The sequence below is a fragment of the Sylvia atricapilla genome, chromosome 3, assembly GCF_009819655.1.
Source record: "Sylvia atricapilla isolate bSylAtr1 chromosome 3, bSylAtr1.pri, whole genome shotgun sequence".
Classification (NCBI taxonomy): Eukaryota; Metazoa; Chordata; class Aves; order Passeriformes; family Sylviidae; genus Sylvia; species Sylvia atricapilla.
Genome location: NC_089142.1, coordinates 80044981 through 80163638, shown reverse-complemented (window position 1 = coordinate 80163638; position 118658 = coordinate 80044981). Strand labels below are relative to the sequence as shown.

General features: G+C 40.3%; 5 protein-coding genes and 1 long non-coding RNA gene across 7 annotated transcripts; 3 read left to right on the top strand and 3 right to left on the bottom strand.

Annotated features, from left to right (window-relative positions):
- Positions 1–3263: 3263 nt before the first annotated feature.
- Positions 3264–17123, bottom strand: QPCT (glutaminyl-peptide cyclotransferase). The gene is made up of 7 exons (XM_066315937.1): positions 17020–17123; positions 13016–13162; positions 10394–10675; positions 7676–7852; positions 6742–6841; positions 6148–6264; positions 3264–5247 (listed from the first exon to the last, which is right to left on the bottom strand). The coding sequence occupies exons 1-7, from the start codon at positions 17119–17121 to the stop codon at positions 5102–5104; spliced, it is 1071 nt and encodes a 356-aa protein (XP_066172034.1). The 5' UTR covers positions 17122–17123; the 3' UTR covers positions 3264–5101.
- Positions 17124–23454: 6331 nt separating this feature from the next.
- Positions 23455–66867, top strand: PRKD3 (protein kinase D3). 2 transcript variants are annotated; one of them, XM_066315934.1, is made up of 19 exons: positions 23455–23576; positions 26215–27234; positions 36765–36903; positions 38581–38712; positions 39396–39553; positions 41742–41931; positions 44557–44634; positions 46609–46792; positions 48296–48419; positions 51182–51259; positions 52907–53183; positions 56344–56396; positions 56773–56845; positions 59789–59895; positions 60461–60622; positions 61111–61209; positions 62022–62289; positions 63172–63257; positions 63948–66867. In XM_066315934.1, the coding sequence occupies exons 2-19, from the start codon at positions 26944–26946 to the stop codon at positions 64119–64121; spliced, it is 2673 nt and encodes an 890-aa protein (XP_066172031.1). In that variant the 5' UTR covers positions 23455–23576; positions 26215–26943; the 3' UTR covers positions 64122–66867. The 2 variants fall into 2 exon arrangements, with proteins under 2 accessions (XP_066172031.1, XP_066172032.1); XM_066315935.1 differs by lacking the exon at positions 23455–23576 and adding an exon at positions 23947–24050.
- On the bottom strand, positions 65544–73886 carry NDUFAF7 (NADH:ubiquinone oxidoreductase complex assembly factor 7). Its single transcript, XM_066315936.1, has 9 exons — positions 73524–73886; positions 73352–73432; positions 71908–72018; positions 70709–70919; positions 70164–70222; positions 69343–69456; positions 68415–68558; positions 67931–68104; positions 65544–67554 (listed from the first exon to the last, which is right to left on the bottom strand). Exons 1-9 carry the CDS (start codon positions 73845–73847, stop codon positions 67342–67344), a joined length of 1431 nt encoding a protein of 476 aa, XP_066172033.1. The 5' UTR covers positions 73848–73886; the 3' UTR covers positions 65544–67341.
- A 106-nt stretch (positions 73887–73992) lies between these two features.
- On the top strand, positions 73993–88304 carry CEBPZ (CCAAT enhancer binding protein zeta). Its single transcript, XM_066315933.1, has 16 exons — positions 73993–74162; positions 74503–76019; positions 77153–77384; positions 77684–77855; positions 78487–78575; positions 79035–79088; positions 79769–79871; positions 80736–80804; positions 81066–81132; positions 82440–82540; positions 83901–83958; positions 84983–85191; positions 86068–86151; positions 86614–86675; positions 86763–86844; positions 87631–88304. Exons 1-16 carry the CDS (start codon positions 74004–74006, stop codon positions 87768–87770), a joined length of 3198 nt encoding a protein of 1065 aa, XP_066172030.1. The 5' UTR covers positions 73993–74003; the 3' UTR covers positions 87771–88304.
- LOC136359357 (uncharacterized) lies at positions 87484–89935 on the bottom strand. Its single transcript, XR_010743256.1, has 4 exons — positions 89817–89935; positions 88185–88229; positions 87848–87931; positions 87484–87731 (listed from the first exon to the last, which is right to left on the bottom strand). It is a non-coding gene; the product is annotated as an uncharacterized lncRNA (long non-coding RNA).
- A 264-nt stretch (positions 89936–90199) lies between these two features.
- SULT6B1 (sulfotransferase family 6B member 1) lies at positions 90200–97772 on the top strand. The gene is given in 10 exon segments (XM_066316745.1): positions 90200–90238; positions 90960–91007; positions 93358–93447; positions 94041–94098; positions 94101–94135; positions 94379–94472; positions 95486–95603; positions 96261–96360; positions 96647–96803; positions 97642–97772. Coding segments are annotated over 10 exon segments (870 nt in total).
- The last annotated feature ends 20886 nt before the right edge of the window (positions 97773–118658 follow it).

Below are 118658 nucleotides of genomic sequence, written 5' to 3'. Positions count from 1 at the left end.
GGTCAGTGATTGCTGAGAGTTTGTAGTCACGGCTGGAGTGCTTAACCTTTGGGGCACACATGGAACAAGACCACTTAACTTGTCTCTGCTTTTGCATTGCTGTCCTACTGTACATTGAGGTGTCTGCATTTCTCCAGGGCCTTTCTCAGAGAGCTCTTCCCTCTCATTGCTGTCTTCCTTCTCTGCTCTGACAACAGGGAAAGGCCTTTCAGAAATACTTCAACTTTTTGTCTGTTCCCCTGTGCAGTATCCATGTTACAATGGCTCCTCTGCACTTTCTTCTGCATCTCTTGGCCATCTAGGTTGCCCATTGCTATTGTTCCATTTGCAACTCAGGGTGCTTTATATTGGCTTCCACCTTGTTCATCTGTGTTCTAAGTCAGTCTATCCACTTCTGTGAGGTGTTTATATGGAGCTGTAGTATCTCAGGGATTCCAAAGATACTATGTTACCTGAAGATAATGGCTTTGATTAAGAAATCTTTCTCATGTAGTTATAAGTGGAGAAAACAGCCTTCTTTTGAATTTTAAAGATCTGTGGCCTCTTCACTGGCTGAGGATTTGTTTTTCTGTGTAAGAACACTGCATTCCTCTTTTTTTCTTTCCGCCCTCCATGACCAGTGTTTCTTGAGCCAGTGCTTGGAGGATGGAGTCATTCTTGCAAAAGCAAGGTGACATTCTGCATGATGGAGATGTATCTTTTGGGGATGTTTTAGGCTGAGGGTAGTGTCCAGGCTGCCACTGGGACACTATCGATGTAATCTACAAGTAGGAAATCTAGTTCTGTACTTCATTTGCAGCGAGAGTGAAAATTCCACTGCTCTGTTAGAAAATGTAATGACCTGGCAAACCTTCGTTTAAAGATCACAATGAAGTTACAACAATTGGCTCTGTTTCTATGAGGTCAGTATTAACTCAGTAGTCGCCTCTGGTCCATTATCTTGTCTTTCTGTGAGTCTATTACATGTGCCATTGCTGCATGGAAATTCAATGAAGTACAGAACACTTGAACAGATTCTCTGTTACCTCTTGGGTGCTGAACTAGACTGCACTTTCTACAGCATCTGCAACATCTTAGAGCCAACAGATTGTTTACAATACACTACTCTTGTGTGGCCTGGTTAAGAATTGTTCCTTACTCCAGTTTCATAATCAAACACATGCCCTTTTTCTGATGTTTTCAATACATTGTATTATATTGAATGCATGCTTACTTGTTTTCAGTAGAAAATTAAATCTCCATTTTATTAAAATATGAAGCTGATCTCTGATTTAAAACGAGAAGGGAGGGTGAGAATCCCAGAATTCTGAGTGCAATATAATCACTTTAACAAAAATACTTTTTTGACTGATTGTTTACAATATATATCCTATGTGCAGATGATAAATATTCTTTTAGATACTAGAACAGCTTTTTAGCTGCTTTATTGTTATGAATATATTAAGAATATTTGTTAAATCAGCACAGAGTAAAATGTCTCCTTTTATATGAGGAAAATAAAATCAGTGTAATTGGTAAATGAGAAGGAAAAAGTGGTAATTTGTGTACAAGATTTTATAGTTATCGTTCTATATATATATATATTGTTGAAGTGATGCTCTCGGGTGATACTTCAATCTCAATGAGAAGGTATGTCAAATTTCACAACTGTTTTGCTTGGTCTACTACCAATGTAGATTGGGTCCTTGGAATAATTCTATAGAAAGTGGGCTTTTATACACTTTGCCTTTTCTAACTGTGTTTTGCTGTTATGTGGTCACAATCTAAATGTTTATTTGATCCATAGTGAATGAGAATTGATAATTTATATCATCTTTATTCCTAATGCTAAGAATGCTGTCCCAGCTAGAGAGGGCTAGTACTTGCTGTCATTTCTGTCTGCCAGAGGATTTGGCTTTGCTACTCCCTTAAGTTGTTCCAGCTGTGGTCACACTGGATCACATCACTTTTGAGTAAATGCATCCAGCTTTAGAGAGTTTGAGGGGCGTGTACCATTATTTGGCTTCAGATTCTTGTGAGAAACTGTCTTGTCCTGATACAGAAGGAGCCAGAGCCCCCAAGACAAATAACTGCCATGATATGGGGGGTTTTTTCAGCTTTACATGTTGAGTGATGGCTCATGAGTTCATTCTGTTCTGATTCCCTTAACCCAGGTGGTAACCACAGACACCTTTGGCACACAAAGCCAGTGACAGCCTTTTGTGGCTGCTAAGCTGATTTTTATTCCCTTCGTCTTGGCTGAGATGTGACAAATACTTTTCAAGGAGAGAACCTGTGCAGCAATTCTGCTGATCAGAATAACTGAAGTCCTCTATTGATTTCTAGCCCTTGCTACCACCTTCCAGTAGGGAAGGAGAAACTATCCGGCCATAGGGTCTCCAACACCATGCCTCTCTCTGAATCCTGAAGTGATTACCTGTCCTGTGCTTGTCCAGACCCAATGGATCTGGACATTTAGTCATATCCAGTGTTGAAACTGAGAGCAGAAGAGATACCAGTCCTGGTCTCTTCACTTGTATCTTTTGTTTTCTGGGCATTTTATGAAATAGTTTTGATTTGTCCTACGTGCTTGTTCTCCCCTGCCTTGAGAACCCACCTTGTACCATCTGCTTTACTGACTACTTCATGTGCTTTTGAGAACTTAGATTCATGGATTCACATAGGTTGATTTAAGTTTTCCTTCCAGCAATTTTTTTTTAAATGAATGATGGATCATATAAATTGTTAAGATGATGACCCTTCCCACTTTAAGTAAACTTTTCCAGGGCTGGCATCCGATTAGGAGATGGTCCTTTTTTCCTGTACCAAAAAACCCCCAAACACAAAACCCAAGGGGAAGGGAGAGGGAAAAAAAAAAAAAAAAAAAAAAGGCAAGCCTTTTCATGTTTTCTTCACATTCTTCTCATTTTGAGAAATACCGAATGATATTACAGCAACTTGTATCTCATTTCCTTGGACAGAGTAAATATAACTTGCGAGCTGCATGCTCAGGCAGTAAAAAGTAAGCGACAAAATTGACATGATTTGGTGTACTACATGGTTAAGTTGTGGTTTCAAGTAAGTCTTAAAAGAGATTTCAAAAACGCCAGGCTTTTCCCAGTTATAACAACCCTCTGATCCAACATTTCACAATTAAGTGCATTTTAAGTTAACTTTAAGAGGCAGAGTAGCAGTCCACACTGCAAATGTGTACTGCATTTTTCAGAGGTCCAGCAAAATATGAAGTACCACAAGAGTTCACCAAAACAAATCAGCCACACAAATTCATGTTTAATATTTCTATATTTAACCATTCTGTTACCTTTCTTCACCACTTAGGAGGGTGTGAAAGGTGCCTTACACTGGTCAAAGTATTCAAACTTCAGAAGATTTAATGTAGTTTTTAGACTATTTTCTCATGGGGGCTGAAGTAGAAGAGAATATGATTGCAAAGAGTTCAAGAAATTTTGATTATATTTACATAGATATACATAGATATAAACAAAGACATCTGTCTTAATATTTTAGAATTTTCATAGTATTCTGTTTCAGAAGTTGCAGGTAAGACAAACGTTTCTCACCAATGTTAAAGTGAGAAAACACAAAATGCTTTTATTTCATCTTGAACTACCAAAATCTAATTAAATTTAATTTTCAGGCTGTCCTGTAATAGTGAAGTTTTACAAATTTTCATTGCTGTAAATGCCTATTTCTGTAACAACTTTATAATATGGATGTAAGCATTGTCTTAGGCTCCAAAATGTTTGCTTTAGGAAAATGGTGAAATACAGGCCAAGTCTGACAAGCCTACAACTCCATTGCTTACCTCCTTTTTAAATCTCTTTGCTCAGGGTAGAACTTTGTAGGGAAGAAATCTGGAGCAGTAAAATACTGACTTTTTTTTCTCTTCAGTTCATCTTCTATCAGCTTGATATTTTTATTTTTTAAATAAATTTTTTTAAATGTTCTCATCCTTCTCTCACCAGTGGAAACCATAATTCTGCCTCTAGCTTTTGAATATTATTCTTCTGATTTTCATTGATCTCATTCCAGGCTTTCTTTTTGCCAGTGTTACACTAAACCTACTGAATAATTCCAGTAAGGAATGTAAAAGCACAGGGTTAAATTGGTATCTTTCTGGTGCCTAAACTGTTGTCTTGCTTTCTTTTAATGACATTTTATTTTTGATAGCACTTTGCCTTGAAAGTTGTATCTAGATAAACAATAGTTTCTAAAGTGATCACTTTCCTTGTATGATTATTTTTGTTGTAGTCTGTATTAAAAACAACAGGTAGGCGGTGTTTTGGAGGGTTTTTTTGGGTCAAATCACAAACAATTCTCACGTGACTGAATGGTGTGTACTGGGTCATTGCTCCCACACACCACCTCATCTTTTGTTTGTATCTCCTGTGTTGCAGTCAGTGCACAGGAACACCCTCACATCCCTTCCTGTTAGCATCACCCTCCCCGCCACCCTTCTCCATCAAAAAGTATCCAACAAATCATAGGGCCAAAACTGAATTTGGGTTATTGCTCTGTTTTTCTTGTGGCCAGCTATCTGCAGAGAAAAACCCCTGCAGCCACCTTTGTAGGGGAAGGAAGAGTGGGACCAGAGAGGATTAAAAATCACATCTGTGTGTCAGGAATTCTAGTAACTTGTATCAGTTGAGGTGTTTTAGTTCAGCCTAAAGTATAAGGCTGCTGTGGTGTGATTTTTGCCTCTTTTGATAAGATGGCATAAATTTCCATAGCTGAACAGTGCAAAAGTTGGTCACACCTTGTAAAAACTGTATCATACAATTAAGTCATGAGCCATTCCCTCCTGGGATCATAATGCGTGACAAAATCCAGTGAAAACAATCTGGAAAAATTCTGGAGTTTTTTTTATTCAGAGATAAAGCATGAAAAGATCAAATTCTTTCCAGGCTGAACTAGCTCTTATTTAATGGTATCTTATTTGGCTAATGGACCAATGGGCCAGGAACAGCTCAATCGATAACCAGTCTAGCAAAAACTATCATATTCTTCTTCACCTTGATTCTCTCCAATGCAATTGAATAGCAAGTGTCAAGGTGGGCAAAGTGTAGTGTGAATGGAGTACAATTTGTTGATGTTTTGTCTGTCACAGGTTGAGATATTCCAGCACAAACACTTGCAGGATTTTGTTGAGATTGTCAATAGTGGCTTTGTCAAGGTTTTCTTCTGTGTCGTTCATGGTGTGCCATACTGCAGGAAAAGGGGATGGAATCAGGTGCACAACTGGAACCCCTATAAAGAGGAAAGTGAAATTTGGAGAATTCTGTTAAACCGAGTGATACTTCACTACTTAGCAACAGGCAGGTAACTATTCAATAAGCTTGCTTTATAGGGTGTGTCACTGCAGCTTCCTTTTATCTTGTCTTGTTTTGATGCTTGTGACTGCATCCCATCATTAAAGAGTGTGTTGTGTAAAGCTGCCACCTTCCTTTCCTTTGAATACTTTTTCATATTTTTTCTTTTTAGGTAATCTGTAGCACCTTGTCGTTGGGGTTTTTTTGGGGGGAAGGGGGGGTTGTTTTTTGGTGTTTTTTTTTTTTTTTTTTTTTTTGGTTGGTTGGTTGGTTTTTGTGGGGTTGTTTTTTTTTTTTTTTTGCGATCCTTTGCATTGTTCAGGAGCTACAGAAGGACACAGAAATCACTGCAGCTCCTCAAACTGAAAACTGGTTACCATGTTTTTTAGTTCTCTACATAAATGGTAAAATGGGGTGTCTTATTTTTACTCTAAAATAGAGACAGTGTTGCCCTCAGATAAAGGAACTTCCACTTGAAAGGACTGTATCACTGCATATCTATGTGTGTATATATATATACATCAAGCCACCTGTATGTACTGCAACTTTTAGGTAAAAGAGGAACTAAATCAGTCTTCTGCTTCCTGATTGCTTTTGGGGAGGAGCATTTTTTTTTTCTCAGCCTCTTTCCTGTTTTACTGCTTTTTCTCTGATTTTTCAGCTGCATAGCACTAAGAAATCCATTTTTTTCATTAGGTGTTACATCAAATCTCTAAAGTTAGATTCAGAAGCCTCAGGTTGGGGCAAATAAGCTTGAAAAACAGGAGCTCATATACACTTGCTCATTTACTAAATTTCTTACTGAACATATACTTCAAAATATAAGAATTTCTGGTACCTCTTAGTAAAAATGGAACGTGATCATCCTCAACCAAGCCTCGATGTAAAGTACTCTTGAAATACTGACTTTCAACAGGGTGATTCTTCAGCAGATTCATGTTGTGTAGCTTTTGCTCTGTAATGCACAATGAAAGTGATTATTACAATTTTTGGACAGTGAGGTGTGTTAGCACATTTGAACTATTTTTCCTCTCACATGGAAACTTTTTCTATCAGAGAAGAAAAAGGCAGTGGTGACTGTCTTTTGCATTTGTTTAATACTTGGAAGACCTCAGGATTGGTGCTATTACCATCATTTTACAGAAGTGAGAACTAAAACATGGAAGTGAAGCAGTTGCCAAGTGTCACAGAGTGACAATCAGGAATAGAATCTGCTTTGTTGCTTCCAAATGTCTGAGAGTCTTCCTTCAGTTGTTTTATTAACTAAGTATCAAAATCTTCATATAGGTTTACAATTTCACATTTACATTATCAAAGATTATTACTGTAAACCAGAAAATTAATCTAAAAATCTGATTTACAGGGCTTAATTTATTCAGAAACTACTCACTAGGTTTTGAAATTCATTCAAAGCCCATATCCTTCTGCTTACCAATTGCTTGAAGCCTCTGAAACCATCGAAGAGTGTTTGGAAAATAATTGGGAAAGACTGGGTTTGGTGCACCAATTAAATCCAGCAGTACAAACAGGTCCTAGAGAAGGAAGATTCTTTAGTACAGAATGCTTTCCTACCGCAGCAGCAGCAGCAATGAAACTCTTGGTTTCCTGTATAGGTAATGAGCAGGTCTTTGCTAGCCTTGGCCAAAGATCTGACTTTTCTACTGTGGTGCCTGAGAAGAGTTCACTGGCTGAACCTGATTCCAATCTGATACATTTTGCTCTTTCCAAGGAGGGAAAAGATTCCTCTGTTCCTCAAGCTGAAGCAGGCTGCATAGCTCAGTGTGCAATTTGTGCGTTATATCCCTTTAAAAGAAAAACGACGGTAGGTGGGGAGAAAGAAGAGGAAATTGCTTCTTCCCTTGAGAACAACAAAGTCTGTCAAGGGAAAGACATTTTATGAGTCACAAGAAGCAGTGACAGAACAGAAGTGCCTCAGCAGTAAACAGGGAAAGTAGAAGGGAACAGACAACCAGAACATCAGTAGGAATCAAAGGAAAATTCAGGTTGCTGTAGCTTAGTACTGAGCTAGGGGAGAATTGTTCATAGGCCAATACTATTTGTGCTCTTTCCTTGTCACTTTGAATTATCTTTTCCTGAAGAAGGTGGGTATCCTAGTTTATATTTTAATAAATTGCATTTTTTGATATTTCTATGGGTCCTCCTTGTACTGGCATGCTGCAGGAATAATCACCTGAAAAGTTTTTGTCAGTTCTCTTATCATATTTCATAATGTTTCCAGAAGCCTGCTTCTTCCTTTAACTTTAGTGGGGTCGTGGTTTCATGGTAATTAGGCCAGTTACCTACTAATCCAATATTTGTAAAAATGCCATTTACTATTGTTCATTAAGGATATGAAAGCCACTTACTATGCCCTGCAGCTGGTTTGTGGTCGTTGAACCAGGTGGGTGCGGAGTCGATACCATTTTCTGAGCCAAGTGTTTTGATCCATAGAGGGAATCGGAACGGGACCACCGAACAAAGGCTTCCTCACCATCAAAAAAAATGAGCTGAAGTGAAAGGTCTGGTCTTGGCGTTGAGCTTGCCTGTTGGAGGAAGTTAAGAGTAAAATAACTGATTCTGGCCAGAACATTAAATAAAGGGCAAATACTGTAGTCATATAAGTAACACAAATGAGGGTGTATTTTCAAGGTTCCCTATGCAAACCTTCCTTTGGCTGTTCTTATGGTGTAATGGTGGTAGTGATGAGTCAGGATAATTGTTATTTATCTAACACAGTGACACATTCTCCGGTCTCATATAAGTTTGGTTCTGGATAAAAGTTTCATTTCTGACTTTAGACTTCAGACAAGGGCTGAGTGTTGAGACCTGCAAAACCAGGTTGCAGCAACATTATCTAAATAATGGAGACGTGTCAGTAACAACACCTGATGGGAGTGCTAATATTATTATTTGATTGCATCACAAGGATTAATATAATTGCTACAGCTGTGCATCAGTGGAGGTGAATTATGTGTTTGACAAGTTGATGGCTCTTTGAGCTCCTTCTTTTCATTCAGGGGAATTTGCAATCACTGAGGCAACTTTATGCAAAACCAAAGCAAAGAGAGTAGGTATGTCAGATATGTCTTTCCCTTTCAACAACCAAAAATATAACAGCACTAAAACCTAAGAATATATATGATAAATGCATTTAATGTCACAAAAAAGATATTTATATGACATTTCTTCCCAAGGCAGAGAGAGTCTACTATCTGAAGCCTTGTCTGAACTGCCAGAATTTCCTGATAATCCACAGCACAGCAAATCCCAGTCTGGTTCCACTAAATGAACAGTTTTGGGAACTGTGGTCTTGACAGTTGCTATAAATATTTTAACCCCTCAATGAATTAACACTACTTCAAGTAAAATTGCATGATGTGGTTAAAAAGGTGGGGTCACTGGCAGCAGTCATGTCCTGTATGGGCTACAATTCCCAAATGGCTGGAGCTGATGCAATATAAACAGTAGTGAAAAGCTTCTAGAGAATGTTGCTCACACAGGCAAGGTGGTATTGATTGTGCTCCCAGCGGAATATTGGTTTCTCTAATGCCAATAGTTTGCTGCCCTTTGTCCTTTGCACATGACAGAACTCTGGGCAGCAGTCATTTTGCATTACATTCTGGAGGAAACATCAGTGCTATCTGAGTTTTATAAAGTAGCACTTGTGTTATTATTATTATTACTGCTTAGCACATTTTAATAATTTAGAGAGATGTATTTTTGCCCATTAATGTTAAACTTACTCTATAAAACTAGAGAAACATCAAGATAAAAATCTCAGCTTCAAGTCAAAGTATAAATAGATGTGCTGAATACATAGCAAGGTCTTGTGCTACCATAAGCAGAGCAAAAACATCATAGCTAATGTATTAAGGAGATGGATCCCAAAGTATATTTTGTTAACAGACTGTTAACACAGGCACAAGTGGTGGCCTGTGCCAAGTAAGTAGCTGCCCTTTTGTCAAATGCTGTCATCGTAAAGGATAAAAAACAATTTTCATTGTAAAATAGTGTATTCATAGTTAAAAATGGCAATCTTTAACATCACTGTGCAGCTTGTTTCATAAGTAATCACCAGGCAGATTTATTATAAATGAAGCTTCTGAATGAAAGCCTATGTATTACAGGAGTGTTCTGCTTTGTGATTAAAAATATTGGCATATTCTTAATCTTCTCCTTCTTAAATATTCACATATCAGAAGGCACCAAATCTGTTCCTGGAAACTACTGTCTACAGGTAATCCTAATACCTGAGCTGAGTGTACTCCTGATACTTGGTAGAGTGTCTCTCACATCTGAGAGACCTTTTCCTGTGAAAGCTCTGTAAACATATGAGAATTATTTTTCTGTAAATAGTCAATACTGAACCAGTAGATGGCACTCGTGAATCCATAATCCTACAAATTTGTGATGCTACCAGCTTTACAAGTTTGTAGGCTCAACAGATTTTTGTGCCTAGCAATTGCAGACCTTTGAAGCAGATTTTCACAGCATAGGTAACACAGACTGATAACATTTTACTCCCTTCATAAATAAACTATTTACATTTGTAAAAAAAACAAATAAGAAGAAAAAAAAAAAAAAACTTGAAATCCTTGTGGGATAGGGGGAACCTGAGTGTGACTCTTCTGCACAACAACTAGGTCATCAGTGTCCCAAAGCAGAATACAACTGAGAGATTTCTGCAAGATTCAGAATGCAACAAAACTCTTCAATGACACTAGATGTTACTGGATGATGGGAACTTCTGAGTCAGGTTCTGTGCTTTTTAGATAGAAAGCAGCATTATATCTTTCCAAATCAATGAAACATCTATTATTCATGTATAATTTGTTACTTTTATATAGTGTATGTTTATATAGATAACTTCTAGATAGCCACCCTTTTTATAAGAAATTTTAATGTAATAAAGTACTTTAAAGTAGTAGATACTGATCTCTGTTTGTTCTTGGAGTCAATGGGAGATTTATTATAAGCATAGCAATCAGAGAACCCAGCATGCAGGCTATGGAAAAGAATGTGGAAATGCCCTGAGGCCTGTTGCTGTTGGAAAGGCAAATGAAAATGAAACAAAAAACCCCTACCTTGATTAACTGAAGCTTGTTATCCAGGGCACGTGCCAGCTCCAGCATCATAGCACAAGGCACAGCTGAATCAGTTGCTCCCACAAACACTCTGTCCTGCCAGTGCCGTCCAAAGAACTTGGAGTCGTAGTGGCAAGCAAGTACGAGATGGCGTTTTGCAGAGGGGTCAAGAGTGCCAATAATATTTGTGAATGTTTTATAGCCATATGGTGTGTAGCTCTGAAATGTATCTTCTTCGATTTCCCAACCAGCCTTTAAGATTTGAAGACGGTGCTTGATGTGCTGCAATTATAAAAATCAATCAGATTTCTTGCTTCAGAAAGATGTTGCAGACCAATTGTCATTAGCTAATTAATAGTGGCTCCTAAACTTAAGTTCAAGGTGTTTTAAACTTTATTGCAAAAAATGCCATACCACTGTAACTTTGCTACCTGAGCCTTTTGCTGCCTCATGTGCTTTTCATTTCTTCCTTTTCGCCCTTCTCTTTAGAGTGTGAAGGTGTTTTGAATTATTGCCAATTATTATAGCATATTAAGATCTTGATGAGGCTTTCAGGCCACTGTGTTTTTCTGGTGCAGATTAATGTTAACATCTTCAGAGCAGAATAATGTTAACATCTTCAAAGCTTAACTCAGATGTGCCCTTAAATTAAAAGTCAGAATTGGCTGCAGAGACTTTGTTGTGGCTGTTTAGACAATTACCACACAGAGATGCCCAAACAGTATAAGGGGAAAAAAAAAAAGCTCTTTGGGTTGGTTGTTTGGTGTGAGTTGGTTGGGCTTTTAAGCTTCTGTGAGAAATCTACCTTTCAAGGGACATAAATTGTTTACAAGGCCATAACAGATAGATTCCTTTAAATTAAAGAAAGAATGAAACATTTCAGAACAGTGTTTTAAAAGTGAAATTCTGTAAGTGTAGCTCATGTAAAGGTAAGAATTAGACAATCTATAGACATTAATTTTACCTATCTTCCTGCCTGAAGACAATACCTCTAACAACCCTGGCTATACTTCAACCAGGGTTCTGGCTAACTCATATTAGAGAGACATCTCTGTTTCTCTGTTGAGCAATTTATTTTTATGGGTCCCTAGAGAGCTTCTTCAAGGCAGATTCCTCTCTCTTTAAGTAAACATTAGGAAAAGCCTCTGAGGGGAAAATAGATTTTGAAGACTTATTCTGTTCTTAGGGAAGTCAGTATTCAGTAGGAATATTGCCACAGATTTTAGTGCTAGAACAAACTTCCATTTTGTTTGTGGTCACCCTCTGAAAGCTTTTACAACACTGTGTGGTCTATCAGCTATCAGTAAGCAGAGTAAAGGATGTCTGTTAAGGATCAAGGAGAGTATAAGCTTGGATGGAGCTCCTAGTAGCCTTTCCCCTTAAAGGAGTCTGATGCTTTTTGTGTCTCAACAAAGAAGTGTCAACCATTTCCAACTCCATTATTGTGTCTTGATAATAGAGGACTCTTCTTTTTAATACATGCTGTTACCTTGTAACAGGATGATCCTATTTTGAACGTGATCGGTGGTTTTCTAGCTTAGGCTCAGCTGGTTTTTTTTGTTTTTTCTTCCTTTTCCCCCTTTCATTTGGCTGCCTTCCAGAGTATCGCTAAAGAAACCACAAAACTAAATCTACAGAGACATGCACACACACACAATGCATAAAAAGGCTGCATTTTCCCAATCTACCAGTTGCAGTGTGGCAAATAAATTTGTTGTAGTTGGGACTGTCTTAGAGCTGTTGAGCCAGTGCCTGAAGGGTAGCTGAAGGCTAGTGAGATGACATGAATGTCTTTAGTAAACTCAGCTGTACCATTGTCCATCTCCTGCTTGGCTAATGTGATCCAGAGCCAGCATGGACACTGTCCTGAAGATGGCCACACTGTGAGTGCAGAGCAGAGGCCTGACAGGGCAGCAACCTGGTTGTGTGGTAATTTCTTGTGGCTCAAAGACAATGTGCTGCAGTCTTTACTGCCTTGGGGCCAGCTGCAGCCTGGTTTGTTAGCCCAGGACTAGGACACTGCTGTGTTTGGGCCAGCAGAGCTGGTGTGGTTCGTGGACCAGGGCTGCACTTTGTTGTGCTGACCATTTCATCTGCCTGCCCCTTTGGGCCCTTCTGTGATCCCTTTTGTGTGGATACACCCATCTGAAGCAACACTCCATAGTGGATTCTCCAGAAAAAGTGGCAGGGGTGTCATTTATTTCATGCCATGCATGATCTCGGGTTTGAACCAGTGACCAAAAACCTGCTCATCTGAGGGAAAGGACAACCATTGTGTTGTACTTTGGGTACCAAACCTTGAGCAAACTTTTAATTTAAAGTACGATTCTTTAAAAAAAGGCTTCTTTTTCGTCATGCTATGCAGCCCTGGGAAACAGTGTCAGCTAATGTGCAAGCTGTGTCATGTAGGCACTATGCGGTCTAGACTTGAACAATGATAGAGTTCATCCTAGTGAATGAAAGGAATGTGACTGTCACTTTACTGGGACTGTCTCTTTGGTGGGGGTCACCAAAGGTGTTACCAGAATATTATTAATAATAATAATAATAATAATAATAATAATAATAATAATAATAAATAATGAAGATGTTCTTAGAGGTTGTCAGGAAGTGTTGTCTTACCTGTCGCACAATGTAACTTCCTTCTGATCCCGGGTACCTTTCTATCAGGATAGGGCGCAAATCATTCTCCCACATTTCAGAAATGTCTGTGTTGGCCACAACTTTTTGAATAGCATCAGAACCTAAAATTCTTGGTTGATGAGAGTACTGTAGAAGGCAGAGAGAAGAAGAACCACTATAACTATTACTAGACATTTTTAACCATAGTTTTCTTCAGAATTACAATAAAAGGGGTATATTTTGCTACTTCGATTTACTCGCAGCAAAAAGTAATTAAAAAGAAACCCTTTTCATTGAGGAATGACTGGCTTTTCTATCTTCCATTTACATGCAAAATATGCTAGTATTAAAAATATGGCAGAAAGTTTTACCTACCTGCTAGCTGTAAAACCTCAGCCTATGAATAGGTCCTCTGTTTCCTAGTACCTTAATTCTACATGTCATGTCTGCAACCATGCCACCTTCAACTGAGGTTTCTATTGAGACAAACATCAGAAGCTTTGTTTCTAGTAGCAATAATATTTAGCTTTATGCTAAATGTGTCTCTGTTATAAGATGCAGTACCACAAAGAAATGCCTAAGGTAACTCACTCCCAGAGGGAGTGAGCTGTGTCATTGTGTGGCCTCTGGCCACAGTGGCAGAATGAGTGTGCACAGAATGCTGTGGCTCGTTTGGGGCATTTGTCATCTTGGTGACCCATGGGTTAACCTCAGAACCGACAGCCAGTCTCCTGTGACAGCCACCAGTATGTGACCTACCTCCCGAGTGACTTCCTTTCTGCTGCCCAAGCACAGGCCTCTGGGGCTGTATCAGGTGACCCAGAGTGCTTGAGACATCCTTATGTAGCTGGCAAATGCACATCTTTGATGTGCACTCCTCTGGAGTGGAAGCTGAATGCCAGGTGGGATTCCCAAGGACATCTCAAATACCCCTTTATACAGCAGGTTTGAACCTATCCAATCTCTAGCAATTGTCTTAGAAACTTCCTGTGCCACTACTGTTTTTATAGATTCCTGTTTCAGGCACTATCATATCCATTCCTCATTTATATCACAGGGCCTTCCCCCTACTCCTGTTTTTCTTCTAATGAAAAATACTGCCTTTACATGACTGATCAGACTTGCTGTCCTTCAGTGTACCCTGTCTATGGCATCCTTTCTGAGATGAGCAAAAAGAGAGAAACTGGAACATGAGCACATCATAGTTTATACTGTAGGACAATGGTATTTTTTACTTTATTCTTTTTCTTTCTTCAAACTGTTTAACAGCTGACTTGCTTTTAGGCTGCTCCTGCATAATAAATAAATATAATAAATCATAAATTAGTAGTCTAACCCTATCACTGTATGTGTTAACAAAAAATAATTCACTCTTTTCTACTTGTGTGTCATTTCACATGGGTCTGAAATAACACCTAAAACCATTACCTGGCGAGAATGCAAACTGACCTCAAAAGTCAGATATCTTATTGCCTGTTATCTTATTACCCTAGGTGATTAATATTGTTAAAAAATGGGGGTTGCCTCACTATTTGACATCTTTTCTACTTCATTTGTGTTTGTACAAGAAAGTATGAGCATGAGTATTTTCTAGACTTCACTGCAAACATTTACTTCTACCCTTCTCTTGTTTCCGAGCTGTTTGTCTCTGTGTGAACCTTTCCTCTAATTCTACTTAGGTTTACCAGTGAAATTAAGTAGAGGGGTGACACAAAGACAGACACTGAATCTCATTGTGCCTATTTTAATACAGTGTTTAAAGCTGAATTTTAAGACTTTAAGGACACAAAAATTTAGGATGGGCAGTTAATATTTTTAATGCTAGCAAGTTTAGACATAGATTTAAGAAAAATTGCATTTCATCTGATATAAAAATGGACTTTTGAAAGTTTGGAGATTGTACCATGGAAGTTGTAAAACAGTTTGAAATACTACAAGTTTAATATGGTAGAACCTAGACCAGTGTAGAAGAGGCACAGACAAGAGAAAATGTCAAGGAGTGGTTCGGTTTAGGAGGAGCAGGCTGTAAGGGGAGAGTGAAAAGCTAAAGCTATGTACTTCAGAAGAGTGTAGGAGGACAATTTAATTAAGGAAGTTCAGCAGATCTGTCTGCAGTTGAACAAGTGAAGAGCATGCCTGGTAATTGGGGTCATCCAAAGCACTTTGCAAAGGAACATTATTAAAGTAGAAATGCATGAACATTCTTCAGAAAAGAGGACTCAATTTCCACTTCTAATAATGGAGATATCTTCAAACTTGGGAAGTAAGAGGAGTTCCAAAAGTGCTTATGAAATAAAAGAGAAGCAAAATAAGATTTGTAAGTGACTCATTCTTTACAGTGTTGGTCAATCCCTATTTTGCCACAGCAGGGAGGCAGAATAATATATTCATGACAGGGTTGTCACTAAGCCTGTAGTACTAAGCCATATAAAACTGCAAAACTTCAAGTTCTACAAGTAGCCCAGGCTTATCTGTAGGACTTTGAATTTCTGGCTGACACATCCCTCCAGGGAGAAAGAACAAAAGTTGTTGAAGGACAAGAATTTGGTGAGAAAGAGGAAGTTGTTCTTGCTTAGTGTGTGCACAGGCAGAGGAGCTCAGATGCGATGGTTGTGTGGCTGGATAACACTACTGACAGCACTGGAAAGGAGATTGACTGGTCAGAATGGAACCAACTAAAGAGTGAAGTGCTGGGGCTCAAGGGGGCTGAAAAAAGGAGCATTGGGGCTACATGACTGTTCATTGACCAGTGTGACTAAAGATTTAGCCCTATATGTTCCTATGTATATACTGTATATGTACACATACATGTATTATGCATAGTTACAGATGTATTATGTTACAGATACATAGTCTATACATGAGCTACATATATTATATAGTGACCTATACACACATATATATGTTCTGTAAGATACAATTAATAGAACAGAATGACACAGTATCTCATTAACAAACAGACAAAAAAGCCAACATTTCCTTGAATGGGGAGTGAATAAAATCAAGCAGAAAGGGAATGACTAAGGGGAATGTGGAGGGAAAGGTGTGAGGGAAGCTTCGTTTTACCAGCTTGTCCTGGACTCTGATCTATTGATGAAGAGAATGGCTCACTGGATTAGCGGAATTCAGTTGCTTTTTGCTGAACTTTGACTTCAGCTCTTCTACAAACACTTAGGGAAGGGCACTAGAAGTATATTTTCTGTTTGGAAATCCCTGAAATGTTTAGTCCAATGTGATTTGCAGTTTTATGCTCTCCTGTGTTTCATGTGGTTTAATTCTTTATGATGAAAATTACGTTGCTGTTTCATAATGGAATACTAAGAGCTCCTACATTGAGAAATCTGTGGTTTAAAGCTTACCACTGTTTAATTAAACCTTATCTCAAGATTCCTTTTTTCACTAGTTCACACACCACTCTAAGTTAGACACAATATAGTATGTGTCTACAACATATTAGAGCATTATATCTTCTCAAAACAACTTTGTACCAGCTATCAGCACCATGCCTGCTTATTTTTCCTAGATACACGTGCATTGCTGCTGAAAGAGATATTTGTCTTCTCAAACTAAATCACTGTCCTCTGACTCACCATAATCACAATGAAAGTTGGAGTACAGTCGAATGTTATAAGGAATATAATTTCAGATTTCTATCTGTCTTGTCCTGTTTAAGGGGCTTCCCCTTAAATCCAGTACCTGCCCTTGACAAAGCTTATCGCTCTTGCTGCCTGGACCCAGGCGGGGCGAGATGACAAAGCCAAACGCGTGGAGAAGATCTGTTCTCTGCAGCCACCTGAGCTCGGGCTAAGAGGGAAGCCATGGCGCCCACCCTCACCCGCGGCACCGCGCCAGGGGTGACTCCAGCCCGAATTCGCGTTGGAGGGCAGGGCAGGAGGGGTGAGGCTGTCCCCCCGCCAGCCGCTGACCCCTGCCCGCCGGCAAGGCACTGCCCCCCGCACCAGGGGAGAGGCAAGAAGAGCCTGGGAAAGGCAAACGCGACCCACCTTCTCCAGGGTCCACTGCGCTCCGGCGTCCCTCCCGAGCGCCGGGCGCAGGCAGGCGGCGAGGCACAGTGCCCCGAGCAGCCGGGCAGCGACCCCCGCCATCCCCTGCCGAGTGCCGGGGAGGAAAGGAGAGAGCCGGGGCTGTGCCGGCGGAGGAAGCACGGAGGGAGGCACGGAGGAAGCACGGAGGGAGGCACGGAGGAGGCACAGGGGGAGGCACTGAGGGAGGCACGGAGGAGGCACGAAGGGAAGCACGGAGGAGACACGGAGGAGGCACGGAGGGAGGCGGCTGCGCCAGGAGAGGCGCTGGCTGCTGGAGCCGCAGCCCTGCCAGCCTCTCGCTCCGGGCCCAGCCCGTCCCCGCAGCACGTCAGCAGTGCCAGGGGCTGCCCGCCGCCCCCGGCCCCCTCCCCGCTCCCTCCTCCCCCGGCCGCCGGCCGTGAGGGCGGGCAGGCACTCGTGATTCCCACGGTGGGAAAAGCCGGAGCCTGCGGCTTTCCCCTGAAAGCTGGTTTTGTGTTCCGAGGGGCAGCTCCGGGATGGGCTGCGGCTCGGGCCCCGCGTGATGTCTCGGCCTTGGGGCAGCGGTGGGAGCTGCGGGCGCTGGGATGAGGGAGGGCGCCGCGGCCCGGCCTCTCCTGCCAGGAAGCGGCCGGGGGCAGCGCTCGGGGCTGAGGGGAGCTCGGAGCGGCTGTTCCTGAAGGGCGTGACAGCAAAGACCTACAGAACTGCGAAAGGGTTTAATTTATTAATTTATCAGTTCTTCTTAGGATCTTTTTTAAAGCCTAGAACATCAACATTTGCTAAAATGAAAATCCACTCTTTAGGCGTTTTAATTTCTGTAATTATATTATCAACTAACAATGAAGCAAAATCTATGGTGAGGCGGTATTTTGTAGTACGCCAATTTAAATTATTAAACCTAAGAGGCAAGTTTCTGAGCTCATGATCTCTTCTTTAGGTCATTTGACATCACCATTCTTGCTCTAGGATGTTGAAGAAAACATCTGATTATATTCTCCATCACAGATACTCCATTTAAAGTCTCCGAGTTTTACATATTCCTTAAAGTTCAGGCTTAATCTCAAAACAAAAGAAAAAAAAAGAAGACATGAAGGAAGGAAGCAGCTGGAGCAATCATTTTGCTGCTTGTCAGCATTGTACTGGAAAGCCACATCCTAGTAATTATAGCTTTGCAAGTAAGGGTGATGTTGGAGAAATGGAGCTATTTGTGATTTGCAGATTGTTGACGCAGTTTCAGAGGTTTCCTAGAAAAGCTGGTGGATCTGCCATCAGCATACAGATGACATCTCTGGTGGTGATAGCTCTACTACAGATGCAAGATCTTTCTCGCTGATACTCAGAATATCTTCTAGCTGATACTCAGAATGTGGCTATGTCCAATTTTTTCATATATAGGAAAACAAAGAGTTAATTTAAATTGCTCTCTCTCTCTCTCTTTTTTTTTTTTTTTCTTCCCAGTCGTGAATGTCCACACAGTGCTTTGTCAGGAAATTGTTCCAAATTCACAGCCAAGTCACTGGTTAACAGGAAGAAATGGGCAATCTTTTGATCACCAAGAAAAATCAGCATGGTTGACAGATTTTTAGACAAAAGCCCCAGCATGCCAGAGATCAAGTCACGGGAAATTAGTCTAAATCCCACTACCAAGATGATGGTGATCCCAGCAGAACTACACAACAGAACAAAAATCTGTTGCCCCTCCATGAGATTTCCTGTGGTTGACTATACAATCCAGATGCTGGACAGAATTTCTGAGTGATGTGCCAGGGTTCTCATACAATTTAACAGAAAAGAAAATAAATACAATAGCTAAAGGAGAAATCTGACAAAAATGTGAGTCAGGACTAGCTAACACTGCTTTTCCCTAAGGGATTGTGGTTGCTCTGAGGGTTACAATTTTTTGATAGATTGCAAATTTGGCAACTGTTAAGTCAGATTAAGGCAGTGTTAATATCAACTACATGGGAAAAAGCACATAAAAGTGTAAGTGCTGGACCAGATGTTTAGAGAGTTTAAACAGGATTTTTTAAGGGCATTACTTTCAAAATTTGGAGATCTCCCCTCTCATAACCACCCCATAAAGTTCTATGTCCATAAAGAAGACTGAAGGGGAAAAAAAAAAAAAAAAAAAAATTCCATGTAACAGAAATCAGAACGCTTCACAGCTGAAAATAGAATCACAACTATTTTCAATATGCAAACTTTAAAAAAAAAGGATATTTTGGTTCTTTTGGGATTTATAAAGGAAAAATGTGTTGTTTAGTCCTGCTCCATACCACCTAGCAGAACGTGTGTCAACAAATTGCTCAGTGGTCAGCTGTTCTATTGTATACATTTTAAATAGTTGGATTACTACTCTGAAAAATCAAATGGATGTAATCAGATGCCATCTAGAGAGGGGGGAAAAAAGGGTAGTTTATTTGAAGAAAAGCACAGGCAATCTGTGACAGTATGCTCAGTACATGGTCCTCTCCTGTGCCCAGGAAGTGACAGTTGGTGTGACAGTGCCATCTACTGAAGTCCCGATGGACAGTCGATGGAGGCTTCTCCTTCCTCCAGAAGGAGAACTCCTGCACCTTCCACTGTTACAAACGCAGTTTTAATGCTCGGCTCTTCCCACTGGCAGGTCCGTGGCGGGGAGAGCAGAGGAAGTGTGGTTTGCTGTGGTTTGAATCCACATAATAAAAGGTCATTTCCAATCCAAAGGGTTGGATGGGGCTCCGAGCAACCCAGTCTAGTGGAAGATATCCCTGCCCACAGCAGAGGGGCTGGAATTAGATGATCTTTAAGGTCCCTTGCAACCCAAGCCACTCTACAATTCTATCATTTTGAGCCTGAGTCACGGCTGATTTGCCAACAGCAGTAAGGCAGCAGATACAGTCTATTTCAGTGCTCAGCAGCCTGGGCTGCTGCAGACTCAGCTCTTCCAGCCGAGAGGGAAAGGCTGGTGGGGATGATGGTCACAGAGGAGCACAGAGGCCTGCAGGTGCCTGGGGGAGGCTCGCATGCATCTTGTGCTTGGGCTTGAGCTGCTGCTGTTCATCCCGGTTAACTCATCCACTACTCTTCTCCGGGGGGTTTGGAGCAGCCCTCATCAGGCTGTGGAAACACTCTGTACTTGGTGATTCAGGTTAAAGAGACACTGTTTCCATGGGCTGCTGCTTTCTCAGACAAAGCTTTAATAAGTGGAAAGTGTGAAATGTGTTAGGTTTACCCTAAACACTTGTTTAGGATATAACTTTATTTTGGAGCCAATGCAGTAGAATAATGTATTTGATATGAATGAGGCTACCCATCTAGCAGCTGCAAGGATCTGTGAGGTCATTCCTTAAACTAGGGGTGGGGGGAAGTGAATTCCAAAGCTCAATTACCTATAATTTTAAATACAAATACGTATTTTGTTCAATTAAAAAAAAGTCAAAAATATATGTTTATATCAAGGTAAATTTTGATTGTATGTTTTTAAAGTCTATACAAAACTTTCCACTGGTTTGTTGGAGATAGATTTTGGGACAAAGTTCAGCTAAGGGCTCAAACCAAGACGATGAGGTAATTCAGAGACATACCCACATTTCAGGATTTTATCCAAACCAAACCTGAACTCTTTTTTTTCAGTTCCCTTATGAGAGAGGTTGAATTGACAGAGTGAGAGAGAAAAGAGACAATGAACAGAATAAAGAACAAAAAAGGAAAAGCATTTCTATATTTTGTTTATAGAGATATTACTGCCTCTTTTTGCAGACATTTGTTGCAGATTTTGCAGATCCTAAATGAGGGCCTTTGCTATGCTACATTAGTGTCAAAAGCAGTGAAAAATAATCATGGCAGCATGTGCTTATGGAATTTCTCAGGCAAATGCACCAGTAAACTTTCCCAAGACATTGCCTTGAATATGAAAATATTCAAAACATTAGATTGGTGAATAGAAATTAATTCATTATGTATTCATTTTCAGATATGAAATATCAAAATGCGAGAGGTATTATTTTCAAACTGGAAAAACGTAATGCATTTTTAGAGTTATAAAACAGTTGCAAATGCAGGTTTTTAATACAGACCTCCTGGTCGTACAGAAAACCTTTTTTTTGTTTTGTTTTGTTTATAAACGCAAATAAATACAATGGAAGTTACCCATTTTCTGGTATCTTGTAGATGTAAGAGAGAGTGATTTGTAAAGCACAGCTGGCTTCAGTGGGAAAGGCTGAGCTGTGAAATCAAGCTAACCATCTGAGGGAATGATGTGAGCTCAGAAAAAAAATTAGGAACATTGATGAAATCCACAGGAAATCACTAATTATGCTAGTCATAAAAATAATAAACCAGAATGCTTGCCCTGCCAATCACTGCAGCCAGAGCTAATGCTGTCATGATGCTGCAATCACACAGAGTCAGCTGTGCATGTGCACGGATGGATGTGCTGCTCCATACACAGATACTGGATGCAGAGCTGCTTTCAGATGTGTTTTGCACATCTTTACAACAGAGATCTTTACAAACAGAACAGGGTTTGGATGCTTCAGCGATATTTGTTTATTAGAAAGTAACACCAAAGAAGTACTTACAGCAGTTTGGTTTATTTTGGCTGATGCCGAGTCCTGTGTTCTGTAATAAATTGATTTTAACTAATCCATCTTCTGATTTATGAAAAAGCAGCTATTACAGCTTAGGGCAGCAAATTAAATGGCACCAACCCTATTGGTCGGTATAAAGCTGAGCTTCTTTACTAAGAAATATAATCATTGCCCAGTGACTGCGGTAATACCTAATATCCATCTGGTGTTGTCCATAAACAGCTATTTTTAGGGCTCTCACTCAAAACGTGAGAAGCTTGCTGCACTTTATATACAGTAGAGTGTGACTCCTTGTTGTGCTAAGCATCAGAAATCATGTTTATGGAGGCGAGCTCTGTGTTTACAGTGGTGGCGTGTGGGAGTCCCACTTCAGAGGAAAAAGGAAACTAAGATTGCTCAGCTATCTGGTGCAGAGCTTTGGCAAGAACATCCTCTATTCATGGAATAGCCTTCATTAAAAAGTCCCAGGGTGGTTTTTGGCATTCGAAACCAGTTAAAAGCAGAATCAACCATTAACTGCTACATTTTTAGTTTAAAGTACTTCCAGATTTTGACAAGAAGCTGCAGGCTAATTATTTATCAAATAAAATGGCGCCAGTCAGCGCAGAGAGCTGGTTACACTCTCTGTCAGCTGCACTGTAAAGGTCTGATGCAAAATAGGGTGAAGAAAGCAGAAAGACTCCCCTCAGCTTCAGTGGGTTTTGGGCCCGGCCTCAGGAGTGCAAGATGAAGGAAATGAGAAACGTACGTTACAAACAGAGCTATAAATGACAAGGCACTAATCTGCTTCTCCATCTGCGCCTCGCTGAGTGGAGGATTAGAAGCCTTTCAATTTGACAGTTTGCCTTTTCAAGGTGCTTTCGGTCTGGTATATAACTCCAGCAACTTCCTTCCTTCCTTAAAGTGTATATTATTTAAGACTTGTACAGAGAAATTGAATCCAAATTCAAGAAGGAAGATTACGAGTTGTCTCAACAGGGAGCTTTCGGGCTGGAAGGAGGTTACAGAGGCAGTTTTGCCTTGCACCAGTTTTATTTGGTACTCCAACTCACTGTTTCTGCTGAGTAACTTGCCTGGAGAAATTTGCTGCTGATGCCAAGACGGGCAGCATTAACGGGGGGCAGAAAATGGGTTTGTGTGAATTAGAATATTAGAAAGGAGGGACTGAAAGGCAGCAGGAGATGGACAGTGAAAAGGGCCTGGAGAACTTCTGATTTCTTGCACGCACATCCGTGGGGGCTACCGGGAGACGCTGAAAGCGTGCAGGTCAGCGTGGCCACGGAAAAGACCAGCGCGATGCTGTGACACACTAGGTCAAGTATTTCCTGCGCAGCGACGGAGGGCCTGCCCGGCCCAGGGACAACCCCGCGGGGCTGCGCCACCCCCGTCCCGGCAAGGTGAACCGGGAGCGGCGCGGATGGAGACACGGGCTGTGGCTGCCCGGGCCCGGCAGAGCGGGGGAAGGAGGCGCGGTCCTGCGAGGTACGGCGGGCAGGGCGGGGGGCTGCCCAAACCCGCGGCCGGCGCTGGCACCGCAGCCGGCGGGTGCGAGCTGGCGCGGACGCAGGCTTTGGCACGGCTGGAGAGGCGAGGCCAGGGCGGCGGCGGGGCGGCAGCTGCAGCTCGGAGCGCAGGGCCCCGCAGCCGGGGCCGTGCCGCGCCGCTGTAGCGGCTCGGGGCAGCGCCCGCCACGGCCAAGGAAAACTAACGGAAACTCTTTCAGGGAGCCCTGCGCGTGCGCCGCCGCGCGCGCTGAGCCCCCCGCCCGCGCGGGGCACGTCGGGGCTCGTGGTTCGCACAGGCCGGGCGGCCCGCGGCGGAACGCGGTCGCGGGACTACAGCTCCCGGCGGGCCCCGCGGCGCAGCCCCGTCCCGTCCCGGGCGACTCTGGTGTGTGTGCGGAGAGCCGCGGGGCTGGAGATGCGCGAGCGGCCGCTCCGGCCCGGGGCAGCGGGGCCGCAGGTGAGCGCGGCGGGACCGGGGGCGCCGCCGCTGTGGGCGGGAGCCGCCGCGGGGTCGCGGGGCGTGGGTGTGTGTACGGGGGTCGGGGCCGCCGCCGCCACCGCGCCGGGGAAGGGCGGGGGCGGACTCCAAAAGTTCCTGCCGCGGCGGCGGGAGCGGCCGCCGAGCCCGGCACGGGCCGTGCCCCGGGGGAGCGCCCGCCGGCCCCCGCGGGGGGAGAGCTCCGCAGCGGCAGCTCCGCCCTGGGTGCCCCGGGGTGGGGGTGACGGGCCGAGGCCACATCATCTCCGGAGATGGTGCCGGCGGGGGCGGGTCGCGCAGCGGGGATTTAAACCCGGGAGGGACGGGCGGCCGCCAGCGCCAGCCCGGACGGGGCTGCGTGACCCGCGGCAGGCAGGACGCGTCCCGCCGGTCCCGCCCGGCGTCCGTGACGGGGAGCTGCCGTCCCTCCCGGTGGGAACGGCCCCTGCGGGGGTAAGAACTGCCAGTGGGGCCGCCTGGAGCGGGGCTGGACGCCCGCGTCTCGCCTCGCAGGGGACGGAAGGGCGGGTTGAGGGCCAGGTGTTGGAGAAGCTCCCCGAGGGACGCTCGGTTTGGGGGCAGCGGGATCGGCAGGGACGGCGCTTCTGGGCGAGCGCTGGCTGCGAGCTGGGCAGCAGGGGAAGGAGGTGGGGGGACTCCGTCATAGCCCCTGTTCCTCTCTGCTTTTTGAGGTGTGGGGTTTTCTTTGCTTAAGTAAAAAAGCAGAATTGTAGACTGCATATCAATTTCAGCGTACGCTTATTTGATTCGATGTTCGGAAGAACTCTCTCCTCAATTCAAAGGGTGCAGTTTCTATGGCTTTCCTTTCTTAGAAAGATCCATTCTTTCCTACGGAGTAACAAAAATAAACTTCTTCAAAGGCTTGTATGCAAATACATATAGTATCAAAAGGCTTTGTCAATGCAAATGTATCGTGCTTTTGATAGATATAATTAACGTTCTAATTAGGCAGTTGTAGGTAGAGCTTTGATACTGTGTTTTCACTGTCTAAATTAAACTTGCCTAGCAGACTCATTAATTCTTTCACATCATAAGGCTTTTCTGTTCTCTATTATGTTAGTTAGACATTGTTCTTTGTAATTCAAATCCACCCCTAAGGCTTCATATTTGCTGCCTTTGGTATCTCTGAGAGGTGCAGGAGAGGAAAGCAGCATGTAGAAAACAAGAACAAGTCATCTTCAGGCAAACTTGAAGGCACTGTGAAGCTGCTTTCTTGAGAAAGATCCTTAAATGTTGCTGTTGTTGTCCTTACTCTTTCTATTTATTACTTTCCTCTGTATCTTGTTTAGCATGTTCTTTAAGGCAGAAGTTTATTTTCAGGTGTCCTTGCTAAACGTACAGCAAGTTTTCTCTATTTGAAGGCAAGTGTTTCTGGATACCTGTGCTGAAAATCCAGAAGTTCAATTTGTTCTCTCCTCCAGAGCCCCTGTTAGGAATTTTTATCACATTACCAAGAACTTATTTTCCTTCCAGTACTGCAAATTGTGTATCTGTCTTTCCTTATCTACCTTTCAGAATGCAATGACAGTGGAGTTTTGAGCTATTACCCTGGGTAAATACCAGGAGTATTAAATAGTGCATTAAATGGACTGTTTTAGCAATTCTCAGTCTTATTTCTGGGAAGGACAGTTTCTACTGTGTACAAGATGTGGCATTTCTCTTCTGAAGTTTCGTTGCAAAAGCAATACACTTTCTGAGATCTTTTTTTCTATGTAAGGGGAGGAAAAAATACGTGAGGTTATTGATTTTGTTGTCCTGTATGGATCAATTCTCCTTAAAAACTGTCAGCAGTATGTAGTATCTAATATCCAATACATATCAATATGTATTTGGACCCCTTTTGCATCCATGGAAAACTTTCACTGTGAAAGAAGTCACATGGGGAATCTTGAAATTACTTTTTTCAAACATTTCAGCTGCTCATGAAATACTTGAAATATTGAGTCAGGTAGCATAGCATCTTGTAACAAGTATCTCAAGCCCATGCTCATGAAATTATTTATTTTCAAAGGTTGTAGCAGACTTGCTTCTTTAATCAGATGTGTGAATATTATTAAATGATTTTTTTTTCCAAGGGAACCAACCAATGCCCAATTGTGTGCTGTGCATGTCTTCTTATAGTTAGAGTCTGTGCAAGTCATTCTTTAGTTTTCTTGAATAGCAGTATTAAAGTGATACCCTGAGTACATGCTTCTGCATAGAGTTTGAGTTTTTATCTTGTATTTTTTGACATTTCTATGCAATTTAATGAATTTCCTTCCCTACCCACCAGCTTCTCGATATAGATGTACAGAGCAGAGCTGTGTTCTGCTGCTCCCTCCCTCTACCTTTATTGTTGTTTTCCTCTTGAGTGCTAAGTGCTTTGCGCTGCTAAACTGTCGTTAATTGGAAGTTGTGGTAACATATTGGTCAGTGCTAGATCTGATTTTTCTTGTGTGTCATACATTGGAAAAGCAGTTAAGTCTAATTTACAAGTTCGAAATGCTTCTAATGTAACAGACTTGAGTAAAAGGAGCTGGTATCCTGCTGTGTAGAAGTGGAGTATGCAACTTCATGCATTTCATGTGAAATAACAACTTTATCTTTTCCCCTGCAGGCAGAGTACAACGTTTCAAAATGCTGGAGATTATCTGGGTGATGCTAGAGATTACATTTAATGTGATTGTGTCTTCAGACATTCTGCTCCTCCATTTCATGAGCTAAAATATTTTATAAAAATGAAATCAGATATCTTCATTGATCTTCAATTTCACCGTGTCCTGTGAATTCAGAGAAGACTTTCTGAAGGAAGAATAGATTCATCACATGCGTGGACTTCAGTTGTTGCTCAACGTTTTTTCATTGTAAAAGGCTATCTGCATGAAGATGAGTCTTCATTTAAGATATGATCTGTGTAATTAGGTGAACAAGGATACTTTTAATGAATTATCAACATCTATTTCCATCTGTTTCTCCAGCTTTTGTTTTTTAATAAAAATGAAGGACAAGTATAAAATAGCAGAGCTGATGTGTTTCTGTGAGGCCTTTATGTAAGCCTCTGTATCTGGATGTGGTGCTAAAGGACAGGCAATCTGCTTTTGATCAGCTGATTGTATCTGCAGAAAAGAGAACCTTTAATTTAAAGTAACTTGCAGCTGTAATTATTTTACTCTTTGGCTTGCACCAAATGAAAGGGAGATTTAAGTTTTACTGGTCAGGAGCATTTTACTGAACTAAGAAAGGGAAACTTATATTATCCTTGTTTTCATTTCAAACCAAGAACTGATCACGTATTTTACTTAGAGTTCGACTACTAGGGAGACCTCGGCAGAGTAAAGCAAGTCAGATGTCAGCAAACGACTCTTCTCCCCCATCCTTACAGAAGTTTTCCCCACCTACGTGTCATGCTGCTGCACCACAGACCCCAACTTTGTCTTCAAGTCCCCCGTCGGGGCTCTCCAGCCGGCTCTCCAATGGCAGTTTCAGTACCCAGAGCCTCACCAACTCCCGAGGCTCCATGCATGGCATCTCCTTCCTTCTGCAGATTGGTCTCACTCGAGAGACTGTCACCATTGAAGCTCAGGACCTGTCCCTCTCTGCTGTTAAAGACCTCGTGTGCTCAATAGTTTACCAGAAGGTATGGGATAATGCTACCGTGTTCTGCTGATGGCAACAGTTGTTTGCTGATGGGCTGTTTAGTTATAGCAACTGAGATATGCCAAGAGTTTGGTATGGTGACAAAAATACCGATGTTAGGTATTTGTAATTATGCAGAAAGAAATTGGGGTAAGCCTCAAGGGAGAAGCTTTTAATTCAAAAGGAGTAAACTCTCCTCTTACTTTCTTGCCTGTGAAATCTAGTAAAAGAAGATGTAGTTCTAAATTTTCTGCAAGAATGACTTTTCACAATATGGACAGTTTTTTCCTTTCAGCAATTGTCACTGATACTTAAGTTTTTGCTAGCTTGTGCTTACTACTGTTGAGGAGTATTCTTGGATCTATATAGCCAGTCACAGCGACAGTAACAATTGTGGCTACAGACATATTGCAGGGCCACAGACTTGATACTAGCTGTTCTTTTTGTTTTGAGTTAATAATTAAAGATCTCACCAGACAGCTAATAATGTCCTAGAATTGTTTTTCTGTATACTGAATACACGTGTTACTCTTATATATCATTATAATTTCTGTTAGGAGAGGGTTGACTGAGAAATAAAAGAACCTTAGCACATTTTTCAGTTGTGTCTTGGCTACCCTGTTGCAAATTCTGTCTCTCTAGGAAGGAAGGAACACTGATCATGCTGGCTTTGCACTCAAGTTTTGTCTTTAGGTTAGGAAAGTTAGATCCCAGGAAGCAGCCTGAAATAAAGTTAACAGTATTTCATTAAATAAGAAATAATTGCTATTTTCTCTCAAGGTCAGGGAATTACCTCCATGTCTTTCATTGTTGTGATAATTGTGGTATTTATCATTGATTAGTTTTATTATTTAATTTCTTTTCACCTAATAGCCTGAAAAAACATAGGCACATTATATGTTATTTGCATATGCTTGTGTATCTTTTTTTCCCCATCTCATAACTTACTGTGTCTTTCATATTTTTACAAACTAGTTGTCAAACAAGTCAATTTCATAATAACTTCCAGAATATAATTCAGCATGTTAGTCCCTCTCTGAAGAGATGAGTTATTTGAGTAAACTTTTTTTTTTCATGTACCATCTGTGTTAGGTGTACATTTATGCAGCCATTTTAGGGACTGCTTTTTCTTTCTATATCAGCTCCTTCTCTTTACATCTTTGCATATTTCCTGTCTTCTGTCTTAAAGAAAGATGAAAACAAATACATTCACACTTATTTTTCTTTTTTCCTTTCTGTTTTCTCAGCAGGCTCAGCTAAAAGTTAAACTTGAGGTCTTGTTGTAGTTCAAGCTTCTTACAAGCTAAGTCTGATCTTCTGCAAAACTGATGAGCATTTCATGATCAGTTTTCCTTTTTGTCTGGCTTTGCTGCAGTTTCTGCTCTCCTGCAGCTGACAGAGTGACTGCTCAGTGAAAACATGTTGTAGGCAGCAACCTGATCAGGAAACAGCCTCATGTGTGGTGGATTCATCTTTCATAAGTAGTTTTGCATCTAGTGCACGAGTGGCAATATTCTCCCTGTACTCTTTATCTGACAGCAATATGTCCTGCCTTGACTTTTTTTCTCTTAGATCTGATGACTGTTGCAAGACTATCAAATGTTCTAGGATTAGTATATACCTAACGTGAAAATTGCAACCTGCGTTCTTGTCGGTAGTCATACATTCAAATGGTTGCTGTTTTTTTTCCAGTTAAAAGCTTTGAAGCTGCTGGGTATGCTGTTGATATTCAAGTGTTAAAGCATCTCTTTCCTCTGGTATTCCATAGCCTGCTTAAACTCTCTTCTCTTGACTGCAGGGTACTGTGTGGTTTGTTGTTGTGATAGTTCCGTACTTAACAGTATCTACTTACTGTTGCATTTCTTTAATGAAAAAGGAAAAATACCTTTTCTTTTTTTTTTAACTTGTAATAATGATTGCTTTTCTTCTTATTTCAGTGTTATCTTTACTAGAGGTAACAGACATTTCCTTATTCACAGTCACATTTCAGGCTTGTATTCCTCTACGTAATCTGGAACAAAATAAAACTCTGAGGAGTCCTTCTTCACTTACTTGGGAGCTTGAACCACCTACCTGACTGTGTTTGAGGCTACAATTACAGTATCAAAAATGTTGGTTAAGACTGCTTTTCTGTGCTTACTGCTCCAGACAGTGGTGTTCAGTGTAGCTTGTTCAGGTTTTGCAGAAGGGTAATTAGAAGCAGCATCAGCAGAACTGAAACTAAAGAGGCATGTGTCTGCAAGGAGAGCGAGATGAGTAATGCAAATATTTGGTGTGTCTCTTAGCTCTATTACAGATGTTCTAAACATCAGTTTTTTTTAAGTGTTTTTCTTCAGTTTTTTTCAAGTTGAAAGTTTGGGAGTCACTGTGTTAGGGTTGGTGTGTACTGGAATGGTTAATGGAAGTCCTCATAAAATCCAAACTTTAGACTTTATAGCAATATTTCAAAAAAATTCTTGCTTACGGTCTCTAGTACATTCATGGTCTTGTCTGTTCATTCCTTATCTAGGCTGCTGTCTGTTAAAGTATCAGACATACAGTTCTCAGGGGCAATCTGAAGAGGAACCTAAGGCGGACGCACATGGCTGCTGGAACAGAGGGACAGTGTTTAGAAGCAGAAAAACCTGTAGCAGGTAGACAGTGTGTGTCCTTGCACAATGATCAGATATTACAGAGGCAAATTCTTAATCCTGTTCTGTGTTGGAATACTGTTTCTTCATTCCTCACGTGAAGTAGAACAAAGGGAATACCGACTTTAAACTCGCATGTGGTGATGTTCCACTGCCTGCAAACTGGGAATTATGTTGGACAGTGTGCTCTAAATGCTGTATTCTAGCTTACCTAATTTTATTCTGGTTGGAGCTATAAATGAAAAACATTTGATTACTTGTACTATTACTTTTGTAGTATGAGTACCTGCAAGATTTGTTATAATTTTTTCAGTAAACTTAGGAATCTTTACCTTCATCTTTCTGCAGCTTCTCTTATCCTTTTTGGTCCACAGACCTGTCCTTCATAGTTTTCACTTTAAGTCATATTCAGCATTCTCATTCTCTGTATATATTTCCTCTGATGTCTTCCTTACGTTTTGCTCTGAAGCAGACCAGTTGCTATCTTAGAATGTCTCTCTGAAATTCTCATTATCCTTTAGCTGTTGCATTCTTTTTGATTGAGTACTGATACTTTACCTGTGCAGTCTGTCTTGTACTCTTCCTGCCTAGTCGTTCATTTTTTTTTTTGACTGAAACCACCCAAGGGCACCATTTAGCAAAATCAAAGGGATATTTCTTATGTCTTGCTGGTTAGATTTGGCTTCTATATTTTCATTGCATTACAAGGATCATACTGCAGTCCATCCATATTACAGATGGATCTCTATAACACTTTCAGTAACACCTTGGGTAATAAATAAATAACAGTTCTGCAACCAGTGTTCTGGGTTTTTCTCCAGGTTAGGCTTGTAATAGTTCATGGTGGTTTTTTTTGAAAGGCTCTAAAATTAATGCAAATCACCTCTTCTGTTCAGATATGCTCGGATCTATTTTCCTCCTACTGCTCTGCCTTCTTGGCTTGTCAACTGTTTTCTCCATGTGAGCTAAGTAATATAGAGACTTAGCAAGAGTCGAGGCATGTGAGAAGGTGGGTGCTGGGGAGTTACTGGGGGTACAGAGGTGTTACATGAGGGGCAGATTAGCATTTCCAGCACAGTAATACGTTTGTGTGCTGGAAAAGCTGGCCAAGCAGTAGTCCAAGCATGTCTGTACTGAGGCATCTGGTGAGGGAGAGATCTCCTGCAGTATGTTTCAAGCTAATTGTCTGTGTGATAATGTGATTTGGCACATGATTCTAAGGAGTGGGAGTGAATAGCTGGGTAGGGATGCAGGATAATAGAATAGATGGCTTCAGTGAACGAAGAGACTTTCCAGTGGTGTTTTGGACCATTTTAGACTTTGGAATTAACTTTCAGTGGTTTGAAGCATTTGTTTTGAGTTATGACGGGTCATGAGATATTGGACCTTGAAACAATATCCGCCTACACTTTTCCCTAGTGTGAATTTTTGGCGACTAGTCCAGAATTTTGTAAAGTAACTCCTGGAACTTGAAGTAAAGGGATTTTTCAGTTACTGCCAAGACAGAAAGAAGCCTCAGTTGTGTTTCACTCAGCAATACTGACTGCTGTATGTTGGTTGAGTTCTTCTGGGTAAAAAAAGACGATGTAATGCACTCTCAATTAAAGGTAGATATGCTGTAATATTTACAGTATGAGCATGCTAAATAGCACCAATGATTTTTCCTCAGTGTAACTGCAATAACGCACTAGTTGTGTTATTTGTGCTAGTACCACCCAAGCATTAAGACTTATATATATTCTTCATATAGATTGATGGTATTGGTCTACCAGAGATTAATTTTGGCACAGTTTAGTGCATACGTAGACTTCCCACAAGTGATTTCCTGTCACTAGATGCTCTTTTGGAACTGTTAAGACTGGGAACAGTCATGTTTTTGCTTTTAGGAAACTTGGTAATACTGGGATTAGCAGTTTATATGTTCTGAGTAACTGTGCAGATACATTAGGCTTTTATGCAGGAAAGTAATAGCTATATAATCCCGTAAGATAAAACAGGCTTTAAAAAAATTCTACTTTGAGTTTTGTTTTCAAGTTTACATTATGAGCTCTTAACACTTCAAAGGAACTGGATAATGTTCTTCCTTAACAGTTTCATGTAACATAAGGAAAGCTGTAAAAGCTGTACTTTGCTGCAGTATAAGAGAGAAGAATTTGGTAGTGTACAACTTGACTATGGTTCAACTATCGAACATAGTTTAAGCTTTGCGTAAAAATTCTGTTAAAAGATACCAGTTGAAATGAAACCCCTGTTAATCGATGAGGTTATTCTTGGCCGGCAGTGTGCACGCAGCCTTCTGGCCAAGGTGCTAGCGAGGAATGCTGTATTCCCGAATGGACTGGGGAGCGGAAGGGAGAGCAGGGCGCCGCATGCCTGTAAGGAGCCAAGCTGCTTGGTTGGAGCTGATTGCTCCCTGCATCCAGGCCCGGCCAAGTGCCTTAGACAGGGCTGTGCTGGGCCACCTGCAGCTCATCAGAGCTGGCCCTGGGGAGGGCCTCCAGGCAGCGCTTCTGTGGCTTGGGTGCACAGGACAGGAGTCTGAGCCAGAGTGTGTGGAAAGGAGTTGGGAGGCAGGCATCTTCCCGGTAGGGTCTGTTCTGTTGTAACTGGGAAATTTTTTTTTGGTGAGGGTGGGGGAGAAGTATGCAAGGAAGGATGAGGATTAGTTCATTTAACTTGAAAAATTTCATTAGGTATGATGGGATTTGGCGGCTGCTGTGGCTCGGTCTCTGTGCAGACACAGATAGCAAGACTGACCACATATACCTTATAGGCACTAGCATGCGGATATAGATGGGCAACACGTACATGTATACACACACAGGTCCAAACAGATCAACAGTGTGTCTCTTTGTGAGCACTCACATGAACACAAACAGCACCAGTGGTACTGTCCTAATCAGTCTCTCGTGGTTCAGGATGGAGGTCTGGTAGTGGGGAAGAAAAGCCATACAGACCTGCTCACCCACCAGTAAAAAAACAGCAAAAAAGAAAAAGTGGGTGTCTCCAGCAGATGGCTTCAAGCACTTTCTGCTCAGCAGTGGCTGCTGGATCTTGGTCTTTCCAGTGGCTGACACCTGGATATTCAAGCTCTTGATTTCACTTACTCTGACCTCTCCAGTCACAGACATTACAGAGTCCTTTTGCTCTGATTGCTGGCAGTCAGACCCCACCCCCACAAACACACACATGCGTTTAGAATGAGAGAAAATCATTCAGGAAAATAGCTAGAAGTTGAATTTAATGAAAATAGAGGACAGGTGGTGCTGATGATGCACAGGGCATGATCAGACAATTCCGATCATGTAAACAGGGTTCTGACCAACCCCTGTTTATGGGTGACCATGCTCTTTTATCTTCTTATCCCTCAATTTTTTCCCACGTTTATTCCTCCCTGAATCACCTCTTTCCTTGCCTTTGTTTCCTTCTGTAAACATTCCATAGGTATTGTACAATCCTAATTTCCCAGCTTTTTTTAATCTGTACCATACCATTGGACCGCAACCGCTCTCATGTCAAAAGGTGTTCTAGTGTTGACTTACCTGATCAGTGCATGTGTGGAAACTGGGTCTAAGGATGGCCTGTGAAAGCCACGGCATCTTTTCCCTGGAGTTCTTAATTTGGATTCCAACCTGCCCTTCTTTCTCTGTGCTCCCCTGGCTTTGGAGATGGCCTTTGGTGGCCTGATGGCTCCTGTGAAGGGCCTGTGGGGTCCTGGGCAGGGTGCTGGTGGGCTGCCCCCACCTGCATTTTTAATCTGTGCTGCTTTGGGAACATGCAGACAAGCACCTCACAGGCAGGACAGGTAAAGGAGCTACTGTGAGGTTCCTCAGCTATTGCCTGTCCCTCATATGGATTCAGGAAAGCCTCCTAGCAACTGAAGCTCTCCATACCAGTGAACAGACTATCTGTTTTCTCATCCTTTTAGCTTTTGGAATTATTATTTCAGAAATAGGGATCAGGCATGCACAATGCCTGGAAAAATGTGTCCTGGTGCAGTCTTATCAGGTACTATAGAAACTGTATACACAGTCTGTGTTCAGTGAGAGAATTCTTGTACTCCACACTTATACAATCTATACTAGTATAGATTATTCCCTTGTTAGTCATGAGCTTGTGATTCTGCATCTTTGTCTAGAGTCACTGATAAAGCTCAAGTTTGTAAATAGAAGAAATACCTTTTAAGGAGGTTAAATGTTAGAGTTACAAAACCAGACAATCTTTCACAGTCACTTCTTTTATGTGTATGTATATTTGTTTTGGAAGAACAGGGCAGTAAATCATGACATGACAGTATGAGAGGCATTCATGCTACACAGCTTAAAAGATCAATATAATTAATAAAGAACCAAATGTAGATGTTGATATCAACAGTTCTAACAATCTGTAATAGATTATTTTGCTTTTTTCATAGTATTTCTACTCCATGGAAATTAATTTTGCCTTTGTCTGGAATTTATTTGAAAACCAAAATCTTAATTATAGGTATTATACTGTTATTTATGAACTTTGGGTTAATATTGATGCTGCTTTCCAAGGGATGTAATATCTCATTTTTAATGATTACATGTCCTGTCAAGAAGAGGACTTGAGTGTTCATCTGTCTGTAACTTTGTTTTGTCAGCTAATGCTTTTTAGTAATGAAAATTAATGTAGTATGTTTAAAACATTTTAATAATTCAAGATTTGTACATGAAAATGGGTAAATTATGCATAGGCAGAATATATTTTTTCATAGCAATTAAGATAAGTGCTGCTTGGCAGGTGATGATGTGACCTCTGATTACTGTGGTGGGGGATTATGTGTAGGGATGTTCTGGCAGCTGTGTGACAGGGTTATCATCTTAAAGAGTGGGGGGGAAAAAAAAAAAAAGAGAAAGACATATCTTTACCAAAAGACGAAGACTCAAACCTGTGAAATGTCTTGGAGGCTTCCTTAAAATCTGTGGTTCATAGGTGGTTCTGTGAATTTTATATGAATAATTCACGTGATTCCCTGAGTCATGAGTTGTCCCTCCTGGCAGCTGAAGTTAATATTGGTGTTATTAAAAAGTGTCATGTGTGTCTGCAGCCGGATATATACTGTTGTAATGTTGATTTTATATCCCTTTTGTTAGAATTAAGTTCTTCAGCAATATAATGCAATTAACAGAAGTTGACAGTGTATCAAGGAATAAAACCTCTCAGCACTTATTTTAATAATGTAAATATATCTTGTTTTCTTGTCAGTCAAGGTACAGTGGGATTTTGGGTTAGAGCTTAAAATAAGTTTATGACATGGTTTCAAGTATGAAGAAACATCAGTTCCTTTGGAAGAATTACTAGTTGCTGTATCTTTGCATGTTCTGAATATTAAGTCAAGTGCTGTGCATACTTGCAGAGATACTGACACACATATTTGGGCAGCACAGCTAATTCCTTAGCTTTATATTTTCATTCCTATTACAAATGATCTTTGGGCAATTGGAAAAATGTGATTTTCAGAATATTCTTGGGTATTTGTGATTTTATGTAGGAAATCTTGAGAATGAGTTGAGAGACACAGGAAGCAGCCAGCTGCTTTGGCATTGGCCCAGTAAATCAGTTGCTTATTGCTGTGGACTAAATACCTATGTGTCAGTATAAATTTGTCAGCTCTGTCTTTTGCTTTCACAAGGGTTAAATTGTACAAATTCTGTCTCCCTTAGTGACTGTCCAAGGTAGATAGCATGCTTTTTGGAGCATGGACACAGTATTATGCCTCATGTAATTACAGAGAAGACCAACTTGATATTTCAGATAAAACTGCTGCTGTAAAGACCACATTATTCTTTCTCTGAATAGGAAGAAAGCGTGAAAAAAATGAGCGTGATGGATATGATACCTTCATTATGTTTTTGATTTGGTAGGCTAAATCTTTGATGATTTTAGTTAAGAACAAATAATGTACCACAAGCTTCATGCAGTTTAGATACCTATTGAGTGTGTAACATATAAATTACTAATTTGTTGCCTCATTAATTAAAAGTTTTTTCTGAGCTTTTCCATATTTTTTTCCCACATTTTTCCTGTTTTGTTCTGCATGTGTGTTCCCACCTCAAGTTTGAGTTCTGGTTTTAACCAAATGTCAAAGGAGCTGCTTGAGTGCTGCTCATTCCTCTCCAGGGTCTGTTCCTGCTCTTTTTCCCCATGAACTGTTACTTTTAAGAAGTTTTCATTTGAAGAAGTTTTACTCATACTTGAAAGTATTTTGAAGAGTAGGGAAAATGCAGAATGAGAAAGCTTTTTTCAGTGACGTGTCATGGAAAAGTGGCATGTTATTTAGTGTATCTGTTTCCTTTATGAATTTTTTTTTCTGTCCTTGTGGGGATTTGAGTTTTTCTTTTCACAAAATCACAGAAAATGGGTAATGTTGGAAGGGAGGTCACAGAATCCAGCTTGCTGGCTGAAGCAGCATCCTCTGGAGCATGTTACTCAGGATTTCTCATATCTGTAGATCTAAACTGTTGTAGAACAATGGCATGGAGCCTTTTAACTGGCTTGCTTCTCAAGAAAAGTGTGGTAGCTGCTGCTGGAGTGTCTCGAGCTAAGTACCTGCCTGACTAGAATACCTGTGAAATAAAGGTTGTAGATGGTGGTATCCAAGTTAAAGGCCTGCATTGGCTTTTACTTGCCAGACTAATCATGCAGGTCTGAGAGATTAAAAACTCAAAGAAACAAAAACCTTTACACTTCTTTTTTTCAGGTTAAAAAAAAAAACCAGAAGTTTTCAGAAAGCGCTATGTTTCCTCAAAAATAAGCAAATTAATTTTGTTGCCATGAAACATTTACAACTCTTGAGTTCTGTAGCTGTTATTGAAAACATTTGTGTATATGAATATTAAAGGGCATCTATTAATTTAGAGTTTGATTTCTGTTGCAGTTCCCAGAGTGTGGTTTCTTTGGCATGTATGACAAAATTCTCCTGTTCCGCCATGACCTGAACTCAGATAATATTTTGCAACGAATTACATCAGCAGAAGAGATACATGAGGGAGATCTTGTGGAGGTTGTACTCTCGGGTAAGTATTATTGTAACAGTGGAACAACTCTTTATTCAGTAGATTAAAAGAAAATAGGACTTCATGGAGCATTATTTTCATGCCTTGAGCTTTTTCACTGAAGTCTCATATACTTTGGAGTAAAGCTTTCCAAGAAAGTCCAGATGTCACTGATGCTTCAGTACTCAGTTTTGTTATTTTTCCATTGTTCTATTTTAATCTTCTTCAAGTTTATTATAATAAATAAATCAGAATTATATAACAGGAATTTATAAGTATAATAATATCAGGTTTTAATTTTTATATTTGTTTAAGGTGAAATGCAGGTAGGAGTCAGAATTTGTTCTTCCAACTGTTGTCGGTTTTCTTTTGCTTATATCTGTCTTTTTGTTCTGTAGCTTTTGGTATTGATGGATTATGCTGTCATAAGACTTCATATAAATGTTGTTGCTGAATCCTACCTATAAAAGCAGACTCTTACGGGTTATTGTAGTTCTTAAAAACGGTTTCTTTAAACAATATAGTCCTTAGAGTGGTGGTTATTAATCAGTAACGAGGACAAAATAACTGCAGCCCAGATTGTCATTGTGTGTGTTTGATCAATATTTTGTCAAATTCGATCAAAAGTCAGCTGTAGTTAAACTACAAATAAAAGTTGGATTAGTATTGAACAGTTTTAAGTCTTTAAGGTAAAAGTGACAAACTGAGGCTATGTATTAGGAGAGAGATCTCTTGACTGTCATCAGCTTAGATTTGTGAACTTGGTCAATGAAGTAAGAATTTGATAGCTGTAATGCTGAGTCCTTGGCCGTGTTTCAGGGCATGTATAAGATGTTCAGTAATTGATCATCTTATTTTGAGCTTTTCATTGCTTCTGGTGAATAGCATATTTGGAAAATTTGTTGTGTGTCTCTTGGCAATCTCTGACAGTTTCCTAACAGACAGACAGACCACCCGAAACGGAGGCATTTTGAAGACATCTCTTTCAGTAGGATTTTTGGGAGTATTCAAGAGATTTTCAGGAGTAAATCTCTTTCAGTAGGATTTTTTAAATAAAAATCTGAATAGGGAGCATTAATATGTATCTGATAAAAAATATAGTAGCCATCAGGGCAAGGTAATGTTTAAGACTTTTTTTTCCTCCTCAAAGAAACAGGAAAAAAATAATTTAAATGTATCTGTGCTTATTTAAGGAAAAGAATATTTCAATGTTCTGTGGAAACTTTATCCACAGTTCTGTTTTGATCCACTATATTTAATTTAATAATCTTTTGCTGAAAAAGTCTTTTAGATGATAAAAATCTATCTTGTAGAGCTGTTTTTTAAAAAAAAATTTTGGAGGTTTCAAAAGAGCTTCAAAATTAAGTTGTTCTTTCAAACGTTTACTGTTGCTTTTAGCAACAGTACCTTGTTGTCCCTGCCTTCAACTTAGTGAGGTTTTCAACAGAGTGATTCATACTGTTAATTAGTTGGGGCCATTACCCTCCAGAGTTCAATGGATATTTTTTCTCAATAAAAATGTTTACTGAAAACTATGTAGTCTCCTAAGTGTATATTTAAATGGCATACAGTAAAATATGCTGATTTCTAAACAGCTTGTTAGCATTCTTAAAATTAGCCATTTTTAAAACATGTTCTTTCCATAAATCCTTGTTGATCCTGTGGCAAGAGCCATAACTTACTACAATTTTTTAAAAGCTTTGGCTACAGTTGAAGATTTCCAGATTCGTCCTCATGCACTTTATGTGCATTCCTACAAGGCTCCTACTTTTTGTGACTACTGCGGAGAGATGCTTTGGGGTTTGGTACGACAAGGATTAAAATGTGAAGGTAAGTCTATGGTGTTTAGTGTATTTGTGTGTGTGTATACCTATATAAGATGAGGAAGAAGAAGTTGTATTGTGTTTGGTATGTTAGCAAGTGATAAATATGGTATTTCATAGCTGGAAGAGTTTGTGCATTGGAAAACCCAAGTTCTGATCTTGGCATTAATGCAAACTGTGTGTGACCTTGGGCTAATGACTTAAGAAGTGTTGTTGTTTACCACTTTGAAAAAAATAGCTAGCTTACAACCTTGTGTTCTTTGCACAAGGAACACATAGTTTGGAGAGATTCCCAAAGGGGAATCCCTTTCCTTATGGCTTTCATCCAGCTGGCTGTAGAGCGCTCTGCAGCCTGCTGTCAGGTACTGACGCTGCCTTCTCACTGAATTCTTCTTGGTTCTTGTGCTCTGAAGTGAGGTAGTGATGAAAGCCTCCTGGTGGTGGGAGATCAGCTGCTTCCAAGTCTTAGACCTTGTTACTAAAACTGGGCTTACTGGAGAAAAAGATGTTTCTGTGAATCACATCAAGAACACTAAAACAAAAAAATTTGACATGGCAAATGACAGTCTATTTCTGCCTTTACCATTTTCTTGAGTTATCTTTTAAAAACTATTGTATCAAAATATTAGTACTGTTTTTGTTACTTGGAGTGTTGAGAGGTTTTTTTGAATAAACAAACTCCTCTTCCAGGTTGTGGGTTAAACTACCATAAGCGATGTGCCTTCAAGATTCCAAACAACTGCAGTGGAGTGAGAAAGAGGCGCCTGTCTAACGTGTCTTTACCAGGAGCAGGGCTTTCAGTTCCAAGACCAGCACAAGCTGAACACACGTCCTCTGCCTCTGAAGAAGTATGTAATGTGAAAGGAGAAAAAAAATCTGTTTTAAATTCTTTAACCTGTGAAGAACTAGATAGGGTTAAAGTGGCTCATGATGAGTATGTGGGAGTGAAGCTTAACCCTTACGATCAGTTTTAGTGAATTTTAAAATATGGTGATCTTTAGACTGTGACACTTACTGCTTATTATTACTGTGAGAGATGAAACAGGATATAAATTACAAGTTTTATATATAATTTTGTTATTAGCCTTTCACTCATGGATATATGAAATATTGAACTTTGGTTTCAGAATTGTAAAACATCTTGCCTTCTTAATAATACAGATTCATTCTATAATTATGTATCAGCATAGATTAGTTACTTGGCCAAAGCAGTACAAATTGTAAGCTTTGATACTGTGTAAGAGTGTTCCTGATCTGCTGTTAAGCTTTTCACAGAGTTAATCCAAAAACCCCCAAATAAAATCCATCACTTAGGGAGAGTATAGGGGATGAAGGGCTTACAGAAAAAGCAGACATCCATAGTAGTTCTTGTTATTATGATTGCTGAGAGGCTATCAATTACATAACAAATATCAATTATTAAGTATATCCCAACTATATTGGGATCCTAAGCCAGGATAGGCAGTGATTAGATCCATTTGTTTATGCCTTAGTCTTTTCTAATCGTCTTTTAGCTTACACTATAACTATTCTTACTACAGTTTAAAATACAAATCATATAGTCTAGTTCAAGAACAGATTTTTTTTAGCTAGAAGCTATAAAAAGCCTTGTCTTGAGTAATGAAAAATATTTATTTTGATATGTATGACTGCTGGTAAGATTTATTCAGTGAACATAGAATTGTAACCATTTATCACAAAATTTAACTGTATGATTTCTATGTGCATGTTTAGTACCTTTCTGATACCTTTTAGTTTTACCCAATGCCTTTTCTGGTTTAATTGCTAAAGTTTTTCTTTTAACTTCATTTCAAATATTTTTTTATTTGAGGGGATTTAATTTTCAAAATAATTTTTGAATTTTCCAAATAATTTTGCCTAATTTAAGTAAGCTAATCCAGCATGCTGTACCTTGCTTTTAAAAACAGATAGTTGGAGGTGGCAATTGGAATTTGGTTTGCCTGCCTCCAGTGTTTTCTGTTTTGCCTTCTATATGGAGGTTTGTATGTGCTGTCTGAACCTTGTCAGATTGCTTAAAAAATAAATGTAATGAGTGAATTTCTAGCATTTTATCTTCTGTGGAAATAGAGGTAGGTTCATACATAACTTCCTGCTTCCTGTAAGGCTTTTCCATCTGGTGTCTCCATGGTTTTGTTTTACAGTACTAGAATGTCCTCTTAAAGCTTCTTGGCCAGATTGCTTTCTTGTCTGTTCACTTCCAGAGCCAACACTTCCCTTACGGCCCCACTGACATTTTTTTTCATCCACCATGAGCCGCAAGTGCTTCCCAGTAGGGCTGACACGGATCCCCAGGCTGTGTTCATACAGGGAGGTGCCCCAAACTAGGTGCAGTGCCAGCACTTGGCCTTGTTGAGCCATATAAATTTCACATGGACCCACTTCTCAAACTTATCTGCTGTATTCCATCACGTCCCTCCAGGTGTGCCAGCTGCAGCACTTAGCTGGATGACATCCACTGACTTGCAGAGGGTGCACTTGTTCCCACTGTCTGTCATTGATAAAGACATTTAATAGCTCTGGTCCCAGTATCAACCCTGAGGGACATCACTTGTCACTGAAGTCTGTCAGGACCCTTAGCCATTGACCACTACCCTTTGGATATGACCATCCAGCCAATTTCCTTATTCTTGTAAGTCTGCCCACTGAATCCATATCTCCACTTGAGAGTGAAGATGTTGCGGTGACCATGTCAAAGGCTTTACAGAATTCCAGGTAAATGACATCTGTAGCCCTTTTCCACTGGTGGAGTCATTCCATCATGGAAGGCCACTGGCTGTCCCGAATCACGTGTCCTTCATGTGCTTTAGCATAGCTTCTAGTAGGATCTCTTTGATCTTCCCTGGCAGAGAGGGGAGGCTGAAAGGTCGGTGGTTCCCAGGGTTGTCCGTTCTGTCCTTTTGAAATATGGGTGCAGTTTTTGCCTTTTTCCAGTTCACCTGAATACTGTGACTTTTCAAAGCAGTCATGGCAGTAGAACTGTTCTCATGCAAATGATGTATTTCTTCTTTATTCCAGCGTTGCTGCCCAGAACCTAGTAAGAGGATTCCCTCTTGGAGTGGCCGCCCCATCTGGATGGATAAGATGGTGCTTTGCAGAGTGAAGGTCCCACACACCTTTGCTGTTCACTCTTACACTCGTCCCACCATTTGCCAGTACTGCAAACGGCTGCTTAAGGGCCTTTTTCGCCAAGGAATGCAGTGTAAAGGTAAACATTTCATTTTCTGCCCTAGCAGTAAATTGCCATAAAGGTCTTGTATTTAAAATTAGGTGGCTATTTACTGCAGAATAGGGAAGTGTAATTTTTGAAAAATTGCAATTTTCAGATGTTCACAGCAGCCCTCACTTTCATTGTGGTAAAGCTGAGCATTATACATTCTTCTGAAAAATAATGTTTAATTGTGTAGATCGAAAATACTCTAATTCTAGAAGGATAATTATGAATTAATAAAAATGGGAAATGCTTCCTTTTGTTCAATATCTCTGTCATAGACTGACCACTAAAGAGTCTGTGAATTTTCATTGTATTATTCTAGTACAGGATATTGATTATTACCTTTTAGAGGTAGGTGCCTGTGCTGAACTTGCATGGTTTTTATGTAGCATATGTAAACATGTATGGCTTCAGTTCACAGGCTCTTCCATGTGGTTCCTGGGACATAACTAGTATGATCTCCTGGCTTTTTATTACTAGTTAGTGCAGATCTGTCAGTGTTGTTCTCTATGTGAGTTTGTCAAATGGGAGTATCAAAGGTCAGCTTTTTGAGAGGTCACTTAATACATTTTCAATTGGCTTTATTAGTGGAGAGAAAAAAATGTGATCTTAGAGCTGTGTTAACTTTTTTTTGACTAGTAATACTGCTGTCTCATGTAAGTAAGGAAGTAGTTTTATCTTTCATTTCTGTTGTTATTTGCAGTCTTTGCTGTCTGTTTGAAGTCTGCATCCTGTACTGGTTTTGATATTTTTTCCAGTGAGTGTGTCTCTTGGATACACTTGATACAAAAATAATGAAGCCTGAAAAAGATGCCTTGTGATTTTAACATATAGATGCTGCTGGCCATATACAATTGCTATGACTGTATCCAGCTGAACAAATGAGGCTACCACATTAGTTTCAGGGAATTGAATGATGCTGGATAAAAATATTGTTTGTATGCATATTGTAAGCATTTATGCATGGAAAACAAGCCTAGAGAAATGCTATGTATATGTGCAGGATAGAAATAAGTGTCTGTTAGGCCTCTATTTATGCAGTAAGATCCTTTACTTATTTTTAATATATCAGGAGTTGATATCAAGCAGTTAAAATATTTTCATACAGATTCTTTAGGTTTCCCACCAACTTCCTTGTGCACATTCACAAGGCTTGGGGTCTTTTAATAGTTTTGTGTTTCTGAATACCCATAAGAGACCTGGATTTCTTGACTTAATTCAGGTTGTTATTTGGGCTCTGAGGATGATGTTTGAGATTCTAAGGCTGTATTTGTGGTAATAAATGTGCCCAGAAACATTCCTGGACACTGAGATCAGCTGGGACAGAGTGACCCATGTTCATGAACAAGTTTTCTTAGCATCCCAGCCTGGGTGGCTCTATGCAGACTGCCTGTTGGAGCAATCTCATAGGATGCTCTGGTTTATGAGCTAGACCTTGGAACTGTTTGGGATTATGCTAATGCTGTGGGCTGAAAGGCCGCTAGGGGATGTTTGTAGCTATTTACTAGACTAAGAAATTGCATTGCAGTATCCAGGAATGTTTCTGAATGTAGTTTAATTTATTAGGATAGCCTCAGTTTTCTAATTTCCTGACAGGATTTGGAATGTCTCTGTTTCTTCCAGCTTCCTTTAAAGTAGTGAAGTAATTGTATTCCATAATATGGACTGAAGCCATGGCTGTAAAAAAAACTGTTCATGGGTCTCCTAGGATGCATCCTTTTAGGCACTCAAGCTGAGCAGTATTGTTTTCTGCTCCAGAATTTCGCTCATCTGCTACTAAAAATGGAGAGATAATGTCTGGGCCTAAAAGCGAAAATGCATTGAGCTTGCTTTGGATAGCAAAAAGAGGCTAAATTATCAGTATGAAAACAGGTGTGGAGGCAGTAGGGAGTTTTGAAATTCGTGGTGTTGATGGAGTTGAAAATCACAGGGATGCTACTAATAAAGGAAATTCCTGTTAATACCAGTAATGTCGCTTGCTGGACTTCGTTCAGTAGGCTGTGTCTGATACCTTGGGTGCAGAAATGGCACACATCCAGGTGAGATTGCATCTCCACATCAGGCCAAATCTGGACATAACATTATTCTGTCTGCCATGTGTCAGCAAGAAATGGAACTTGAGTAGTCAGGCAAATCTGTAACTTGAATGAGAGGGGACTTTGGGATTTACTGCAGAACATATTTGCTCTGATGTAGTTGTGTGATCGTAGAGACCTCTGAGTTCTGCAAGTCTTAGTTGGCAGGTAGGGAAAAATGTTAGAGATGAGACAGTTAAATCATATAGCAATGGAAAAAAAGGATGTGGAACAAATGAAAGAATGGGAGAAATTACATCATGAGGGAAAAAATAGCTGCAGAAAAAGTTACAGAAGTAGCAAACCATTTTGTACTGAAAGGGGAAGCACTGGCATAATAAATAGTGATGGGACAAATCAACATGTGACATAAGGACAAGATTGTTAATTTCCTCTGGAGGTGACCTCATTGGTGGTGTCTTCAGTTACATGCAAATGAATGAATCTGAATTGAAGTTTGTGTTGGAAGAAGTGAATGACAAATGATGGTGTCTGGGTGGGAGTGAGGTTCTGGTATCATGGACTTACTTATCTGCTGTTTTAGATTGCCGGTTCAACTGCCACAAACGCTGTGCACCTAAAGTACCTCGAGACTGTCTTGGAGAGGTTATTTTCAATGGAGGTAAGATAAGAAACATGCTTTCAAATAGTGAGACATCTTTTGAGGCTGTATAAGATGCACTAATATTTAGTTCCCCTCATCTTTTATTACAATTTTTATTTATCTTGCCACTTTTTTCATGGAGGTCAGTGAAAATGAAAAAGATTCACTGTAAAACTTACACTCTAGTGACTTAAATGTCACTTAATCAGTCTTGACAAGTTCACTATGCTTTGCTTGGTATTGCTCATGGAAATGAGAAATCTAGAAGTCACCCCAATGTACAAAATTTGAAGATCTATTGTAATCAGTCTGCTCATTGTTCACCATTAATTATATACTTTAAAACATTAATATCTGAAGACGTGTACTTTTTTTTACAACTTTTTCATATCCATGATTTTTACTGGCCAGAGTTAGCTAAGGTGTTTGAGATGAAAGAGGAAGGAGAAAAAGCCCAAGCCAAACCAAACAAAAGAACTCCACTCTAGTGTCTGGAAACCTCAATGAAGTAGGACTGCTTTCTGAATTAACCTTGTAGAATTAGAGGAGTGCGCAGAACACTTTGTGGAAGAATGCTTAGGGTATTTTTATGAGTTTTAGACAAGTGTTAAGCTGATGAAATACGGGATAGATGAGCAGATAGGGATTAAAAACTGATTGAATGGGTGGGCCTAGAGAGTGGTTATCAGTGGCAAGTAACTTGTGGTGTACCCCAGGGGCCAACAAAGGGTCCAGTCCTGTTCAACATCTTTATTAATGATCTTGATGGGGCAGAGTGTACTCTCAGCAGATTTGCAGGTGGCTGGGAGGACTGGCTCATACGACAGAGGGTTTGTGCTGCTATCCAGAGGGACTTCCACAGACTGGAGAAATGAACTCAGGGGGTTGTTGGACCAGGTGAAGTTTGAAAATCTCCAACTTCAGCCATTCTATGGTTATGTTGCCTTTGTCACACATTTTCTAGTGAAACAAAATTGGTGACGTGGAGCGGATCACATCAAACTGTACAACTTGATGCAGAGGCTTGGGCAGCAGCTGTGTTAGCTGGGTGCATCTATTGCCATTGCACAGTACATCCCATCCATTCATGCCAGCTTTCTCCAGCTCCCAGCCTCTTTCCTGGATCTTGAGGTTGGTGAGCAGCAATGTGCAACATGATGTTGCTGCAGCCTGGTTTTACTGCCCTTGTGATGCTAAGGTGCTAAGGGCTACATAGTTTGGGAACTATGGTTTCATGTAATTCGTCTGAAGTCATAAGGAGCAATTTATTTTTTTGTTTTTCTCCCAATCTTAATTGAACTCACCCCGGGTAAAACCACACAAACAACCCCCCACAAACCAACAAATGAAAAAAACCATAACAAGGTTACAGACGAAGATATTTTTATGTCTTAATTCTTAGTTTTCCACAGTACCAGTTGTACAGCTTTTGAAAACACTGAATTTATGCCTGCAGAAAATCAGAGGTAAATAAGATCTGTTCTGCTTTTCTCGTGTCCTGCAATTCCACTGCCCCCCCCATTTCTTACTTTTCTTATTACGGACTACTAGAGCAGGGAAAGCAGAGTTGGGTTTTTGTTAATGTAGAATTTCATTTGCACAGGAATAGTTCTCTAGGTCATCTCTAGCCATCGAAAGGTTACTTTGTTCTGATTACTTGTGGAATGGAATTACTTAATGAGATTTAGGTTTAGACTTTCAGCTTTTCTTTCTGTTTCCTTCAGTATGGTTCCTGTTCTTAGTTGAGTCTCTCTTGCCTTGGCATTTAGCAAAATGAAATTGGTAATGTTCATTAGTGCTAATGAATTAATGCTAATGAACTCTGCATCTTACAGCAAAAATGTGAAGATTTTGTATATTGTGATTATAGTTTTATGTTTATTTCCATAAATGTGAACTGAAAAAAAAAAAAAGGTGAGTTTTGGAGGATTTTATTTTATTTTTTTTTTTAGTTGTGTGTTTGAAATAATGTCTGACTTGTGTTGCTTCCAGAACCTGCTAGCCCAGGCCAGGACTTGGATATGCCAATGGAAGTTGATAGCAGTGAAATGAACAGTGATGGTAGTCGAGTTCTAGATGATGCTGAAGAGCCCTCTCCTCCTGAGGACAAAATCTTTTTTATGGATCCATCTGACCTTGATGCAGACAAAGATGAGGAAGCTGTCAAAACAATCAGGTAAGTTATAGGATAGAATTCTTTCCTCAGGATGTACATTGCTCAGTATTGTGAGCAAAATGTTTCCAATTACTCCAGTTTTATTGCTGAAAGTGTATTTTTCCTTTGTCTGGGTTTTTTTTTTTTTTTTTTTTTTTTAGCTTGAAAATACTTTGTAATACTCTCCTGTCTCAAGAAAATCTAAAACATAAGTAGACTAAAAGAATATAGTCTCTTCTAATTGGAAAAAGTGTCATGCTATGACAGTTCTTGAAGAAATACAACCAGATTATCATGGCTTAACAAGGCTAATGTATGCTTAAGGTCTCTGTGACTTGAGCCTAATTTAGTTACTGTTAGATATATGTGGATTTAAAAGGTATTAGTTGGGATATTTTAGTATTGGCATCATAGTCTATACACATTCTGCAATAGTTTGCTTTGTTTATCTTGAAAGTGATTTTTTCTGAAGTCTTTTATCCCATAACTATTAACATGGTTCTTTAAATCAATTTTGATCTTTTTTATTTCTCTGTCATTCTGAGTAGTGTCATCCTGAGTTTCTTAGTCGTTCTTAATAAGATAGGCACAGTTGTATTCAGTCAAACTAAACATCAATGTATCTCAGGGCTTAATAGCAAATTTGTGAGAGAGAGCACATAATGATACCTCCCAACTTTGAGTGATTTATGGCTCAAAGATCTCCTTGAGTGGGAAGCAACATCTACCTCTAAGTAGGATTTTTCCATTTATTTCTGATCGGATTTGAAGCAGTTCAGGTTTTTGGCATGACAGCATCCTGTAGCCAATTCTGTAGTGTAACAGCATGCCATGTTAAAGCATCCTTACATTTTTTGTTATGGAACCACCTCACAATCTGTTTTTGCGTATCTATATGTTAGTGCCACATGTAGAGCCCTGGTGTTAGGCAGGCACCTTGGTGGTTGGCTTCATTTTCAGTGCTATTAAAACTGTATGTTTAATTAATGGCTCTCTCAGAGTATTAGAGATTATCAAACCCTTGTCTGCAGGACAGTTAATGTACTTTAGCATTGATAGAATCTTCTAGTGCAGTTGTGATTTGAGTTAACACACCCCAGTTTATGTTTTCATAAGCTAAAAGTTTGCTTTGATAGGGATCTTCATTAGCAACAATATTATGAAGCAGCATAATCAACTTACATGACAAGAAATGATAGTTATGCTAATGTTAGTTATATTTCTGTGGTGTAAAATAGCATAAAAGACCAGCAGTCTCAGCAGATTGTTTTGAGAGAAGATGATTTCTGTAGGTGTCCCCACTCCAATGTGTTTCTTCTCTGTTCCTTAAATACTGCAGTATTTGCCCTAGGAGACTAGTAGGAGCTCAGATGCCTTATCAAATTCATCCATCACCTAAATGGGTATGGGAAGAAAAGGTTGTCTGTTACTGAAAATTATGGACTAAATGTGTAAAACAAGTATATTTGCAGTACTGTTGTATTTTAACTTGTTATATATTAAACTGTTGTGTCTTCTTTTTAGTCCTTCAACAAGCAATAATATTCCTCTCATGCGAGTTGTACAGTCAATCAAACACACAAAGAGGAAGAGCAGTACAATGGTGAAAGAAGGATGGATGGTCCACTATACTAGTAGAGACAACCTGGTCAGTTACTTCAGTTTCTTAAACTAAATTAAGTTATTTCTCTAAACTAGTGTATTTTATTTCTGATTTAGAGTATCATTTGAAAGAACTTAGCTGTGATGTTTGTTGTAAAGAAATCTGGTTCAAGGGAGAAACTGTAGTTTATTTGAGATTCTTCATATGGTGATTGAACTGTACTTTTCCTTCTCCCTGTTGAGAAAGAAAAGCATCTCTACATTGTCTCAAATGAATTGCATGTGTAGTATTTCAGCTTTCCTGAGAAGGTAACTTGGAATAATTTCCTTGTGTCTTCTTTCTCTTTAGTAGTACTTGTGTCGCTTTTTCTATTCTACTACATGAAAAGGTGGAAACCATAAAGATACTATGTGTACTAAAATTGTTGAGAGTACTGTTTTAATGATCTAGGTGTTTGTAAATAGTTATGTGTAGATATGGCAGCCCTTAATTCCTCTAGTGACTCACTTTAAGAGTTGTGGCTTAACTGTATGTCCTTGGGTATGCCATCATGTTCCAAAAAGACTGTGTTGTTTGTTGCTGGTGTTGCCAGTAATGAACTCCTAACTGAGTAGACAAGCTACTTGGTTTTGTGTATTGAGGAGGAAGGCAAGGCAAAATAACGGGGTTCCTTAGTATCGTCTGATGGCAGGAAGTGAATCCTCTTTTTGGCAGGAAGTGAATCCTCTTTTTTTTTGGTAGATTAATAAAAAGGATGAATTTAAGAAGTTCCCAGATCTCATGGAGAGCATTATGGCATATTGAGACTGTCCATGAAAAGCAGCAGAAATACTTTTGAATTCTTTATCTCTTTGGCATCTGATTGAAAGAGACTTAGAGATTTTAGAGAAGCAAAGTTATTTAAGTTCTGATGAAATCAGGTTAAGGGGTGATAGGCAGCTCAGATTACTGTAACATTTTCACTTTTTGTGATTGTCAGCTAAACTGACTGCTGTAAATGGTCTTTGTGAAACTACCTTAAAAACCATTTCTTTAAGGTACAGTTTTCTCATACCTAGATGTATTAATTACAATCCAAAATAAGTATGTAGTGCGTTTTAGATGTCGCTACAGCCAAAACTACATAAAAGTCACAATTATCATCAGCTGGCTCTGGAAAAGCTAAGGCCAGGTAGCAGACAAAGGTGAATAATTCTAGCAGAACTGTTCAGGGCAGACATGGTATTCAGCTCTGATTTAAACTTTCAGTAAAATCAGTATGTTTTTCCATGGACTTTTTTTTAACCACCCCTTACAACAGTGATCTGATTAAACACCTTAGCTTAGTTTGATTTTCTCCATCTGTCAGTCTGGATGCTACCTCGATGACATCAACTGAAAAAGGCCAGTCACATGGAGTATCCTGACTCAAAGTAAGGTACCTCCAGCCAAACGATCTCACAGAGCTTCCTAATGGGAGGAGACTTCCGTATTGAGCATTACAACATCGGCTATTTCCCTTGACAGTTCCATTCTCAGCAATGTCAGACTATTTCCTATTCCCGAAACAACTGGGCTTCCTATCAGTTCCAGACAGGTTCATTTTAACAGCAGCATCTGTGTGCTTCTTGTGCTCCCTGGATAACAAGATGTTTCACTCTTTAAAATGAAAAGTTTCTGTATCATCTTTACTCTTTCTGACCCTGGTCCCATCCTTTCTCAGAGTAGGGTATGGGGCAGATTTTGAATCCCTGAGTAAGTTACCAGCCTTTTCCTTAATTCCTCTCCTCCAAAGTCCTTCCTGATTCTTGATTTAATAAAGAGCATATGTGTCGAAAGGAGGGGTTTACCCTTTTGGTTTCACCCACTGTCCTGGTGCTGTCTGGGAATTCCTTTTAGTTAAATCCATTTCTGATTTAGTTTTCTTTGTCTAACTCCTTATGTAGACTTAGCCTCTCCCTGACTGAAGTGATTTAAGCTCTGCTTAATATGGCAAAAAAGCGCCCCCCAAAACCTTTGCTTTTAACACGACAAAGTTTATAAAATATAAATATAATAGGATACTATTTCAAGCTTTGTCATCCTAACTTAGAGATAAGTGTCTTGGATTTTTGCCCCAGAAAAATGGAAGAAGTTTCCTAACTATATGAGCTTGGTATTTTAGATTCATACAGCCATATTAGCTTTGTAAAAGCTTCTTTGTTTTGAGGAATATTCTTCTGCTTAAATTACAAGACAGTTATATACAATGGTTAATCCATGTTACTTTTTGGTGAGGGAGATTTCTTGTTGGTGGATACTTCCAGCAAACGGCTATTTAGTCTGTCTTGGTTTTCTTTTTCCCCACAATGTATTTTTTTCATTTGAATCTCTTAATGTGTCTGTATTGACAAAAGAATTAAGGACTAACAAGGCTTACTCAGTGCTTGAACCCTTGCAATGTTGATATGAGGGCATAGAGGGAGAAAGCATGACTCCCACAGTTGTCACTAAATTTAAATAATTCAGATTTTGTGTGAATATGCACCTGGAGTAAAACCTATCTAGTAACTGTTTTTTCCTATATGAGGTAACTTCTGTTATCACTGCTTTTGCTGTAAGGTAAGTGATATTTTTGCTAGTTTATGGAAACAATTTTTTGAACTTCTTCTTCAATTAAAACAAAGTCTTTATTCCCAAAGTTTATTTTTTCATTTCTGTAATCTAAACTGTAGATTAATTTTGAATGATTATCACAGTAATGTAAAACATTTTTTATTGAAATAATGAGATAGCAAAAGCCATAAGAGAGTTTTATTTCTTACATAATTGTACTGTGCATTTTGTAGAGAAAAAGACATTACTGGAGACTGGACAGCAAATGCCTCACACTATTTCAAAATGAATCTGGAACAAAATATTACAAGGTAATTAATGATGAATAATAATTATGTTTCAGTTTATATATTCAGTGCTTTATAGATATGAAATCTACTTGTGAGCAGTTTACGTATTATCTCCATTTTCCCATCTCTTTTTGAACCAAAACTGTGACCAGGTTAATTGTTGCCCAAAGCCTGTAAGTGAGAAGGACCAAGACTAACTCTGAGAAGTTGCTTGCAGCTCCTGCTCTAATTCCCTTGAGTATGTCTCTCCTTACATTTTTGCATGTACTGTTCTCCTGAATTACTTGGCATATTAAGCTTTCCTCACAATTACCAGAGAATTTCTTTTGCCACCAGTCTAATGAAGGCTTGTGTTTTTGTGTTCTCTGAGTAGTGACTGGAAGTTTGCATGCTTATGTGTTTTATTTCAATGTTCCTCAAATTAAATGACTCCCTACTGTACAACTGAAAGTTACAAGCAAGATTTAGAGGAAAAATTTACTGTATAGCCTTATGTTTGTATAAATGAAGCCTAGTGTATTGTCAGTGTAGGATTGTTTTTGGTGGTGGAATATTCAGAAAATGCATTTGAATGTGTAAACAGGACTTTTCCCTTTCTTGTCTTATACCTTTAGGTGGGGGTCCAAATCTTGCAGCTTCTTCCTTTATAACATCTCTAAGACCAAGCCTTTTCTCTGTACACCCAGCTAAACTTGCCCAGATCCTTTTCATCCCTATCTTGACCAATGCAGTCTCTTCTCAGACCTCTCTGATACTTGTATTGCCCTGTGCATTCAAAACACAGCTGGTAAAATATGTTCCTTCCTTGTTGCTCCATCATATCACTGCTTTTAGTCCTTTCACTTGCCCCTTTGCATCCCTTGTTTTAACTGCTTAGGTCTGATTGTTTGTCTTTGCTGTTAGAGTAATTCACAGTTTTTGCCTTTACATTTATTTGCTCTTCATCTCAATCAACTGCTGTCTTTTATCCTCCTAACGCCTGCCTGGTTTTCACCTGCTTGTTCACTACTCTTGCAAGTGATGTGCACCTGCACCTTCCCATGGATGTGGAACATCCTCCTCCAGCTAGTGTGAACTTGAAACCATTTCTTCCTTCAGATCTGTTCTGTAATACTCTTGTACCATGGTCTTAAACTGACCAGGTGGAGGATAATACCTGTATGCAGATAATATCTGCTAATGTCTGTATGAAAGAGAATCTTTACTCAAAACCATTCTGATGCACAAAGCAGTGCTTATTGATTGGCCTGTATAACTGCATCCTCTCCTTAATGTTACTGTTGTACTTTTTCCCCCTTGTGCTCTTCTCTGCCTAAGCTGTATAAACTGCAAGGGGACAATGGTCATTCTTTAGTTGTGCATCGCTTATCCATGCAATTGGGTGTGTGTTTCATGGTGAATGTAAATGTAGCTTGAGTAGAAAATAGTAGTTGTACAGAGAGAACTGTGGTGGGCCTGAAGGTCTGTCTAGGCTTGTATACAGCAATTCAGAGAACTGTGTGGGCGATGGTCATGCACAGTTGGAATTTATTTATGAAGCTTGGTGTTCCCGTTTTGGTTTTTCGATATATTTGATTCGGTTTCTTTGCAAAACTTGAAGTTTTGAGTGTTAGTATATTAAAATATTATGTGCATTTTCATTTTTTAATTTTTAATATCTTTCTTCAGGAGATTCCACTTTCAGAAATTCTCCAGGTGACTCAGCCTCGAGATTTTTCACACGTGGTGCAGGGCAGCAACCCCTACTGTTTTGAGATCATCACTGACACGATGGTGTACTTTGTTGGCGAGAACAATGGCAGCACTCATCACAGCCCAGTTCTTGCTGCCTCTGGAGTTGGACTTGACGTAGCTCAGGGCTGGGAGAAAGCCATTCGCCAGGCCTTGATGCCAGTCACTCCTCAACCTAGCGTTTGCACTGCTGCAGGACAAGGAAAAGATCACAGTAAGCAGGCAGACAAGGCGCTGCTGTTCATGTGCTGAAGCTGCTGATGGTAGTGATTCCTTTGGGAAAAGTGCATATTTAGAGTGAAGTATTGATTATCTGCTGTATTAGGTGCATCATTTTCCATGAGTCTCTAAAAAGTGAACCTCAGGTTTGTGGAGGGTGGGCAAATCCTTGAATAGTAAAGAATCAGATTTACGATTTGAATGCAGAATGCAGTTTTATTGTGGAACCACTAAGAACACACACAGAGATGTAAAAAGGGAGCACAGATTAGATATTTCTAATATACATAACTAACTAAATCTATTCTGATTATATGCATACACTTTGAAAGAAGTAAATTTGGATAGTTTTTGATGTTAGCTTCTATATATGTTTATTTTTTAAATTCTGTGAGATATCAGTAGCTAAGAAGAAGAAAAGGAGTTAGTGATGCGAAGTGCCATCAGTGATGTAAAAACTTTTTTCTGAGCTATGGGTAATTATAGGAACTACCCCATTCTTTTTATGCATCTTCCCTCCCTTTTTTCCTCTGGTGTAGGATTAGATTCATTACCAAGGCTCCACTAAACTTACCTATTGTTTTCTTTCTTTTAAGACATCTCCTTATTCCTTGAAACAACATTCATTCTCATTCTGTACTTAGATTTATGCTTTCACTTTTTAGTTTCCTTTTGAATTCCAGCTCCTCCTTAATTTCCTTGCAGTAAAATTTTCTTTTGCAGGAGATTCTGAGTTTCTCTGTCTCTGATATCTGGCTACTGTGCATCAGCAACAGTTAAGAACATGTAAATGCTAGTCTGAGGTAAAGGCACTTTCTGCGAATGCAGCAGTGGTTTAAAATAGTAAACTATGAAATGCCAGTACTGAATTGGTATTTAATTACAGTGAAGAAACATACCTGTGAGGTGGTACCTCATCCCTGACTTTGTGTATACATAAAATGCCACTTTTGATATGCAATTTTTAGTTTTATATATGTGTGTGTATATATATCTATCTCTGTGTGTGTATATATATGTGCATGTGTGTATATACACCCCCCAAAACTATTTTCTAGTAGCACCTAAGTCTTACTGTTGCTGACAGACTTGGAAAGACACTGGATTTTTCCAAAACAAATGGTTTTTCAGATACGGATAATAACATTTCATTGACATTGGTAGGGAATAGGACTGCAGTGGTAGATGCTGAAAGGAAGTATTTTAGTATGTTTAGGATTGTAGGAGTATAAGAAACTACTGTGAGTTGGAGAGTGGCATTTACATATTTTTAGACAACTCAGGTTGGTTTTTAAAGTCTCACAAGGCCACAAAATGTCTGTTCATCAATTTTCTTCCTACAGTTTGTGAATCATGAAATGTATCTCAAGAGCTTTTAAGATGATTATATTTTAGTAAAAAAAAATGTTTCAAATACATGGTTTTAAATGAAAAGACTGAAAGGAGGAGGGAGACATTGCTAGCACTTGAAATGCTTGCAGCAGCAGGGAATTTGTAGTGTCAAACTATCTAGTTATATACCATCTTGTGGCCAGAGGTTCTTCCAGTCTGACCCATGGCAAAGACTCTCTAACCATGTACCTGGTGTTTGGGGTGGGGTGTTTCTTTGTGGGGTGATTCTGAGCTAAAATGAGAGAGAAACTAAGCTGTTAACCTGCTGTAGATTGCATATTGAATTGTGGCATTAGTAATTTCTTTACAAGTGACTACTTCTTAGCCCTTACTCTTGCACATCTCAGACACTAGAAAAATGCATTTATTTGGAAGGAATAATTCACTCTTTAATTCTAAGTTATTTTGCATTCTGTAGCCATCTGTGGACAAGGGTTCGGTGTGTTCTGTTAAACACTTTCAAAAACTGTATGTTTACTTTCTAGTTACCTTGCAGCAGGCTTTTTTGATCTTCTAGGAATTTTTTTTCTGACTTCTTTGTTTTCCCTTGCATTCTGTGTAGTTAGTGCTGTACTGAGTTGACTATAGTCAATGATCAGTAGGCATATCAGAGTTCATATTTCAGATGGAGAATTCAGGGTCACTTTGAGCATCAGTATTTGTTCCTATATTCTCTCTGTAAATTTCTTCTTTGAGATAAAGCACAGGTGGCAAAAGCCAGACATCTTTCTTTTCAAAGTTCTCTTTAGGATGATAAAGGCTCTTTTCAAAGTGCTAGTAAGTCAATAGTGTGTTATCTGTCTACCTTGTAGATGAATTAATTCCTTTTTTTTCCTTTAAGTTAACATAATATCACAGAATTTTTAGGGTTGGAAGGGACCTCTGGAGATCATCCAGTCCAGCCCCACTGACAAGTCAGGGTGCAGGTTTCACACAGACACTTCCAGTTGGGTCTGGAATGGCTTCAGAGAGACAGACTCCAAGTGACAGATGTCCGTTAGTCTGAGACACTTTACTTTGGCCTTGAAGTCAGAAGAGAAGGGTATTTCCTGCCTTCCTTGGTATATCTCTTGCCTGTGCATCCATGTTATTCCTCTAGTGAAAAATTCATGTCAGTGTCTGCTGCAGACTGAAGAATTCCTGATCTGATACTTGGAAATAACACTTCCTGAATGTGAATGTGCCCTTATATTCCAAGGAATTATTTGTTTCTGTACTTTATCAATGAAACAAAGATTTTTTTTTTCTATATTTGGGGCTTTATTTTTTTTTTTTAATTAACAGCTATTCTGTTACTTGGTTTCTTTGATTTGTTTCCTTTTCTTATGCATTAATTCTGTCTATTTTGTTGCCACAGAAGATAAGAAGCCACATTCATTTGACTATGAGGGATCTACCGTCTCCTCTTGCCTCTATTCTTCTTTATTGCTACCAGAAATCATTATTCATTTAATGAACTATGATACAATTGCTGTTGCTTTTGGTTCTCCAGCTGTCTATTGTGTACACACTTGTATTGTTCTACTATTTTTGTAATCAGAAATAGGACAAAAAACAGGCAAATATTCCCAGCAAAACTTCCAGGGTTATTTATTTAATGAGTTCCAGAGCATGAATTTTCTGGAAAACAACACAAGAAATAATTTTACTGATACTGGTTTAGAAGTCAGTAGAGGATTTTTGTTCATTTTCATTTTTCCACTCTTTTTAGAAAAAGTCTGCCTCTTTTATTTACTTACTTGGCTTTATCTTCTTTATTGCAGAAGAATTGTCTCTAAGCATCTCTGTTTCAAATTGCCAGGTCCAGGAGAATGTGGTGAGTCATGTGCATTGTCTTATAGTGATATTTATTTATCTGAGTATTACACAGTAATTGGTACTAGCAGTGTCTGGATGAGAAAGAAACACCAGAGCACTGTAGGTAAAGAAGTCCATGTTGTATGCAGGAGGTAACCTACTTACCTGCCAGTGCTGGTAGTTTTTATGAATGTGTGTCCCTGCTTTTGGTATAGCTCAGTGTATCTTCTTCAGGAAAAACTTGTGTTTTCCCGTTCCATTCAGTGTAGTGATGGTACCTTTTACAGAGTTTGATTAATGCCAGATATAATTACAGCCTAGCCAGTAATAACTAATGTGGTTCTGAATATTTTAATGACTCCTGGTATTTGTGATTTCTTTTTTTCATGCATTAGGATATCAGCTCTGTGTACCAAATATTTGCTGATGAAGTGCTGGGTTCTGGTCAGTTTGGTATTGTATATGGAGGTAAATTGCTTTATTTTCCATTATGCATTTATTAAGGTAGAATGTCTGCTTGATAAATTTATCCTTTTCATACTTACTTAGCTGTAACTAGAATGTCTAGATGAAGCTAATCTTGTTAAAAGTTTTGTTTGGATTACTTTGCTGCGTGTCTCTGCAGTTTTATGTACAGTGTTTCTTACAATTAAATTCTTGCATTTACAGTTTTGCATTGGCATTCTAGTCAGTTCAGAATATGCATTGCATTTTGACCACAGTTAAATACAAAGCAATCTTATTTGGCCATGTTTAATGATTTTTTTAAATTGCATATTCTAACACTGTTGTTTGTGTTTTACAGTAGTAGAAGTCATGTATTTGCTGTCATTTATACCCGTTTTAAATGACACCTGAGAGAATGTGGCCAAAAGCAATTAGAAAAACACATAGTTTATGGTTTGACAATATGGATGCAAACATATTGACATACTTGATGCAAACAAATTTCTCTCAGCAGGGTAAAGTAGAAAGTAGAAAGAGGTATTCTTTGCCAAGAGTGTTAGTCCTAGGTTTCAAGTCTAGTATTATCACCTAGTTTTTAAAACCTTGTGTTGCAGCATATAACTTGGTTTTAGTATGTAATCACAAAAAATGAAGATAGACTAGAAATGCATATGAACTTTGTTTCTATCTCTCTCTTTTTTTTAATCTCGTGTTATATCTTAAGTGTTGAGAAAACCACAGACCATAAATCTGGAAAGAAAGAAAAAGTCACAAGTAATGATTTACAAGTGGTAATCTTTCTGCTTCTGTCATTTTCTTTCTAGTCAGGAAGTTTGTGGCTATAATTTTTCTGTGTGCCAATTGTGTAGTCAGATACTTTATTACTTCTAAACTGCTTGGTGGAAATACAGTTTCATCTTGTTTTACATCACTCTTGAAAGAGGTCAGGTTTTTTGCTCTCTCTGTATTTCTTAAAGTGTAGTGTGAATCAAAATGTCCTCCCTCTCTAATGAATAGAAATTAAGAAATGCAGACACTTATTTTAATGATTGTAATTTTTTTTCCTAAATTGCCTTGTAGATAAATCTCAGCTTGGTATTTTGCATGATTCAATGCTTAAAGGTGCTTGTAAATGTAATAAGCACTTATAAAAAGCTTTCATAATCTGTTTTTTACTGAATGAGGACATACAAGATATGCTTATTTCTTAATATAAAATCACAAGCTGAAAGAGCATGGAAAGACAATATAAAGGACTATGGTTTTGCTGGCTCCACACACTGTTTAATTGTTGCTGGTACTTGGGGAGACTAGATTTGGTAACTTCTGATATTGACTTATCTGCACCTGTGTAGTCATACTGAAGTAATGCTAACAATTAATGGAAAAATTAAGTTGCTTTCACTGTTGTGGGGCTTGGATTGGGTTTTTCTTTTTTCTTGTGTTTTTTTTTTTGTGTCCCCTATTCTTGACAAACATTTCCAAAATTGCAAATCAAAACTTATAGGATATAGTTACTCAACTGCTGCATCAGTGCAGTTTCCCTCTGCTTTTCCTATTTTGATTAGTTTGAAAGATCTGAAAAAGGGAGACAGAAAAAACTACTCTTGACATTCTCCTACTGATGTAAAACTTGCGCTGAAAACTGGCTGGTTGTGTTTTGTTTAACAGAAGGAATTTTCAAGCTGCTTTTCTGTTACTCTTCATGGGCAATTTTTAGCTGTGGTCTAGCTTGTGTAGTTAGGTGTTTTGTTAGATGGATTGGTTTGCTTTGCATTCTGTAGCAATGAAGCATTTGCCTTCTGTGTTTTGCATCTAGTTTGTAATTGATCGTGCTACATTTCAGTATAATTTCCTTCATCTGGTGGAGATAAGCCCTTTATTGATGATGATGTTAAAGGCAGGTGCAGTAGTTGCTTGGCAGAGCAGCCTGTGGAGCAGTTCCTGTGCCCTGCCTAAGCCATGGCACCAGTGCTGACCAGGGGGCACCAGTGCTGACCAGGGAGCAGCAGGGGAGGCTAGCTGCTGGCTGCTGAGGTGTAGCTGGGCTCCCCACAGCAGTTGCTGGTAGATAGAACATTCTGTGCCACTTGCACTGTAGCTGTGTTTGTCATCCCTTCTCCTAAAACCGCTTCCAAACCCTTCACTAAGCGGATAATCACACTTTGGTGTAGACTTAGTGTTCTGTCATAGTGCAGTATTAAATGTCTCAGATTTCCAAGGTCTTGCAGTGTGTGATCCTATTAATCTCTCTGATGTGACTGAAAGAAACCAGTTAAGCAGCTGTGGAGAAGCTGGGGAAGCATTAACAGCTCCTCACTTAGCCCTGGACACAACTTCCCTGCGGATTGCAGAATACTTCTCATGTAGCTGAAGCAGGTTGCAGCGAGGAATAATATGTACTGCTGTCAGCATGGTGTTTTTGTTACCACAGCTTTTTAGAGCTTTTTGATCACAGCAGACTGCCCTGGGTGTTAAATGTATTGCAGTTCTTTGGGACACCTAATTACTCTCATGTTCCCGTAGAGTATTAGGTGTGTAATTTCCTGTGCACACAGAGCCCATGAAAGTATGAAACCACTGGAGTCGGTTTGTAGATCTGTCTTCACTTCGGCCTTGAATTGTCCTTTTTATAGGAGAGGCAATATTCTGTGAAGTAATTACTTGTTCCTGTGCAGGAACAAGTAATTTTGCACAAGCAAAAACTTCACCCAATACGTCTAATGTCAGTGTATGTGTACCTGACAGCAGAGTGGTAACTGGTTTAAGTTCAAAGTATGGGATTCCTGTGGAGGCTGATCACTTCTTTTATTCATACACCATTTGAAATTCTAAGTAGGAATATGGTAATATTATTCACTTGACAGAATATACTGGTTTCCCCAAAAAGGAATTTCTGCTGTAACGTTTTACAGCTATGAATTGCTTCTACCTCTTGATGGCTGACACTGACTTTCTGTTTAGGAAAACATAGGAAGACTGGAAGAGATGTGGCTATCAAAGTCATTGACAAGATGAGGTTTCCAACTAAACAGGAAAGTCAGCTTCGTAATGAAGTAGCCATTCTCCAGGTATAAAAGTGTTTTGGGATCATGTTGGAGTTTTGTCTTAAATAGACCATTAATGAGATTTTGTATTGAAGTGTAAATGTTCTGAACTGATTCTTAAGTTTACATCTGTGATTTCTGAGTACTTTTGGAAGAGGGAATCTTATAAAAGCAGGAACTCCTGAGTATTAGCAGAGTAGATAACTTGGAGGTGATCTACTCTGGTGCAGGGGATCCCACTGAAGCCATGTACTTCGGCTCCATGTTGTCTGCCTCAGTATTATTTTCTGCTGTTTTCCATTACTGGCTCCTCAATCTTTGAGTATTATTCTTATACTCAGTTACTTAAGTACAGAATGTGCATCAACTGTAAAATTAATCATTGTAGCTAATTTGTATTAAACAAGGTATCCTCAGTAGTTGGCATATTTCATGGATTGACATTTATTTCAAGCTAGTTTCTTTCCTGCGATATATTTTTTCACCTGTATCTATTTAACTTTTTTGATTTGTGGTCAGCATCTCTGTGTAATTCCGGATATTTCATACTGTTTTATTTTAGCGATGTACCTATGCTACTTTGTTCTAGAATTTGCACCATCCTGGGATTGTGAACCTGGAATGTATGTTTGAAACCCCAGAGCGGGTCTTTGTTGTGATGGAAAAGCTGCATGGGGATATGCTAGAGATGATTCTCTCCAGTGAGAAAAGTCGACTTCCAGAACGAATAACTAAGTTCATGGTCACTCAGGTGAGCAATCAGTACCTCTGCTCTGCAAGGAAAGGCTACATTTGGATTATGTAATTATAAGATGAGAATTTGGAGAAAGGGCTTTCTGTATTGTTATTTAAAAGAGACAGCATAGAGAGCTACACATCTAATGAAAGCTGAATAACAAGAAAAGAACTTTGAATGTTAATTACATGAAATTTGTTAGTCCTTCTTTCCCAAGACATAACATTATGGATAGCTAAAAGATGAATGTCAAAACAGTAAGCATTCAAAAAGACAGAGGAGGATGGGGGAAGGGGGGAAAGGTTGGGGAGAATAAACCCCCTTGTTTTCAAGTCTTGGTAGACTGGAAAAAACAGCACTTGCACAATATATATGGGTTAATTCTTGAGGACTATGTTGATAAAAAATAGTGAACATTTACCAACAATATTGGTTAGTGTGTGTGTCTTTTGACACTTCTGATCTGCTTGAATATGTTCTGAAAGTGTTCATTTGTTTTGTAGATACTTGTTGCTTTGAGGAATTTACACTTCAAGAATATTGTGCACTGTGATTTAAAACCAGAAAATGTACTACTAGCATCAGCAGAACCATTCCCTCAAGTGAGTGAAGATTAAACAATACTTTCCATTACTATTCATTGGGGTTTTTTAAAGCGATATTGACATTGCTGCTTGAAAAGCGACCTCTTGTGGGATTTTCAACTGACTTCTAGCACTACTTGAACTGCATGTATTGTAGTTGTCTTTTCTTTTTCTCTTGTCTCACTAAGTGCTTTTGATGCATTGCTCTTTCTTATACTCTGAGGAGGACTTAGTTGACTTGGGGTTACATGTTGGACTTGATCTGGATCCTTTTATCTCCACAAGTGCCTGCGGTGTTCAAATTAAGGAACTGTTGCAGGATCATGAAGATTTGAGGATCTGTGCATGTGTCAGCTGTTAATGCTTTTTACTGGGACATTTTGTCAACAGCTGGTTGGGTCTGAGTTCAAGCTAAAACTCATTGTTTGATTTCCATGTAGCCAAAGCCTCCAGCTTCTGCAATATGATTAAGAGGAATGTGATTTGGCTGGGATTCATGTGCTTTTTTAACTTTGGTTCTGTGCCTTTCAAGAGTGAAGATTCACCTCTGAAAATGTTAGGTTTGGAATCAAGATACTTTTTCCTTATTCGCACACTTGTGGCCATGTGATACACAAACTGCCCCAGACCTGAGTCTGTTCAGGGCCAGTTCAGGTCTTGATCTGAAGCAGGGCGGATCTGCATACTGCAAACCTGGCAACCTAAAACCTTAATGGACTTGTTTACATGGGGTTTTGTGTCTGTTTGCATACATACACTGTTTAAATGATGGCAGAAAGGGTGTGAAGTCAAGCAGAGACTTCTCAGTTTAAAATGTGCTGCTTTTGCAGGTGAAGCTGTGTGACTTTGGCTTTGCACGCATCATTGGGGAGAAGTCGTTCCGGCGCTCCGTGGTGGGCACTCCTGCCTACCTTGCCCCTGAAGTGCTCAGGAGCAAAGGCTACAACCGCTCCCTAGACATGTGGTCAGTAGGAGTCATTGTCTACGTGAGCCTCAGTGGTACATTCCCATTTAATGAAGATGAGGATATCAATGATCAGATTCAAAACGCAGCGTTTATGTACCCACCAAATCCTTGGAAGGAAATTTCTAGTGAAGGTAAAGAAATTAATTTTCTCTATTAGAATGTTTGTGTATGTGGGTAACACATTCAAATGCTTAAATGTCAAGGTTCATTTAGGAAGGCGTGTGAAAATTATTGATAGTTTGAATTTAGTAGACTATGCCAAAGTGGATAATTACAAGGTAAATGTATTTGTGAAAGATAAATTGCGAAATATAATGCTTTAGATTATTTTCAGGGCAGGGGAGTGAGGACATTTAGCAAGAAAAATGAATTTCATGCATGATGAGTGGGATGAGTAATCTGACACTTGCCAAAAGTCCCAAAGGAAAGTTAATTCATATGTGGGTATTTGCTGAATGCTGGTATATTTTATCTGAACTATAATCACAGAAACGGTTCAAAGTTAAATCTATAATTTTAGTTTGTACATTAGGGAGTCCGGATTTAAGTGTCAGGTCTGAACACCCTAGAGGTTTACAAGGCTGGTCTCCAGAGCTCTCCAGTGCCAGCTTTGGTAATACGGTGTTACCATGTTTGGTTAATACATGATTAATACACAGGTAGATGTAGAAGGACATAAACTATAGTGGAAGTACCTATATCAATTGTGGAACATAGGATTATGCTCTAGCGTATCTGAAAATCACTAAAATTAGTAGGGAAAAAGATTAACAAAAAACATAGTAAAGCTTTTAATATTTCCATCAAAAGTAGGGGGAATGTACCCCATCCCTATTTTGTAGCTTCATTTAACATAAGCAAAGCTAAATATAAAATTCAAGAGCTTGGTTAAATTTAAAGGAGTTCATTGGAGGATACACTCACACATAAAAAATTAATTTCTACTGCAGCATGTGAATGATGAGAGAGGTGATCAATATTTTAACAGTATAATTTTTATTCTTCTTTGCCAGCCATCGATTTGATAAACAATTTGCTTCAAGTGAAGATGAGAAAACGTTTCAGTGTTGACAAATCCCTTAGTCACCCATGGTTACAGGTAAACCCATCTGCCTTTTTCACTATGTTTATAATGGCAGAACAATTTTATTGGCTGAAATCCTTCAGGGGCTTGTGAAAACTGCAAGTGTGACATTCTGTTAACAAGCATTCATGAAGGCTTGAGTACTTCTGGTTTTAGCTTTGCATTTGATGTGCTCCAGGGTTCTGACCATCTGTGAATGGCTCCTTTCCTCAAGGGAAATTTGTCTTACTGTCTCTCACCTTTTCCTTTCTGTCTGACAACAACATGGGTTTACTCTTCTGGCTTCCCCCCTGACTGTGGGCAGTGATGAGTGCATGGAGCCCTGTGAAATCAGCATAGAGACAAACATTTTTTGTTCAGTGCAGAAGTGGACACACAGCCTGATGTGTGCTGTAACTTGTTGTCAGTTTAGGACAGGTTTATTAGGAACGGAGTTTATCTGCTGCTTTGGCAGCCTTAGATACTAGGCCATTTAGTTTTGAACTATTCTTTGTGGACAGTGTTGGGGCATTTAGTGGGAAGATGTTTGGGGGTTTTGGTGGTTGTTTTGTTGTGTTTTTTGTTTTGTTTTTTTTAATCAGATCTTATTGGTTCTATCTTGTGGCTGTTTACACTAAAAGTGGACACAAACTGCTGAATTTATCTGTAGGAATGTAGTGTTGCTTTTTCTTAAAACTGCTTCCTTAAATCTCTTTTACTCCTTAGGATTATCAGACTTGGCTTGACCTCAGAGAATTTGAAACCCGCATTGGAGAGCGTTACATTACCCATGAGAGCGACGATGCGCGCTGGAAAGAACACGCTTACGAGCACAACCTCGAGTACCCCCAGCACTTCATTATGGCTCCTAATCCAGATGACATGGAAGAGGACCCTTGATTTGTTAATTATGCTAAACTGCGGCCAAGAAGGGTACTCCAGGCAGAAACTGAAGTTTGGAAGTTTTGGAACAGCTATTGCTCTTTCCAGATGCTGTACACATAGAAGCCCCAGAGGATCCTGCATTGCCATGGGAGTAGACTGTTGTCTGGCAAGCTTTTCTCCATCCCTGACTTTAACTCTGAGTAGTTTCTGCACAGTGGGATACAAAGCCCTGTTGGGGAACATTTCACTGAGCTGTGTGGCTACAAAGCCAGTACTGAGGTGTAGCGTGTACAAACTGAATGGTTTGTGTTTTTCAAGGGTTTTTGTTTTTTTTCATAGCCCACGCAGTAAGAATTTTGTAATAGTTTTCTAATCCCTGTTTTCTAGGCCATAGAGGACTGTTTTCTGTTACTTAGATACATCTCCCATTTTACAAACTGTGGATGGCAAAGAGACTATGAAGATAATCAGTACAGAATAACCTTGGCTAAAACAAAACATGGTGGTTTAGTTGAATACAGTTTCAGACATGAAGGAATAATCTGCTGCTTTTTAGACAGTTAAATATGTGTGTATTGGCTCTAATTGAACTTCTTACAGATAACAACAAAGAAAAAAAGAAAAGAAAACCCCATAACTTCTTACATTCCTCTTGAAATGCTGGCTGACAGTCTAAAGAGATGACAATCAAAGCTGTGCTAGGCTTTTTTTTTTTTTTCTGTTAAAAAAAGCAATAAGCCACAATAGTGCGCTGCTGTGCAAGGCTGGCACGTCGTTGATACCCACCAAAGGCATTTTGCCTTAAAACTCCACGAGTAATGCCCAGAGAGCACACAAGACTTGATGTAGCATGTCCTTTCACTCTGGAAGACCAGAAGGATGTGGAAAAATAGGGAAAAATACATGCAGCTTTCTTCTGTTGTTTTGAGTAATAAGATTTAAAATTTTTTCTAATATTTTTCTAATTTTTTAAGGTTCCCTGGACTTACATCAGGAGTAGTTTGTAGCCTGCTAGCTTGTTATGTTAACTCTGCTCAAAACCTGGAAGTAACAAGTGGATACTGCATCACCTGTTGCTTCTGCCAGGGCAGCTGGATTGTAGGAGAAGGGACTTTGCCTTCCCACCTTAACCTGCAGCCCCTCCCATCCTCTTTACTGTGCTCAGAACTGTTTGAGCTGAATGAAGAGTCCAAAAGCAACTCCTAACTCAGTTTTTTCTGTGCACATGCCTCAATTGAAGGATTCTAATTAATGGCACAATAGAGGGGAAACAGCAGTGTTCTTTGGAAATTATTCTCTTGGACAGTTCAAGTTAATGGTATTTCAAGGAAGTTTGAGGCCATAATGCTAAATGGAAATGGAAGAGGGTTTTTTTGTCTTATTCTAAAAACCAAAAAGCGTGAAATCCTTTAACTGTGGTGCAGCCCACCTCCACACTGTGGGATAACAGTGTTGTGCTGCTGGAGGGTGCTGGATGGCTGTGTGCATCCCTGATGTGCCAAGCTGCTTAACTGAAGCTTAGTTGGGAATATTTCTAAAATACTGATAAGGCTTGAACTGCAAAGGCAGTGAGAGGCTTTGGGGGTATCTCCTCTCTCCTACGAAGATTTTTTCCTTTTTTTTATGTGTGTAGATAAGTATTTTTTTCTACTGTTGTTATTCAGGTAAGGAAACAGGTGAACAGGTTAAGTTGTTAGATATACCTAAAGCGTTACATGGTTAGTTCAGAGCTGGCAGCTGCTTGCATTATCAGTGACCTGGCAGTGGTCAGTGGCAGCTGCAGAAGGATGTGCCCACAGGTAGGTTTGGGTCTTTAACTCACTTTTTCTTTTCCCATTGTCCTTTGTCTATCTGCCCCTGCATTTTGTAGGTGTCTGTGTTGGCAGAGGCTGAGCTCTGGATACTTAACCTTGTTTAGGGAGAGTTTTAGGACTGGCTGTTCAAAGAGGCACTGCTTTTCATCTCTGGAAGTGGAGCAATCACGTCTGACATTGGTAGTTTGGTATTTGCCTGCTCTTGGCAAGGAGAACAGTGCTGTTTTTCAACTTCCAGTGCTCAAGTGACCAAATTTCAGTCAAGCCATTGCTGTATTCCATCTTAACTGTAATAATGTAGATACAGTTTGGTTTTAAACTTCAGATTTTTTTACTTGAGCTGTTACTTTAGGTTTACCTGTGGGTTTGTTGTTTGTGTTGTTTAAGGGAGTATATAAAGCAGCTCAGTCACTTGAAAAAGCACAACAGGAATAGAGGAAGGAGGGGACAATAATGAAGTAGAAGGCCTGGCTTTTGTCTCTCCCCATGAAGTCTGCTCTGCTTAAAAATATATGAGCTATTTATTCCTCAAGTTGTATTAAAATAAAAGTAATGCTGTTGGCCTTTGAAGATTGCCTGATCATATGCAGACTTATGGGGCCAGACAATAGAAGCCACAAGCAGCTAGTAGTCAAGAAACCAAAAAAATCAGACTTACATTATGAGTAAAATTTCTAGAGTAGTAAAAATAGCTGAGTTTTTTATTCCCTTTTTTCTACCTTTACTGCAGACTTTGACAGCAGTAGGTTACAGTGTTTAATACCCTTACCCCTAGATGAATTAAGTTGCATTCATTCAAGCAATAGTGCTATGGTGATGCTAGAAAAAAGCTCATGTAAAATTTATAGCCTCAAAATGACACTGTCAAGTACTTTTATATTTTTATACACCCCATTGTTTGTAAATATCCTCTGGTAAGCTTGAAAATAAAATTTATTTCCCTATCAGACTCGTTCTTTTTATTTACGTGAATTATCTCTCCTATCAAATGTTTTTAGGAGTAAATGGTTCTATACTTTCTTGTTTGTGGATTTGTTATTAGGTATGTCCTGCTGTGGAAATTCTGCCAGCAGGAACTCCTTTTACGTGCATCCTGTCTCTCATCTCTTTATAAAAACATCTTCCAAGATGTCAAGGCATCTTGATTTTATTCAAGTACCAAAGCCTGAATACATTTAAATATTCCTTTGTGCATCTGTTTGTTACTGACAAATTTTGATTCCACTTGTAAATATTTCACTCAGTTCTACTGTAAGACCCTCAAACGACTGTACATTCTCTGTTCTATATGTGCTGGTTTCTGTATGTGCAGTGTTTTATTTCCACTCATACTGCTTTGAGTAGGTCAGTCGAGAGGTTTGGTGTGCTGCACCAAACTGATTCTGAAACAGCCATCACACATTTTGTGATAGTATTTGAAATTACTTTAGTAACAGTTCATTAAATCCAGCAACAGGTGGTAGGGGAGACTTTGATTCTGACTTGTCTTTCTTGTCAGGATGTACAAGTCTGTGGTGAGGCAGCAGGGCAAAAAAATTAAAACAGTCCCCCATCTTCTCAGGATTCATCAGCATATCATAGCTGTGAAGTAACTGCTCACGAGTTGCTGTGTCACCTGAATTCTGCAAGAGCACCTGGGGAAAAAAAAAAAAGGCAGGTTAGAGCCCTTCCTGTGTTCCTATAACTTCCTGCATACATGCAATCCCTTCTTGCATCCTTTTCACTTAACAGTGCTGTGAAGGTTGGTAGAACTGGTGAGATCACTGGTGGTGGTCCACAGCCATTGATGCAAGTTTTGCATTACATGCTCCTAAATATAGTATGATCAGTTTACTTTTCACAGATCTGGAGTAACTTACATCTAGCAGAAGCAACTTTCTGATCTCATACCTGACATGTAATTTTGAACAACTTCACTTTAAAAGCAAATGTTTTTACTAAAGCTCTGGTACTCCTTAAGAGTATTGCCTGTGGACTGGGAGAGTTCTGTAGCTGTGAGCACTCTGGTACCTGCAGTCGGAGGTCAATGCCCATGTTCTTTAAAAACTCCCGCTGTTTTATGGGCCCTAATGTCGCTGTTTTTCCCTGCACCATCTTTCGAAGGTAGCTGAAATCAACATCTGCTGTCAGGTCTGCTGTACCTGGAGCACTCAGCACATCGTGAAGTCTGTGATTCCGGAAACCCTGAAAATGAAATTGGAAGATTACGCTCAGCTGTCATCCAGCCATCATAGCAAGGGCCAGCAAAAATTAAGCTGAGCCTTTGAGGGATGACAGTAGCAAATTGTACATGGAAAATGTGAGATAAATGTAAAATGAGCTCAGATCACCCTTTCCATGTGTGAGAAACCCTTCTAGGTACTGATTAAATAGGAATTACTCAGTTTTATGCAGTTTTTGGTATTATGCCCATCTATGAACTTTATCTTACACAAGAACCTAATGATGAAAGATAAGAGTCTTTTGGCTCATTGCTGCAGGGCCAATGCCTTACCCGGAAAGTGTCAGTTTTGGTTCCGTCGTGGCCGTAATCCGCAACCAGAGCAGCCCCACCATCCTTCTCTATCCGAGAGGCAAGCCTCTGCACGATGACACCAGCCTCAGGACACACTTCCACGTGGTCTCTTGTTTCTTCTGGCTAGTGCACAGTTCAAAGAACAGAACACCTGTATCAGCAGACAAGCCCAAGGGAAGTATCCCTCACACTTGGGGCTTGGGGCTGTTGCTTTGCTGGGACATGCAGGTACAGGAATTGCATTCTAAGGTACCTATACTAGCTTGAGCTGGTTTTTGCTATCACTCATTCTCAATTAGTATTTTCTGAGTGCTGAATTTCATTCATCTCTTCAATAACCTGTAGTCAAATGGAATTTTTTCTACCAAGAGTATCTGTATCAGGTGAAACTTCCTTACCCTGGTACTTAAGGAAAATAGGTCTTCAACTGTGCACACCCTTCCCAGAGGCCTTTGTGTGTGATACTTTGTAGCTCTCCTGAATCTCCAGTATTTAATTTTGTAGCTTTGAGTATCCAGTGCACTTCAGTAAGAAACTAGAGCCACTTCCCATTAAAGGTCACAGAAGCTGCCCCGAGTACCCTACAGCAGGCTGAGAGCCTGGCTGGGGCAGGGGCACTCTGCAGATGGTGATGCCTCACACCAAGTGCAGAACTCTGCCTGTCACTTGCTGCCTTGGTTTGCTCTCTGAGACATTTTGTGTATTCAAGCTCCTATTTTGCAAAGTTTGATACACGTGGTCATTTCTGCGCTGTAGTTTCTCAGCAGACAAAGCTAAATGCTTGTGGAAATTTTAAGCTCTATTCATTTATAGACTGAGAGCCCTCCTCTTGCTGTCAGAGTAACTGACAAGCACTTGAAAGAGTCAAAAAAGGTGTAAGGATGAGCTCTGGTAGGCAAAACCTCACCTGAATAAAGTGTTGTGTCGCAGGGGTCCTGGATGGTGACAGGACAAACCGCAGCTGGTCGGGAACTTGTGGATCAATATCAACCAGCACCTCACGCCAGCCTTTCTCCGTTCGCTGCCCAACGAGCCCAAAGTACTCACGTTACATTCCAACAGTGACCACACTGTCTTGGGCATTTGACTGAACTAACATGTAAAGCCTTTTCACAAAGGATTTAGGAACAATACATTATTAACAATTATTACTAATTCCTATTTAATTCCAGTAACTGCCTTAGAAAAAGCTTGTGGGGGAGTCTCATCTGCAGAGCCAACATAATTATACTTAAAAGGAATGAATGATGCTCTGAAGAAAGACGCTGCCTCTTCTATTGGCAGTGCAACACTTAACTTACCAAAATAAAAGATTTCATTCTACTGATGATTTTTATAAATTAGCTACTTCTGAATCATAACTAGCTTCTATCTTGCTGCTATCATTACTATTGAAATGAAAGCCCTTCAGTACTTTTGAGCAGTATTACAGAAAACCATGTTTTAAAACATTAAAAGCTGCATTCATATAGCATAAGAAATAAAAAAACCCAAAACTTTGAGACTTATCTCAGCAGAAAAAAATCCTTAGCTTTCTTCAAGTTTTTCCATTCAAGAATAATTACTAATTTTGCAATTATCAGCTGAATGAAGCCTTATTTGTCCAAATTCAGTCAGAATTATTTCAGACAGGGCATGTGTCTAGTTTGGCACCTTAGTTCTGTTCTTCCTCAAAGAGAAAAGGCATTTAAGCACATGGTCACAATTACAATAATTATTTTGCTATACCTGAAACTTATGTATTGGCAGGGCATCAAAGAACTCATGTGCTAGGTAAAAGCTGTAACCTGTGGGAAAGCAAAAAAAAAAATGCATTAAATTATGAATGCTTCCAGTTAAAAATATTTTTTATGACTTTTCATGAATTAAGCTCATTAATGTGGTTGTGAAAAAATTATAATTACTTCCAGCTTGTACACATTAAAGATACCATTTCTACAGCTAGCTCTGGCTTCCAGTCCATGAATTTTAGATCACTATCTCGTGAAAGGAGATTCAGGCAAAGCCAGTAAAGGTTTGGGGTTTTTTTCCCCATGAAAAGAAAAAGTCAGAATATAGGAAATTGGGTAGGTATCCCCAAATGACGGCAGACAGACTAGGTAGCAGTGATGAAAATGAACCAAGATCCTGCCTCAGACTCATACACGTAAGAACAAATATGTATATAAACCTACTTTTCTGTCCAGTGTGAAGGCCAACAGAGATGCCCTCTATCAAAAGCTGCCAGTGAAGGAAGGGCACCATCCCTTTAACAAGGCATTCAAGCTCCTTACCTGGTGGCACATCTTGAATGTCTCTGTACCAAGAAATGGGAATTCCAGTCTTGCTAATGCCTTTCATGTAAGCCAACTCATCCTCAGGGTTTGGCTGCACTTTCCCTCCTGTCAGCGTCACTGCTTGGATCTCACTGAGTTTGGGGCTCACTTCTACCAGATGAACAGAGACATCACATTTACTAAGAACAGAGGCAAGCTGCTTGAAGACCTATAAAGGCAGATGAATTCTATTAGGTGCAGTCTTGTGCTGTGTACATTAAAGGTTTAAGTATTAACCTTTCTTTTCACTATTTACTATTCACTATTAATTATTCAAGATAAAAGACTTTAGTTGGCTTTCACTAACAAAACAATCTCAGTGAGAGAGACTGCATTTTGCTCCTTCAGTAGGAAGTGTGAGCTTCTTCAGAAATCTTAAAAGCTGCTACACTTCAAAAAAAGTTGGCTACGCATGACACGGCTGTACAGACACCAACAGGAAATGCTAATTTGGAAGAGTAGCATCAGCTCCTCTAAGATCTGTAGAAGGTCTTAGATGTGTAGCATTAGGAGAAAAATGGTTCAGTTTTCCCTGCCTCCTTAAACAAGTTCGATATCCCACATTTCACTATTTTTATTAACATATGTAAATAGAATAAAAGTTCTTATGTCGTGCTAAATCTCATTAGCAATCTGTTTATGCATCAACAGCATTTTAATTAAGACAGCCATGCAGGCATGACTGAACACAAAGCGTTAGCTCAAAAGAAATAAAGCCCTGAAATGCCCAAAGGAATGAACACAATTTTATTCTGTGTTATTGTACTCCCCTGTTCCGTTCCTTGCACTTAGGTCTCCATCCCAGTTATACATAGCAACAGCTTCCTAGATGGTTTTCAGTTTGGATAATGTTTCTCTACACAGAAATAATTTATAATGGAATACTCCTGCCCTCCCCTTCTATCCAGTGGTTTTTGGAAGGTCACAGGCGTGTCCATACAGCATGCACATGCTTGTCCCCGTTCTGCTCCTTCCTGAGAGTCCTGGCCCCAGAAATTCATCTGTTCTAATTAGTCTGAGCTGCCAACCTGACTGAAGTGATCTGGCTACTAGGAAAGGGTAAACCCTGACAGGGAAAAACAGAACAGCTTCCTTCATATTTCCCTGTAGCTATGGAATACAGCCAGACATGAAGAACATGGACAGTTTTCACCTACCCGCAATATATCCTCTGTGAGGGTGCCCCTCCCTGGGCCCAGCTCCACCAGCTGGAAGGTGTTTGGTTTGCCCATGGCCATCCATTCACTAATGTACCAGATTCCTATTAACTGGCATGAGAAACAACACACAGGGTTACAGTAATAACTTCAGCACATGTGGAAAATCATACCTGCCTTTTGTCTGATAACTAAGATAACATGGCAACATTCTGTCTTGATATTTTAAAGTTCAGAAAAATTATGATACATAACTTCACTTTCTTGTCTCTAAGTATTAAAATTGGTCACTGATTGCTGTGAGCCCAGCAGAAGCAACTCTCCATCAGTAAATGTGGGGAGTCTATTCTGGCTGGAGTAAGAACTTTCACTTCAGGCTCAAATGCAGGTCACTGCCCAGGTGCCTTTGAACAACTGTTTTTCCTGACAATGCATCTACCAAAGTGTTACTGAGAACAAGGTTTAGCCACTCTTCACTTCTGGAAATGATACACAAACCAGAGCGAGCCAGACTTTGGAGATTATTTTTGAGGGGAGTTTTCACACTGGAAAATCACCACAACTCTTTTTATTTATAAGCAAGTTCTGTATGAAAGTGTTACTAAGCACACATGGTGTTTCAGATGAAGGACTTTCACAAAAACAAAACCCCCTTCCTCCCTCACAACCAATTTTTCTCTTGAGAAGTAACTTGAACCTTATCATTGCTACTCCAGTATTTTGACATTGACATATCTGAACAGTGGCGTGGAAATCAGCTGGCATGGAAATTGGAAGGGACCACACTGGGCCACCCTTCCTGCTCAAGCAGGGTCATCCTAGAGCACATGGTACAGGGCTGTGTCCAGATGGTTCCTCAATGTCTCCAGTGAGGGAAACTCCACAGCCTCTTCAGTTAATATGAGTGCCAGTGCACAGTAAAGAAGTTCTTCCTCATGTTCAGGTGTACTTTCCTGCCCATCAGTTTCTGCCCATCGCCTCCTGTCCTATTGCTCAGCACCACTGAGCAGAGCCTGGCTCCATCCCCTTGGCACCTCCCTGCAGATACTCACAGACATGGATGAGGGCCCCTCTCAGTGCCTCCTCTTGAGGCTGAACAGGCCCAGCTCCCTCAGCCTTTCCTCACAAGAGATGCTCCAGTGCTCAAACATCCTTGTCACCCTCCACCGGAGCCACTGCAGGAGCTCCATGTCTGTCCTGTCCTGAGGAGCCCAGAATGGACACAGCACTGCAGATGTGCCTCAGCAGGGCTGGGCAGAGGGGCAGGATCACCTCCCTTGACCTGTGACAGTGCCCTTCCTAATGCACCCCAGGATTCCATTGGCTCTCTTGGCCACAGGGACACACTGCTGGCTCATGGATGGCTCGGTGTCCACCAGGATTCCAGCCAGGCGCGCGTGGTTAAAGTAAAACAAATAACCTGAGACGCACGGAACTGCGTTACCTCTCCGAACACCTGACTGATTTCAGGCGAGGTGATGAAGTCCCCGCTCTCGCCGACGCCGCCGCGGCGCGTGTAGTAACCCTGCCAGGGGGAAGCGGCACAGGGGCCGGGGCCGCGGTGAGCGGGGGCCGAGGCACAGCCCCGCCGCCCCGGCCCGGCCCCTGTGCCGCACCTGGCCGGGGTTGGTGAGCGCCTCCCGCATGTACTCGGCCACCGTGACCGGCCCGCTGGCCCGCAGCTTGCGCGCCAGGTGCCGCAGCATCGCCCCGTCCTCGCCGGCCGCCTCCGCCGGGTCCCCCGCGCCCGAGCAGAGCCGCGCCGCCGGAGCTGTGGGGAGAGGAGCGGACGGGAGGGGCGAGGGGGCCCAGCAGGGCGGCCCCGCCACCCGCGCCAGGGAAAGCGGGGAGAGGCGGCGGTCAGGGCGGGGAGCGGCGGCGGGACGGGGGAGCCGCCGGCGGCCCGCCAGGAGAGCGCGGCGAGCCAGCGGCAGCACCATGGCCGCGGCTCCTGCTGCGGCTCCCGCTTCTGTCCCTCCTCCTCCTCGGTTTCCCTCCTCCTCTCCCTGCCGTCCCCGGCCCCGGCCGCCCCGAGAGGCGGGACGCGGTCCGGACGCGCGTCAGGCGTGTGCGCGGCAGCCCTTCCGGCGGCGGCCATGGCGGCGGCGCTCTGGGACTTCGGCGTGAGCGACCGCAGGAAGGCGGGCGGCGACAGCGGCGAGGAGGAGGGCGACGACGACGGTGATGAAGAAGCAGAAGACGGAGATGCGGGAGAGTTCACGCTGGACGAGGTGCTGCGCCTCGGCGGCACCAAGGTACGGGGGCGGGAGGGAGCGGGAGCACGTGGCGGGTGGAGCCCCCCATCCCGGGATGGTGTGCGGGGTCCCACGCAGATGGTGGGGACAAGTTCTTTGCTCAAGGGGTGCAGAGGCACTGGGACAGGCTGCCCAGAGAACTTATGGATGCCCCATCCCCGGCGGTGCCCAAGGCCAGGCTGTATGGGGCTCTGAGAAACCTGGTCTAGGCGGGTTGAAACTGGATGGTCTTTAAGGTCCCTCCCAACCCAAACCATTCAGGGATTCTGTGGGGACCCCTCGGAGTCCTGGCAAAGCTTGCACCAGATGTGTCTGTGACAGCTGTGCCCTGTCTCTGCAGCAAGATTACCTCATGCTGTGTGCCGTGGACGAGGAGGGCGAGATGGTGGACGGTGGCAAGAAGGACACGATCGATGACCTGAAGGAAGGGGAGCTGGAGGCGTTCGTCAGCTCCCTGGGGCTCAGCAAGTATGCAAAGAGTTGCCTGGTGGTGGAGGGGGACGAGGATGATGGTGACAGCAAGGAGGAAGAGAAGCCTCCAAAGAAAGAGAAGAGTAAGAAGGAAACAAATCGTCCTTCAGTAGAGGGGAAAAAAGAAAAAAAAGGAAAGGATAAGGCAAGCAGTGTGAAAGACAGCAAAAAGAAGCAGGCTGGCGCTGATCAGGGCCAACAGCCTTCAGCAAAGAAAGAAAAGCTGGAAGAAGATTTTGAATTTCATGCTAGGCAAGCAATCCTGATCAAACCAGGGGGCAAGTGGTATGATCTAGAATACACCAACGAATTCTCTCCAGAGCCACAGAATCAGACACTTTTGTCCAAGTATAAGGCCCTGGCCCAAAAGCTGTATGAACATGAGACAGACCTGTTTAAGAATAAGACAGACTATCAGAAGGGGGCCTCTTCAGCATGGATTAAAACTGTTGTGTCCTCAGGAACCTTGGCTGACAGGATGGCAGCGATGACCCTTCTCATCCAGGACAGCGCTGTCCACAGTCTCCAATTTGTTGAGAACTTGATAAACCTCATAAAGAAAAAGGGCAGCAGGCAGCAGAGCCTTATGGCTTTAGATACTTTCAAGGAGCTTCTCATTACAGATATCTTACCAGACAATCGGAAATTGCGGTCTTTCTCGCAGCGACCGCTTAACAACATAGTGCAGATGTCGAGTGGCAACAAGGATTCAAGAGACAGGAGGTTGATACTTTGGTACTTTGAGCATCACCTGAAGCTGCAGATAGCAGACTTCGTGCAGGCCTTGGAAACACTGAGCCATGATTGTCTGACAGCCACAAAATCCCGAGCGCTGGCAGTTTCCCACGAGCTGCTCTGTAACAAGCCGGAGCAGGAGAAAGCCCTGCTGGTTCTGCTGGTGAATAAACTGGGTGACCCTCAGAACAAGATCGCCACCAAAGCCTCTTATCTTTTAGAGACATTGCTTCACAAGCATCCAAATATGAAGGGAGTGGTGTGCAGTGAGGTGGAGAGGCTTTTGTTCCGCTCAAACATCAATGTGAAAACTCAATATTATGCTATCTGCTTTCTAAATCAGATAGTCCTCAGTCACGAAGAAAGTGCATTGGCCAACAAGCTCATAACTTTGTACTTCTGCTTCTTCCGGAACTGTATTAAGAAAAAAGATGTGGAATCCAAAATGCTCAGTGCTCTTCTCTGTGGGGTAAACAGAGCTTACCCTTATGCTGAGACTGGTGATGAGAAAGTGAAAGAGCAAATGAACACCTTGTTCAAAGTTCTGCATCTTGTGAACTTCAGTACCAGTGTCCAGGCCCTGATGTTGCTGTTTCAGGTGATGGACTCTCAGCAGACTGTGTCAGACAGGTACTATGCAGCGCTGTACAAGTAAGTGGCAGGTTTGCATTTTTATATAAATTTCATTTTAAGAGTTAGTCACCATTAATTTAAAGTTGTAGATACACTTACTTTGCTTTTAAGATCTTGCTGATTTTGTGTTTCACTGGCTAAAATGTCTGATGTTTTGTAGGAGCTGGAAGAAAATGTATGTGGTTTCTTTGGTTTAACATGAGGATAAAAACAAAAGATAGTGACAGGTCCTGAGAACACATGTGCACTTCATCCTTTGCCACTCTTCTGGTGGCTTGCTTTACTACCCGATGTTATTTGAAACTAACTAATAACTATTTCTTCTGAAATCACTTTTACAGGTACTAGCCTGTAAGGTAATTAGGCCTGTAAATAGCTTAAAATCTTGTTTCCTTTTTTTTCCCCTTGTTTTGAGCACGCGGAATATTATCTTAAATTTTTTAGATGATTTAATTTGTATAGCTGGAAAGCCTTGTGTTATAAAAATAATGCTTTTTTATTGTCCCAGCTGATTGTTTAGACTCTTTATAAGATCCTTACAGGTTTCTGTTTAGATGACCAAGGGGAAGTTACTGATTTTTTAAAAAGGGAATTCAGGTTCCCTGTGAATGTGCAGTGTATTTAAGGGCCTTACTGTGCCTGGCAGCCTGGAAAAAAATTGGAGTAGAAAATGAACTTGCCAGTACAAATGTCTGATCTGACTGTGAATTGTGCTCATTTTTAACCATTTGCATTCTATCTTTTTAAGCATATGAACAAATCAGATTCGTTTCTTAACACTGACTATCTCAATTTTTAAAACTGTTTTTAGTTGAACTCAGTTTTCTTTTATTTTTTTCTTGCAATATTTTGTTTACTGAGGCAGGTTTTGGTTTTTTTTTTTTTTTTAGTTTTCAGTCTCATATTTTACATATCCAGAAATATTACACAGCATATGTGTAAAAATATGTAAAAATCTCATTTTTACATATCCAGAAATATTACACAGCACTTGACAGTTCAGGATGGATCTTAATCGTTTTGAGTACTGAGGAGCAAACCGTCACTAATTTTTTAGATGGAACTCTGATAAATGTAGATAATTGTTAATAGCAGTTGTTTTCCTGTGTGCATTGTGACAATCAGCAAAATTTCTCCTGTGTGTCCTACAGGAAGCTTCTAGATCCTGCTTTAGCAACGTGCTCAAAGCCATCCATGTTTCTGAATCTTATCTATAAGTCCCTGAAGGCAGATGTTGTGTTGCGGCGTGTGAAGGCCTTTGTGAAGAGGCTGCTTCAGGTCACCTGTGGGCAAATGCCACCGTTCATCTGTGGAACCCTGTACCTCCTGTCTGAGCTCCTGAAAGTAAAACCAGAGTTAAGGGTCCAGTTACAGGATCACGTGGTATGGTTATTTCTTTGTCTCACTGCTTTTTCAATAAGAGCTGTTTTCATAAGCACCTTTTCTTAACCTGGTTATTAGTAATCATTTGCTAAGATGTTTCTTGAGATAGGGAGGGACCATTATAGTTGCGTGTTCTAAGCAGTAAAGTTCAATTTTAAGTGCTATATCAGGGACAAAAATCTGTATTTCTTCAACAACCATCATTTGTTGAGACTTTTATAATAGCTCAAGAACTTTATGTGCATTTTTCTGAAAAATCAGAGTGAATCTGGAAAGGAAAAGCTTTTTTTGTTCTTCAGGAGTCAGATGATGAAGAGTGCTTTAAGGATCAAGAAGAGGCTGAAGAGGATGAGGAAAAATTTGTGGATGCTGATCAAGTAGAAGATGAAAAAAAAAGTACAATGGAAAGTTCTGCTAAAACAAACAATTCAAAGTCATCAGCCTCGTGGGTGCATCATCTGAATATGACAGGTAAATCAACGAGAAAATATATAATTTAGCAGCTAGGAGTGAGTCCATAACAGTGATGTGTTGATCAAGAGTTGTTGTAGGATTAAGTGATTTAAACGTCATTTTAATTTTTTAATTGAAGTTTGGTTAAAAGCAACCAGTCAGAGCAATTCATCTGTTACCTCAGCACTGATGAAAAGACTCCATGACTAGTATATTTCACTTGATGCAGTTTGTAGTAAACACACTATTTGTGCCTTAGCTGTTGACTGGCTTGGAATTCTTTGTTTCCGTGTTCAGGCACCTTCTGAGCAGTGTAGCCAAGGTTAGGATGTGTAGCTGCACTCTGGCTTGTGAAGCCTGCTGGAACAGTTTGTCCAGCTTTGAACTGGTGCCCAGTTTCACTCCTCCCTGAAGGCTTCTGAACAGGCCAGGGCTTTTCAGGGCCTTCTTTGGAACCAGGCAGGAACTCAGCCTGTGCACCTGTCCATACACAGTGAAGGGCAGCTGAGCACAGCCTTTTCCTGCTGCAGGTGAATCCCTGGCCTGTCCATCTGGGAGTGCTGGGCAGCATTACTGTTGTGGGGAAATGAGAGTTGAACTCTTGTAAAGTTGCCTGAGAAGATTTGTTTTGCTCCCCATCACCCCTCAGGCAGGAAGAGTGGAGTTTCCTATGATCCTCTGCACCGAAGTCCTTTATACTGTGGTGCTGAAAGTACAAGCCTTTGGGAACTGAAGAAGGTAGGACTTCCTTGCACTGCTGTTGAGGTGTTTATAAGTGTGGCCCTTGTATGAAGAGAGGAAAAAGAACTTGGTTATTCTTGAAGTAGCTACTTGAATAACAAGAGAAAGATTAAAGCTAACACATTGTTCACCTTTAGGCGTGTATATGTTTCATGCAATACTGATGTTCTTGAGTAGGGAATGGTAGTTTTTAAAGTGGAGATTTGGACAGTAATAGTATTTTTTGACTATCAGATCTTAGCTTTGATCATTAAACCTTTTTAGTGTTGACTTAAATAAAATTGCAGATGAAAACATATTTAATGCAAATAAAAGATTAGAATTTGAAGTTCTTCAGTTGTTAAATTGCTTTATCTGCCTTGCACTACTATGTGTATGTCTGTTACTTGGTAAGTCACAGAGGGGTCTTGCAACATATCTTTAACTAGAAATAAATTAATGACTCATGTTTTTCAGCTCTCTGAACATTTTCATCCATCTGTGGCCCTGTTTGCAAAAACAATTCTAGAAGTAAGTGCTTTTGTTAGCTTGTTGCTTTGAAGTTTGGTATTTTATGTTAGGTGTCATTTGCCATTTGAAAAAATACATGATAAAGTCTCCTTGCACTTTGTTGGTAAGTAGCAGTTCTGCAGAACTCTATCATACTCTCAAATGCCAAGCTTTTCATGGAATTACAATGTTACATGTAAAGGAGACTGCTCACAAAAGTTTTAATTTTGTAGAAACATAAGTAATATATGATTCTTATCATATAATAAAGCTTTATTAGAGTTTTTTTGTATTTTTTTTTTTTTAATATGGGGAACCCTATTACTTGAACAAGTTCTTTTTTTAAAATACCGTTGTGGTACCAAAACCACTCAAACTTTCACAAATATGTATTTAAGATATTTATTTTTCATTTGAATATATGGTATTGAAATAATGTTGAGTGTTAACTACTGTTAGCATGGTACATTGCAAGGCAATTTATCACTGAAACAAAGCAAAGGAGATGTGGTTTAGTTAAGAAAATAGTGAAATTGCAAAAAGAAGAACCTGCTCAGGGTTATGTGGTATAGTATCCCCAAGTCTTTACCTTTTTAAAGTATGTTTCAATGTTGTTCTTGAACTGATTGAGTCTTCTGTGCTTAGATGGTGTCTTTCTAAAATGAAGACCTTAATGGTTTTTGGCTTTATCTTTCTTTCAGGGAAATCACATTCAGTACTCTGGTGACCCTTTGCAGGATTTCACGTTAATGAGATTCCTGGATCGCTTTGTGTACAGAAATCCCAAACTCAACAAAGGCAAAGGTAGGCACTTCTCTGTACCATGTGGTCTTGATTATAGGTGCTCTCCAAATTCTCATTCTCTCAGATTGGCCTTATCAAGTATTTGGGGTGCATATGGTGGAACAGAGGAGTGGGATCAGTCTTCAGGGCTGTGGGAGAGATGTTTGCAACGCCAGCTGACAGTCACATCCTGCTGCCCCTCACACCCACAGTGCAGCCCTGCTCACTTTGCAGGAATAAACAAGGGACAGGGACATGCAAACCCTACAGAATGGTTGAGGCTAGAAGGGACCTCTGAAGTCATGGGCTCAAGCAGAGGCACCTAGAGCAGACTTTACAGTTGACTTCTGAATGTCACCAAGAGAGGAGACTCCTTTGCCTCTCTGTGCCACCTGTGCCAGTGCACAGTTGCCCTCATGGTGAAAAAGTGTTTCCAGGTGTTCAAGTGGAGTCTCTTTCATCAACTTAGTGACCTGTCACTTTATTCTCTCCAGTATGCCCATGTCTGCCTTGCACTTACACCCGGGGCTCCAAGTGTGGTCTAACAAATGCCAGGAAAACCATCAGCCTTCTTTGCTGCACGGAAAGAGTGTTGGCTCACAGTCAGCTGGTGTCCCCCAGGACTACCAGGGTGTTCTTAGTCAAGCTGCTTTGCAGCTGGGCAGCCCCCAGTGTTTACTGGTACCTGGGGTTGTTCCTCCTTCAGTGCAGGCCTTTCCCTTCCCTTTTTTAAACTGCAGGAGGTTTCTGTCAGCCCCTTTCTCCGGGCTCTTGAGGTCATTATGGATGGCAGCACAACCCACTGGTCTATGAGCTGCTCCTAACAGTTCTGCATCAATAGTCATAAAATAAAAAAAATCCTCTCTGATTTATATTCTGATACAGAAAACACCAGCAGTGTGGTAATGCAGCCGAAGAAGAAGCAGTTTATGAAGGATATGCAGAATCTTGCAGGTAAGTCAGCCCCTTAAGTCAGTTAAGATTATGATGACTGAAATATCCTTGGTTGTTGATGTAGATGTGTCATTTGCACTGTCTGTGCTGTCTGTCTTAGCAATAAAAGAAAGTGCTATCCATCAGGAGTGCAGTGGTCATGCCTCATGTTCCGGACCAGACCTCATCTTCTGTCTGCTTCTGTCTGTGTGTGCTGCTTAACCTCTGGAAAGAATAACCAGCATTTCAACTTGGGGTGAAATAATTTTTTTGTTTTTGCAGTCAACAGTAAGGAATTCAGGGCCAAAGATGAAAGCAAAATCCCAGTGGATGAAGTGTTCTTTCACAGGTAATGGAATACCTGTGAACATTCATTTTAAGTGTCTCTTAATACTTAAGTGTCATTAAAACTCACTGCATTTTGTAAGTATTCTCTGGTATTTCAAGTATTTGGAAATTTTGATACATTTGAGTAACTTTAAAATGATAGTGCTTTTCCTAGACATAATTTTAACATTTGTCAGAAGTGCTTAGGAAAGAATATCACCTATGAACAAAGGCAGTTGAGGCTTGTAGTTTAAGTAAATTAAGTAAGCTGACATAATTGAGAAGCCTTAAGTAATGGAGGAAGTAATATATTTATCATTGTGGGTTGTAATTCTTATGCATTAGAGCTGTATATAATGGAAGCTGGAGTATAGCTTGTGTTATTAGCATCAAAGCTTATTAGACTGGAACAAAGCAAAAGAAAGTCAGAATAGCTACTTTTCAGAGTATTTCGATTTTTATTACTTATAGTTGTTTCTGTTCCTCTGAATTTCTTTTGAGATCATGATACAAAAATGCAGTTGTACTAAAATTGAAGTGATATGCATTTGGCAAAAATTTGTTTTTATTAGATCAAATTACTGATTACCTGTGTCTCCTTAGGAAATTATTATTTGAATTAACTTTATTTATTATAAATTAATTGATACTATAATATTGAGGAATATACTCCTAATAAATAACTAACTAATTAAATAAATAAAATAATGCTGTTAGTTTTGAGATTAAAGAAAAGGATCTTAAAAGCATGCCCCTGTCTGAAAAGTTAACAGTATTGTTACACTGAAAACGGCTGAAACTGAGATTACACATTTAAAGTCTTCTGTACAAAGTACTCTTTTGTATATGGTCAGAATTGCCTTCTATGTGTGGTGGTTCTTTAACATGAAATGAAGGTGAAAATGGCTGACAGAAGATAAAACTGAGACTCAAAGGAAGAGGGCTATGTGAGAAAATTTAATAAAACCTGATGGGTGAATGTCTTCTTTATTTTTTCCCAATTAAATTCAAGCTGAATTTGATTCGTTCTGCCTTCTTAGTCTAAGGCAGACTTTTACATCTTTGTTGTGTTTTTTTATAAATTCATTATGTTAAAAATAACTTCTCCCATCTTTGGCCAGTGAAATTCCATTGTTTTAAATATTACAGTAGTGACTGATTTTTTGAAAAACAGAGGAAGTACGAATCTCTTGATTTTAGATGTGTTTGAAACCATCACTTACAGTTTTCAACTGGCAACATACATGGGAAACAATTTGCAGGTTTATTTAAAAAGTCATAAGTATCATGCTCTGTAATTTAGTGTCTGAGAGCAATATATTATTTCAGATTTTATTCAAAGTTTGATAAGAAGAGGGAGAAACAAAGGCGTCTGGATGATGAAGAAAGTGTGGAAGATGTGGATGATGATGAATTTGAAAGAGCATTGGGTAAGGCTGTGTTCTTCCTTGCAGTGACTGTCCCTGTATTCCCAGATATTTCAAATTACTAATTTATCCTTTTTATTGTTCATATTGTGGAAAAGAACCAGGTAGAGGAATACGGGAGTGGGAGAAAACTGGCTTTCCAGTAGCTCTTTGTGCTACTGCAGACAGCAGTTCTGGCTATCTGCTGTATGAGCCAGCTGCGTGGCTGTTTGTAAAGGAGGCCTTGCTTCCACCACTGCAGTAGTCAGCTTGTTTGAGTGGCTGGAACTTGTCTCATTTGGAACTTACACTCATGAGTGCCAGTTCATGTCCTTTTGTTCTTTTCCTAATGTAGTCTGAGTAACTTTCTCTAACAGCATGTAACATTTGCCTCTATTTTTTCTTTACTGCTCGGCCTTTTTCAGCTTTGCTTACAGTTTCTCTCATTGTTTCTAACGTCTTTCATGAGGTTATGAGTCCAGTAAGGTCATTGGCAAACTTCTGCAGTAGCCTTAGCTCTTTCTGTAGCACATACTTTGCTTTGGAATTAGTGTATGATTTGTTCCAGAATTTAAATTTGTTAGAGTACCAGAAAATGTCCATTATTTTATTATTTCAAATTTTACTTAAATGTATTTAAAAAAAACCCTTCAGTTAACTCTCTGTAACTGTTTTGTACAGTATTTTGAGAGAATTCTACATTATTTCATCAGAGTTCTTAGTGACTCAATTAATGCGGTCTTAGATATGACAAGAATCTATTACTAATTGCTTTTGTCTTTTATTGTTAGTGTCTCTAATGACAATTTGCTTCATAAATTCAGAAGCTTAAAATAATGACACAATATCTGAAAATTAGATATTTTGCAATGCTAGAATTATAGAATAGCTTGGGTTGAAGGGACCTTAAAGACCATCTCATTCCATCCCTCCTGCCATGGGCAGGGACACCTTTCACAAGACCAGGTTGCTCAGAGCTCCATCCAACCTGACCTTGAACATTTCCAGGGATGGGGCATCCACAGTTTCTCTGGGCAACTGGTTTTAGTGCCTTACTACCCTTACAGTAGACAATTTTTCCTGATACCTAATCTAAACTCTCTTTCGGTTTGAAGCCATTCCCCCTTGTCTTGTCACTACATGCCCTTGGAAAAGTCCTTATCCAGCTCTCTGGTAGCATCCTTTAGGTAGTGGAGAGCTGTGATAAGGTCACCCTGAAGCCTCCTCTTCTCCAGCTAGGAGAACAACTTCAATGCTAGGAGAGGTACTCCAGCTCTGTGGTCATCTTTGTGGCCCTTCTCTGGACTTGATTCAACAGATGTACTTGCTGCATACAATGACTTGCATATTTCTTTGTAGTAATAACATTTTTCTTTCTCCCTAGATACTTTTGAAGCTGCTGATAATGCTGTTGTTGGCCAGGATGACCTTGATTTTGCTGGGTAAGACTTCAGATTAGCTCTTAGTCCTCTTGTCTTAATATCTACATAGAGTTTTATTCTTGAAAACAGATAGACCTTTTTCAGAATGACTCAGAATATCACCTTGCAAAAAAGGCAATATCAGGTTTATATTAAAGGTTTACACCGAGTGAGGCAGGTTTTCTGCATGTCCCATAATAGTTCATGATGACCTTGGGATGCTTATAGTCCTTAAATGAGACCTGTAGTATTGGATAGTCTTAATTAATTAATTATAATTATTTTATACAATGGAGTGACCCAGTAAGCAGTGTAAAGTCTTGTTGTTCACTGTTGCAGGTTTCTATTTGAGAATTACCAAGTACAAATGGAAGGAGAACAGGGCATAATGGCACTGCTGCTGTAAGGACTGGTTGTAACTGGACCCAACAAACACAGTTAATAAGCTTTGTGAGATCCAGAGTCACAGAGCTAGCTCAGTTCTCCTGAAGTCAGCACTTCTATTAATCATAGCATCATTTAGATGGGAAAGGACCTTTAGGTTCATCGAGTCCAATTGTAAATGATTCAGTAGCTTCTATTTTACTCAGAGTATCTATAATGCAGCATCTGAATTTGCACAGAGACCTTTTCCCTCGAGGCAACAGCAGACTTAAAAGCCTAAACTCCTATTGAAACCTCAGACATTTTTGTGATCTTGACTAGTGTTTAATAGAGCAGTTTGTGTGTTTTTTAAAAACACTTTCCGAAAAGGAGCAAACACAGAAGAGATAAAATACTGAAGCTGTCATTTCTGATAATTTCAGAATAGGATTCTCTCCAGAACTTCTAAAGTGGTTGACTTTTATAATACAGTTGCCTATACTAATGTTGAAAACATACCTGAGTGTATAATACCTATATTTTAGGTCGCAGCCTACAATTTGCAGTAGTTTGCAATGACGTTGAACTTTCCTACCATAGTGTTTGCCAGTAGATAGGCGTCATCTAGATGCAAACAGTATTTCTCCAGATGAAGTGCTAACCTTGTTACATCTTCTTTTAGTAATATAAAGAAAAAGCCCAAAGGTGGCAAGAAAGGCCAAAGTGGTGAGGGATCTGGTGCTGATTGGGAGGATTCTGATGATGAAGATGACTTCAGTGATCTGGATGATGAGGAAGTCTCCTTAGGAAGTATGGAGGATGACTTTGAAGAGGATATGGATGAAGAGGGAGGTGTATTTATGGATGTGTCTGAAGATGACAATGACCTAGGTAAAGTGCCATTTGTTACCAAAAAACAAGAAGAAAAAGCTTTAAAAACTGGTTACCTAATATATATAACTACATATGCAAATTCCAGTTTAGTTATCTAGCTGGGAAGTTTGGCTTTGAAGCAAAGAATTAACAAGTCCTTCTCTGTACAGTGAAGTCTTAAGGGAAGCATTTCCTGGCACAAAGGTGAGAGTGGGGATTAGGCATCTGAATATAAAACCTTCCAAATGACACGCTTCTTTCATTCTGAAAATTGGTGTAACAACAGTAGCCTTATACACAAATAAGTGGCTTCAGTAGGCAGAGATATTAAAAGAGCTCAAGGAGAAAAAATAAAAAACTCTGGTAATTGATAATTTTTGTATGTCTCTAGACATAGTTAATGCTGCTTTTTTTTTTTTTTTATGAAGTAAGTTTTATTGAAATAGCAGTCTCACAAGTAGCACCTTACTCTTGTAATACAGCTATCCACTCAAGTTTTCATTACCACTGTAGCAGTAACTGATTCTTGTACCTGCATGGTTTTATTTTTTCACCTGAAAAGCACAGTTTGCACAGAATACAGTGCATGTGGCTGGAAGAGCAGAGATTAATGGAGCATTTCAGTGAGAAACTAAAGGTCACAGGAAGAGGACTGAGGGTAGAGGAGGAAAACTGTTCATACAGTTGTCAATACAACCTTTCATGAGGTTATTATTTCACCAGATTTACCAGGCAGACATTCGAGGTTTACCTAATGCCTGCTTTTAGCTTTTGTATTTTATTTATTTTACGACAAATGCACCTAAAAAGGAATTTTAGTCTCTGCTGCACTTTATATACATGTACATGGTGTGAAAGTTGCAGACTGAGGTATTTGGGTTTTTTTCCTATCAGACTCAAACAATGACAAGCAACTGAAATCCATCAGTAAAAAGGGCAGGAAAAAGAAAGATATGAATTTCGCAGGATCACTAGAAGGTAAGAAAACACTGACATGAAAGCTTAATACAAATAAAATAGTCCAAACCCCTTTGGAATAGAGGGATTTACTATAGTAAATAATCACATTTTGGATCTAGATTCAGATTTGAATAGACCATAAATGAAAAGGAGGTTGTCCCCCAACCAGCATAATTCAGACTAACAATCTGCTGTTGAAGTGATGAGAGTTGAAGGAAGAATTTTGAAGAAGGATGGAGTGGTACTGGTGGTTTGTGCATCTGTTACACAGAATGCACAGATTTGTGCTATTTAATTCTTGGTTGGAAACTTTTTTTCCTTTTCTTTTAGTGGAGGTGGGGAACAAAGATTGCCAACATAGCTAATTCAGATGATCTAATTAAGAAAAGTTCTAAAAAATTAAAACATGGTAAAACTTTATTTGAGCATCTTTAGGAACTTGAAGTTGTGTCTCATAAGAATAATACTCTTTGTTTGAAGGATCCAGCCGAGGAAAGAAGAGAAAACTCCAAGATGCTGGTATACTGGCATCTGCAGAAGAGGTGAGTTTGATCAGAGCTTTATAAAAAGTGATAAAGTTATTTTACCTGTTGCTTTGTAACAGAATACTAACATTTTTCTCTTTAAAGTTTGGCTACCTGCTGGATGAAAATGCTGGGTCTAAGTTTGACAATATTGGAATGAACGCCATGGCCAACAGAGATAATGCGAGTAAGTACACGCTGGCAGGCAGGCAGTTGTAATGCTGAAATTCACTTCTTTCCCTTCAGGTTCTGTGAAAAGATGAACCACCTTTAACTGGAATACAGGGTTAGAAACCACACAGCAGGGACAGTAGCTCAGCATCAGTAAGATGTGACAGTTTTCTCTGGTGATGAGAGATGCCCAGCACTAAAAATTAACTGGGAGTAGTGGAGTGAATAAGGCTTCAGAAAAGGGAGAGAAGCTGTTGTTGATCCTTACCCACTGTAAACAGGGACAAGCAGGATGCTGTCAAGCATTTGTGTGAATTCTGCTCAGGTAAACTGTCCTTGATGCCTTGGGAAGGGAAGGCATAAGGTACTGCTGTCTAATCTTTATTGGATTGTCTCCTTGCAGTATCAGTGAAGCAGAAAGTAGTTTTCCCAAAATAATTCTACTGAATGACACGTATATATGCTGGTTGAATAAAGCATATATTGTGAAACTTTTACAAGTCTTGCTGGTGTCACTTGAAAAATGTTAGGAGCACGCAAACACTACTTCTAACACAAATGGGTCTAGCATTAGTAAAATACTAATTGCTAAATACTTAGCAATGTCTAAAACTCAGATCGTAGGGTTTGTTTTGTGAAATGAAAACCCCACAGCTTTCTCAACAAAAAAAAGGCAGTTGGCACTTTTATTAACTTTTTAAAATACGGTAGTCAAGTTTTAACTTTTACATGATTCATCTGTATGCCACTTCATGGTCAGAGGTATCCACTGGCTCCTTATTTCTCACCTTTCTTCCTACAGATGTCAAACAGATCCAGTGGGAAATAGAGCGTGACAAGTGGCTTCACAACAGGGATGTGAAAAGCATCATCAAAAGGAAGAAACAGTTCAGGCACAGAGGGCTGAAAAATAAGTACAAAGGCAAGAAATCAAGACGATGAACTGGACATCTTGATGTGGACATTTTAAAAATAATTATTCTTAAATAGTTTTTTATTTAATCACACATCTTTCTTACTTCAGTTTTTGCTGCTTAACCATGTCATCTGGTCATTCTCCCTTATGCCATGAATTCCAGACCACTCATTGGATTTGTAATAAACTGAAAAACAGGAAAATCCATGTCAGAGCTCTAAGTTAGACACACCTGATGAGCAGCCCCTTTGTGGCTAGTTTTATTCAGTGTATAACCCTCTCACTATCCAACAGTGACCTGACACTCCAGCCATGCCTTAGCAGTAAACACTTCTGCACTCTCCTAGGGAAAGTTTTAAGCCATCCCAAGATCAGTTTTACATATTAAGATGCAACAGAAGCTTCAACCATCCTTCTGAAGGCAACAACTACAAACCCACCTTCCAGAATCGATGGAAACCTCTTCTGCATTGTGTATCTGAAATCTGACAAGAAAGATAAATCGCAGTTACTTTCCCAGCATATATTAAGTTGATTAATTAAATGCACTATTTTTCTAACTAGAGTTTTTCTATCAAAATTTGTTTGAGCGTTTTTGTTACAGCCACCATTAAATAATGTAATAGGGATTTATTTTTTAAAAATCATTTCAGAGACTGTATTCAGGTTACTCATATGTACAGCTCCATCACCACACCACTTTCTGAGCTTCCTCACAATTTTGATAACCAAGTCCAAGCTACAGATTCACAGGAAGCTGCATGCCTCTCATAGACTGAAATGCAGATAAAACCAGGGAAAACTGCTTTGTTTCCTTATGCAGATTTAGATGTTCACTGAATCGTTCTGTGGGCCACTCTGATAACCCAGTAGAAAATCACAACAGGTTTATGCTATTTTAATTATTTGCAGCAGCTCATAAAAGGATGTTACCCATTCTAGTACTAACACAAAGGCCTGACTGAGTTCAGTGAGCTGTTAGATTTAGTTTGCTGCACCTTACAGAACTGCAACTGAAGAAAATATTCAAATACATATAAGAACTAGGAACTACAACTGAAAATGAGCAGAAAAAACCCCAAAGATGAACGCCCAGCACCAAGTTACAACAACAGGCTAAAAACATCTGTTCTCTATGTTTTTGTTACATGTATTTTTTAATAAAAATGCAAAGATGGCTGAAATTGAACAGCCCGACATCATGTGGATCCTGGAAAACAAATGCAAACTGATGTGTAGGTGAAGCTCAGCTTGTACTTGGCATGAAGACCACACCACTGCTGAAACGGGTGGATTGTTGCCCTGGCCGCCCAAGCAGCAGCTGCCTTTGGCCCGCCCTGACCCTGCAGGCAGCAGGACAGGCTTGTTTCCTGCAGGGACACACATCTGTCGAACCAGTGCTGAGCCCTGCATGCAAAGTAAGGCCCCTGCTCAACAGAGCAAATCACCTTCTAGTCACCAAACTGGTGCTTTGCTTATTCTTTCTGTATTACCTGGGCACGGAGTCGTAAGTCTAAGAGACCTGAGGGACTGAAGCTAAATAATCCGGGAGACGACGCTGGCCGCCTCCTGCCAGCCTGTCCTCAGCCCGGGAAATGTCACATGGCAGCGGCTGCGGGACCCCGACAGCCGGGACATCCCTTCAAGGGCTCAACACCAGATGCCTGAAACGGGACTGATCAATTCCTGCCTCATTTGCGGACAGCCTCTAAACCTTTTAAAGCCTTATCTGGCCCGGTGCTGTTACTATAAAACGGCGCAGGATTTCTCTTTGTTCCTGGCGTGGTGGCCTGCTGCCTTCCCGAAGGACTGCTCGCGGGCTTGCGTTTGTAAAACTACCCTACCAGCTCGTTCTTCAGAGGTAAATCCTAGCGGTTCCGCCCAACAAGCCACCTCTGTTGTGCCTGCACTCACCGAAGCCGAACTCCTGACCCCACATGACAGGATTTCCTTACAAAACCCGGGCGGTGCGCGCTGCTCCGCGGACACTGCTGGCGGCCCCCGTGCAGAGAAGCTTCCCCTGCCCGCCCCCCGGCCCCGTCGGGGCACGGCCCCCGCCCGCCCCGCCGCACCTTGGCTGCGGTCCATGGCGCGGTAGAGCAGGAGGGCGCCGAGCAGCCCCGCCGCCTCCAGCAGCAGCAGCCCCCTGACGACGCGCCGCGCCATGGCCGGGGCCCGGCGCCGCCGCAGCACTGCGCAGGCGCCGCGGCCTCACCGCCCGTCATGGCCCCGCCGCGGCGGGGGTGCGAGCGCTGCGAACCTGGGGCTGTGTCAAAGTCTCCTCAGGAAAGGTGGCCTAATCAACGAGAAAAGAGATTAATCCGTGGGGTAGATAGCGGGTAACGCGCGAGTGCTAAGTGATGGGCAGGTGTTGGAAATACAAATCGCTTACCGATAGAATTTCCTTGTTGAGGTCTTGGGCCCGATATGCAGCAGTCATCTCAGACCTAGGGCGATGTTAATAATGCCGGGCGACAAGGATGGACAGCTGACAGTGGGCACGAAAGAGTGCAGCATTTATGGGCCGCAAAGGCATCCAGCTGAGCCCCCAAGATAAGGAAGAAACTGGTAAAGCAAACTCAGGTCCGACTTGGTGAAAGGTAATTTGTGACAGGGGCGGATTGTGACCACCGAGTCATGGCACAGACCCAAGAAAACCACCGACCCGAAAGACTGTTGACTGATCGGCGTCAGAAGCGAGGCAATCATTAACTAATAGAAGATAGAAGACTAATTAATGAGGGAACTATGTCACTTGCAGCCAATGAACAGCCTAATTCCTTAGTTTGCTACACTGTATAAATAGTAAAAACTTTTGATAGCTGTTGTGCTTGATTTGTGGAATACCTTGGAGCACTCAGGTTTGTGCAACTCCAAAATAAATAATCTGTGTCTCCCAAGTGCAGGAAAATTAATCCACCATGCCAGAGGTTTATGTCCAAAAAGGAGACAGAAGAGTCCTCTAACTTTATTTGAATAAAGTCCATGTGCATTTTCCATGGGGTCTCCCAAGTTGTTGGGGAATGCAGCTCCTTTTTTCTCCTAAGTTTGTGACCACATCTCCCTTTTCCCCACGGGCAGAGGTGCTTGGAAGGTACAGACTTCCTGAACCGCCTGCTCTATGTTGCCCTCTAATATGCACCCTCCTTTTGTTATATAAAAGAAGGAAAAAAACTGTTCATAATTCTGTTAAGTCTTTGTTCCTTTTCTTCCAGAATCAGGAATTTAACACAACCTTGGCTGAGCAACAGTCTGTGTCGATAGTAACATTTTCAAGAATTAAGAGTTTCTTCTGTTACTTCCCTATCTGTAAGTTCCTAGCCCTCTCTACAAGCAGATTCACATGGTCTGTTTGTAATGACACATTCACCTTATTCCTTTCATTTTCATTGTTCTGTTATTCATATTGCTCTTAACTCATATTATGAGTTTTATTGCCAAAATAAGAGCTCTTCAGATTTTCCTTAATAGGGTCTTTATTTGTAAGATGCTTTTCCCCCTCCTCTGCTAGTGTTTTGTAAGATTAAATATAATATTTTTGCTGCTCATTCTTACAGGGTGATTAGTTTTCCAATTCTTTTTTCCTTGGTGGCTAAGTTTGCAAGTATTGCTTGTACTCAGTGGGATTTCTTAGTAAAGTAATTCCTGCTCTGAGAATTTTAAGTGAACAAGATCAACCCAAGCAGCAGAAGCTTAGAGTTGTTGGAGAAAACAAGGATCCAGGAAAGGAATTAATTGCATTGTCATTGTAGCAGTTGTGGCTTTTACCAGAGAGGGTCCTAGGTCAGGGTCTCATTTACCATATAGAATTTGAATAGGTTGGCAAGTTCTGATCTGGAAAGAAACTGTAGTGTATTTAGGGGCTTAAAAAGTCTGCCTGTAATGTTTAGGGTGAATTTATAGCAGCTGTGAGACAGAACACTGAACTGTAAGAGGCCAAATAAAAAAGGAAGGAGCAGGCACAAAATGTGAAATACACATCCTTGTTTTAAGGAGCCCATAATCCCTTTTTGTTTGGGTCCAGACTCCTGCTGGACCCTACACAGAGGTTATTTGTCATATCTTGGCTCTGGCTTTTATTTCTTGCAGAGTTTGGAAGAATTCAGGTGTGGAGACATGATATGGGTTGTCTCTGAGGTTTAGTAACTCAGTAAACCTCTCCTGCTCAGGGCAAAGGATGAGTAGATAAAAAAATAAAAAATAAAAAATAAAAAAAAGAGAACTTACACTCTTAAGGTCAGACAGTTTGTGGTAGCTCAGCAGGGAACTATTTTACTAAAGACTGCCAGTTGTTCACTAGAAAAGGAGGTACACAGCCCCCCATGGTTTGCTGAGGAATGCAGCACCTTGGTACCTGGTAGGCACTCTGGTGGAAAAGCCTATGAAAGGTGTCACAGCAGTGCAGCATGGTTTCAATCTGCAGGTAAATATTTTGAATTTTTTTCCCATTTGGATATTTACCTCTACATTTTAAAACTATGCTAAATAGATTTCTTGCCGTAATTTCCTATAGCTTGCAAATCATGGTGAAAAAAGGCAAGACTAGAGGAAAAAGAATGAAAAGGGAAGATTACCTGCCCCAGTCTGAAACTAGAAGTTGCTGAGCTTTCTCTTGCCCATTGATGAGACACTTGGATCCACCAAGCCATGGTGTCAGAAGGCAAGAATAAAAATTTCTCTGCAGGTCTCTTTCTCTCTTGAGCCAAGGGGCTCTGGTATCTGGCTTCCTCTTCCAGCTTCTTGGGTGTTTTCCATGCTGGGCTCAAACTCTTTGGCATTTGCCATGCTTAGATGGTCATGAACATGTGTGAGGAAGGAGCTTGCATTGAGGCCATTCAAAAGCTTTGTTTCTTAAAGCTGTACTATTATCCCCATTCCTTTTACTTGTCAAGTGTTATGATGGTTAAATTACAGCAGTCTCACTATACTAAAGGTTTTCCCCAACTGAGGTGTGTGTAGGAGAGAGACAAACTGATGCAAAGGACTTTTGATGAAGTAGGGATTAAAGACAGTGGATCTTCAAGAATCAGTAGTCCCAGAGATGTCTCATATGGTTGAGAAGCCAGTAGGGAACACAGAGATTGGGAATTTTAGGTTTATCAATTGTAGCTTTTTGTTAAAATGAATTTTGCTTTTGTGCATGTCTTGGCAGATGGGAACATTGATTTGTTCATAAGTGGGAGTGTGATAAAAATGATATCCATCATACAAAGCCTTATATAAAAGCATGATATTAGGTGGTATATAAGTGACAAATGTATTATAAGACATTGTATGATGTGTAAATGTTATATATACATGACTCTATAAATGACATGTATCAGCTACTTTCACCCAAGCCTCTGAGGCCATTTATGTAAGATAGGGTGGAATTTATTCCTTTCTGCGAATAACTTTCCAGGAAAACCCCAAGTTTGCACTGTGTTTTCCATGTTAGTGCAGCTGGCAGCTGGATTCGCTTGGGACTCGCCACAGGAGGCAGTGGCAGCTCCGCAGCTCCATCGCGGGGGGGCCTTGGGAAGCCTTTCCAAGCCCTTCCCCACAGGGGCACGGGGTGGGTGCTGTGGGTCAGGGTGAACACGCTGCTGTTCCCTTGCTCTGTCCTGCCGGCAGTGGGCAGAACAGCACTGGGGCAAACGGGACTCCCCAGGGCAGCTCCAGGAAACGGGCCACAGGCTCCTGCTGGAATGGGATGCAGTACGGGTGAGGCTTTACTGCAAGATGCCTTCCAAAGGGTAAGGAGTGCGGAGGGATGCAGGTGTCTGGGGGAGCAGCGCTTGTTCTGGCACGTACTTTAGGGACACAGCTACAGGCAGAGCTGAGGACGTGCACTGCCAGTGACATTGAATAAGTGACTCTGCTTCGCCCCCGCCCCAGGGCAGGAGAGAGAGGCAGACACTTCGCTCAGCAGAATGAGAGGAGTTTGTTCCTAATTCCTTCCTTCTCCTACCCGGAATCTTCCCATGTGTCTGTCTGTAAAAGACAGGAAATTTCCGTCAATTTCTGTTACTGACTATGTTATCAACATACTAAAAAAAGTAGTAAGTGCACTGTTGAGTCAGTTTTGTCTCCAGTTACTAGTGAGTCAGGAAGGTCACAGTTACAAAGCTGCGAGGATCTCATTAATGGAAAACATTACTTTGTTAATAATCATTCGAGTGCTTCGATGTTGTCATTTGATGACTATTATGCTAAATTAAACTTTGTAATGAGAAGGCTCTGACATCTTATTTAAACTTCTGACATGTTTTATTTTGTTCTCTGGGTTTCTTGGTGCAGGTATGAAATGACTTATCTAGATTTTAAATGATTTGATATTTACAACTGTACAGGGTATATATGTAAGGACAGAACTAATTTTATTAAATGTGGAGATTCAGGCAAATATCATGTTAGTGAAAAGAAATCGACAAGGCATTAAAAACTGTTTTTTTCTCACTTCTGCACAAAATTTATTAAAACGAAGTCATGCAGCAGGCAAGGCTATTTCTGCTGAGATGGGATAAAAGATAATTAGTCTGGATGACTAATGCCTTCTGATTAGGGGCTCTTTCACACAGGCAATTCTCACATATCATTGCTGCACCTGTGCAAAAAAACATGTTCTCTCTTCTGGTTCTGGTTAATTCTGAAGAGGATAAAATAAGTTCCATTTATAAGGATTTTGATAACACATCTAAATTACAATTGCCTCCTCAAGTCTATTTTCAAGGAAAGAGTTAGAGTGGGTTTTTTATTTTTCCAAGAACAAGCCTCATCTCTCTGACAGTATCAGTGTGCAAGACTAATTCTGGGGCCGTATCCTTTTTTTGTACCCAAAGAGATGGCACTGAGAGAAAACAACTTGGAGACACTGAATCTCATGACACTTGGGCTCTCTTACCACCCTCTACAATTTACAGTAGCCTCAGGGGTGTTGGAGTTGACATAAGCAAGGAAACACAGAGCTGTAGCAGTGCTCTAGAATTGCTGGAGTGTCATGATTTCCTTTTTTATGCAACTCTTTTGTATGCACAGTCATGGTGGGAATGAATGTGACAGCAGTGTCCTTGCAAAGAGTCATGAGGTTAAAACTTCAGTGTTTCTGGTACTTGATCATTAAACAGTGGCAGATACTTAGCACTTCCAAGATGCACCACAGATTAAATGAGTAATGGGTTAAGGGATAAAGACTTTTTTACATGTATTATTGTTCTTTTTTCCTGCATGAGGCAGGAAAAAATAAAATGTATCTGTAAATGTAAGAAGTTAAATGAAAGTATTTAATAATAATCAAAATATAATTGATATTTAATGTGTATAATGTGTTTTCAGAAGTGGTTATGCTTCTCTGAGGATTACAGTATCTTAAAGATTTCAAGAAAATTATTGAAAAATTGGAGATGATTGTAGCAGCTGTGATTTTCTAAAGGAGCTTTTCCTGACAGGAGGTTGGTAAATGGTTCATTACTATTTCTCAGGTAGTTACAGGATAGTATTCAGTGACAATATTACAGTTTTTCCAGTTACTTCTTTCCACAGTTGCTTCATGACATAAACAAACCTTAGAAGTGGTGATAAGGTCCTTATTATGATTATGTCATAATTTTGTTCTGCATGTCTTTATTAATAAAATATTTTATAGCTCCCAGTATGTTATTGGTTGCAAAATGTTTGGTTATACTCTCACTTTTGTTGCCAGAGTAAATGAGCGATATAAAATTGTTGACCTCTTTCCCCCACTCCAGAACACTCCAGACAGTAGTGTTGTTTTGAAACCCTAAAGATACAGCTGTTTCATTTTTCCATTTCCATAACAGTGTGCAAAGCATCCCCAGTTACAGCTCCAGGGATGAGTTCTTTTCGGGATTCATGACAGATCTGCACTTTCACAGATACTGATTGTAGCTGAAAAAGCAACAGAAAAAAATATTTTACAAACAACTGAATGGGGCCAGTGGGAAAACAGCTGTGCCATGATTAATTTCTTGATGGCCTTACGTCATGATAAAGGAGGCAGCTGAATGCCAGAAGGGAGAATGTCCAAAAGGTGCTTTGCTTCTGGGTCTTTGCTCTTCCTGTAAAGGGCGAGGGAATTGCATGGCAGCTGGACCGTGGCATTGGGTCAACATTCTGCCACTTACTGTTGGGGGAAATGCTACAGGTTCAAAGTGTTAATGAAATGGCAGTTTGTTTCTTTACTGTTTCTCCATATTAGGCCAAATACCTCATTAGCAACCCATATTTTAGATTTAGGCTGATGTCAGGCTTTGTCTGTTAAAAGACGTTTACATGACAGAATAGTCACAGAAAGGAGGCACACAGTGAGAATTCATGTTTATGTGTGGAAACTGTTTACCTACAAAAGTTCAGAGGAGGCCTCTGTCATTCTCTTGTACAGACAGCACCATGGAAAGGACAGGCTGTTCTTTTTGTCTGCATTGATGTAACCAACAGGCAACAGAAGGCACTTCTTCAGTTGTACAGAAAAAAGTACCCAGTTAGAAAGAAAGGTCACACCAATGCTTTTTTCTCTTTACAGTCAGCTGGGGATCCTGTTTTGATCCTGCAGTCACCTGGAACAAACACATTGAAGATAAGAATACTGTGATCATAATATATGAAGACTTGAAAGGGGTAAAACAGATGCTGTTCACTGACAGCCAAAACACATCTGAGCCCATTCCTTGAAATCTCCTGAAATTAAGAGGAAATGGCACAGCTTTCTGAAAGAGTAGAATCAAGTTGATTTTAATGACCATTTGAGTCTGGCTATACAGAAGCAGAGCTCCAGAAAACAGAAATGCAACACAGAAAGCAGTGAGGGAAAGTAGTAGATGATGGCGATGCACATCCCAAGTGGGTAACTCCTTTTTTTAGAGGAAGCATGTTGCACGTCTCGCTTTCACTGTACTGTTTTCAGAACCTGGCTGCCGATGTAAAGCAGAGAGCTGTGTTCTTTGGATTCTCACCAACAGCTGAGCAGATCCAGGCCATTGCAGGAAGGCACACTTTCCAGCCAGTGAGTGTTAAAGCTCAGGAGACTCATGGTGCTGTTGATTTGGTTCTTTTCTGTAAAGGTAAGTTTGTTTGTGTTTTGCCAGAGTGGTCAATGTTTTGGGAAACAGGAATTTAGATCAATAGATGGTTAATATTTATGTATAATTTTCAAGGCTGGGTGTTGTTTAAGAGACACTGTGCTTCAGCAATCTCAATTGATTTCACCCCAAGGGCCAGTATCATTCAGTAAAGCCTTGTATAAAATGATTAGCAGAAGTGCCCTACAAGTAGCACACCCTCTGTTGGGGATTGCACTAAACACCAACTAAAGCGAAGAAGAGTTTTATCTTGGCTTTTTCTAGTGGGGATAGCCAGTAGACTGAGTGCCTCCACAGATCTTTCCTGAGTTTTCTAAATAACCCTCAGGATTGCCCGTGGACCTCAGTTAACTCACAGAATCCAGGTGCTTCACAGATTGATCTGAATTTTAGCCATGGATCAGGCTACAGCCTCAGACAATCCCCAACTGTGGGCTCTCCAAAACCTAGATTAAAGGTAGTTTAGATCAGTGTCTGGTTGCACCAAACAAAGCTCTTGCAGTTAAAAGCCACTTTTGATCTTTCTGGGTTGGTGTCACAGCTGCTGGTCACCTTTTCTAGTCTTCTGCAGCTGTATAAGATATAGGCCAGAGCTATGAAGGCAGACCAGTAACTTCCCATGGTTGCTATATGTTCACATTCTATTGAAAGACACCAAACATAAAGCAAATTTGCATATTCTTCTGTCAGAGATTTTTTCTTACAGGAAAAAAATGTTATTCTGAAATACGATGAGGGAGAAAAATTAGTCTTTTGTTTTAAATGATACTCTTTGGTTGTTAGAGTCAAGAGTAATAATTTCCTCTTCTTTATATTCAAGGTGTTTTTAGAGACTGGAAGAAAGTTTTTGCTGAAGCTCAGAACTAGAAATTGGCTACTAAATTCACGGTGTGCTTAGAGGGAGCTTAGCTGGGAGTGAAGTTTAAATATGATATGTATTGCAAGGCCTGAACATTCTTTGCGGAAAAAACCCCACTAATGTTCAGGCTGTTTTTCATTCACTTCTATGAAATAAAACTGAAACCAGGACAACATCCAGTTTAAAAATTTTAAATATCCATGCAATTTGCAAACCTTTTTCTGCTGGCTTAATTTACACAAGCAGTCCTTGCTTGTGCAGTTAGTATAATTGGAGGCCACTGAGCTCTCCTGAACAACCAGTAAAGCTTTGGCCTCCTGTGTTTTTAACGCTGATTTTTAACTTTGATCCTTGTTTCTGGTAGAATCCTGTGTGGAATATATATGCAGTAATTAAACATGCTGAAATAACTGGAAATATATTCAGTAGGTTGGAAGTGATTTTCTGAGAGGTGTTTTAAAGTAATCATGAAGTGTCATTTAGATTCTTAATTTCTAAGGTCATGGGATTCATATATAATTTTAATTTCTAGGTTCATAGTGTAAAATGAAGTTTCAGAAAGTCTTGTAGTTGCATTTTGCTTCTTTTTGTGTGCTGATCAATGTAAGAAAAAAGTAAGGGAACTCAGTGGTGAACATTTTCTCTCCTTTTCAGCAATATTATTTTTCTTTCTTTTGAAAGTTTCAGATCACTGGAAATGGAGTCTTTGCTTGGTTTATCCATGTTTACCTGGTTTTGCTTGGGTTACTTCATGAAGTATGTAGTACATATGATCTCAGAGCCGGGATATGGACTTTTCCTGGATGTCTGTCTGAGAACTTTGAGCTGTTGCTGTCCAGAACAGAATGACTGTGCTTTGGTGGAGCCAGAAGACCAATGTGCACAAGATGGTGTAACACTGAACAACCTCATAAAAGGGTGTCTTTTTAGGTGCAGTTTTCCCTTGAGAGGCTGGTTAAGCACCAGTCTTTTGGCAGCTGGTTGTTTTTCTTACCAGAGACATTTCTTTATCTCTGAAGGAAAGGAATCCAAGGGAAAAAGAGCTTTTAGAAAGAACATGTGGATAATAGGCACACAGCTGCTAATTTAGCCAGTAGAGAAGGTGACAGTCTTCTTTCTCATAGTTTTTCAGCTTTTGTCTGATGAATAATTGCTTGTGGTAGATGTGCCTCAGCCCGAGTGAAAAATCAAGTTGTGGATACTTGAGGTGTTGACACAAATGAACTCTGTGAGAACATCTGCTGCACACTTTGTTAGCTGATGGTAAACACAACAAACTCCCAGCCATTCAATGCTAGCGAGAATCCCCTTCTAAATGTCTGCCAGTGACAGGGGAACGATTAAGAGAGCTTAACTTCAGTGCATAATTTGGATCATCTTGTCATTTTGTATCGAGGTCTCCACAAAATCTTGGTTTTTTTGTGTTTCCCAACATATTACCCTTTAGTTTTATTCTCCTGTTCTAGCCATTACTAGATTTGCAGCAATGACACCTGTGCACAGCTCGCTGATGGTGCAAAACCCTCCAGCTGACCTTTAGGCCTTTAGGTTGGTCCTTTAGGCTGACTAGCTAAGATGCCAGTGTCCTCAAGACTGGCATTCACATGGTGGAAAGAGAGGATCAATGCAGGTGTGCATTTTCTTTCAAAATTAAAAGCTATAATAATGGTCACTTAAAATAAGTAAACCAAAAGTGAGGTACCAGTGAGGATGGAAGAGCTAAATAGAAATCACAGAATCAAACTGTATCAGAATGAAGTGGGTTAACACCAAACAAATGAAAGTTTCTGGTCACTAAAGCTATCTTAAGTAAACCTGAGGTTCCCTATAACCTTCACACAGGCACTGGAAAAAAGCAGGAGTATTTCATGGCTATTTGCCTCAGCCGTCGCTGCAGCAGTGGGTCAAGATCATTGCTAAACAATGAGTAAAAGTAAGTTCAAAAAGCCTTGGTCAAGGACGATGTTGAAGCAGGAGCACTAGTTCCTGTTGGAATAGGTTGTCTGAATTACTGATAGATCAGTAGTAGCTAGCCTGTGCACTTAAAGTTCAGTGAAGTATTCCAAAACAGTTCAAGATGAACTCCTGTCTCAAGAAGCTAAATAGGCTGCTCTTAAACATTTTCTTAAAAATGGACCTTTTGACCAGCAATGTTATTTAAAATGAGGCTGTTTAGCTATCTGAGGGAATGTTTTCTAGGTGATGTTCTAAAATACCTTCTGTCTGATCTGCACATTCTTCCCAGGGCATATTCACATACTCAGTAATTGCCAGCTGGTGAATGATGGGCATTAAAGAATGAATATAAGATTTGTGAGTGTGAAGGTCAGCTGATTTTTTTTTTTTTTTGCAGCTTTCTGTATGTTACAGGTTTGGTTCTGTTAAAAATGACAAGGTGGGGTAACAAGGAAGAAAGCTAGACCTAATGTCACTGGAGAAAGGGAGAATTTATGCATTCCTCAAGCACTTTAACACATTCAGGATGAGAAAGAACTGTGAGGTGCTTTGACATGGTGGCATTATCCGCCAGGTCAAATCTAGTGGCTTACAAAGATTGACAGCAGTTAAACCCAACAAACAGTAAAATTAACTTCCTCATTGTGGAAACCCACCATATATTCTTTCCATCATAAATATGTGATGCAATTTTGTATATGTATTTTCCATTTCATTATATTAAACTCTCTATATATTTTAGCTTTGATGGTTTTTATTATGGTACTCAGCAGTAAAACTTTAAATGTCATTTTTGACACACAACATTTAAGGAATATGTTGGATCATTTGACTTCTAATTAAGAGGGTGTTTTCCATTCTTTGACTACAGTTTTGATATCACCTTTTTTCTGTATTTGTAATCTGCTTCACACCTACCCTTTTCCAACAGTTGTAGGTATTTATGACGTCTACATTTCTGGTGACTGGTAAATGCTGTTCTATTAGTACTTCTGTCACCTCAAATTTCCTTATGAGCTACTCAGTAATGATCCTAAGGCAGGAAAGTATATCTAAATGGTATTGAATAAGAAATTGGAGGTCTGGTTTTGGAAAAGAATAAATGTATGTTTTCTATGCAGAAGATAGTTCCCTTGTGTGTGTTCAGGGTGTCAATAACCCAGCCAAGAAGGAGAAGGAGTCTGGTATTGGATTATAATAAAAGTTATAATAAAAGTAAAATGGAAGTAAAGCAGACGAAGCTGAGCTCAATTTTCTTATTTGCAAAATGTGAGCATTTCATATTGCAGCATTATGCAGTACATTAATTGGAAAGATAATTAATGTTGAATTACAATAGAATTGCTGTAAAACACAGGGCACATATGACATCTACAGGAACATCAAATAATTGTTTCTGAGGCTAAGCTGTTAGAAAAGGATGCCAAATGGATTTATGATGAAGAGGGACATGAAATACATCAATCACAATGCTTTTATGACGACAGATGCTTGGACTTGTATTCTAATGTGTTTGGGTTTTTTTTTGTTAAAGTCCAAACATTGGTCTGAATTTTGGCTGAACAACTTTTGATGGGGATTAGCACCTTCTGTTTTCCTTGTAACACCCTGCAGAGTTTGGCAGTGTACACTGGAAATGTCAAAATGAGAGTGGTTAGTGATTATTACAGATATTAATATTGTCAGGATTGATGTAGAGGAGAGAAACAAAGAACAGCAACATTCTGAATGAGAGCACACGGTATCAGTGCTGTGTCTGAGTGCATTGCTAGAACACTCTGGTGAAATGTCATTTATGGTCGGATGTTTATGGTCTTAGATACAATTGTCCTGTATTGCTATTGCACTTTGCAATGCATGGCAATTGGAAATATGAAGTATTAGCCAATAAAATATTCAGTTTGTATCTGAACTTAATGCTTTTCATATGATTATTAGGCTTCTGCAAAATCTTTATGGGCTTGAGGAAGACAGAAAATTAGTCTTTGACTTTGCTCAAAATGTGAAGCAGTCAGGAACAGTCAGGAAATGAAGGCAGTCTGGGAAGCTTGTGTACTTGTGAATAATTTAAGTTTATTGACATATGCTTGTGGGGTCTCCAGTGAGTTCCCTGCTGTTTTATATTTTACAAGCCAGTGAAGCCATTTCCATTGCTAGAATACTCATTAGCATTGCCACAGCAGGTAAATAACTCATAGTTGCATTACTGTGTATTTCTGATATGTTCATAGGCAATGTATTTATATTCAGAGGAAAAAATGAAATACTAATCTTAGGCATTAAACATAAATCCCAATAAATGTTAAAAAACCCGAAACCCCAACAAACAACCAAAAATAGAACACTTATAATCTTCTGGTGTGGGGGTGGGCGGAAGATATTCTGTTTTTCTCATTTATTTCTCACAGACAGCTATTGGAACAAGATGTGGTGAGACCTCGTGGATGCTGTGCTTCTGTGCACCTCCATCCCTGCAAAACCAGGTGGGTACACCTGGTGGTGTCATGGCAGGTGTGAACCCAGAGCCCTTGCCACGCTCAGAGGAGGCTGCAGTGGGAAACCCCCTCTCCCCTTGCCTTGGGAAGAGTGGGAAAACTCCATGGCTGCTGCAGCCCTCTGCCTTGGAGCTCTCCTGCTGCAGGAGCTTTCTCTCTTGGGCTGTCCAGTGCCACGTGGCTGCCTTGTAAGGGTGAGAGGAGTTGTTCTCCATGTTTGAAAGATGCGGCTTAGCTCTTGGAGCTGGGGCAAACACAGCTGGGAGTCTGTTCCCCTCTTGGTGATTGAGGGTGCCAGCCTGCCTGGAGTGAGCAATGGTCACTTGGTGATGAAAAGCACAGTAGATTCCCTGCTCTTTCTGATTCCCAAACTCCTAAGGGTTTTTCTAGCAGTAAAGCCTGACTGTATTCTTGCCAGAGTGAGCAAAAACATGGTGTGGGGGCATGTGGGGGATCGGGACCACATAAAACCAAGAGGGTACAGAGGGAGATCAGCTCTGAAGGCTGTATGTGTTTGATGAGTGTGTTCCCCATATGCCTGGAGATCGTAATTTGGAGCAGAAAGCCTCAGGAAAGCCACCTGCACAATGGTGCCAGTGGGAAGTGTCTGTGCCCTCCGGAGTCTCAGCAGAGCAACAAATGTGTCGGAGCCGGGGTTTGCGGGGTCCTTGTTGTACACAAAGCCCAGTATTCATGGTCAGGAGTAAACAGGGCTGTAAACAATCTTCTGTTCTTACCAAGTCCAAATGTCTCTGTGGCACTTAATTGCTTTTGCAGGCCATTTTATGCCTCTCCAGCCCCCGTGCCCTGACTGTTGCCATTTTAACTCAGCAATCTGAAGCACAAGAGACAGACAGTGTATTTTATACATGGGTGATTTCACAGTTTTCTGGGCAGTTTCTAGTCAGGCCCTCCAGGTCTCTCATGTTGCCTTTTGCACTGTTTCGAATGTTTTATGATTTGAGGGCCATACAAGTGCTTTGTCTACAAATGAATTGTTTGCTGGAAGCCCAAGAGAAGAAAAATGCATGAATATAGAAAGACAACTATATAATGAGTAGAATAAGTGTCATTATTAAATGCTGTAGATATAAAGCTGTTTGCTGGCATTGGCAGACCCTCCAGAATAAAGACAACAGGAGTAGCCTGCGTTTGCTTCAGAAGGAAAACTGTTCAAAGCCCAGCATTAAATCATTGAGGATGGAGGAAAAGACAATCCATAGCTCAGGTGCAGATATGCTGCAGTCTTTCAGAAGTTGTGGAGGGAGGCTTCCAGGGCTGAATCCTGCTTGTTCCCTCTGTAACCCACTTGTGGCAACATATGACTCCCCTGGCAGGTCCCACTGCACCCCACAGTTGCCCTGCTGTCCCCTGAGACAGGTCCAGGCATAGTGTTTTGGGCACAGGAGCTGCTGAGATGCTACAGCAGTTTTATGGTGAGGTAAAGAGACAAAAGGAGCCTGAAAAGAAACACACTGAATGTTTGCTGGGTGGTTTGCACATAGACATGAACGACCTAGCCAGGAGTCAGCTCCCCTCTGGGAGTCATGATTACTGCAGGTCTGAGGACCCACATGAGCAAGGGCCAGCCCCTCTGAGTGACAGTTACACTCAGCAGTGTAACCCAGAGGAAAGCAGAGTCCCACAGCATGGATGCAATAGGTGTGAGCAATCCAATTGCCAGCTCTAAGCCAATTTGTGAAATGTCTGAGGTGAGCAGGGTGACTAAATGCATGGCATCATGGACCTGCTCATGGGTGTACATGGGAGAGAGGTTGCAATATTGGTGCACTGGAAGAGTGACGCAGTGAATGAGTTTGTTTGGGGATGGTCTGGAAAATGGCACTTGCTATTTGCACATTAAATATTGATACCTGCACTCACTAATCTTTTTAGTGCCAAACTGAGTGCAATTTCTTTGTGCTCTGCGGTGTTTATATATAAATCACATTCTTTTAGAAATAGTTGTTTAGAATTAAATGCAATGTTATATTGCTGGAGTTCACGGACTTCTGCTAACTTGCATGAACACACCAGTTAATTGGCATTTAATTATATGTGTAGCTAATCCAAAGCAATGTAACATTTTATAAAGATAATTGGTAAGTTGTCATGTATGTAGTTTCTCTAAATGGGTTCATACCATTTAGAAGGACAAAAGAAATTGCGCATAAATAATAGGGTTTTAGAAATAAATGGGTATGCAATTATTCATCGTATCAGAAGTGGACAATTCAGCTTACAATGGAATTCTCAGAATGGTACAGCTACTGTATTTGCACAAAATAACCTCTGAAATGTGTAGTTGGCTTTGTTTCCCATTTAGAATGCCTTATGTAATTATTATACTAGTTCCCTTTTGAAGAAATCCATTACAATGTTAATTATGTTAATTCTGATGCTGTGAATAATTTTCCATAGATTCAGTAAAATTGATTTGTGGTTTTGGCCCCTTAAATATGAGTGAACCATCTTATGGGGATATGTGCTTGATGTTTTTGGGGCCACCTTTTTCTAATTTTTGCATGAGAGTGTAATACAATTAATACTCTATTTAGGATTTGAACTTGGGGAGGAACTTTGGACCTATATTTATCTTTGGAGAGCATTGCTGGATGCTGGGGATTGTTACAGCAAAAAAACCTTTTTTTTTTTTTTTTTTTTTTTTTTTTTTTCCCTTCTGTGTACAATAAACATTGCCTGAAATTGAACAGAAGAAGAGAGCAGTGCCACATTCTGTTCTCAGATAAATACTCTCCTTAGAATTAGCTGCTGCTGTGGCACTGGCATCAGTCTATTGGGGGTGAGTTTGACCTCTTAAGTGCTCTCCCCTGTATACTGGAAAATGCTCCAAGTCTCTTTCTATTGAGGAGAACAGGAGGGAATTAATGTTGTGTTGCTTTTTTTGTGCCATGTGAACACAGTTGGGTTGCTGAGGGGCTGGCACTGCTTTAGTCAGTAAGTGCTCATTTTGTTCCATGTGTTTGATTGCCAGGTTTGGTCAAGAGTAGTACATGAAAAGACCTATCAAAATGCCCTTCAGCAAAACATGGCATGATCCTGCCCTGCAAATGTCAGATTACTATTTGTGTTGTGACAACCCATTTCTCTGTGCAGATGAAAAAGCCCATTATATTTTTGCGTCATTACAGGAGAGAAACGTTGAATATGGGGGAAATCCTGAGGGACAGCAAAATCTCTCTAGCTGTATGTAATTTCATCACTTCTACTCTCAAGGCAATAGTCCTGAGAATGAAGCCATCAACATCTAGGTACTGGCAGTGGTTACAGCTTATGAGGAACATAGTGGACTTTCCATTTTGTTCTTTACACTGCTTTCCTTAAAATACAATCTCAGGTTCCTTCAGGTAGATCCAAGGGGATTTCAGTGTCTCAATGCCTTGAGGTCAGACATCAATGCATCCCCTTTTGTGCTCTTCCCTACCCCACAAAACAAAAAAAGCAGCAGGGACTAGTCCTCTCTCTTTGCTTAACCAAAGTGATGATGCCAGTGTCCCCTTCTCACTATAAGGAATGACCTTATAGTGAGATCTTACTCTTAACTTTAATTCTTTCTGTAGATGGAGGCATCAAACCTGTCTCCAGAGACAGAACAAAAGGGCTAAGTTGTGCCAAGACTCCTGTGATATAAAGAAGCTGCTCTCCTGTTGAAACTATTGCACAATCAAAATTATTTGGGCAAGACAGAGCGACTGTGACTGACTGGGCAAACATACAAGCTATTGGGAGATGGGAGCTGAGGGACTAACCTTGAGGAGGGAAGGAACTTACTGGTCCCTTGCACTCTGCAGTAGTACATTCATTAATCACTGAACTCTGCATTGTGCTGTATTTCTCAAGTGGAAATAGCTGTTGCTGCAGTGCCTGGTGTGGACAGCAATCCTATGGGTGCATGTCAGGCAGAGGCCAGAGGTCCTCAGGGAGACTGAGAAATGTCCATCTGCTGATTCTGGCATGGGAGAATGAAGATGTATGGACATATAGGCATGAAAACAATATGATTCTCAAGTCAAATAGAAATTTCTGCTCACAGAGTAACATTCATCTGGACAGAATCCCTTGCCTGTCTGTCTTACACTTGCTGGATATGAGAGCAGTGGCCCATCTCCATAATTTCCATGTATTTCAGTATAAGGAGCAGGACTGCTAGGAAATAAATGTAAATAAAGGAGGCTGGAGAAATTTGGAAAAAAGCAGTTTCTGACAGATGAATGGTGGTAAAAGGTTTCTGAGGATTTCCAAAAATTGCTGTACAACCCAGTTGTACAGTGTTGGTAGGACCTCTTTGTCCAGCTGTTCTGTAGCTTTTAATCTCTGTTTTATCCTAATCCATGTCTGACGATATCCATTCTGGTGTGTGCAAGAAAGCACAGCATGCCTTTTATGACTGCCTCGTGCCACCTGCTCTGTGCCAGTGTGGACACACCTGAGTCAGCACAGAAAATATAGGAAAATCATAGAATCATAGACTTGTAGAATGTTTGGGTTAGAAAGGACCTTGAAGATCATCTACTTCCGAAGCCCCTGCCACATGCAAGGGACACTTCCATCTAGACCAGGTTGTTCATAGCCCCATCCAACCTCTCCTTGAATGGTGCCAGGGATGGTGCATCCACAACTGGGCAACCTGTTCCAGTGCCTCACCACCCTCACAGTAAATAACTTTTTCCCAAATATCTAATCTAAACCTACTCTCTTTCAATTTGAACCCATTCCCCTTGTCATGTCAGTTCATGCTCTTGTAAATCATCATGTCCCACGTTAAGTTCCCTTCAGTGACTGCAAAGCTGAAATCGGGTTACTCTGAAGCCTTCTCTGCTCCAGGCTAAACAATCCCAATTCTCTCTGTCTTTCCTCATAGGGAAAGAGCTCTGTCCTCTGGTGTGAACTTGGTGGCTCTCCTCTGGACTCATCTAACAGGTCAATGTCCTTCCTGTGTTGTGGACAAGAAGTGGTTGGTTTGCTTTGGATGGCACTTTTCCACTGGTGCCCAGACAGAGAATGGGTAGGTTAATCTCTGGTTTGCCATGCCATTTCTAATCTGTGCTGTCTCTGCAACTCTTGTGGACAGAAGAGATAAAAGAACTCAAAGATTTTCCAGCATTATGTAGAAATCTGGGTACGTCTGTAATTTCTCAGCTTCTGAAGTGTCATTTTTTCCCCACTGGTGGTGTGGTGTTTTTTTTTTTTTTTTTTTTTTTTTCCCAAGGGAATCTATTCAACAGCACAAACCCTGCCCACCTGTGATCCTCCTGGGAAGGCCTGCTGAACAGGTGAGCCCAATGCTACAACCTGCAGGTGTCAAAGATTTATTAATCACCTCAGGCCAGTTACTTCAGGAGGGATAACTGAAGGGATTAGCAAGATGGAGATGAGGAAAAGGAGACAGCTGGCAAGATAAAAAAATAGAGAGGTAGCAGTGTTAAAAATGTAGAAAAAAAGTTGGAGTTATCAGCATTTTTTCACCAGTCTGTTCACATTACAGAAGACTTCCTCTCACTGTAAGTTCCATGTTTTTTCCAAAGCTGCGTGTGTATTCAAGTCTTATGCATGTACTAATGTAGTTATTATTATTTTTACACAAACGTATGTTAGAAAACCATTTTTGCAGTCTGGCAAATGTCTCATTATCAGTTGTATTAATCACCAAATTAAGCTGAAACTGCTGTAGTTACTGTTGATTGACCAGCTAAATAACAGTTATCTCCAGCACAGTTTACTTATTATTTTTGTGTGTATAACTGCTAAAAAAATTTAATAACATTTTACTTGTAGGGAGATTTTAGGTTGATGTTGAAAAACGTGCTAAGAGTTAGCCAATTACATTACACAACTTTCCACCATGAATTCTAATTATGCTTGAACAGAAGGATGTACTCTGAATCTAGTTTTCCTCACAGTGTTCATTTTGAATCAAAAGTTACTGGTTTTTGTCTTCTCCTGATAAATGATTCTATTGATTTTTCTACTGCTTAAGCTCCTGCTTTAAGGAAAACACTTGTTTAAATTAATCCCTATTCTGAAAAACATGTGAGAACAGGCTTAGTTGCAGGTTGTCTGTAGGCCTGATGGGTGTTCTCTCTGTGCCTTAAGAATGTTTCTATTATGAGGCTGTTTGGGTTATGTCCATTAGTTGTGGTCCCCCTCACCCTTCATCCACCAACCTCCTTGATCTCAAAAGTTGGTAAGTTATTCCCTCCTGACAAGTGGCTGTTCTAAGGTGGGTGAGCCCCAAAGTCCCTCTGGAGACTGTTGCATTCACCTCACCTTTGCTCTGGGCTCTTTTGTCTTTGTGGGGTGCAGCTGTTCTGACAGGTTCAGGGTGGAAGTGGTCACTGCATGTTACTTGAAATACAATCTCCCAGATCCCTAATTAGGAAGAGTCCCAATGCTCAGTGCCTTAAAACATGGGTGTATGCCCTTATGTCTGGGATTGGTCTGTCCTGTTTTCAATAATGTGACCAGCTGAGAAATGCAAATACAGAGTTTTAACCGTGCTCACTTTAAGAAAGTGTGTTTGTAGTTAGGACACAGATTCAGGCAGCAGTTGATTGAGAGACACTTTGCCTGTGCTGAGAACTTCTCTTACCTGGTAAACACGGAGACATTTAATGAAATAACCTATATTTTAGTGCAAGCGTCTTTTATATGAAGCCTTGCAGAATGTTAAAGAAGGTGAAAGTAGGGTAAAAGAACCCAGTTCCACAGGTTGAGACACATCCAATACAGCAGAGTGCTTGGCACAGCAGCTATGGGCTTCTTGTTGGACCTTTAAGTGAAACTAAAATGTTACTAAAACAAAGGAAAGTGTTCATTCTCTCCTCCTACCTCAAATGGATTGTTTGAAAACATTTTTCTCCAGTCTGCTGCACAAAATGCCTCACCTCCTGTGAGTTTTTTCATACTTACATGCATAACCACAGAAGAAAGCAAAGATGTATGCCATACATTCAGTCATCCCTGCATTAGCTAATCATCAATTTGACTTATACTAATCTTTTTACTGAAGACCTTACATAGCTTTTAAAAATTACTTTATTTTCTTTCTGTTCCTTGTAATCTAATAATGTTTGAGACTTAATGTTTATGGTGACAGAAACTTCTGTTTCTGTGATTTATCTTCAGAAGATTTTTTTTGCCGTCTTTCAGAAATATAGGAATTGGTCCTACATGGTTACACCTGGCATCAGGTTGCTCTAGATTTTCAGGAATTTACAAAACTCACGGGAGAGCAGTCATCCCGATAAAAGTTTCAGTCTTACCCCTAACAGTTTATTGAGCTAAAGATCAGGTGTATGATACTGCAAAAATTCTGATATAGTTATATTTTTTTCTATAGTTGATATAATTTTAATTATTTTTCCTTGAGTCAACTATAAGTAGATTGCTTATGCAGTTGATTTGTAAGTTTGTAAAGGTATTTGCTGTTCCTGTGGCTTAAAGGGTCAGCTGTTTCTCGGTGTTCAAATGCAGTTTTGATGCAGCTTTCATGTATACTGCCAAATGTCAAGTATTTCTAAAACCTTGTTTTGTCACAGGCATTGGAGTGAAGTACATTTTTTTTTTAAACAAGATAAAGATCCTAAGAACAGCTGATTTTCTGGAAGAATGTAAAAGGCTTGCTGACCTTTTGAAATTAAGTTTAACTGAACTCCAGTGTTCATTGATCTGCACAAACAAACCTCCAAAATGCCACAAATTGCTTTGTGAAGTACTCCTACCTTCTGGCATGAGGTGAAGTATTGAGCACTAGAAAGTGTTTTGATTATGCATTTAGAAATGGGAAACGTGTGAATATACATTTATATGGATTCTGTGGGTTATGATGAACTCTCAGAGTGCTAATGTGAGGCTGCAAACTTCATTTTGATTGCAGGGTCAGTCCTTGGTTTCCTCCTCTCTGTTTATCTCTAGTGTGGACTGTGATTTGAAGACACTGAAGGGCTGCCAGTAGGAGGCTGTTAAATTCAGAGTTGTTTCCTTGTGTGTACAATGCTGAGTAGGATGAAGTAGGTGGTGTATCTTCTATTTTGGTTTATTATATGACTGAGCTCTCAGAGATATCTGACTCAAAGAAAATGAGTAGCACCTCTATCTATGCTACAGTGAAAAGATGTAGGAGGTTGAATTTGGATTATTTTTCTTCTTAAATGATAGTGAAAGTTTAGGGATTTGTATTAAAGTCCAACATTTCTAGGCAGTTCACAGTGACCTGTAAAAGGAGTTTTTTAGGTTTTTTAAAGCTACCCTGAGATGAAGAACCACAGAACCAACTTTGTAAAGTTGTTGGCCTTGTGACTTTGTTGTGTTCCTCATCTGAGTAGTTGGCAGCATTTTTTTCTGTTTCCTTGAGCATATCTTGAGGATATTTTTACTTTCTGGCAACCTTCTGTACACCTTATTGGATGCTGCCAGAGGTCTTAAAACCAGTGACTGCCCTTCTCAGTTGTGCTTGCATCTGTGCCATGTGACTTCTCCAAATAAAAGTGGCTTATGGGTCCACTGCAGAGGAAGCAGGCAGGGTGTTTCATGCTAACACCAAATATTCTTGGGTAGCACTGAAGAATTATACACCCAGGCAGCCTCTGGGCATTTCTCTGTGAGGAGTCATTCCCTGCTGTGTTTGCAGCACTCCTCAAAGGCTTTGTGTGGTGTGCAAGAACAGCACATGTACTGCACAGGTAGCTGTAACTTATGCCCAGTCAGTTCTTGAAGGAGTTTTCTTTGTGTCAGCACCGTTTTATTGTGACTTTGAAGTTGCCTGTTATGCAATGTGATCACTATCTTAAGTGTTTATGTAAACCTTCAAATGGGTGTGAGCTTCAATAATAACATTGTAAGATGTCTTCAACAGAAAAAGCAGTACAGATCTTCTCTCCTTTTCTCTTATCTATTTCTTTTTATAGCTGCATGATTTTATTTAGAAACCTTTAGTAACACTAGTACTGGAAACACTTTCAGTTGTGATCACACCAGGTTTTTGGTGATAATTCCCAGCACTGGAACTTCAAGAGGCTGCTGGGATGCAGCTCAGCAGATAGAGGGCCACTTCCATAGCCCTACACCACATGACCTCAGACATCAGGCTTGCACAGAGATCCTAAACATATATTGTAAATAAAAATCATATACCTGTGTTGCAGCCATCTTAGAATAGACTATTTCAGTTGCAAGGTACCTACAACAATCATCTAGTCCATCTCAGGTAGCCAGGCAGCCCAAGGCTTATCAACAAATGTGTGTATGTGTAATTGCAATGGAATATTCTAACCATATTCTTGCTAGAAAACAAAATCTTCATTCATTCATGCCTATATCTGTATTTTTTTAAAGTAGCTTGAGAACTGTGAAGATTCCCCCTGTGTAGAATCTTTTACATGTGAAAATCAAGATTGTGCAGACTTGTGTGGCGTTATAGAATAGTCCCCCACCATCTGCTTGATGGAATTGAATTGCAGGATCTTATCTTGTAATTTGGAGAGTGAAAAATCATTAGACACAACTAGACCAGTCTCCTGTTCTTATCTTATGAAAAGTTTAAAAATCCATTATTTTCAGATAAATAGGATCACTCCTGTGAGTAATAAGCTAGAAAGGTGAGCTAGGGGCTATACTTCATCTGCACTAATCTCAGTGACTAATGCAGAAGATGATGGATAGTAATGAAAATATCTGCTTTGAGTTGTTTTTAAAATTGAACCGGATAAACAACCCTTCATCTATTTCCAGTCATTACTCTTTTCTAAGAAAGAAATTTTAGAATTGCATCATGGCTACAGCCCTGGACTCTGTGCTGAGCATTATTTAATAAAAACAGGGTAAATTGAGCAGATGTGGTATCATTAGCTAAAGCTACTGCAAGTAGAACAGCTAAGGCCTGCTGCAGACTTGAAATGTGGAATCTTTCTTCAATGAGAAATTTGTTTTCCTGCTTGTTTGAATTGATAGTAAAATATGGGCTGAAAACAACTGTTTCTTAACAGTATTTTCTTTCTTGTTGATGTCAAACCCTGTCCAAAATACTAGCATCCAAGTGTCATTTTAATCAGCTGTATTTCCTTGGTTGTTTTAAGTCATATTTGTGTTATCCTTAGCTTGAAGTCACCTTTCTTTTTTAGTGTGTTGTTGTGTGTTTGTTTTTTTTTTTTTTTCTTCTTCTTCTTCTTTGGTGTTTTGCAATGCCTGGTAGCTGTGATGCCTAATTTTCCATGGGGAAGATTTATGGGTAATGTGAGGAGGGAGAGGTCCTAGGAGAAATAGTATATGCTTAGAAAAATTTGTTTTCTTGTGGAAATGGAATTCAGGTGGGTTTTTTTCTTGTCTTGGTGGTGATATTTTTTGTTTGTTTTTGTTTTTTAATTGCTGATATGCCAGGACTTGTTCCATGGCTGAGAAAATCAGTGGATGCGTAGCTGACCAATGTAAGCAGGCTTCATCCTTTTAGATTAGCATGGAGGAACCATAAATACCATTTATTTGGTTTTGACACGAGGTTTTTTCCTTGGACAGTCAAGCAATTCAATAAATAGCTAAGAAATGCCTTTTGAGATATGAGCAGCCCTGCCCTTTGGGCACTTTTTGGTACACGTGTGAGTAACCTTTCTCCACAGGTCTATTTGATCAGAAGAGCTATCAGGATAACCTTTTCTTCCGCAGATCTGCCTGCTCAGAACTATCAGCATAACCTTTTCTTCCTTGCAGAGAGTGAGTTTGATGTCTGTTTAACTCAGGAAGACCTGCTTTTCCCAGCACCAATAGTGTTATCCAGGAAGGCTTTTTAAAGTGCATCCTTCCAGTGCAGCAGGCAGAGCTCAGAGTGAGAGGATGAGCTGCAAGAATGGGATTCAGATGACATGAATCGTCTGAAAACGAAATTCTGATTCTCCTATGTGACCTTAAGCAAACTGTTTCTTCTTTTACACTTTAATTTTCTCTGAGCTGCAGGCAGATTGTTTCTTGTTCAGAGGAACTTAGCACCACAGGTCCAGCTTTACTTGTGCTTTCATCCTTTATGCAAAGCCTCTACATGGGCCATGGGAAGCTCATATAGCACACTGGGTGAGCTAGCCTGCAGCTCCTGAGCTGTTCCTGTCAAGCCAGGGCAGCTCTATCTGGTTAAACACTGCATGCCTGCAGAGTTCAAGTTTGATCCAAACCCCTGTGGGTCTCTTTTCACTAATTCCAGTGAGCTTTGGAGCAGAAATTTAATGCTTCATGGGATATTTTCAGCGTGGGAAGCATACACTCATTCCTGGTGTTTCAGTACAGTTTTAAGCTCCTGACTAATTCCTATTTACAGGTTTTGCATTCTAATGATTAATAAATTTGTAAAATTAAAGTAGAATTTTTTTGGTTTCCTGGGGAATGCAGTTCTAGGCACACCTGGTCTAATTAGAGGTTTAATTTCTCTCCTGAGTGAAAGTCTAAATCCTTTTAACTCTCTGGAGAGACAGAGAATAAAAATGATTGTGAAGTATTGAGCAGAGCCAATTACAGAAGGAAAAGGGTATTGTTGGATGGCCATAAAACCTGCAAAGCACAGCAACAGATACAGAATAAGATGGCTCACAAGTTTTTTTGTCAATCTATCTCCATAGTAGGCTTGTTATTGCAAGGGAAGCAATTTTGAGGCATGCATCTTTGCAGATGTGGCTGTAGATTGATACCTTTTCATGTAAAAGGCTTTCTTTTCTGGTTGCTGCAGGGTTGTCCCAGTTTCATCTCTCTCTTTGTGTGTTCCTTCTGAAACTTCTGGCTGTGGTTGCTGTACAGTGGTCTCACAGAGTTTAGGAAACTCCCTTGCAGCTCAAGGCTCATTGTATGGAAATATGGTAGGAAGAAGACCAAGTGCAAGCTGGAATTTATATGCTTGACATTTGATTTAGGATAAATTCAGTCCTTGATTCCTAAATTATGACCCAAAGAGTTTTGTTTAGATAGTGTTTAGACCCTAGAGGTTTCTAATTTATGCAGGGGCATCTTCAATTGACAGAAGTTCCCCAAGTGTCTTCACTCTGCACATGTTAGGGATTATCATTTTCTTGCAAAGTGAAGCACCTCAGGGATTAAGTGATGCAGGCACAGCAATGAAATTCCTCTTCTGCCTCTGGCTTGTGGGCTGCTTGATTCTGTAAGTGCTCATGGAGCTGGTCTACTCTAGGAGATACCCTATGAAATAGAGTTTTGTATGACTGACTTCTTTTTAATTATACTTAGAGAAGGGGTAATTTTGCTGCTCAGTGTGATATGTAAGCTTTAAAGCCCTGTCTGGAGTGTCTGTGTTTGTGGTTTAGTGGTTAAGATATGTAGCTGGAAGGAGGAAGGCTTCAGTTCTGGTCTTTATTTTCTGTTTGCATTTTAGTGAGTGTTAAATCCAAAATATGAACTTGATTTGTCTGAAAAATCAGCTTGAGAGAAAGAGTCCACCCAGCTGGAAGAATAAATATGGGAGTAAATAATGATTAAAATGCAGTTGAAAAACATTTCTACTAAGTTCTGTGCTCAGGAGCATAAAGCTGTAAGAAACGTTGTAGTGAATCTTTGTTGTATCTTTGAATTAAGCCCTCAGCCAATAGCACTTACTAGTTTTCTGAATCTTTTTCTCGCAACATCAAAGTTTAACTAAAAATGCTATCAACAGAACAGTATTCAAACAGAGTAGCATGAAAATGTTGAAGGGAAGATAATTCATTAAGTTTGTTCTAAATAAACATCTTTCCCCAGCTCAAGAAAGTGGACAGTCATCAGCTCATGATCTATCTTTGGATAAAATTTTTTCATGGCAAATATATACTTAAAGTGGAGATAAAAACAAATAAATATCTGCAACTGTCTTCTTCAGAGTACTTGGCTTTTGTGGGCAGTGTGGATTTTCTCGGGTGATAATTACAGATTTCTTCAGTCCATCTTTGTTAAAAAGGCAGATGGCTGATGCTATTTTTTTTGCACAGGTTATTTTGCTCTTGATTTGTATTGATGTATTTCTTAAAAATCCTTGTGCTCTCACTTTAAGTGCTCAGATTGTGAGAGAGGAGGATGGTGAATTAGGAGCCTGATAGAAGGACCTGCATGCACATATAGCTGGCCCTATAAATGGATTTTCTGCTGAGTGTTTACAAAAAACTCACTAGTTATTTGTGACATTTTGGTGTGGGACTTCCTCAAAAGGATGAAAAATTTGTCTCCTGAAATACACAGGGAAGTGCTAAATGTGGCAGTAATTGCCCTGTCAAATTGTCAAGGAGAATGAAACATCAGGTGAACAGCTTTTCATTGTTTTATCTATATCATTGTACTATTGTGAACACTTAGTGATTTTCTGTCTTGAAAATTTTTATTTTGATGATTTGGACTTGCAACTAATTTGTTTCTTTGAGAATTTGACCTTTCTAATTCTGACCCCTTCCAGCATATTTTAAACCATGTCTTAAGAACGAAAGTAAAACCATGCTGCTTTATTTCACTTCAGTTTTTAAATTACTTTCATTTTCTCCCCCAATTTTTATTATTATTAACATAGTTGAAAGAAACTGCAATGGTGCCAGCAACCCAGGGTTTGGCATTGGGCAGTGCCTGGGGACAGTAAGTTGGTGATTCTTTTTGTTTTCTCCCTCTGAAGCTGTAGTTTTAGATTAACAACAAATTTTTTGAAGGGCCTGTCTTGAGTCTCTTAAACTCCATTGATCTTTTCCATTGACCACCACCTGAGACAGACATAGGAAGACCGGAGGGTAAAAATCATTGTGAGAATCTAAGTTTTAAAATATCCTGTGATGCTGGTACACAGCCAGTACACACAAATATTGCCTCAGACTGCCTGCTGCTGACACTGCCAGATATTTCAAAGTTCTCCATATTGAATAGATTCGGAGGTGTTTTCATCCTTAAAAGTTTTTATTGGGTTGCATTTTTTCACTTGGTGTTTGTTTTTGTTGTTGCCCAGTGCTCTCCTCTGTCCTCCTTTTTGGGGTATCTTGGGTATCTGTGTTATTCCTGTTGTGGGAAAAATGCCCTCTAGCCCTTTTAATTAACTCTAAGGTTAATCATAATGAATATCTGCTGAGATTTCAAATCTGAATATGGAATAAGCATTGGTGCAGGGTTTTGCTTTTGCAGTAGTTTTCCTCATTGTTGACTTCTGGGAAATTTATTCTATTATGCCTCTCATTATAGATCACCATTAACTTAAGTAGGATGAACAAAATCTGTTTTGGTCAATGGATTAGGAGGCAACATTTAGTTTGTATCTGTTTACCTTGAATATATATATATATATATATACACACACACATATGTATGCAGTGAATACATATGGGGACAAACTTTTTTAGGGACAAATTTTTTGCAGGATCTGTTGCAATAGGAGAAGGGATGATGGCTTTAAACTAAAAGAAGACTGATTTAGATTAAAGGAATACTTTATGATGAGTAGGGTGGTGAAACACTTGAACAGGTTGCCCAGAGAGGTAGCAAATGTCTCATCCGTGCCTGGAAACAGAAGTCAAGTTACCCAGGGTTCTGAGCAATCTGATCCAGTTGAAGACACTCTTGCTCATTGCAGGGGCGTTGGACCCAATGGCCTTTAATGGTCTTTCCAACCCAAACTATTCTGTAATTTTATGATATATTTCGAAAGGATGGCTCTAGAACAGTGTTACAAATCAGTTTGACTGCCTTTTCCTGGCCAGGACGGAGTGTCTGGTCTGAGGTTCCCTGGAGACTGAGGGTGAGGCCGGGTTCCCTGTCCCGTGTCTAACGCGGGGAGACGATCGCTAGATGGCAGCGTTACACAGCCCAAGGGCCGCCTCATCTTCCCGCAGCGAGCTTTTATTTCTTTCTTATAATCACTAGATGAAACGGTCTTTTTCGTTCAGATTATATAGCTCAGGTAGAGTCTGATGAGCTTCTAGGATGAAGAAATAAGTTATCATCGCAGATTACACAGCCATCTCAGAAAATAAATAACTGTAGGGTTCTTGTTAATCCTTCTCAGGTTGTCTAAGGACATATGCTGCTATAGTTCCTGTTCCTTAGAGTAGTGGCTTGAATTTTGGATAAAGATCCTTAAAGCACAAAAGCCCGAACTGAAGGATTGTTGCTGCCTTGTTTCTTAATGAAAACATGCTTTTGAAGTTGTAATGATCTCTGACGATGCTGAGCTCAGGCTGAGGTATTGACCATTCGCACTGCTGCAGTTTTACCCCATCTGTGGTTGATGGGTGATTTTGCACATGGCTGTTTCAGAGCCAAAGTGTGGTTTAGGTTCTGTACAGGTAAACAACTAAAGCATGAGTAGCATGCACCTCGGCTGATACTCAAACTCTGATATGCTGTGCCAGAATGAGTAAACGTTGTACAGCACAGCTCTTGTCCTGAGAGCAAGCAGAGCAAAGGGATTCCTCGAAGCTGTGAGATGGAGAGCTGAGAGGGCAAGCACCCACTGACATCTCTCTGTTGTGAAGTTCTGGGTGCTTTTGGTCAGAGGTACTGACAACTGGTGCACATCATAGGTTGTACAAAAGTCTCTCCCTAAAATTTCTTCAGCTCCTACCAAAGCAGTTTCCAGAGATGAAGATATAGAATATATTTGGAGCGCACAGATATGCTATTAGAGAGATGGAGTTCAGAAATCATTAGTGAAGTCAGGAAATACTATTTCTTAATTAAAACAGATCAAGATGGTATTCATCACTTGTGGGTTAAGGAAATATATTTCTTTTAATACAACATGAACACTGAAAGTTAACCAGAATAACAAACTTCACTTATCACAGAAGAGAAACAATTTTCTGCTGATACAGTAGCAGATGAATATTATAAAATAAAAGCTTTCTTGAAGACAGAGACTCCAGAGTCACCATTTCACGCAGGAATTTCTTTTGCATACTGGACATTGCAGACCTGGAGAAAGACTACATGTATATGTCAGCTCTATGTAGCCATAGCATCCTAGTAGCAAAAGTAAGCTTAGGGTGCTTCTGTTATGGATTTCCACTGAATCCAGAGAAGAAGAAGCACTTCTCCAGTGCTCTGGAGAAGACAATCTCTGATCCTGAAATATCTCTATATCTTATTTCTCTCTCCTTCTATCTCTCACTGTGTCATCTATATCTGATAGTTCTGGTCACACCATGTTCAAGCAAAATAAACTTGGATAGGTGTTAGCACAGCCCCGGCTCTATTCAACCATAAAGTACAAGAAGGGACTTCAACAACTTTTCTTATTTGACCAGCAAAATGAAGGTTGAGAAACTGTTTAGTGGTGACAATACAAGGGAAGAAGGGGAAGGAAAAGCTAAAGAACCATGGTAGCAAAAGAGCAAGTGGATGTACATTAGATATCCATTCTGGATGGAAAATATACCTTGCTATCAGAACAGGGATGTGTCTAACGTGGGCAAGATAAACCCAACTGCTGCTTTTCTTCAATGAATTTCGTGGCTTGGTTGACTGTGGGAAGACTCATCTCCTCAGCTCTTTTCATTCCTTGAACACACACTAGTAAAA

Excerpts from the sequence above, each read along its gene's own strand:
- QPCT (XM_066315937.1), bottom strand. The coding sequence starts at position 17,121 with ATGGCGGGGGTCGCTGCCCGGCTGCTCGGGGCACTGTGCCTCGCCGCC. Across the intron at positions 13,163-17,019 it reads CGCAGTGGACCCTGGAGAAG|TACTCTCATCAACCAAGAAT; the intron begins GTGGGTCGCGTT and ends TGCCTTCTACAG. Across the intron at positions 7,853-10,393 it reads ACAAGCTTCAGTTAATCAAG|GCAAGCTCAACGCCAAGACC; the intron begins GTAGGGGTTTTT and ends TTCCTCCAACAG.
- PRKD3 (XM_066315934.1), top strand. The coding sequence starts at position 26,944 with ATGTCAGCAAACGACTCTTCTCCCCCATCCTTACAGAAGTTTTCCCCA. Across the intron at positions 44,635-46,608 it reads AGAGGTTATTTTCAATGGAG|AACCTGCTAGCCCAGGCCAG; the intron begins GTAAGATAAGAA and ends TGTTGCTTCCAG. Across the intron at positions 60,623-61,110 it reads CTAAGTTCATGGTCACTCAG|ATACTTGTTGCTTTGAGGAA; the intron begins GTGAGCAATCAG and ends TTTGTTTTGTAG.
- NDUFAF7 (XM_066315936.1), bottom strand. The coding sequence starts at position 73,847 with ATGGTGCTGCCGCTGGCTCGCCGCGCTCTCCTGGCGGGCCGCCGGCGG. Across the intron at positions 73,433-73,523 it reads CGCTCACCAACCCCGGCCAG|GGTTACTACACGCGCCGCGG; the intron begins GTGCGGCACAGG and ends TCCCCCTGGCAG. Across the intron at positions 68,559-69,342 it reads CGACACAACACTTTATTCAG|CCAGAAGAAACAAGAGACCA; the intron begins GTGAGGTTTTGC and ends ACTGTGCACTAG.
- CEBPZ (XM_066315933.1), top strand. The coding sequence starts at position 74,004 with ATGGCGGCGGCGCTCTGGGACTTCGGCGTGAGCGACCGCAGGAAGGCG. Across the intron at positions 77,385-77,683 it reads TCCAGTTACAGGATCACGTG|GAGTCAGATGATGAAGAGTG; the intron begins GTATGGTTATTT and ends TTTGTTCTTCAG. Across the intron at positions 78,576-79,034 it reads GCCTTTGGGAACTGAAGAAG|CTCTCTGAACATTTTCATCC; the intron begins GTAGGACTTCCT and ends CATGTTTTTCAG.